Here is a 125,086-nt window from a genome sequence, read left to right on the forward strand (position 1 = left end):
CACGGTCATAGCTCACTGCAGCCTTGAACTCCTGGGCTTGAGCAGTCCTCCTACCTCACCAGGTTGGTCTCAAACTCCTGGCTACAGGTGATCCTCCTGCTTTGGCCTCCCAGAGTGCTGGGATTATAGGTGTTACCCACCATGCCTGGCCAGATATTATAACTGACATTGGGAAACCTGTGCTGTTTAAGAATATGGTGTTTATTTGCTTCCGGATCTTAAAGAGATCTTCAGTAAAAGGAAGTTGTGATGTTTTGGAAATGAAAAGTGATTTTCAGGGCAACAGAGACTGCTTCAAGGCCATTTTCTCTCCAAGTCCCATTTGCCTTTCCATTCTACTGAGAATCCACCCTAAAGCAGATTATACCAGTAACCCAAGTCAGGATTTTAGGACAGAGTAACCAGAAATCCAAGTCCTGACCCTTCAGGCCCAATTAATGACTTCTCACCCTACACTTATTCATCCTTTATTTAGAAATGTGCTTAAAGCACTTTGATCATTTCTGGGTAAATACCTCTTTAAGGACAGGACTTTTTTTTTTTTTTTGGAGACGGAGTTTCGCTCATGTCGCCCAGGCTAGAGTGCCCAGGCAGTGGCGCGATCTCAGCTCACTGCAACCTCCGCCTCCCAGCTTCAAGCGATTCTCCTGCCTTTGCCCCCTAGTAGCTGGGATTACAGGCGACTGCCACCATGCCCGGCTACTTTTTTTGTATTTTTAGTAGAGACGGGTTTTACCATGTTGGCCAGGCTGGTCTCTTAACTCCTGACCTCAGGTGATTCGCCGACCTTGGCCTCCCAAAGTGCTGGGATTACAGGCGTGAGCCACTGCTCCCGGCCTAGTTGTTCTTTTTATCAGATAAATATGTTCTGTCCTAGGCCATGTGTGGTGGCGGTCGCCGGTAATCCCAGCTACTCGGGGGCTGAGGCAGGAGAATCGCTTGAAGCTGGGAGGAGGAGGTTGTGGTGAGCCAAGATCACGCCTGGGTGACATGAGTGAAACTGTCTCAAAACAAAAAAAGGAACAACAACCAGTGGTTAATCTTTTTATTTTAGAATCTTGGGGAGCATCAGGGCCTTATTAACTTTCACTGTGAAGCCAATGCCTCTCCAGGATTGACAGTAGTGGTCACTGCCCTTCCACCTCCCACCACCCATCCTGCCCTGCTGGAGAAGAGATAATCCAAGGTCCAGTGGAAGTGCATGGACTCCAAAGCAGATGGGTGGCCAGGTGTGCTCATCAGCCCAGCCAATTCATGAGTCGGCGTAGACCCCACAGCCTCCATGACCTGCTCTTGGTTGGGGCGAACGTAGGTTCTCTAGGGATTGGGCATCCACACAGTTCTAGGTCAGCCTCTCCCAATGCATAGCGCTGTTGAGTAGCATAAACTGATGTCTGTCTTGAGTCACATGGCCATTCCTGGATGTAGGTCTTGCTGCAACTTTCCTTTTTTTATTGCACAGTTTCTCCACTGGAGAAGTGGTTTTACCTGGATCTGTGTCATTCAGTGGAGGCGTTGGGGAGAGGGCTTTAGGGGGCAGTTTAAGTTCATTTTCACATAGTACTTCAGGGTCCCACTTCACCTTAGATTAGCTCCATGGCTTGAATCTACCACTGGCTTTACCCATTTCTTTCTTTGCCAGACTCAGAGCTTGGAAGGTGGCAGTGCCTCTGTACTCAGAGCAGCATCTTTCTCAGATGAATGCGTGTGGTACTTGATGCCACAGGGTGTGCATTCGTGTTAGGGACTGGAGGCCATCTTCAGGTGTTCTCTACAGCCACCTCCCAGCAACTTAGGCAGCAAGCCTTGGAGCTGCAGTGCTGCTTGCGAGTTGTCAGGGCATCCAGCAAGCCTGTGCAGCTTAGCTGGATAGATGCATTAGAGCTGCCTCTGTGCTGCAGGATCCTCAGGCATCCTAGCAGTGGCCTGCTCAGTGCTGTGTATAGCTCAGGCCTCCAAATTCTGAGGGGGAAGTTTATCTTCTCAGAGGTTTATGGAATGTGTCCCAAACTGACACACCAGCCTTCTGCTAATAGACTCTCTGCTAGCAAGGGTCACATTTTGTCTCCCTGCACTTCCATTTGCATATCCATTTAATGGGACTTTACAAAAATGAGTTAATTTTTTTTAAGTCTGTTTGTGGCCCAGCTCATTTTGGCTGCAGGCCAAGTTATTCTGACTCTGCATGTATGCAGTCAGATCCCGTTAAGTGCTGTTTTCAAATCAGTCTTGCTTCATGGCACCCAGTGAAGCCTCAAAATTAGGTGCATGTTCAGCATTGAGCATTCAGTTACCAAGTTCCTTGCCCAAGGGGTATCCTGACTATAAGGACACAGTGCTACTGCCAACTAAGTTTCCACATGAGGTTGTGTGTCAGAAAAGGAGAAATTGTTGGATTCTTAAGTTCTTACGCACTGAGGCATCTAACTGTCAAATTACAAGATCAGAAGGAGAGAGCCCTAAGACCTTGCTACTCAGCACGTGATGCAGAGACTGGCAGCAGTCAGTCGCCTTACCTGGGAGCTTGATGTTCCGATGGTTGGTACCAACATTTGTATGAGAAGCACTGTTCTAAGGAAGATCTCTGCAGAAGGTACAAGGACTCTAATGTTAGGTCATCAGAGCAGATCTAGCTGTCTAATCACTTGGAGGCAGCAAAGCTTGGTGGTCTCCTAGTTTTGTGACCTGGAGTGAATTTAGAATCTCTGTGCCTCAGTTTTCCTATCTAGGAACTATGGATTATGGTACCATCTACCTCATGAGATTGTTTTGAGGATAAAGAGTTAATACATGTAATGTATAAGCAGTGCTTGGCACATGTGTTGCCATTATAGTTAGGATTTTTACTATCAGCTTCTGTAGCTACTAGGGCACTGCTTAAACAAATTAATGAACCCAAGTTTTACTTAAAAGACAATGGAATCTAAAGCCAGAAAGGAATGAAAGCCACATGATTGTGGGGCCTCCTGTCCTGCCAAGAGTCAGGGCTCAGAGTCTCACGACCTGCCTTCAACAGAAGTGGTCCAGTGGTCATTGTTCACCCTGGATAGCATACACAGGCCCGGGGGTGGGCTGCTGGTGTTTACGAAGCTCTTCAAATGTTTCTAATGTAGCAGCGGGATTTAGAATCATTGTACTAGGGCTTCTAACTTGCTAGGAAAAGAGCAGAACTTAGTCTGTTTGGAACCAAACTTGACAGAGGCACTATGGGGCGACTCTGAATTGCACACAATGTCTGCTACTGCATCTAAACCCATCTGGTAGTGGCAGCGGGGAGATGTTACGACAGTTGTCATCAAGATCACCCTGGACACTTGGACAAATGCGGTAAAGAGTTGTGGCAGTAGCTGTAGTTGTTTTCCTATTAGCCTCATTCTGAGGAGTTTCAGAGAAAAATGGGGTTACTCTCTGGGCATTCTGAACCACCAGGGTAAAAATCTTGGGAGACTCAGCTACATGTTCAAGCCCTTCTGCTAGTTTCTGGCTTGTCATTTCACTTCCTGGCTTGTCACTCTGCTTCCTAATCACATAGCTTTTAAAGATGACCCTCCCTTCTCCCCCCCAACAAAAGGTCAGGCATTTCCCTTCGCAACCTGGCTGCATATGGAATCATTTTTGGCATTTAAAAATATACTGATGAGGCCGGACATGGTGGCTCACGCCTGTAATCCAGCACTTTGGGAGGCGGAGGCGGGTGGATCACCTGAGGTCAGGAGTTCAAGACCAGCCTGGCCAACATGGTGAAATCCCACCTCTACTAAAAACAAAAACAAAAACAAATTAGCCAGGCGTGGTGGCATGCACCTGTAATCCCAGCTACTTGGGAGGCTAAGACATGAGACTTGTTTGAACCGGAAGGTGGAGGTTGCAGTGAACCGAGATCCTGCTACTGTACTCCAGCCCAAGCGACAGAGCAAGACTCTGTCTTTACAAAACAAAACAAAACAAAACATAGTGATGATTTCATTGGTCTGGGGTAGGGCTTGGGCACAGAGATGTTTTTAAAGCTCTCTTTAAAGTAAGATTCTGATGTGCAGCCACGGCTGAGACCCACGGCTGCAGGCGTTGTTCCTCCCTCTACCCACTGCCCCCTAAGTCTTGTTCTGGGGCAGTGCTGTCAGTAGAAATGGATGCAAGCCACATATGTAATTTAAGAATTTTCTAGTAGCCACATTAAAAAAATAAAAACAGTTGAAATTAATTTTTTTTTTTTGAGACAGAGTTTTGCTCTTGTTGCCCAGGCTGCAGTACAATGGCACGATCTTGGCTCACTGCAACCTCCACCTCCCAGGTTAAAGCAATTCTCCGGCCTCAGCTTCCCGAGTAGCTGGGATGACAGGCGTGCACTACCATGCCTGGATAATTTTTTTGACGGAGTCTCGCTCTGTCGCCCAGGCTGGAGTGCAGTGGCGCGATCTCGGCTCACTGCAAGCTCCGCCTCCCGGGCTCACGCCATTCTCCTGCCTCAGCCTCCTGAATAGCTGGGACCACAGGTGCCCGCCACCACGCCCAGCTAATTTTTTGTATTTTTTTAGTAGAGACGGGGTTTCACCGTTGTTAGCCAGGAAGGTCTCAATCTCCTGACCTTGTGATCCACCCGCCTAGGCCTCCCAAACTGCTGGGATTACAGGTGTGAGCCACTGCGCCCGGCTTACTTTTGTATTTTTAGTAGAGACACGGTTTCGCTATGTTGGTCTTGAACTCCCGACCTCAGGTGATCCACTTAATATATTTTATTTGACCCAGTATATCCATAATTTTATCATTTCAACATGTAATCAAAATTGAGCTATTTTGCTGCATTTTCATACTAAGTCTGAAGCCTTGTTTATGTTTTACACTGCACATCCCAACTCACACGAGCCAGACTTTCAAGTGCTGAATGTAGCTAGTGGCTGCTGTGGCAGTGATACAGGACATTTCAGTCAGAGCAGAGATTTCTATTGAACAGTTCTGTTCCACAGAGTCCTTATTTTACAAATTCCAGGCTAAGAGGTCCTCACAGGGAGCACCGTTTTTATTGTACAAGATGCTGATGACAGGTTCTTTCATATTCAAATTCAGACCTCCCCCACATTGTTACTTAATAATTCTCATCTACCCACACAGCCATCCGAGCTAAGCTTGCAAATGGGGCAGGAAGAACAGGAAAAAAACTCAAAACCTCCCCCTTCATAAATGTGGTATTTGTCCATGTTTACATGGAGGTTCCACTCAGCCCTTGAGGAGCAAAGCAGCAAGTGGGGCAGTCACTGTTTCCTCAGGTTGAGGCCTTGGACTCCTTATCTTCCCCACTGGCTCTTGGTTTATGAGTTCCCCTTTTAAGGATCTGTTGTGACTTACCTATCTGGGCTAGTGACCTCAGATGTCTCAGACTGAGCATCTTACCACTGTTTCTGGTTGATCCCTTCACTCATGGTCTTAACACATTTGCACTTCCTTTCATCTCAGAGAGTACAGTCACGGGGCAGAGCTTGCATAGGGATCCAGGTGTTACTAGTCTTACTCTGGAGCTGGTCCAACTCAGTTTCATGGCACAGAACTAGATTAGGTCTCCACTGCGCAGTCTGTTTTACCGCTTAGGGAAAGCCAGCTTTCCTACCCACACACGTTTAGTTTGAAGAGTATCTATTTTTGGAGGGTTCTTTGGGAGGTTGGGCAGGCTTCTTTGGATCCCAGATACATTTAGAGCTTTTTGCATTAAGTGTGAGGAAAATAACTTCTCTTTGATGATGTTGATACACCATGTGGGCACCCTGGGGCACAGCGGTTTAGCTGGGGAGATTCCATGAGAATGAACCCAAACTACTCTTCTTTGCTAGGGTCCTTTACCCACACAGAGGTGAGCCTTTCAGGTTCTTCATTTTGCTTAGTTTCTTCTCTTGTCCTTGGCATTTAAGAGGCATCCATGTGTTAGCCAGCCAAAGCCCCCTGAAGGAGCTGGCTGCTTTAAAGGATTTACTTGGGAGGATGTCAAATGGCTTTGCCTTCTGCAGACTTCATTTATTTTAATCTTTTTATGGCTCCTTTCTCTTGCTTTAAAACAGGATTATAAGCACACAGCAGGTACTGACACCTGAAGTCTTACTAAATTCCTGTCCTCAGGCCATCCTTTTTCTCCTGAAACCTGGACTCCAATTTTCAATGACGTTTTTGTTTTTCTCTTTCAAGCCTAACTATGGGACAGCTTTACGAGAAGGAAAAAGATGAAGATGGATTCTTGTATGTGGCCTACAGCGGAGAGAACACTTTTGGCTTCTGAGGGCCATTGCTGGGCTAGGTGCACCGTAACTGCTTGTGTATCTTGTAAATAGCCAGCCATTTTCAGTTATTATACCAGAACCTCTTCACATAGACCTATTAGTGCATTTGTAACTGGATTTATTTCTTAATATATTGGAAGGTTTTGTTTCCTTAGACTAGTAAATTATCATACAGAGTTTTATTTTGAGTTTTTCTTTTTGTGCATTGTCCTCATGCCTGTATTCTCCAGGAAACTTGTCCTTCTGGAAATCATATTGAATGATATTTCTATATCGAAGTGAGGTAGGTGCGGTATTAAAGTGAAAGGGAAGGTGATGCATTTATTCTGGGTTATGCTTGAAGTGTTAGATGGCTAAGTATTAAAATTATCCAAATTAAATCCTTAGCAGTCAGAACACTTGCTTCACTAGAATATGCCAACTGCCAATCATGTTGGACTGAGCTAATTTGTTCCTCTTTCTGAAACTATTAAGGTAAATAATTAACAATAAAAATTCTCTTATAAAGGCATTGTACTGTGGCCATGTCCTTTATTCACCCGCATTTGGATGGGCCAGAGAAGTGGCTCCTACATCTGCCAGACCAGGAAGAGGGCTTGTGGAGGTCATGGCCGCACATCCTGGGTCGGGAAGCCATGGCCAGGGTCATGAGGAGAGACACTGTTTTGAATAACTAATATGTTCACATGTTTGAGATATCGGGACAATACAAAAAGGTATACACTGAGAAGGCTTGCTCCCGCCAGCTTCCTAACCACCTCTGCCCTTTATGGGAAATTACTTTTACTGGCTTCTTGTTTCTTTTCAATATTTTAAAAGTAAATAGGATAATTTAAAGGACAGTATAATGGCACAGTAAAAAGAATTAAATATGAATACATATCCTTATTTTCTTTCTTCTTCTTTTTTTTTTTTTTTTGAGACCGGAGTTTTGCTCTTGTCACCCAGGCTGGAGTAGTGTGATGGTGCAATCTCAGCTCACTGCAACCTCCGCCTCCCGGGTTCAAGGAGTTCTCCCGCCTTGCCTCCTGAATAGCTGGGATTAGAGGCATGTACCACCACGCCCAGCTAATTTTGTATTTTCAGTAGAGATGAGGTCTTACCATGTTGGCCAGGCTTGTCTCAAGCTCCTGACCTCAGGTGACCCACCCACCTCAGCCTCCCAAAGTGCTGGGATTACAGGCGCCCACCACTACACCCGGCTTCTTCTTTTTCTTATACAAAGAAAACATACACTTCTACATACACTGCTTTTTTTCATTTAACATTATATTTTAGTGATCTTTCCATATCACTTCTGTGCATCCTTTTCATGTTCCTGCATTCTTTAAGGTACTGCTTTCTACTCCCTTCTTCCTAAAAATCAAGATTAGATTTATCTATGCGCATGAGTTTCATTTCTCACACATTAGTAGAGATGTGTAGGCTTGCTAGGACACAAATACATTTGAGAGGAAATGCTTAGTTACTTTCTTAAATCTTCTGCAGACATACTGTGTTGGTGGCTAGAGCACTACACAGACAAGAATAAAGAAACCAGGTATGTCCCACCAGTCTAAGAACATGTAATTAAAATGACTCACACTTTCCATTGCGGAAGAAACAAAGACCTTTAACTTTATCTTTACCAAATTATATAAGCAGCTCATCCAAGCTCTCTACTGATGTCACCTTTTCAGTTGGGATCAGAGGAAACATTCTTAATTTGTCACAAACATCTTGTTGGGTCTTTACCAAACTTGAGGTAATAAAATCTGTTTCTCTTTGCTGATAGTTTCACACTAAAAGCAGTTAGAAACTGACCTCAGAGCGAGCAAGGTAAAGGGAAAGCAAGCTCTGTGTTACTAAGGAATTTTATTTGCAATGACATGCTCCCAATTCAAACAGGCCTTAGCATTAAAAAGGCAGTTTATTATCTCACCTCTCAGAGGGATGGTTCACTGGCTTGAGGTGTAGCTAGAACCAGGGATCAAATAATAACATCAAAACTCCATCTCTTGGTTTTGTTTTTCTCTGTGTTCTCTCCATGTGATGGCAAAGATGGCCCCATCTTTGGAGTTGCTTAGCAACTCTAGTGGAAGGAAGAACATCTTTTCTGAGAGCACTAACAAAAGTCCCTGGGAGGTCTCTGGCCTTGCTTGGACTACCAAACAGCCCTGCTTGGAACCTCTGCCTAAACATATGAACAGAAATAGGATTTTACAGAAGTGGAGGAGGGGTGGCTTCCCAAAGGCATTTTGATTTATTTCTGTTTCACAACCACAAACCCACAAATGCAACCGAGAAAAAATAGCTAAAGAGAAGAAAACCAAAAGGCAAGTATCGTTGAAGCCAATTGTGTTTTTTGTTTGTCTTTTTTGAGACGGAGTCTCGCTGTTGTCAGGCTGGGCTGGAGTGCAATGGCACAATCTCAGCTCACTGCAACCTCCGCCTCCCGGGTTCCAGCAATTCTGCCTCAGCCTCCCGAATAGCTGAGATTACAGGCGTGTGCCACCACGCCCAGCTAATTTTTGTATTTTTAGTAGAGACAGGGTTTCACCGTGTTGGCCAGAGTGGTCTCGAACTCCTGACCTTAGGTGACCCACCCGCCTCAGCCTCACAAAGTGCTGGGATTACAGGCGTCAGCCACCATGCCCAGCCGTGTTTTTCTTTTAAGTAATTTATAGTTAGCACTTATTAAACACCCTCTGGATACCAGATGATTTACATACATTATCACAATCTTCAAAAAGCCCCCATAAGATAGGTAGTGAAGTTTCCACAGCCACACGACTACCAAGTGGCAGAACTGAGATAATAAGTAAAACTGAAGAAGAATGATGTGGTTGGCAATGTCAAATCATTTCATGATTTTTTTTTCTATTTATAATGTGCCTGGGAGTACTCTGGCCTTGCTTGGTGTACCAAACAGCCCCACTTGGAGCAGGGACTGGTGGGAGGGAGTGGTGAACCTCTTCTTAACCACGTAAATGTAGGATTATACAGAATCCTACAGAATAGGATTAACCATGCTGCATACTAGGGCACAAATACGAACAAAGTACTATCCTGTCTTCCAGGAGGTTTCCGTCTGGCGGTAAACCAACATGTAAAGAATAATTACAAAGCAATGTTGTAAGTGCTATAGCAGAAGTCCTGGAACAGAGGCGGGAGTAGCTATCAGCTACAAAACAAACCACTGAAGAAAGCAGCCTTATTTGGAATATCAGTCAATAAAAGTGGATTTGTCAATTTTACCTTTAAAATGTAACATCTAAGTGAAGATTTTAAAAGTTAAAAAAAAAAAGCATATACTCTTCCCCCAAACCCTACTCCTCAAAAAGACACTAGACTTGTAAAATTGTACAGATGAATTTTATCAAACTAAGGAACCCCTTTCTTAAATTGTTTCAGAGATTAGAAAAGGAATAATTACATTCATTTTGAGACTTATAAAATCTCAATGTTTAAAACTTTATAAAGATAGTATAAGAGAAAAAGTTACAGCTTTGTCTCATTTATCAACATAGAAAAATCATATATATATATTTTAAAAGAGATGAGGTCTCACTGTCACACAGGCTGGAGTGCTGGGCTGTGATCACAGCTCACTGTAGCTTCAAATTCCTGGGCTCAAGTGATCCTTCCATCTCAGCTTCATGAGTGGTGCCTGGCCCCCATGTTTAAAATATAACAGCAATGGCATGAAAAATGAACTGGATGACCCATGACTCTATAACGGTTATATATGAAAAAACAGATCCCTGTATTACACACAAAATAAATTCAAGGTGGATTAAATATCTGAATATGAGACAGCATGGCGGCTCACACCTGTATTGCCAGCACTTTGGGAGGTTGAAGTGGAAGGATCCCTTGAGGCCAGGAGTTTGAGCCCTGGGCAACAGAGTGAGACACTGTCTCTACAAAAAATTTAAGAATTAGCTGGGCCTCGTGGTGCATGCCTATAGTCCCAGCTACTGAGGAGGCTGAAGTGGGAAGCTCAGGTGATGAGCCCAAGGAGTTTAAGGTTGCAGTGAGCTATGATTGTGCCACTGCACTTCAGCCTGGGTGACCCTGTTGCGAAAAACAAAAACAGGCCACGAACAGTGGCTCATGCCCGTAATCCCAGCACTTTGGGAGGCTGAGGTATGTGGATCACTTGAGGTCAGGAGGTCAAGACCAGCCTGGTCAACATGGTGAAACCCTGTCTCTACTAAAAATACAAAAATTAGCTGGGCGTGTTAGCGGGCACCTGTAATCCCAGCTACTTGGGAGGCTGAGGCAGGAGAATTGCTTGAGCCTGGGAGACAGAGGTTGCAGTGAGCTGAGATCTTACCATTGCACTCCAGCTTGGCTGACAGAGCGAGACTCTGTCTCAAAACAGGAAAAAAAAAAAAAAAAAAAATGCACCTAAAACAAATAGAAGTCACAGACTGGGTAAGAGATATAATCAAGACATAATTAATATCCAAAATAAATAAAAGAACTCTTGGAATCAGTAACACAAACCACCTAGGCTGGGTGCTGTGGCTCACACCTGTAAGCCCAGCACTTTGGGAGGCCGAGGTGGGTGGATCACTTGAGGTCAGGAGGTCAAGACCAGCCTGGCCAACTTGATGAAACCCTGTCTCTAGGGCCAGGTGTGGTGGCTTATGCCTGTAATCCCAGCATTTTGGGAGGCCGAGGCGGGCAGATCACAAGGTCAGGAGATCGAGACCATCCTGGCTAACATCGCGAAACCCCGTCTCTACTAAAAATACAAAAAATTAGCCGGGCGTCGTGGCACGTGCCTGTAGTCCCAGCTACTTGGGAGGCTGAGGCAGGAGAACTGCTTGAACCCGGGAGGCAGAGGTTGCAGTGAGCCAAGATTGCACCACTGCACTCCAGCCTGGGTGACAGAGTTGAGACTCCATCTCAAAAAAAAAAAAAAAAAAAAAAAAGAAGAAGAAAAGAAACCCTGTCTCTACTAAAAATACAAAAATTAACTGGGCGTGGTGGTGGCACCTGTAATCCCAGCTATGCGGTAGGCTGAGGCAGGAGAATCTCTTGAACCTGGGAGGTGGAGGTTGCAGTGAGCTGAGATCGCTCCACTGTACTCCAGTCTGGGCAACAGAGCAAGACTCTCAAACAACAACAACAATAAAAACAAACCACCCAGTAGAAAAATGGGCGAAAGACTTTTAAACTATTTGAGATTAGAAAAAGGAATAACCACAAATTCATTTTGAGACTTACCAAATCTCAGTGTTAAAACTTTATAAAGACAACATGAGGCCATGCACAGTGGCTCATGCCTGTAATCCCATCCCAACACTTTGGGAGGCCAAGGTGGGAGGATCAATTGAGCCCAGGAGTTTAAGCTTGCAGTGAGTGATGATCGTGCCACTTTACTCCAGCCTGGGTGACAGAGTGAAACCCTGTGTCCAAAACAAAACAAAACCCACAGAAACAAAAAGACAGTGTAAGAGAAAAAAGAAATTACAGATCTCATTTATTAAGAGAAAAATCATAAAGTTTTTATTTTTTTAAAGAGATGGGGTCTTGCTCTGCTGCCCAGGCTGGAGTGCAGTGGCATGTTCATAGCTCACTGCAGTCTCAAATTCGTGGGTTTAAGCAATCCTCCTGCCTCAGCCCCACAAAGTGCTGGCCAGGCTTAAGCTACCATGCCCGGCCTGGCATTTAGCTCTTTAATTTACCTTGAATTTATTTTATGTATAATTAATATAGGAATATATTTTTTCATATGTATATAATCAATTATTTTGTGTAATTCCTACAAAAGAGAAAACCTAACAGGTCAATAAACAAAATTCTTAACATCACTCAAGACCACTGTTACTGTACCAACTCTAGAATGCGCCGTTCACAAAGACTAAAATGTGAACAGCACCTCCTAGAGTTGTGTGGTATCTACACTATGTTATTGGTGGCCTTGTAAAAATCTAAAGGAAACTGTAGAATATAACTGCATCAAATTGGCCGAAATTAAATTTTCAACAAATGAAATATTGGTGAGGACGTGAAGCATCTAGAATTGTCATAAATGGCTATTTTGTATGTAAACTGGTACCATCACTTTGGGAAAAAGTTTGACACTGTATCTAGTGAAGTTGAAGGTGCCTGTAATCCATGGCTTAGCAAGTTCCACTTTTAGTTATATATTCCAGAAATATCCCTACATGTGTACAAGAGACATGTAGAAGAATGATCATTGCAACCTTGTTTGAACAAAAAATTGGAAACCAACTAAATGTCCACCACAGGAGAATGGAGAGATAATGTGGTATATTTATACAAAGGAATACTATATAGCACTTGAAATAACTAGAGCCACATGTGCCAACATAAATAAATCTCCAAAACAGTACTGATAATGAAAAAAGCAAGAGGCAGTATATTCAGCATGATCCATCTCTATAATAAACTTTAAAAATTTGCAAAACAATTATATTTATTGCTTATAGATATAAACTTATGTAATAAAAGTATAAACCACGCAAGGGAATGAAACATCAAATTCAGGATGGTGGTTACCTCATGGAGGGAGGGAAATGGGATCAGGAAAGGGTAAATGTGGGGTTTCAAACACTAGTCATGTTTTGTCCAAAAAGTAAAAACCTGACGCAAAGACAGCAAAATGTTTACTGTTAATTGGGTCATGAGTGTTTCTTTTTTTTCTTTTTTCTTTTTTTTAAAGACACAGGGTCTCACTGGGTTGCCCAGGCTGGTCTTGAATTCCTGGGCTCAAACGACCCTTGCACCTTGGCTTCCTGTAACTTGGATTACAGGCACATATCACCATGCCCAGCTTCATGTTACTTTTATGTTTGAAATATTTAATCACTTTTGTTTTGTTTTTAAGTTACACCAATGAGAATAGGAATTAGGTCCTTCTCAAAGGAGAGCATCTGGCTGCCTCCATTTCTCACTTCCTCCTCCCTCCTCAGCTCAAGATAGGCAAGCTTCTACCCCTCCACTTCTATGCCCCAGAGTTTGCTAGGCTTACCAAAATAACCTTGTCCCCCGCCCGTGGATACTTGCCACCACACCCAGCTAATTTTCATTTTTTATTTTTTGTAGCAATGGGGTGTCACTATGTTGCCCAGGTTGGTCTCAAACTCCTGGCCTCAAGGGATCCTCCCCTATACTTTACGTTACTCTCTCCTGGAAGCTCCTAATTGGCTTTCTCCTGATTTTCCTCTAGTCTCTCAGTCACTCTCGTTTCTATGCTTTTCTACCTGCTCCTGAAGTCTCCATTTCCCCAGGGTTCCCTCCTCACCAGTGTCTCCTCTTCTCTATCTGCACATTCTCTGTAGATGATTTCATCTAACCCATGTCTTTAATGATGACTCCAAAATTTTTATCTCAATCCCATCTCTCTCCTGAGCACTAAACCAGTCCCTGTAAATGCCCACTATGGGCCCTTATCCTGCCAAAATCTTAACCTCTGAAACTGGGCACATCCCCTGCCTACATCTCCTGGCCCCCCCAACACCAGCTCCTCTTCCTGTGTCCCATTTCACGATCCATGGCACAGCGTTCCATTCTGTCACCAACACGACAACCTGGGAGTCATCTTCAACCACTCCCTCTTCCACTCCCTGCACTCACCTCGCCCTCTGCCTGTTTCTGAAGTCAGCCCCTCACTGTGGTTCCTCAAGCCTCTATTGCCTGGGCCTCATCATTTCTCTTGAAGTTACTACAGTAATCCCCCAACTATCGTCACCTCACCACCATCCCTGCTCCTGCAGTCTGTTCTCCTTGCTACAGCAAAGAGTTATCTTTCTAAAATGTAACTTCATCTTAGCACCCATCTCTCAAAATCACTGAAGTGCAGAGCGGTCAGGATAAAACTATTCTTCTTTGCAAGGCACTCAGAGTCCTCCCTGCTGTGACCTCCAGCCTCATCCCCAGCATCCCCCATACTCCACTAGCCCAGCCATGCTGTGCTCTCACCTCTAGCCTTTGATTATGATGGCTCTCCACTGCAAATACCCTTCCCTCTAAACTGTCACCAAATGTACCCCCAATTCTTTTTGCTTGCTATCCACTAATATTTCCCCTTTACCAGTTGTTTGCTAAGAACCCTGCACCCTTCTCCCAGGTTGGGTATTAGACCTCTGTCACAGTCATCCTCACACTGCACTCTTCCACTATGAAGTCACTTGCCATCCTCCTTTACTCAGGAGCAACATGAGGACTCTCCCTTATCCTTGTACCCCGGCTGCAGAGCAAAATGCCTGGCACATTGATGGCATCCAGGTGTATGACTGCTCTTACCTGGAACTGAGAGCCTACTTAACAAGCACTGACACATCTTACTTTTGCAGCAGCAGCTGAAACACACTGGCCCCAAAGAGGGCATGAGACAGGCTTGTGCAATCCCAAAGGCGGCCAGAGGATCTCTTTCAAGGAGAATTTGGAAGGAGGCAATATAAATGTTCTTATTCTCAAAAGACTCATTCTTCCTTAAACAGAAAAAAGGAAAGCCTTAAAATGTACAACTGATTCCCTTTTTCATCTTTATTTCTTATAGTTTGGATGTTTGTCCCTGCCCAAATCTCAAGTTGAATTATAATCCTAAATGCTGGAGGTGAGGCCTCGTGGGAGGTGTTTGGATCATGGGGCAGATCCCTCATGATTGGTACTGTCTTCGTGATAGTTTTCACAATATCTGGTCATTTCAAGGTGTGTGGCACCTGCCTCCACTCTCTCTCTTGCTGCTGCTTTCACCATGTGAGACGCCTGCTCCCGCTTCACCTTCCATCATGAGTAAAGCTTCCTGAGGCCTCCCCAGAAGCAGATGCTAGCACTGTTTCCTGTACAGCCTGCAGAACTGTGAGCCAATTAAACGTCTTTTCTTTTCTCTCTTTTTTTTTTTTTTTTGAGACGGAGTCTCACTGTCACCCAGGCTGAAGTGCAGTGGCGAGATCTCTGCTCACTGCAACCTCCACCTCCCAGGTTCAAGTGATTCTCCTGCCTCAGCCTCCTGAGTAGCTGGGATTACAGGTGCCCACCACCACGCCTGGCTAATTTTTTTTGTATTTTTAGTAGAGACGGGGTTTCACCATGTTGGTCAGGCTGGTCTTGAACTTCTGACCTCAAGTAATCCGCCGGCCTTGGGCTCTCAAAGTGCTGGGATTACAGGCGTGAGCCACCTTGCCTAGCCAAATGTCTTTTCTTATAAATCACCCAGTCTCAGCTATTTATTTATAGCAATGCAAGAATGGCCTAACACACTTAAAACCAATCCTGGTGGCTGACACTGAGGAAGCAAAGCCACAGTTTGGTCGCAGGATCCACATACACCTCTGTGATCGACAGCTTTGCTCCTTCACCTGGAGCTGTTGCTTCCAGATGTGGGATGGAGCGGTGCAAACACATGTGCAGACACCTGGTGTGCAGCATGACACTCTACAAACATCTGCCCAATAGGCTTCTCCTGAGGACAGTCATGTTTATTAGCAAAAGCTCTGGAAAATGGGACTAGCAAATTGGAAGGAGTCACTTAGAAGCTGGCAGACAGACGACCTCAGCTGGAGTTTCCTAAGTGCTAGTCACTGCATGTGTGGTAGACAGCCCTCCTATACCTATCACAACCCCATTGCCAAGTGGGCAGAGCTGCCCTCATTTCAAAGGAGAGGACACTGACACTTTGAGAATGAAGTTACCTACCCAACATCACACAACTAGGACATCCTGGTGCCAAAATTCACACTTCGGTCTAATGCCAAAACCCATCTTTATTTTGCTAGTCCAGACAGTGAGAATTAAAGGGCTGTGTCTGAATGTGGCCCACGGACATGTATATAAATACCTAATTTTCTTGCTTCTCCTGAAAAAATTCTTAAGATCTAGCAACAATCAGCTAGAACAACAACAAAAACGGTTCCAGTTCATTCCACCTGCCTTAAGTTTCCTGCTCCTGAAAAGACTGGGTTTGTGACCATCGCACCATAGTCTACACACTATCATTTATTTATTTTTGAGACAGAGTCTCGCTCCGTCACTCAGCTTGGAGTGCAATGGTGCAATCTCGGCTCACTGCAACCTCCGCCTCCCGGGTTCAAATGATTCTCCTGTCTCAGCCTCCTGAGTAGCTGGGATTACAGGATTAACTTGCCCAGCCAGTTTTAATATGTTTTGTTTTTTGGAGACAGAGTCTCTGTCATCTAGGCTGGAGTGCAGTGGCACGATCTTGGTTCACTGCAACCTCTGCCTCCCAGGTTCAAGAGATTCTTGTGCCTCAGTCTCCCGAGTAGCTAGCATTACAGGCATGCACCACCATGCCCAGCTAATTTTTGTATTTTTAGTAGAGACGGGGTTTCGCCATGTTAGCCAGGCTGGTCTGGAACTGCTGACCGCAGGTGATCCACCCACCTCAGCCTCCCAAAGTGCTGGAATTATAGGCATGAGCCACCGTGCCTGGCCTAGTTTTTATTTTATTTTCAGACAGAGTTTCGCTCTTGTTGCCCAGGCTGGAATGCGATGGCGCAATCTTGGCTCACTGCCACCTCTGCCTCCCAGGTTCAAGAGATTCTCCTGCCTCAGCCTCCCCAGTAGCTTGGATTACAGGCGCCTGCCACCATGCCCGGCTAATTTTTATATTTTTAATAGAGGTGGGGTTTCACCATGTTGGCCAGGCTGGTCTTAACTCCTGACTTTAAGTGATCTGCCCACCTTGGCCTCCCAAAGTGCTGGGATTACAGGTGTGAGCCACCATGCCCGGCCCATTTATTTTACAAAATAATTCCCTCAAAGTATATGCAAGCAAAATACTAAGCCACGTGGGCCCTTGTTTGGGCTGCTATAACAAAACACCATAGACTGAATAGTTAATAAACAATATAGCTCTATTTCTTACCATTCTGGAGGCTGGGAAGTCCAAGATGAAGGTGTGATTTGGTGTCTAGTGAGAGCCAGATTCCTGGTTTATAGACAGCCATCTTCTCATTGTGTCCTCACATGGCGGAAGAGGTAAGGAATTTCTGGAGTCTCTTTGATAAGGACACTAATCCCATTCATGAGGGCTCTGCGTTTTTTCTTTTTTTGAGACGGAGTTTTGCTCTTGTCGCCCAGGCTGGAGTGCAATGGCGCGATCTCAGGTCACTGCAACCTCCTTCTCCCGGGTTCAAATGGTTCTCCTGCCTCAACCTACCGAGTAGCTGGGATTACAGGCGCCCGCCACCACGCCCAGCTGATTTTTGTATTTTTAGTAGAGATGGCGTTTCACCACGTTGGCCAGGCTGGTCTCGAACTCCTGACCTGAGGTGATCCACCTGCCTCGGCCTCCCAAAGTGTTGGGATTACAGGCGTGAGCCACCATGCCTGGCCGGGCTCTGCTCTTAAGATCTAATCACCTCCCAAAGACCCCACCTCTGATACCATAATTCTGGGAGTTACGATTTCAACACAGGAATCTGGGGGGACACAAACATTCAGACCATAGCAGCTCTCATCTTTCATGAAGGAGGCACAGAGCCAGGCAGCACCACCTACCTGCTTTAGCACAGGTGAGTGAGCACTGTCATCAGAGCTGGTTTAACTGCACTTGCCACTCCATCACCCCGACTGCCTTCTCCCACTGTCAGCTGGCTTCACAGCCCAGCAGTTACTGACATGTTAGTAAAGAAGGACATTCACAGTGGCACTGGGTAAGCTGAAGAACAAAAGTACAGCATGAAAATGCCAGCTGAAAAGGCATTCACTGGAGGTCAAAACGGTTCACAAGAGGCAGCAATAAACAGGGAAGTTGATGAAACTTTGGGTTAGGGGGATGCACGTCCCGAAACTTACATTAAGAAAAGCTCTTTCAATTAACAAAATCGAATTCAGAGCAAACGGGTGAACTGGACTGAGTGTGCCTCTATTGTTGGGTAAAGCTTAGTAATACTGCCCACAGTATCATTTGCCAGAGATTTCTTGAGAGGTTGCACAGAGAGGTCTTGTTGTTGAACTGAAGAAAGATGCTGGGAATGGCTCTGTGATCCTGCCTGTTGTCAGGTTGGTTTCACCAGCAAGGGGCCCACCGCACCTCTCCTGTGGAGACACTGCTTAGTTTCAATGTGCTTTTCATTCTCTTGGCTGCCTGAGCAAATGGCCATCACTGTTTCCATTGTGAGCTCTTCCCCTTCGGGAGCTGAGCCCAAGTACAGGGAACATGTGCTGGAGACCAACATTTGGCAGCCTGGCTCCCACTTGGAGTGACTTTCTGCCACTCCCTTTCCTCCCACAGAGACATTTCCCTGCATTTGGTCACTGAAAAGCAGTGCCGGACAGGCTTGTTCTAAAAGCTGATTCCTAACCCTACTGGCTCATATGAATGAGGGGCAAAAAATCCATACCTAAATTCAGAGCCCAAGTTAGTCGATTGAGACAAAATTTATTTTCAGGCCGGGTGCGGTGGCTCATGCCTGTAATCCCAGCACTTTGGCAGGCAGAGGCGGGAGGATCACCTGAGGTTGAGAGTTCGAGACCAGCCTGACCTTCATGGAGAAACCCCATCTCTACTAAAAATACAAAATTAGCCGGGCATGGTGGCACATGCCTGTAATCCCAGGTACTCGGGAAGCTGAGGCAGGAGAATCGCTTGAACCCAGGAGGTGGAGGTTGTGGTATGCCCAGATCACGCCAGTGTACTCCAGCCTGGACAACAAGAGTGAAACTCTGTCTAAAAAACAAAAAAGTTATTTCCATCCCTCCCTTGTCACCAACATGACTGAGGCCATATGTAGTCACATCAACAATGGGCAGTTTCCTAGAGAAAATTTCTCTTTGTATTATCTATCCAATTAATAATTTTTATGAGAATCCTACCTAACAGTTGAAAAAAACTGAGCATCCTAAATGCGAGGATCTAATTTTGTAGGACAGATGAGAAGTTATAAGTAGAGGTTACATACTTTCCCCACATCCACATAGAAGTTAGTGGCAGAACTGGTACTAGGACACAATTGCTTGAGTATCTAGGCCCAGTTTTATTCTACTACACAAAGTAATAAGGACCATGTTTTTGTTTTTTTGCATTTTAAATTTGAGGTATAATTACGTAAAGTACACGAACATTAACGTGTAGACTTAATTTGGACAAATGTTTACACCAATATAATCAACGCTCCAATCAAAACACAGGATGTTTCCATCTCCCAGAGGGTGCTCCTGTGCCTCTTTCTACTCAACCGCCTGCTCCCCATCCCCCACCACATCAGGCAATAACCACTCATCTGACATCTATCCCTTTTGATTCATTTTGGGTCCCCAGTTTTAAGAAATAAAAATTGAATTCAAACAACTTTGCCTGAAGCCCTTAAGTCTTTACAGAATTTTTCTACCACTTTTGGACCATAGGTATAAAGATTTGTTTTGGATTCATCTGGATGGTGTTACAGCAAGTCAGTCTCAGCCCCAGTACAGACACGTTTAAGTTTAAAAGGATTCACATTTATAGGATGTGAAGGTCAATAATTCTTCAATATGGGGTATTAAAAAAACTACTCTTTCTGGAAAATAAATGTGCTTTGTCTAAAATATCTGCCTCCTTGGCTGTTTCTGTATTCAACCATTCCTTCGGGATAGCCGCCTATGGGAAGAGCTGCTTGAGCTCTTGAAAGTAAGCACTTAGATACTAAGTATTTTTCCAGTTGGAAGCTGTCTCCTGGTTTCAATAGCTTTTCTGCTGTGGTGGGACTCATTTTAACAGCTCCTCTGGCTTTCCCAGACACCATCTCAGGAGGCAGTGGCAGTTGAAAAGATAACACTGTCCTAAGCCATTTAACTAGCCAGGAAGGGAACTGGGTTTTAGGAGCTGGAAAATTTTGGCTAAGGCTTGCTCAGAACACTGTCTTAAATCCAAAAAGTCTTGCCAAGGTCCAGGTGGAGGCAGCTTTCCCCCAGCCACAGACACTACCAAATCAAACAGGGCTTGCATTTCTTCCGACCAGAGGCACTGGCAGCCAGGGTTGGTCATTATCTCCATAGCAGCCTCGTTTCCCCAGACAGTGAGCTCATGCTTGGCGCTGATCAACTCCATAAAACAAGGCATTTAACCCTATGCAGAAATGACTACATGAAACCTATACAATTATTTAAATCAAGCCAAGTTTTGAAAATTATGAAGAAAATACAAATTATGCAACACAGTCATAACATTAGAACCCACTTATGGGCACAGAATAAACAGCAATGCTGAAAGTTTAAACTTCCCTGAAAGAGCCAAATTCCAGAAGACAGTAATTCTGTGGAATTCAGCTGCCTAAAGCAGCTTGTGAGGTTCCTCTTCCCTATGCAACATTGCCTCTACGTGTTTTCTGGTGTTAATGCAGTTTAAGATAGAGAAATCTTTTCCCACTAATTTTTCATTTAAAAAATTTATTTAAAAAATAGACATAAACATGGTTCAAAATTTTAAAAGGGTAAAACCAAACACAGCATATTCTCACTCATAGGTGGGAACTGAACAATGAGAACACATGGACACAGGAAGGGGAACATCACACTCTGGGGCCTGTTGTGGGGTGGGGGGAGGGGGGAGGGATAGCATTGGGAGATATACCTAATGCTAGATGACGAGTTAGTGGGTGCAGCACACCAGCATGGCACATGTATACATATGTAACTAACCTGCACATTGTGCACATGTACCCTAAAACTTGAAGTATAATAATTAAAAAAAAAAAAAAATTTTTAAAAGGGTATTCAGTAAAAAGTCTCCCTCCCACTCCTTGGACCCCAGCCATCCTTTTTCCTGTTCGATGACTGGTTTCTTGTAAGTCGATTCAGAGATACTTTAGTATATACAAGCTAAACAGTTACATATCTTTCATGCCTTTTTTTTTTTTTGAAACGGAGTTTTGCTCTTGTTGCCCAGGCTGGAGTGCAATGGCCTGATCTTGGCTCACCGCAACCTCCGCTTCTCGGGTTCAAGCGATTCCCCTGACAGCCTCCCGAGTAGCTGGGATTATAGGCATGCGCCACTACGCCCGGCTAATTTTTTATTTTTAGTAGAGATGAGGTTTCTCCATGTTGGCCAGGCTGCTCTTGAACTCCCAACCTCAGGTGATCCGCCTGCCTCAGCCTCCCAAAGTGCTGGGATTACAGGCATGAGCCACTGCGCCCGGCCTCTTTCATGCTTTTTTAATATAAATGGCATGGTTGTAATGCTGTTCTGTGCTTTGCTTTCTTTGGATTCATTGTATTTAGAAATAGAACTTAGAAGATAGATTTAAATCAAGCAAAATTATATGTTTATTTAATCTTTGACCCAACAATCCCACTTCTAAGACTATCCAAAAGATACAGTGGCAAAAATACAAATTGTTGTATATATGATATGGATTTATGACTACTGCTAGAGTGAAGAAAAAACCAGGGAGGGGACAAGGATGAAAGACCTCTCTGAGTGTACCTTTCTTCAAAGAAAACTAGTTCTAGCCAGGTGTGGTGGCTCATGCCTGTAATCCTAGCACTCTGGGAGGCCAAGATGGGAGGATCGTTTGAGGCCAGGAATTAAAGACCAATCTGGCCAACATAGTGAGACCCTGTCTCTATTTTTTAAAAAACAAACAAGGGGGCCGGGCGCGGTGGCTCACGCCTGTAATCCCAGCACTTTGGGAGGCCAAGGCGGGCGGATCATGAGGTCAGGAGATCGAGACCATCCTGGCTAACATGGTGAAACCCCGTCTCTACTAAAAATACAAAAAATTAGCTGGGCGTGGTGGCGGGCGCCTGTAGTCCCAGCTACTCAGGAGGCTGAGGCAGGAGAATGGCGTGAACCCAGGAGACGGAGCTTGCAGTGAGCCGTGATCGCACCACTGCACTCTAGCCTGGGTGACAGAGCAAGACTCTGTCTCAAAAAAAAAAAATAAATAAAATAAAATAAAATAAAAAAATAAAAAACAAAACCAAACTAGTTTCAACTTTGGAATCATACAAACATTTTACATAATTTTTTAAAAGGCACCCCTAAAAACTGAAAGTAAAATTATGTACAGATTTGGAGCAATAACTAGAGAGGAACTATTTCAAGTGACTTTAAAAGACAATTGTTAGAAGCAGGGTTTCTTAACCTCAGCACGACTGACATTTTGAGCCAGATAATTATTTGTGGGTAGTGGGGGTGGGGACAGGGCAGTTGTCCTGTGCATCATGCGACGTTAGCAGCATCCAAGGCTCAGCGAGCTTCTATAATTGGCAACAACTGGCACATACTGCCATACATCATTGCTGGGAGGATTAAGTGCTGTCTGTGTGACACCACTGGGGGAGTGTTTTAAAATATAGGTTTTAGGCGGCCCGACGTGGTAGCTCATGCCTGTAATCCCAGCACTATGGAAGGCCAAGGTGGGAAGATTGTTTGAGCTCAAGCATTCGAGACTAGCCTGGGCAACACAGCAAGACACCCGTCTCCAAAAAAGTAAGATAAAAAAATATAAAATATAGGTTTTATTATTATTCAAGTATGGTGAGGGCAATAGATCAGGTGACTGCCATTGACAAGAAAGCTTGTTGTACTTACAGATTCCAAAAGGGGCATGGCACGCCACAGGGAGCCACACTGGAAGCCCAGGGTCAGTGAGGAGGCAGAGGGAACGAGGGGATTAAGTGGAGTAAGAGCCTGGTGATCTCCATGGGAAGGAAGGGGCAAGGCCGAGTAAGCAGACTGGCGAGTTTGAATAATTTCAGCAGGCTGTGGGGCCTAGGGGCTGTCCTTAGCTTTCTGGTACCTGGCCCTGCGGTGATTTGGGCAGGTGGATATCCCAGAGTATGGGATATTGGCTCAGAGTATGAGACGTCCTGTAAAGGAGAGATTGGGGTATGGGCTCCAGATTGGTTGATTTACATATGAAAGGAGCAGTCATAGGTGAGTCATTTACTCTCTCCAGGAATTGGCTAGCCTTGGGAGGAACAATCTCTCCACCGAGTGAGCAAGGCCCCTCCCAGGTCAAAGAATCAAACACGCACGGTTCATATTGAGGGTACAACTGGAAGCTTGTGCTTGTTTTCTGCTGGACTTCGCTCATGCACCTTCTCCGTTTGCTGATTTTAATCTGTATCCTTTCACTAAAATAAACAGGAATGATGTGTATAACAGCTTTTCAGAGTTCTGTGAATCTATCTTGTGAATCATCAAGCATGAGGGTGGTCTCAGGGACCCCTGACACGGCTGCTAGAACCACCAGGTGGAAGGTTAGTGGGGTACTTTATAATGGAAAAGACCAGACTGACACCACAGACCCCACTGCTCAGTCACAGCGTGTGGAACCACCAGATGTCACGTTCCTCTCCATATGATGCAAAACAAAGATGCAGAGTCACTCAGGAAGTACTTACATCAGATCAACCGCACCTGAATCTAATCAAGGCTCTTTGTGTAACTGCACATTTTTAGGAAATACTGGGGAGATAGGAACCTTTAAACAACACTGGGAGGAAATGAGCAGTGAAATACAAAATGTGGGAAATTCTACAGGACAAAAAACCCACCTTTCAACACAGAAAAAAGGGTAACTCTTACAGATTTAAAGAGACAAAAGACCCCATCAATCAAATGCACAGTGTGGCTCTTATTTAGATCTTAATTTGAACAAATAAACAGTCAAAATACATTTTTGAGACAACATGGGAAAACTGAGCAGACTACATATTAGATATTAAGGATATTAATTCTGTTGGGTGAAATACGATGGTTAGGATTTGCTTTAAATGGTCAAAGAAAAAAAATATTGGCGGGGACGAGGCAATAGATCAAACAAGAGCAGCAATAAAGCTGACGTTTGCTAAGTTTGAGTGGTGGTTCAGGGAGTCCACTGTGCTAGTCTATATTTGTGACTAAAAATTTCCATAACAAGTTCAAAAAAGAAAATGTATTTAAAAATTAGAAGCAGTTATCAGCCAAATATAGGTTAAGAAACATTAGTAAAATAAAAATCCTTTCACTTGCCGTTAAAAATAAAAAACAGTAAAAACACATTTTATAAATGTATGAAATCTGAGAGCCTGCCAAGATTGCAGAGATGTGATTGTAAGGCACAGATGAGATTTTAAACCTGGGTTTTAAGAGATTAAAATAAAATGTAGGATGGTTTAAGCACCTACTTTTAGCTCTTGAGAAAACAGGTACAGTCCAAAGTGAAGCTGCCTTTAGTCTCTAGCCTTCATGTTTTTTTTCTAGTCTCTATTCTGAAGTCTAAATTTGTTGGTTTTTTTGGGGGGTGAAAATTTAACATAAAATTTAGGCATAAAAAACATTATCCTTTTACGTTTTAATATAAGTCTTTATCCTTTAAAATAAGATCTCATAAGAGAGAGATGCATCATCCTTTAGATAAAAGCTCCTGACAGCCCAGGTGTCCCAGCTGCTGTCATAATGTAAGATTTGGGGCCAGGCAAAAGAAACTGATTAAAGCAGAATATTGGAGATCCTGCCCTTCAAGTAGTGATATTTTTGCTTTTTTTTTTTTGAGACGGAGTTTCACTCTTATTGCCCAGGCTGGAGTGCAATGGCACAATCTTGGTTCACCACAACCTCCGCCTCCTGGGTTCAAGCGATTTTCCTGCCTCAGTCTCCCGAGTAGCTGGGATTACAGGCATGTACAACCACGCCCAGCTAATTTTGTATTTTTAGTAGAGACGGGGTTTCTCCATGTTGGTCATTGCCTTTTTTTTTTTTTCTTTGAGACAGAGTCTCACTTTGTTGCCCAGGTTTGAGTGCAGTGGTGCGATCTCAGCTCACTGAAACCTCCGCCTCCCAGGTTCAAGCGATTCTTGTGCCTCAGTCCCCCAAGTAGCTGGGACTACAGGCATGCGCCACCACGCCCAGCTAATTTTTGTATTTTTAGTAGAGACGGGGTTTCGCCATGTTGGCCAGGCTGGTCTCGAACTCCTGGCCTCAAGCTATCCGCCCACCTTGGCCTCCCAAAGTGTTAGGATTACAGGTGCCACTATGCCTGGCCTTCTTTCTTTCCTATCTAAAAGGATTTCTTATGGAAAAAAATTCAAGGATAACTTCTTATGACATACATGTATTATTTCTGTAATTAAAAAAACATTTAAAGAATATATGCTCACAGGCTGGGAGCGGTGGCTCACGCCTGTAATCCCAGCACTTTGGGAGGCTGAGGCAGGCGGATCACAAGGTCAGGAGATCGAGACAATCCTGGTTAACACGGTGAAACCCTGTCCCTATAAAAAATACAAAAAATTAGCTGGGCGTGGTGGCGGGCACCTGTAGTCCCAGCTACTCGGGAGGCTGAGGCAGGAGAATGGCGTGAACCCAGGAGGCGGAGCTTGCAGTGAGCCAAGATTGTGCCACTGTACTCCAGCCTGGGCAACAGAGCAAGACCCCATCTAAAAAAAAAAAAAAAAAGAATATATGTTCACACAAAAACTTGTACACAAATGTTCATAGAAACCCTATGTACAAGACCCAAAAAGTGAAAACAACCCATATGTCCAACAACTTATGACTGGATAAACAAAACATTTATATCCATACAACTGATTTTTATTCCATAAATAGTAATAAAGTACTGATTCATGCTACAACATAAATCTTGAAAACATGTTAAGTGAAAGAAGCCAGTCACAAAAGACCACATATTCTATGATTCCATTTATATGAAATGTTCAGAATAGACAAATCCAAACAGACAGAAAGTAGATTACTGATTGCCCTGGGGTAGGGGGCGTTGAGGAACAGGAAGTGACTGCTAATGGGTTCCGCAATGGGTTGAGTGGTGTCCCCCAAAACTTCATGTCTACCGGAAACCTCAGAATGTGACTTTAGTTGGAAATAGAGTCTTTGCAGATATAGTTAGTTAAGATGTAATCAGACTGGATTAGGGCAGGCCCTAAATCCAATTACTGGGGTCCTTATAAGTAGGCCATGGAAAGACACAGACACAGGGAAGAAGGCCATGTGAGACACAGACACGGAAGGCCATGTGAAGACAGAGGGAGAAACTGAAGTGATGCAGCCACAAGCCAAGGACTGCCAGGAGCCATCAGAAGCTAAGGAGGAAGCATGAAAGAGTCTTCTTCAGAGCAGCAGTCCCCAAGGCACGAAAAAGTCTTCCTTAGAGCAGCAGTCTCCAACCTTTTTGGCACCAGGGACTGGTTTCATGGAAGATAATTTTTCCACAGATCCGGGGTGGGGATAAGGGGATAGTTTCGGGATGACTGAAGTGAATTACATTTACTGTGCACTGTATTTCTATTATTATTACATCATAATACATGATGAAATAATTATACAACTCACCATAAGGTAGAATCAGTAGGAGCCCTGAGCTTGTTTTCCTGCAACTAGACAGTCCCATATGGGGGTTATGGGAGACACTGACAGATCATCAGGCATTATATTCTCACAAGGAGTGTGCAACCTAGATCCCTTGCATGCACAGTTCACAATAGGATTCACGCTCCTATGAGAATCTAACGCCACTGCTGGTATGACAGGAGGAGGAGCTACGGCAGAAATGTGAGCGATGGGGGGCAGCCGTAAATACAGATGAAACTTCAAGTGCTCACCTGTTACTTATCTCCTGCTGTGTGACCTGGTTCCTAACAGGCCACAGACAAGTAACGGTCTGTGGCTCTGGGGTTGGGGACCCCTGCCCTAAAGCTTTTAGAGGAAGCAGAAGCCCCACCAACAACCTGTTTGGACTTCTAGCCTCCAGAACTGAAAGGGGATACATTCTTTTCTTTTTATTTTTTGAGATGGAGTCTTGCTCTGTCACCCAGGCTAGAGTGCAGTGGCACGATCCTGGCTCACTGCAACCTCCACCTCCTGGGTTTGAGAGATTCTTCTGCCTCAGCCTCCTGAGTAGCTGGGACTATAGGCGTGCGCCAATACGCCTGGCTAATTTTTGTATTTTTAGTAGAACAGGGTTTCACCATGTTGGCCAGGATGGTCTTGATCTCCTGACGTCGTGATCTGCCCACCTCGGCCTCCTAAAGTGTTGGGATTACAGGCGTAAGCCACTGCACCCGGCCAGGAATACATTTCTGTTGTCTTAAGCCACCTAGCTTGTGGTACTTTATTAAGAAACAGCTCTAGGAAACTATTACAGGCACAAAATTTGTGATGAAAACGTTCTAAAATTGATGGTTGCACAACTCTGTGGATATACTAAAAAAAATTTTTTTTTTTTTGAGACAGGATCTCACTCTGTCACCCAGGCTGGAGTGCAATGGCATGATCTTGACTCACTGCAACCTCCGCCTCCCAGGTTCAAGTGATTCTCCTGCCTCAGCCTCCCAAGTAGCTGGGACTACAGGCGTGCACCACCATGCCCAGCTAATTTTTGTATTTTTAGCAGAGACGGGGTTTCATCATGTTGGCCAGGCTGGTCTCGAACTCCTGACCTCAGGTGATCTGCCTGCCTCGGCCTCCCAAAGTGTTGGAATTACAGGCGTAAGCCACCGTGCCCGGCCTAAAAACTTTTAAAATGTATACTTTAGTTGGGTGAATTTTATGGTCTGTGAATTATATCTCAATACAACTGTTATTTAAAAATATTTATAGCCACAAAATGCTGAAGAACCAATAAGGACCTTGAGTAACCCCAACATGGGAGCTTCCATTTTCAGTCAATCATTCAAGGTCTGAAGTTGAGTGTTAAACATTCGATGTTAAAACAGGATTGGCTGCTGGGTCTATTGCTGATTTGCTGCAGGGCCTTTTGGCTTCTTTTTTTTTGAGATAGGGTCTTGCTCTATCACCCAGGCTGGAGTGCAGCGGTACGATCTTTGCTCACCACTACCTCCGCCTCCTGGGTTCAAGCAATTCTCCTGCCTCAGCCTCCCGAGTAGCTAGGATTACAGGTGTGCGCCACCATGCCTGGCTAGTTTTTGTATTTTTAGTAGAGACAGGGTTTCACCAGGTTGGCCAGGCTGGTCTTGAACTCCTGACCTCAAGTGATCTGCCTGCCTGGGCTTCCCAAAGTGCTGGGATTACAGGCCTGAGCCACCAAGCCTGGCCACCTTTTGGCTTTTTGGACAGAACTCTTTCAATTGTAAGTCAGAAAACCAACACAAACAGGCTTAATCAAAATAACAACACGAATCTGTCTCACATAATTGAGATATCTAAACAGTGTTACTAGATCTTTGATTCTCTTGGCTGTTTCCTTTGTTGCCTTCATTCTTTGCTGGCTTTCTCTAGGTAGTAGGAAAAGATGGCCACCGGCAGTCCCATGATTATGTGACCCTTACAGCTCCAGATCAAAACAGACAGCCTTTCCTGATACCTCTCAGAACAAGTCCAGGGCGGTCCAGGGCTGGCTCACAGGCTATTCCTAGAGCCAGGGAGTAAGGTTAGCTTCAGCCAAGTCTGAGGCACAGAGCAGGATCACTGAAGAATGGGAAAAGAATGGCTCCTTGAAGAAAGAAAGGCTGGGAATACAAAATATATGTTCGCTATGCTAGGCAAAGCTGTAAAACTTGCAGAGCGTCAAACATCATTTCAGCTCAATAAATATTTGCTGAATCAATGTAGGAACCCATAAAACAGAGCTGCTGCAGAGTACTTTCAAAGCATCATGTTCCAAACTCTGATTTCATATTTTAGAGAAGCAATAAAACACAATGGAAGTCAGATAGTGAGGTCATTAGTGAGATGCCATTTTAGCAGAGAGCTACTTCAATCAAGTATAGCCTGCTCTAAGTTCCAGATTCCATCTGTATTACACAACAGAGATGCAAAGCTCAGAAAGACTGTTCCCTGATTTAACTACCAAAAAAGCTAAGACTTGTCCTGCGTGGAGGAAGGCAGTTCAGGATGAAGGGTCCTGCTACCAGAGCAAACATTTCCTTCTCACTTGAACTGGTGATAATCCGGTGGGTTTCTGATCCAGGATCCAAACACCTGCTTCCGGAGTGTGCTCCAGGCTTCCTGGTAAGAGGACGCAGCCTCCTTGTACTCCTGGTAGGTATCCAGCTTCTGCACCCTAATGCACACAGGCCACCAAATACACAGGTTCTCATTGAATAGCCACCCTGGGGGCCACCAGACACCTGAGCAAGCAACTGGACAGACTTGTAATGAGACTTAGGTAGAGAAGGAGTTCAGTATGCTTTTGTGAAAGTTGATCATACAAACTACGTTATTCTTGTCATACTCAACTGAAACAGAGTTGAGAAGCCAGGGGTAAAAAACACTCAGGGCGCATAACATTGCTCCAAGAATGCATTCTCTGCAAGCCTGGCTGCTAAAACTGCCCGCCAGTTTTATCTAACAGCTACTGAACCAACCTGCTGCAGACTTTAAGAATAGTTTTACCCAATGCCATCACTTGGCAGCTCCTCACAACTTTACTCATGTCAATGAACCTTCTTGAACAATATGTTACATTTCTTTTTTGAAAAATAAAACCTCTAACCTTCCCTTTGTTCTTCAGACATATTGAAGACCACCCAGTCTGTATGTCTTGAATTTCTTGTATCCCAAATAAAACATTAAATTTAGAGATTTGTCTTTACATTTTTATTTTGACTTTTGACACTTTCCTAGAGCAACTCTGTCTCCTTTGTAGGGAATTCATGAGAAAGCAACATGAATTAAAACAGTGAAGAATGAACAGAATTCTAGGTTTCTATGGTCCTAGTGGAATCAGATAAAATAAAAACAACTGTCTACTTTTTTGGTTTAAAAGTTTTCTAGGCCAGGCATGGTGGCTCACACCTGTAACCCCAGCACTTTGGGAGGCCGAAGCAGGCAGATCACCTGAGGTCAGGAGTTTGAGACCAGCCTGGCCAACATGGTGAAACCCCATCTCTACTAAAAATACAAAATTAGCCGGGCATGATGGCAGGCACCTGTAGTCCCAGCTACCTGGGAGGCTGAGGCAGGAGAATCACTTGAACCCAGGAAGCGGAGGTTCCTGTAAGCTACGATTGTGCCACTGTACTACACAGACTGGGCGACAGAGCAAGACACTGTCTCAAAAAAATAAATAAATAAATAAAATAAATAGTAACTACTAGTTATCAAAACCCTACCACAAACCAGGCTCTTGGTCACATGCAACACTTCCCTTAATTGTCTCAGCTACCCTGTCTCAAAAACAAACAAACAAACATACATACATACATGCCAGGCGGTGGCTCACGCCTGTAATCCTGGCACTTTGGGAGGCTGAGGCAGGTGGATCGCCTGAGGTCAGTAGTTCAAGACCAGCCTGGTCAATATGGTGAAACCCCGTCCCTACTAAATATACCAAAAATTAGCCGGGCGTGGTGGCGGGTGCCTGTAATCCCAGCTACTCTGGAGACTGAGGCAGGAAAATCACTTGAACCCGGGAGGCGGAGGCTGCAGTGAGCTGAAATTGTGCCACTGCACTCCAGCCTGGTTAACAGGAGCAAAACTCTGCCTTAGAAGTATCTCCTCACCTAAATTCTGATTTGACATATAGAATATATGGAAACCCAAGAAAGAAGCCAACTGACCACAGATGCATCACTTCAGTATGCATGATGGCGATGCCTCTTCATATAGAAGTTTCTAGCTACTCCTTAGTTTCCCCACTGTCATATAATGAAGGATTCACTTGGTCTTTGTCACCAGTTCCTGGGAGCCTCTAAGCTTTGGAGTTTCTGCAAGTGTCTTTGTCCTGCATGGTAGATCTCGCTGATCACACGTGAGTTTCTGTTTAACCAGGTGACCCACGGTGGGCCCCCGAGATAGTTTCAGGATGATACCGGCCAAGCCGGAAAGACCAACCATGTAGAGAATTAGGGCTCTGAGACACGTGATATCAGTTTGAACTCTCGGGAGAGGAGGAGGTTGGAGATTAAGTTCAATCACATCATGTGGCCAATAATTCAATCAGTCATAATAGTTAATGAAACTCCAACAAAAACTTTGGACACTGATGTCTGAGTGAGATTCCTAGTTGGTGATACGCAGCAATGTGCTGGGAAGGTGATGTGTCCTGAGGACATGGAAGCTCTGCCTTTGCGACCCTCTCATATCTTACCCTATATCTCTCTCCTCTTGGCTAGTGCTGATCTGTAGCCTTCATAATAAAACTTTAATGGCAACTATAGTGCTTTTCTGAGTTCTGAGAGATGTTCTAGTGAATGACTGAACGTGAGGGGGAGTGGAGACACTCAAATTTGTAGCCAGTTGGTCAGAAGTATGGGTGGTTTGGGGCTTTCCTTAACTTGTGGTAGTTGTCTGAAATGAAGACAGTTTAGTGGGAACTGTGTCCTTCACCTGTGAAACTTCACCTAAATCTAGGTGGTTACTGTCAGAATGTCACTGCACCCACCTACTTGTTCCCAAGAGTGGTTTTAAAGTTCTTTGAATTTTTGTTTGAAGAGCAATTTAAGTCATGGAGCTGCAAGTTCAAAAGGAAAAGAGGAGTAACACTTGTAACAGAATATATTGCTCTTAGAGCACTCCCATTTCCACAGTGATCTCCATCTAGAGGTGGAATCAAAGGAGGGCCTGGAATGGCCAAGCCCCAGTTCTATCCTTAGTTTTTTATAACTCTATACCACCAAACTACCCATCCTCTGCATCTCAGATCATGCACGTATCTGCAAATAGGGCTATGGGGAAAGAAGAACTTGTGGTCAACAATAAGTGCCACTGGCTTGCTGAACCACCACTCCTGCCAAAGCTTCTTGCTACTCAGAAGCCAGAATCAAAACAGTTGTCTACCTAAATATGAGAAAACACAGGTCAACAGCATCACCTGAGGGAGTGTGGCCACTTGTCCCTTGCAATTCTGCTTAGCAGCTTCTGGAATGATCTGAAGAGTTCCACTTTGCTGATTTGGGATCTGTTTGGAAAAAGAAGGCAAAGATGATTTATTAAGTGTTTAGTATGTTCCAAGCCCCTATCAAAGATGCCAGGCTTCATGTGGTTTTTAGGTTTGAAGGTGCCAGAGCCCCTCATTTTCACCTGTACTTGGTGAGGAGAAAATCCAGACCTGGATGTCTGATTAGGTTGAGGTACAAAAATGAGTCTAACCTTAAGAAATGCCATCAGCCATGGGATCATTAAAGTGACAAGCCCAAACGGGTACCCTGAGGTGCAATTACGAAATTTTGCCCCAGGACATCTGTAAGACACTTCTGGCTAAATACTTTCAAGGGTGCTGGCCCCTGTGGGTTTACAAGAAATGGAAAGCTTTGTTTCAGAGATTTGAGTGCTGTTCCCTGTGTGAACTGTCATTATAAAATCCACTTGGACGAGCCACCTGAGGCAGAATCCCTGGACTCCTGCCATGGGCATCACAGGCCTTTGGAGAACAAGCGTTTGCTCCTAAACAACAAAATTCTGGGTGGAGGTCATGGTTTGGAATACTTAAGGAAGTGAGTGTTGACTCTTTATGAGCCCACCCAGACCTTCGTGGTTGCCTTCTTTTCCCTCATGTATACAATTCATGAGCTGCATCTAGAAATTGGGAAATGCTGTGTGTACCAACAATGTGCAGTCTCACTTTTACACACCACACTCTGCATCATCCTAGCAGATTGCACCCTCAGCTTGGACACAGTGACCATCACTGCTACATGTAAAATAGGGAATGATGGAGTCTGTCCAAAATCTCCCTTACCTGGCTGGAACCTAGCCTACTTCAGGAATTGCTGCTTAAAGGGGAACCCTGAGCCCTCAGACACTGCTCTCCCAGAGCCTTAGCTGGAGTGGCTGCTGGCACTCAGGAAGACGAGGCCACTTTAGCATGAAAACAAAGCAAAAATTAATGGAACTCTCGTGAACAAATTAAAGAACAATGTAATTAGGGATGGCCAGACACAGTGGCTCATACCTGTAATCCCAGGACTTTGGGAGGCTGAGGTGAGTGAGCAGATCACCTGAGGTCAGGAGTTCGAGACCAGCCTGGCTAACATGGTGAAACCCCATCTCTACTAAAAATACAAAAACTAGCTGGGAGTGGTGGCGCATGCCTGTAATCCCAGCTACTCAGGAGGCTGAAGCACGAGAATCACTTGAACACAGGAGGCAGAGGTTGCAGTGAGCCAAGACTGTGCCAGTGCCCTCCAGCCTGGGTGACAGAGTGAGATTCTGTCTCAAATAAAAAAAAAATATATATATATACATATATATATGTATATATACACACACACAGACACATATACATATATATAATTATGGGGAAAATATATGCAAAGAAAGCATTTGGTAGAATTCAACATCCTTTGATTAAAAACCTTTTGGCAAACTAGGACTCGGGAAGAGTACTTAAATTTATAAAGGGCAACTATAAAAAACCTATAGCAAATATATGTCCTTAAAATCAGGAATAGGACAAGGGGGACTTGCTATCACCGCTTTTATTCAACATTATACAGAAGGTTCTGGCCAGCAGGACAGAAGAGAAAGAGAAGTGAAAAACAAAAACCAAGTCATCATCTGCAGATGATTGTGATATTGTCAGTTCTAGTCAACACAGTAAGAGAAATAAAAGGAACAGAAGGCTGGAAAGAAACACTACAGTTAACCCTTGGACAACACAGGTTTGAACTGTGTGGGTCCACTTACACATAGATTTTCTTCTGCCTCTGCAACCCCTGAGATAGCAAGACCAAACCCTCTTCTTCTTCTCCTCCTCCTCAGCCTACTCAACATGAAGATGATGAGGATAAAGACCTTTATGATGATCCACTTCCACTTAATGAATAAATATATTTTCTATTCCTTATGATTTTCTTTTCTCTTTTTTGTTTTTGAAATGGAGTCTCATTCTGTGGCCCAGGCTGGAGTGCAGTGGCATGATCTCGGCTCACTGCAACCTCTGCCTCCTATGTTCAAGCAATTCTCCTGCCTTGGCCTCCCAAGTAGCTGGGATTACAGGTACGTACCATCACGCCCAGCTAATTTTTGTATTTTTAGTAGAGACAGGGTTTCGCCATGTTGGCCAGACTGGTCTTGAACTCCTGATTTCAGGTTATCTGCCTGCCTCGGCCTCCCAAAGTGCTGGGATTACAGATGTGAGCCACAGCACCTGGCCTATTCCTTATGATTTTCTTAATAACATTTTCTTTTTTTAGTTTGCTTTATTTTAAGAATATGTATATAATACACATAACATACATAATATGTGTTAATTGTTTATGTCAAGGCTTCTGGTCAACAATAGGCTTGATGTTTTTGCAGAGCCAAAAGTTATATGCAGATTTTTGACTGCAAGGTGGGTTGGCACCACTAACACCTACATTGTTGAAAAGTCAGCTGTATTTGTATATGATGATCTACATTTAAAAAATCCCGAAAAAGGCTGGGTGCGGTGGCTTGTATCTGTAATCCCAGCACTTTGGGAGGCTGAGGCGGGTGGATCACCTGAGGTCAGGAGTTCAAGACCAGCCTGCCCAACATGGCAAAATCCCGTCTCTACTAAAAATACAAAAAAATAGCTGGGTGAGATGGCAGGCGCCTGTAATCCCAGCTACTCGGGAGGCTGAGGCAGGAGAACTGCTTGAACCTGGGAGGCAGAGGTTGCAGTGAGCCAAGATCGTGCTACTGTACTCCAGCCTGGGCGGTAAGGGTGAAACTCTGTCTCAAAAAAAAAAAAAAAAATCCCCAAATCCCAAAAGCATTCCCAGACAAATTAGAATTATCATTCTTTTGGGTTTTTGTTGTTGTTGCTGTTGTTTGTTTTTTAGAGATGGGGGGGGGTCTCATTTTGTTGCCCAGGCTGGTCCCGAACTCCTGGCTTCAAGCAATCCTCCACCTCAGCCTCCCGAAGTGCTGGGATTATAGGAGTACAATTATTATTCTAGTGATAATGGTAAGGTTAGTGTTTTTATCTAGCAACCAACAGTAATTGCCACAAAGAGGAACAAAAGCTTAATTGCAACAGTAATAACCAGAAAACGGGATAAAAAGCTATCTAAAATAGCATCTGTGATAGCCAAACTCCAGAATGGTCCCCAGTGATTCTTGCCTCCTGGTATTCATGCCTCTTAGCAATCCCCTCCCATATTTAATAGGGCTGATCTGAATAACCATTAAGATATTACAGATAGGCTCTGGCTTCTGAGGCTAGGTCATAAAAGACACTGTGGCTTCTGCTTCGCTCTCTTGGATTGCCTGTTCTGTGGGGAGCCAGCCACTGAGTCGTGAAGCTGAATACTCTGGTAGCCTTGTGGAGAGGTCCTTGTTATAAGGAACTGAAGCCTCCTGCCAACAGCTGACACTGACCTGTCAGCCATGCAAGGGAACCATTTTGGAACTGGATCCTTGAGCCCCCATCAAGTCTTCAGATGACTGCAGCCCTGGCTGCCATAATGGACTGCAATTTCATAAATTGCTGAGCTAAGCTAATTACTTAGCTAAGCTCCTCAATTCCAGACCCACATAACTATGTGAAATAATAAATGTATATTGTTGTTTTAAGCTGTTATTTTGGGGGTAATCTGTTATATAGAAACAGATAACTAATATACATTTAAGGAATAAATCTAATACAAGATGTGAAAGATTTATATAAAGCTATAAAACTTGCTGAAATACATGTAAGAAGACCTCAATAAGTGAACACTCAAAAACTACCAGTTATAGGCAGCACATGGTGGCTCACGCCTGTAATTCCAGCACTTTGGGAGGCCGAGGTGGGCAGATCACAAGGTCAGGAATTCAAGACCAGCCTGGCCAACATAGTGAAACCCCGTCTCTACTAAAAATGCAAAAAAAAATTAGCTGGGCGTGGTGGCGGGCATCTGTAGTCCCAGCTACTTGGGAGGCTGTAGAGAGATAAATGGCTAATAAGTACATAAAAAGATGCTCAACACCGTTTGTCATTAGGGAAATGTAAATGCAAATAAAAACTGTAATGAGGCTAGGTGAGATGGCTCTCACCTGTAATCCCAGCATTTTGGGAGGCTGAGGCAGGTGGATCACTTGAGGTCAGGAGTTTGAGACCAGCCTGGACAACATGGTGAAACCCCTCTCTACTAAAAATACAAGAATTAGCCGGTGTGGTAGAACATGCCTACAGTCCCAGCTACTAGGGAGGCTGAGGCAGGAGAATCACTTGAACCCCAGGGGCGGAGGTTGCAGTGAGCCAAGATTACACCACTGAACTCCAGCCCAGGTGACAGAGCAAGACTCTATCTCAAAAAAAAAAAAAAAAAAAAAAGACTGTAATGAGATACCATTTCATACCCACTAGAATGACTACAATAAAAAAGACAATAACAAGTGTTGTAAAGGATTCAGGGTAATTGGAACTCTAATACATTGTTGGTAGAACGTAAAATGGTACAGCTGCTATGGAAAACAGTTTAGCAGTTCCTCAAAAAGTTAAACATAACAATCACCATATGACCCAGTAACACTACTCCTAGGTATACCCAAGAAAATTGAAAACATATGGCCATGCAAAAAGTGGTACATGAAATGTTCATAGTTCTGCACAGCAGCACTATTCACAATAGCCAAAGAGTGAAACAACCCATCATGAACGAATGGCAAACAAAATGTGGTATATCCACACAATGGGATATTATTCAAGTCATGAATAGTAATGAAGTACTGATACAGCTACCTCAGGATGTACCTCCAAAACACTATGCTAAGTGAAAGAAGCCAGATACAAAAGGTCATATACTGTAGGATTCCAATGATAGAAAATGTCCAGACTAGACAAATCCACGGAGACAGGAAGTAAATTAAGTAAATTAGAGGTTTCCAAGGGATGAGGAGAGGGAGGGATAGGTAGTGACTGCTAATGGGTATGGTTGTTCTTTTTGGGGTAATAAAAATGTTCTAGAATTAGACAGTGGTAGAGTGTGAGTTCACAGCCACCATCTCCTCCTGCCCCAATATGCTGTACCTTGCCTGAAGGCTTCCAATTGTTTTCTTTGTTGTTCCCTGTGGAAAGCCATTGGCAGTAACATCCAAAGGCTGCTCAGGAACTGCACTCCAGCTGATGGCTATGAAAAGATAAGATTCTAGGGTTAAAACTGTTCAATTTCTTGTGAAAGTCAGAAGTATTTTAATAAAAACATTTCTCTGACTCTACAGACCCATGAGAGCTGGATATGATGTCACAGACAATGACTGCTACTTGGATGCTTGGCCTCCAGGGTACAGTAGTCTAAATGGTTCATAATTCATTATTATTATGATAGCTAACAATCACTGAGCATTTATTATTTGCTGGGCACAGAGTAAATGCATTAAACAGAATTTCTCATTGAATCTTCCCAATAACCCTGATAAATGATATTCTTCGAATCTGAAGACAAAGAAACTGAGGCCAAGGGAGGGTAAATAACATGCCGGGGGTCACAAGAGCATAAACCTGACCCAGTATGGGTGTCTCTAAAGCCCACACTACCGGCCACTAGAGTGGTGAACTGCCTTCCTAGGCTGGGAGGATGCAGACCCTCTGGGGCCACTCTCAGTCAGGGGAGCAGTTACTCCAGGGCAGGTCTAACCTGGATCTCTTACCTGCCCCACAAGGAACAAGTCGACCTGGGCTGTCAGCCCTTTTGGCCTGCACTGCACTGCGGCTCTGTTCAAATAGTAAATCTGACTGCAGTATTTTTAGTTCTTGAACTCCGAAGCCTTTTGGTAAAGCAGACACATTCTGACACCTAAATACAAGGGAAAATGCATTCAGTTTAGGTGCATGCCTAGAGAAAACAGTATCTAGGATTGTGGCTCACATCATCACCCCTGAGCCTTAGCAGGTGTGGGGATTTGTTTATTTATTTGGGCAGACAGTGTTTCAGAATAGAATCAAGACTGTAAGCACCTCATGGCTGGAAGAAGATCCTTCTCCCTCAATCTGCAGGGATAACTAAGAATCAAGTCAACACCCCTCAGGGATGCAACACCAAACTCCATTCCTGATATAGGCTTTGAGAAACTTGAAAAGTTTAAGCAGAAACATTAATGTGTTGGCACCTGCTTCCTAGGGAATCCTTCAAACACACCAAAACCCAAAATTATCCTATAATATAAAAGCTTCATTTTTTTCTCTTGTATCTCTAAACAAACTAGATGCCAACATGATGCTGGTCTAGAATGAAGCAGATAGCAACTGCAAGTACCAGAATAGGAAAAACAGAAAACATCCCAGGCACAGTGCCTAGGGTTGGCTTTTTAAAAAAAAAACAAAAAACCAACATCTTTATAGGGATATAGTTCACATACCATAAAATTTACTCATTTAAAGTGGATAATTCAATTGTTTTTAGCATATTCATAGAACTGCACAACTATCATGGTAATGTAATTCAAGGAATTTTCATCACCCCAGAAAGAAACCTTGTACCAGCATTCACTCTCTATTCCCTGGTAACCACTTAAATTTTTTGTTTTTTTGAGATAGGGTCTCTGTTGCTCAGACTGGAGTGCAGTCGCATGATCTCGGCTCACTGCAACTTCTGCCCCCTGGTCTCAAGCGATCCTCCCACCTCCACCTCCCAAGTAGCTGAGACTACAGGCATGCACCATCATGTCCGACTAATTTTTAAATTTTTTGTAGAGATGGGGGTTTTGCCATATTGCCTAGGCTGGTCTTGAACTCCTTGGCTCAAGCGATCCTCCCACTCCAACCTCCCAAAGTGCTGGCATTACAGGCATGAGCCACAGCACCTAGCCTGTGGTAACTACTAAGCTATTATCTGTCTTTATGGATTTGCCTGTTCTAGATATTTCACATAAATAAAATTATAGAATATGTAATTTCTTTCACTTAGCATTATGTTTTCAAGTTCATCCATGCTGCAGCATGTAACAGTACTTCAGTCCTTTTTATGGCTGAATCATAGTCCATTGTATGGATATATCACATTGGATTTATCCATTCATCCACTAACGGACATTTGTCTTTTTGTCTATTATGAATAATGCTGTTGTGAACATTTATGTACGGGTTTTTGTTATATACATATATACTTTTTTTTTTTTGGAGACAGGGTTTCACTCTGTTGTCTAGGATGGAGTGCAGTGGTGAAATCACGGTTCACTGCAGCCTCAACATCCCGTGGCTCTGGTGATCCTCCCACATCAGCTCCCCATGCAGATGGGACTACAAGTGTGTGCCACCACGCCTGGCTGAGTTTTGTATTTTTTGTAGAGACAGGGTTTCCTCATGTTGACCAGGTTGGTCTTGAACTCCTGGACTCAAGCAATCTGCCTGACTTGGCCTCCCAAGATGCTAGGATTATAGGCATGAGCTACTGTACCTGGCCTACTTGTGTGAATGTATGTTTTCATTTATTTTGGGTTGTACCTAGGAGTGGAATTGCTGGACCATATCTTGAGGCTTCACATTTGATATGGGCCTATGAGGCTTCCCTGGCCATGGCTTTGCCCTGCCCTCATTTCCTATAGCATTGAGTTTGGCTGCCTCCTTTAGGGAGACCACACTTGAGTGGTCATCTTTTGACTTTTAACTTTAAAAAAATTAAAACTAATGTTTAGGGCTGGGTGAGGTGGCTCACACCTATAATCCCAACACTGTGGCAGGCCAAGGTGGGAGAATTACTTAAGGCCAGGAGTTCAAGACCAGCCTGGGTAACCCAACAACACCCCGTCTCTACAAAAAAAATTTAAAAATCAGCCAAGTGTGGTGGCTTCTGCCTGTAATCTTAGCTATTCGGGAGGTTGAGGCAGGAGGATCACTTGAGCTCAGGAACTGGAGGCTGTAGTAAACTATGATTGTACCACTGCACTCCAGCCTGGGTGAGACCCAGTGAAACCCTGTCGCTACAAAAACATTTTGAAAGCCCCAAACTAATGTTTAGGGTTAAAAGACATATATAATGGCAATGTATGTGCACTGTAGAAAAATCAGAAAATATATTAAAAACAAAGAAGAAAAAACCACCCATAATACAACTCAGAGATTATTAATAATACCTTAGCGCTCATCCTCTTATAATTTTTCTTATGTGTGGATGTACTTTAAGACCAAAATTGGCTTTTTATCTTCTAAACTGTTCTTTAAACAGTATAGACATGTTTCCATATTAAATATTCATCAATATTATTATTTTATTTGAGACAGGGTCTGTCACCCAGGCTGGAGTGCAGTGGAATGACCTTGGTTCACTGCAGCCTCAATCTTCCCAGGGTCAGGTGATCCTCCTGCCTCAGCTGCCCTATTCTAGGACTACAGGTGCATGCCACATCTGGCTAGTTTTTGTATTTTTTGTAAAGACGGGGTTTCCCCATGTTACCTAGGCTGGTCTAGAACTTCTGTGCTCAAGCAATCCGCCCCCCTCGACCTCCCAAAGTGCTGGGATTACAATCGTGAGCCACCATGCCCAGCCATTCATCAATACTATTTTTAACAACAAAGAAAACACTTAATTTCCTATTACTGGGCATTTCAGTTGTTTACTTTTTCTTCTTTAAAAAAATTATTAGCCGGGCGCGGTGGCTCACACCTGTAATCCCAGCACTTTGGGAAGCCGAGGTGGGTGGATCACCTGAGGTCAGGAGTTTGAGACCAGCCTGACCAACATGGTGAAACCCCGTCTCTACTAAAAATACAAAAATTAGCTAGGCGTGGTGGCACATGCCTGTAGTCCCAGCTACTCATGAAGCTGAGGCAGGAGAATCGCTTGAACCCAGGAGGCGGAGGCTGCAGTGAGCCCAGAGCATGCCATTGCACCCCAGCCTGGGTGACAGAGCAAGACTCCGTCTCAAAAAAAAAAAAAAAATTATATACAAAGCTAAATGTTCAAATACTTTAATTATTTCCTTAAGACAAATTCCTGGAAGTGGAACTGCTGGATCAAAAGGTATGGAGATTCTTAATGCTCTTAGGCCTTACTCTCAGACTGCCTCTTGGAATGACTGTTCCAATTGAGCCCTCCCTACCCTCTCACCTTCCAATCAGTGCTCTCTGCATGGCTTCCTGGCTGTATGGGCACTTCCCAATGACCACAGCTGACAGGTAGATGGGCTCTTCCAGGAAGTGCATCAACAGTGCCCCTTGGCATCCGAGGACGTTCCATCGGGCCATCTTGTCACTACAGGACATGGAGCGTGTTCTGTCTCCACGGCCTGGCTTCACTCGGAGCAGCCCCACCTGGTGAAACGCAGCACCCGGCTTCCCGGAGTCTCCAGCTTCTCCAGGTACACACTTGGCTCCAGTTCTATAAACGTCTATCACTCTGGCACTACCAGGGGCTATTCTGGTGACAGTAGCCAGTCCCTCTACAGTGAGATCACAGCTGTTGATGCCTGGTGAGATTGGGCCACTTTTCTGCTTGCCAAAACTCTGAGGGTGCGCTGCTCCGTTGGTGACCTCCCTGGCTGCAGTCCCAGGCTCAAGCCTCATCTTTTTGGTTACAGGACTGTCAGGGTCTTCACATTTTCTTTCATTTCCAGGAGCTTCCAGGTTACTACTGGCTTCTACTGATGAGTTGTTGGCCCAATTTCTGAAGACAGGACAGCAAGGCTGATCTTCAAACTCAAGCATCGGAATGATGGAGGCATCCCCACCTGCAGAGAATGAACCCACTTAAACAAATGGTTCTCAAGTGAGGTCCCTGGACCAGCCACAATGGGATCTCTTGGGAATTCATCAGAAATGCAAACTCTTGGGACCCACAGTAGACCTGCTGAATCAGAAACTCTGGAGGCAGAGCCCAGCAGTGTGTTTTTAACAAGCTCTCCAGGTGATTCTGATGCAAGCTCAAGTTTGAGAACTACTGACTTCATCTATTCTCCCAGCTGACCTGAGATGAGTTAAGAGCACATGCACACAATTCCCTAATAAGAATCCTCTAGGGCTCTTGTTGAAGACTCTAACCTGGACCCAGTGAGTTGGAATTTCTGGAGAAGGGCACGCAAAATGGAATATTTTAACAAAGATCTGAGCTAATTTTTATCACTAGGAAGTTTTGGAAAAACGGGTTTAGACCAGGGTTTCTCAACCACGGTACTAATGACATTTTTTTGACATGCAGTCTGGCTCTGTTGCCCAGGCTGGAGTGCAGTGGGGTGATCTCGGCTCACTGCAATCTCTACCTCCTGGGTTCAAGTCATTCTCCTGCTTCAGCCTCCCGAGTAGCTGGAATTACATGCACACATCACCATGCCTGGCTAACGTTTGTATTTTTAGTAGAGACGAGGTTTCACCATGTTGGCCAGGCTGGTCTTGACCTCAAGTGACTCCTGACCTCAAGTGATCCGCCCACCTTGGCCTCCCAAAGTGCTGGGATTACAGGTGTGAGCCAGCGTGCCCGGCCTCTAATGACACTTTGGACTGTATCACTCTTTGCTGTGGCGGCTGTCCTGTACATTACGGAATATTCAGCAGCATACCTGGTCTCTACCGACTAAATGCCAATAGCACTACCAGTCCCAGTATGAAAAAAAGAATGTCTCCAGATGTTGCCAAAAGTCTCCTGGGGAGCACAACTTTCCAAACTGAGAACCACTGGCTTAGAATGAACAAGGTTTCCCAAGTGCATTTTGTGAAATGCTATTCCCTAAGATACTTTGGAAAACAAAAGTGGGTGGTTTATTTCATAAACAAATTTGGCAGGCAAGGCGCGGTGGCTCATGCCTGTAATCCCAGCACTTTGGGAGGCCGAGGTGGGCGGATCACGAGGTGAGGAGTTCGAGACCAGCCTGGCCAATATGGTGAAACCCTGTCTCTACTAAGAATACAAAAATTAGCCGGGTGTGGTGGCGCACACCTGTAGTCCCGGCTACTCGGGAGGCTAAGGCAGAACAATCGCTTGAAACCAGGAGGTGGAGGTTGCAGTGAGCCAAGATTGCGCCACTGCACTCCAGCCTGGGTGACAGAGGGAGATTCCGTCTCAAAAAAAAAGGAAAAGAAATTTGGCAACCATTGCTCAGAATTTCCCCATCTTGGAGATTTTATGATGCATGGCCCCACAGTAAAGACTCTGAAGTAAATTACACACCTAGTCTAAACCAATGTTTCCAAAATTTCCAGTGTTTCCTCTTGCTGGTTTAGAGATTTCTGACCTCCTCTGTCCTTACAGGAAACAGAAGAAAACTAGAGGTCAGTAAGAACCACAGCTCTCCCTTGAGAAGCAAAAGATTTCTTCAAACACTAACCTGATGAGTGTTGCTTTTCTAAAGTGTATAAATAATACATCTGTAATCTTTATAACTCAAGAGTGGGAAAGGCAAGAGATACAGAAGTGGGAATACATCTGGAGAGGTTGGCTGGCTGACTTCCAGAGACCTCACAAGGTCACAGTGACTTTGGAGAACTCACCAGGGTCCATCTCCCACTCTGCAGGCTTGGAAATTGGATCTTGACAGAATGCCTGAATGCAAGAGCCTGACTCATGCTAATAAAACTCATAAGTAAGAGCCTGAAGTAGCTAACCCAGCCAACAAATGATTAATTACTCATAGGATGTAAATGCCAAGGGAGCCAGAGAGGCACATTCTCTAGGTAATGTTCTCTCTCTCTGCAGACAAACCATGGGAGGACATCACATTTTAAAAGATTACCAGCAAAATTTCCTGAAGATTTTTAAGATGAACAGAGGGTTGGCAACTTTTTATTCCATCAAGGAAGATCTTTAAAAATCTCAATTACCAGCCAGGCGCCGTGGTTCACGCCTGTAATCCCAGCACTTTGGGAGGCTGAGGTGGGCGAATCACTTGAGGTCAGGAGTTCGAGACCAGCCTGGCCAATGTGGTGAAACCCTGTTTCTACTAAAAATACAAAAAAATTAGCCGGGCGTGGTGGCGCATGCCTATATTCCCACCTACTTGGGAGGCCAAGGCAGGAGAATCGCCTGGACCCGGGAGGTGGAGATTGCAATGAGCCGAGATCGAGAAAAAAAAAAAAAAATTCAATCGCCATCACTTAAAAAAAAAACTCATTTCCTTTAAAGTGAAAGAAATTAGTTTTGCAAAATTCACTACATAGTCTTGAGCTTTCTTGGTTTTTTTCAGGGACTGTTCTCACAGATCAGTACCTGTTTGTTGACCACTGACTTAAGGAGTTTGATAAGGGCCTAATCAAACTCCATAAGTGTCCAGTATTTTGGCTTCCCTGGGCCACACTGGAAGAATAAAAATTGTCTTGGGCCACACACAAAATACACGAACACAAAGGATAGTTGATGAGCTAAAAAAAAAAAAAAAAAAAAAAAAATTGCAAGAAAAATCTCATAATGTTTTAAGAAAGTTTAAGAATTTGTCTTGGGCCACATTCAAAGCCGTCCTGGGCTGCATGTAGCCAGGCAGGCCGTGGGTTAGACAAGTTTGGATTAGGCCATCAGGCTGTGATCCTCAGATGCTTCTTTCTCCACAATAAGGCTATAGCTGTCACTGGGATCATCCCGGTCCTAGCTACTCAATGTGTGGTCTATGGACCCATACTGCTGGCATGCCTTGGGAGTTGGCTAGAAATGCAGAACCTCAGGCCCCACTCCAGACCTAATGAATCTCAATCTGCATGTTCTTCAGGAGATTCATGTGCATATTACAGCTTGAGAGGAGGTGATTAGGAAACATCCTTTGGGCCTTGGACTAGGGCCCTTACGGCTAAGAATAGAGCAAGGATGAGTGCTGCCTACCTGTCATTTTTCTGGGCTTTGACTCTTAAACTCTTTTCTCATACTCTTTGTTTCTTCTCTCTCTCTTTTTTTTTTTTTTCCATTCTTTTTGACTGAGTCTTGCCCGGTCATCCAGGCTGGAGTGCAATGGCGCAATCTCGGCTCACTGCAACTTCTGCCTCCCGGGTTCAAATGATTCTCCCGCCTCAGCCTCCCGAGTAGCTGGGATTACAGGCATGCACCACCATGCCCAGCTAATTTTGTATATTTAGTAGAGATGGGGTTTCTCCATGTTGGTCAGGCTGGTCTGGAACTCTCGACCTCAAGTGATCCGCCCGCCTCGGACTCCCAAAGTCCTGGCATTACAGGTGTGAGCCACCGTGCCTGGCCTCATTCTTTCTTAAGCTATATCTATATTTTCAATTTGAGTTATGATCAAATCTACACAGCTATTCTATTTCTTCATAGTGATTTCTTATCTCTGCTCTAATTGCATGTGTTAGCTTTAAAGCTTAAAAGTTTTAAAGTTTAATCTTATATCCTTATTTCAAAGTTTTTAGGGTGAGAAAATTTTGCTGCCATCCTGAGTTGTTACCCACAAAAGGTAGAAGTTATTTTCAATTTTTAAGAAAGAAAAACAAAAGACGGAAATGACGCCCCCCTCACCCCAGGCTAGGTCTTCCTGTCTTATGCAACCATAGCACCTGAACATACCCTTATAACCCACCAAAATTTACCCTAACTAACCCTGACTGTCTACATTTCCTAAAAGACTAGGAAGGTAAGCAATATGCTAGTCTTATTCATTTCTGTATACTCAGTATGTCATATCGTGCCTGACAAATAGTAGAAAGTATTGGTTCAATGACTAAATGAATGAAATGAGTTTTAGAATAAGTCACTATAGGACTTCCAAGCCCCATGTTGGCTTCACATCTTGTGAGGTTTCAGCCTTACGCTCCTAATCCTGATTCTGAGAATTGACTAATAGTATGAGTGAGACTCTGCACCCCTTGCCTCTGTCTTCTCTTTAGATGAAACCTTTAGAAGTGATTAGGTACACTAGCCTGTCATAAAAAGGCACTGTCACTACTCGTGGCTACTTGTGACTACCTGTGGCTACTTCAGCCATTAGTGCTTTTTAGGAAAAAACCTACCTATGGATAACACAAACATAAGGAAGTAGTTCATGTAACATTAATCCAAAGGCTTGAATATACTTACAGGGTGTATGGCTGGAGAAAAACACAAAAATGAGGTCTCGTCTAAGTTTCCACACTCCTTTTTGAGTTCCTGGGACAAAGATGCTATCTTCTTTCAGGGTGGCTGCCAACTGGAGTTGGTGGAGAAGGTACCTAAGGGTTGCAAGATGTTATTAGGATGAACAACCAATCTCTGTGGTAAGGGGAAAGCCTCTGGTTGGGTGATTACTAAGACAGCTTACTGTAGACTAATGGGACTGGTAGTGATGGGGAATTATGAGAATGCTCTAGACCAGTGATTCTCAAAGTGTGGTCCCTGTACCAGCAGCATCAGCATCACCTGGGAATTTGTTAGACCTCCAATTTCAACTGGCCTCGGTGGCTCATATCTGTAACCCCAGCTACTTGGGAGACTGAGGCAGGAAGACTGCTTAAACCCAGGAGTTTGAGGCTGTAGTGAGCTATGATTCTGCCACTGTACTTCAGCTTGGGTGACAGAGTGAGACTCTATTTTTGTTTCTTTTTTTTTTTTTTTAGAAAAATAAAAAAGAAAGAAGAAACCCAATTTCTGAGGTTCCACCCTAGATATGCTGAATCAGAATCTCTGTGGTGGGCTCAGCAATCTGGGTTTTAACAAGCCTTCTAGGTTCTTCTGATGCACAATCAAGTTTGAGTACCACTAGTCCAGGCCAGGATTGTGACTCATGCCTGTAAATCCGGCACTTTAGGAGGCTGAGGCAGGAGGATCGCTTGAGCCCCAGGAATCCAACACCAGCCTGGGTAGCGTAGTGACACCCTGTCTTTAAAAAAAAAAAACAAAAAACAGGAAAAGTTAGCTGGGTGTGGTGGCATGCGCCTGTAACCCCAGCTATTCAGGAGGCTGAGGTGGGAGGCTTGCTTGAGTCCCAGGAGGCCAAGGCTGCAATGAGCTGAGATCACATCACTGCACTCTAGCCTAGGTGACAGAGCAAGACCCTGTGTCCAAAAAAAAAAAACAAAAAAAAGAGAGAGAGAACCACTAGTCTAGACCACATTACTACTCAAAGTGTAGTTTACAGACTAATATCATCCGTATTACCTAGGAGCTTATTAGAAATGTAAATTCTGGGCGAGGCACGGTGGCTCACACCTGTAATCCCAGCACTTTGAGAGGCTGAGGCGTGTGGATAATGAGGTCAGGAGTTTAAAACCAGCCTGGCCAGCATGGTGAAACCCCATCTCTATTAAAAACACAAAAAATTAGTTGAGCATGGTGGCACGGGCCTGTAGTCTCAGCTACTTGGGAGGCTGAGGCAGGAGAATTGCTTGAACCCAGCAGGCGGAGGATGCAGTGAGCTGAGATCATGCCACTGCACTCCAGCCTGGGCAACAGAGCAAGACTCCGTCTCCAGAAAAAAAAAAAAAAAGAAAGTAAATTCCGGGACTCCCACCCCAGTCCTGCTGAACCATACTCTGGAGATGTGGCTTTACCTTTGGAAACTCCTTCTGGCTATGACCTCAGCATGGCTATCATTGAGGATATCTCCTGCGGCAAAGATAGGACACCAGGTGAAGACATATGGAAGCTGGAGAGGGTCTGGTTCCTAGAAGCAGAACACAGCAGTCCCACCAGCACCCAGGATGGCCATGTAGCTCCTGGAGAGCTTTGCCAGAAGGTACCACAATCATGAATAACAATGCATCAGGTGCAGGGTTTCTCAACCCAGCACTGTAGACATTTTGGGCCAGAAAATTTTTTGTTGTGGGGGGTCTATTCCATACATACACTGTAGACTGTTTATTAGTAGTATTCCTGGCCTCTACCCGTGAGATGACACTAGCACCCCTCCCTCAGTTGTGACAACTAAAAATGTCTCTAGACATTGCGAAATGTCCCCTGGAGTGCAAATCACCCCCAGTTGAGAAAGATTAATTTATAGAAAAACCTCATTCGGAGAACAAGGGTCTAGATCTTTTGTACAGAAGTATCCTACTTGTGCTCATGGTGGTACAATTCCATCTAATCCAATCCACAGTGATACTGGAACAGGTTCCTCATATACAGGAGGTTAAGGCAAGGAGAATGGTAGAAGCCAACTCAAAGAGGAACCTGCTAGCTAGAAGAGGTAAAGACCCCAGATCTCGGCCAGGGACGCAATGGCTCATGCCTGTAATCCCAGCACTTTGGGAGGCCAAGGCAGGAGGATAGCTTGAGGCTGGGAGTTTGAGACCAGCCTGGCTAACACAGTGAGACCAAATCTCTACAAAATAAAAATGAAAAAAATTAGCTGCACATAGGTGTGCATAGCTGTGCACACCTGTAGTCCAGCTACTCAGGAAGCTGAAGTGGGAGGATCACTTGAGCCCAGGAGTTCAAGGCTGCAGTGAGCTATGATAGTACCACCGTACTTCAGTGAGACCCTGTCTCTTAAAAAAAAAAAACCAACGAAACAGACAAATAAAAACCCCCAGATCTCTAAGGAATTTTCATATTCTTGTTGAGGCCCAAAGCTTCCTGTCATTCAAGATTGCTTACCAGGTGCGGTGGCTCACACCTTTAATCCCAGCACTTTGGGAGGCCAATGTGGGCAGATCACCTGAGGTCAGGAGTTCAAGACTAGCTTGGCCAGCATGGTGAAACCCCGTCTCTACAAAAATACAAAAATTAGCTGGGCGTGATGGTGGGTGCCTGCTGAGGCAGGAGAATCGCTTAAACCCAGGAAGGGGAGGTTGCAGAGCAGTGAATCGAGATTGCACCATTGCACTCCAGCCTGGGTGACAGAGCGAGACTCCGAGTCAAAAAAAGAAAAAAGATTGCTTTCTTGGGCTTCAGAAGCCACTCAAGCTGCATCCTCTACCTGCTATAGAGCCCCAAAGCCTTCCAGACCTAATGTGGAATAGCAAAACCCAGGGACTCTGTGGTTTGAGCATGAAAATACTGGTTAACTTTCAGTTATTCGGAAAGCATGTTCCTAGAGGCCTCCGCTTTGATGGTGGATTTCCATTCTCCAAGTGAGTACTGTCCTTCCAACTGGACTGATAGTCAGTAGGAAACAAATGCCATGCAACTCAACTGACATGGCCCTTCTTCCCTGACAAGGAGAGTAAAACATGGACACTGGTTTCAAGCTAAATCTTTGTTTAGATTCCCACCCGTGCTTACCGTTCTTCCTCATTTTGGACTGGCCTATGCATTTTGTTCCTGTTCCCATTGATACAACTTCCTTTGTCACTGTGGGAAAAAAACAAATCGTGTGAGTTCTGAGAAACGGAATGTTCCCCGGTGTTCAGGTGTGATCAGCCTGCACACTCCTCCAGGGGATTCCCAGAGGCCCACTCAACCAAGGTCTGCGGTTCCAGCATGGCGGTCTCCCGCCATCAGAGGTACTGCGTCACCTAGCAGAGGACAAGCACACATGCCTAACATCGTAGTTCACACCCTATCCACGACTGTACCCGCACAGTACAGCAATGCATAATTTTACCATCTCTCACAGTGAGGAGCATGCCAAGAAGAAAAAGTCTCACCTTGCACCGGCTTATCAGGGGTGTCGCAGGCCTTGTCAGCTGGAGATTGTATCTTCACCACGGCTGCCAATAATGTCCACTCATGGTTTGGCTCAGGCTTCCCCTTCTTGGGCAGCCTGATCCCATAGTGTTCATAGCATAGCTGAGCAATCTCATCCGCGGTCCACATGGTCTGAGATGGTATTGAGACCTTGATCAAAAACCACAACCATCAGAAGTACGGAAAGGAGAACCAGTGCACGATGCTACAGCCTCTTATATCCGTGCTTCGAGTCTTTCAAATGGAGCAGACTGAGGTTTCCCTATCTGGAACTCTATGGATCATTTTCTTCTACTATCTCCCTGCCCCCTTTTCATCTTTAATGAAAGATCAAAGAAACTCCAAATTCTACCAATCCCCAAAATTATTGTTTCAAGTTTTTTTTAATGTTATATATCTGATACATTTCTAAGGAGTCTGTATCCTCTACTCAACATTAAAGGACATGAGAAGGAAATGTCCTCACTACTCCAATTTTCATTGGAAACGGCATGTAAAGGGTTGCAGACTCACTTGCTTTGGGCAGACCTTCACTGTATAAGGTTTATCTTTCTGGACAGATGTTCTTATCTGTCTTCTTTTTCCAGGCATTTTATTTTTCTCCTTTCCCCTACAGCAGAGTGTTTCTCTACCGCCCTCTAGTAAATCCCCACTGAAATGTTTCTCAGCAGTTAGGTGTTCTCATAGAGCTCTACCTAAGGGTGTGGGCTTTGGATTCACCCTTTCTGGGTTCTAATTTTGGCTTTGCCACAAATTAACTGTGATGCTGAATAGACTACTTAACCTTGCTGGGTCTGTTTCCTCATCTGTCAAAATAGTGATAATAATAGTATCTAACCTATTTAGATTATTGTGAAGATTAAATAATACTTAGGGTTACTGTGAGGGTTAAGTAAGTAATACTTATAAAAAGCAATTGCTACTATGTTGAGCATAATTAAGGTCAACTGTGATTACTATTACAAAAAATAACATTTGATGATTTTCCTGGTTAATTTGCCTTGAGCTACCTGGTGGTGGGGGTGAAAGGGGGAGGGCTGTAATGGGCATAGAAAGCCATGAATTAAAAAACCATCAAGCAGATCCCTCGGATACTTTGCAGGGAAATCTCTCTCTCTTGGCCCTATCAATGCTCACTAGGCACATCCTGATCTCATTTGGACTCAATTATACAAAAAGCTTCCCAGTAGAAGATGAGCTTGTGATAGACATAGCTAAGCACTGTAAAACCAAACTGAAGGCCGGGCGCGGTGGCTCACCTGAGGTCAGGAGTTCGAGGCCAGCCTGGCCAACGTGGTGAAACCCTGTCTCTACTGAAAATACAAAAAAATTAGCCGGGCGTGATGGCGCATGCCTGTAGTCCCAGCTACTCGGGAGGCTGAGGCAGGAGAATCGCTTGAACCTGGGAGGCGGAGGTCGCAATGAGCCGAGATTGTGCCACTGCACTCCAGGCTGGGTGACAGAGCGAGACTCCCTCTCAAAAAAACAAAAAAGGCTTTCCTGAGCTCCAGTGCATGCAGCTTTTGAAAGATGGTATTTTTTTGTTGTTGTTGTTTGTTTGTTTTTCTTTCTTTTTTTTTTTTCTTTTTTATGATCATTCTTGGGTGTTTCTCGCAGAGGGGGATTTGGCAGGGTCACAGGACAATAGTGGAGGGAAGGTCAGCAGATAAACAAGTGAACAAAGTTCTCTGGTTTTCCTAGGCAGAGGACCCTGCGGCCTTCTGCAGTGTTTGTGTCCCTGGGTACTTGAGATTAGGGAGTGGTGATGACTCTTAACGAACATGCCGCCTTCAGGCATCTGTTTAACAAAGCACATCTTGCACCGCCCTTAATCCATTCAACCCTGAGTGGATACAGCACATGTTTCAGAGAGCACAGGGTTGGGGGTAAGGTCACAGATCAACAGGATCCCAAGGCAGAAGAATTTTTCTTAGTACAGAACAAAATGAAAAGTCTCCCATGTCTACCTCTTTCTACACAGACACGGCAACCATCCGATTTCTCAATCTTTTCCCCACCTTTCCCCCCTTTCTATTCCACAAAACCGCCATTGTCCTCATGGCCCGTTCTCAATGAGCTGTTGAGTACACCTCCCAGATGGGGTGGAGGCCGGGCAGAGGAGCTCCTCACTTCCCAGTAGGGGCGGCCGGGCAGAAGCGCCCCTCACCTCCTGGACAGGGCGGCTGGCCGGGCAGGGGGCTGATCCCCCCACCTCCCTCCCGGACGGGGCGGCTGGCCAGGCGGGGGGCTGATCCCCCCACCTCCCTCCCGGACGGGGCGGCTGGCCGGGTGGGGGGCTGACCCCCCCACCTCCCTCCCGGATGGGGCGGCTGGCCGGGCGGGGGGCTGACCCCCCCACCTCCCTCCCGGACGGGGCGGCTGGCCGGGCAGAGGGGCTCCTCACTTCCCAGTAGGGGCGGCCGGGCAGAGGCACCCCTCGCCTCCCGGACGGGGCAGCTGGCCAGGCGGGGGGCTGACCCCCCCCACCTCCCTCCCGGACGAGGCGGCTGGCCGGGCAGAGGGGCTCCTCACATCCCAGTAGGGGCGGCCAGGCAGAGGCGCCCCTCACCTCCCGGACGGGGCGGCTGGCCGGGCGGGGGGCTGACCCCCCCACCTCCCTCCCGGACGAGGAGGGAGGACGCTCCTCACTTCTCAGACGGGGTGGCTGCCGGGCGGAGGGGCTCCTCACTTCTCAGACGGGGCGGTTGCCAGGCAGAGGGTCTCCTCACTTCTCAGACAGGGCGGCCGGGCAGAGACGCTCCTCACATCCCGGACGGGGCGGCAGGGCAGAGGTGCTCCCCACATCTCAGACGATGGGCGGCCGGGCAGAGACGCTCCTCACTTCCCAGATGTGATGGCGGCCGGGAAGAGGCGCTCCTCACTTCCTAGATGGGATGGCGGCCGGGCAGAGACGCTCCTCACTTCCTAGATGGGATGGCGGCCGGGCAGAGACGCTCCTCACTTTCCAGACTGGGCAGCCAGGCAGAGGGGCTCCTCACATCCCAGACGATGGGTGGTCAGGCGGAGACGCTCCTCACTTCCCAGACGGGGTGGCTGCCAGGCAGAGGCTGCAATCTCGGCACTTAGGGAGGCCAAGGCAGGCGGCTGGGAGGTGGTTGTAGCGAGCCGAGATCACGCCACTGCACTCCAGCCTGGGCGCCATTGAGCACTGAGTTAACGAGACTCCGTCTGCAATCCCGGCACCTCGGGAGGCAGAGGCTGGCGGATCACTCGCGGTTAGGAGCTGGAGACCAGCCCAGCCGACACCGAAAGATGGTATTGTTATGAATCCCCTGCAGCGCAACGTGCAGGCTCGCTACTGTAGTGAATGCTACTGGTAAATCAGACCACAGTGATTTAAAACAAAAATCTGCAGGAAGTGAGACCCTGTGACTTGAAAGTCAGAGGGCCAGGGCAAGCCTTGTCAAGAAAAGAAAGCATGAGATCCTAGAATCCTCGTTTGGAAAGGACTCACCTCTCATTTCTAGGGAGGCATCACAAGGCAGTATAGTTTATGAAGACCACCTGGCCATCGACCTGAAATTAAACCAGAGGTGCAATTCACAAACCTCGATAGGCAAGGCAGGTAGAAGTTGCCAGAAGAAACAGTGACTCTCTTTAAGATGAAGCAGCCCAGAACGGCATCATCTCACTCAGGTAGTGCGTCTGAATGAGCATGCACAATTGTTTAAACGAATAAATGTTTTGCTACACTGGGTCCATTATAATTCGAGCCTACACCCCCTCCTAGATCTTGAAAACTTGAAGAACTTCTTAGCTGAAAATAACAGCTCAGCTAAACAGGCATTTATTTGCCCACAAGACCGCATCTCTGAACAGTTTCAACAAGCTAAAAAACCTGACGTCCTTTCCAAAGAAAAAGAAGTCGGCTGCCAGGGGAGAAAAGGCTTCAGCGATGCTTGGAGGAAGGGACTCCTGCTTTACGCTGGCTCCCTTCCTAAACACTTCCGGAAGCAGAGCCCCTTCCCGGCCGCTGGAGAAGCCTGGGTGGGACCCCGAGTCGGCCAGTTACAGGATAGGAGGTGCCAGGCAAGGCACTGAAGCCATGCAGTGACAACAGCGTGAGCGCCTGATCCATTGGGTCCTGCGGCTGCCAGGCCAGAGGCCCCGCGCCCGCCCGCGGCAGGAGCTCTTCAGGCGCCGGCTGCTGACAGTTCAAGGCGTGGAGCGCCTTCCCACGTGAAACGCGTCCCGGAAGATACGATCCTCACAACCTCTTCCCTCAAAAACAGACTCGGCAAAGTTAGCCCGGATAAACCTGCCCCGTCGCCCCAGCGCCTCGCGGACGCTCCCCTCCCACCTTCAGGACACGCGCCTAGAAGAAAGCGAGCTTAATCCGCCGGTAAGGCGGACGTGACGTCACAAAGCGCCGGTTCCTTCCGGCTCCCGCTCCCAGAGGCGTGCAGGGCATGCCGGGCCTTGTAGTTTTTCGGGGGAGTCGGTGCCAGGGCCGAGATTCCCGCGCTTCAAGTCCCGCAGCCCTGGCTGCGTCTTAGAGAGGCGTGAAACCGGATGATGGGAGCCGCTTATTGGCTTAGATATGCCTTCAACTAGAATGACGTATCTTGCAGCACTCGGCTGAATTTTTTTCTTTTTCTTTTTTTTTTTGAGACGGAGTCTTGCTCTGTTGCTCAGGCTGGAGTGTAGACGCGCGATCTCGGCTCACTGCAACCTTCGCCTCCCGGTTCAAGCGATTCTCCTGACTATGCTGTATTTCTATCTGTAACATCACTGTCCAATAGATATATAATTCGAACCATATACGTAATTTAAAAATTTCCAGTAGCCTCATTAAAAAAGTCAAAATAGAAACAATCATATATATTTTATTTAACCCATACATCCCAAATAGTATTATTTCAACATATAATCAAAAAATTTTTTGAGATGGAGTCTCGCTTTGTCGCCCAGGCTGGAAGCGGCGCAATTTCGGCGCACTGCAACCTCCGCCTCCTGGCTTCAAGCGATTCTCCTGCCTCAGCCTCCCAAGTAGCTGGGATTACAGGCGCCCGCCATCACACCCGGCTAATTTTTGTTATTTTTAGTAGAGACGGGGTTTCGCCATGTTACCAGGCTGGTCTCGAACTCCTGACCTCAAGTGATCCGCCCGCCTCAACCTCCCAGAGTGCTGGGATTACAGGCGTGAGTCACGATGCCCGGGGTCTGTCTGTCTCTCTCTCTCATATATATATATATATATATATATATATATATATATATATATATTTTTTTTTTTTTTTTTTTTTTTTTTTTTTTTTTTTTGATACGGAGTCTCGCTCTGGCACCCAGGCTGGAGTACAGTGGCGCAATCTCTGCTCACTGCAAGCTCCGCCTCCCAGGTTCGCGCCATTCTCCTGCCTCAGCCTCCCGAGTAGCTGGGACTACAGGTGCCCGCCACCACGTCAGGCTAATTTTTGTATTTTTAGTAGATACGGGGTTTCACCATGTTAGCCAGGATGGTCTCGATCTCCTGACCTCGTGATCTGCCCGCCTCGGCCTCCCAAAGTGCTGGATTACAGGCGTGAGCCACCGCACCTGGCTGCCCAGTCTCAATATTTTAAAAAATACTTATGTTCTGTTCTGTTTTTAATGTGAAGTTTAAGAAATCTGGTGTGTGTTACACTTAGAATACATCCCAATTTGGATCAGCCACATTTCAGATGCTGGATAGTCACATGTGGCTAGTGGCTACTGTAGTACAGTACTACTACAGTGTAGTGGACAGAACAGGTCTAAAAACCTTTGGATTGCCGGGAATAAGTAATATAGCTGCCTGGATACTTCAGGGGCCTTTGTCACCCAGTAACTGAATGCCTCTATTACTAAAAATGAAAGAATTCATTTTTCTTTGCTACCCCTCAAAAATTTATGCAACTTGCTCAACCCCATCCTTCTCTCTAGTTCAAAGGAAATGGGACATGGCCCTCCTCCAAGGCCAAAGACTTTGCTCCTCATTCCTCTCCAATATCTTTAATCTGCAAGTGACTGCCTCTTCTGTCTTTTAAGAAATATTCCAGTGGGGGTAAGGGGTATCAAAGACCTTTTTCTAGGGTTCTTTATCTCAGGGATTGGTATTACTAGCAATCTAGTTGCGTAACTAAAAAGTGAGTCATGTTCCTTGTTATCTCCCTTCCCTTAATCCCCTCAGTGCAATCCATTACCAAGTCCTGTTGATCTTACTTCCTATCTCTTGAATCCATCCATTTCTCTCCACTTGCATGCCAATACGCTAGTAAAAGCCACTATCGTATTCCTCTTGGATTGCTACACTCATCTCTGAACTTCCACCTTTTCTTGCTTAACTCCAATTCATTTTCCACAGAGCAGCAAGACTAATCTTTTCAAACTGCAAATCTGGTGTCAGATTTGTGACTACTACACATTTACTGCTTAAATAATACTTCAGTGAATGACTTCTCAGTACTTTTTTTTTTTTTGAGATGGAGTCTCACTCTCTTGCCCAGGCTGTAACGCAGTGGCACAATCTTGGCTCACTGCAACCTCTGCCTCCCAGGTGCAAGCAATTCTACCTCAGCCTCCCCAGTAGCTGGGATTACAGGCATATGCCACAACACCGGGCTGATTTTTGTATTTTTAGTAGAGACGGGGTTTCACCCTGTTGGTCAGTCTGGTCTCAAACTCCAGACCTCAAGTGATCCGCCTGCCTTGACCTCCCAAAGTGCTGGGATTACAGGCGTGAGCCACCATGCCCGACTGGCTTCCCAGTACTCTTAAAAATACAGACAAAAATCCCATAGTAGTGCTCACAGTCCTGCATGGCCAGCCCCTTCCTGCCTCACCTGGTGCCATATTTCTTTGGGCTTCTATACTCTCACTGGTCTCCATGTCCCTTCCTACCACAGGGCTTTTGCACTTGTTGCCATACCATGGAAAGCCTTCTTCCCTTCAGATCTAATGTCCTCAGAGAAACCTCCTCTAACTAGGACCATGTTCATTATAGTTTCTCAACACCCCATGGACCTCTCCTTCAAACCGTTTACCTGAGCTGCCATTTTATACAATTTTGGAGGATGATTTATTACATATCTATTTTCTTTACAAGTGTAGATGCTTGATGAAGTTTGAGACCATGCCTGTTTCTGCTCACCCCAGCAAAGCAGTTAGCAAATTGTGAGCCTGCAACTGTTTGAAGAGAAATGGGGACTTTATGACCCTTCTGTCCCTTCTAGCTTTCACACTCTTGGTCATTTTTCCTGCCAACCCTCACATACAAGTTGTCTACTGCTGCCTCAGTTCCTTTCTATCCCTAGCCTCCTTAAGACCAGACAGCTGGCTTCTGCCTCCATCCTTCCATTAAACCACTTTGTAAAGTCACTCATGATATCATCAATCCTTATGGCCTTTTTCAATCGTCTGCATTGACAGTATTACCTGAAACCTAGTCCCTTACCTGGCCTTGACCTTCCACCACCTCCCTTGGTGAGATGATTATCTCCCGTTTTAGTTACCACTCCCTTTCTGAGGATGTGCCATCTGAAAATGTTTCTTCTGAAATGCCACCTGGTCACGTACTGCTTAAACACCAGCAGGGGTAGGGATGTTCCGCACTGCCTGAGGTAGTTCATTTAGGCAATTCTGAATGCTTAGGTTGTTTTACCAGCTACAGAAACAGAAACCTGCTCTGTGAAAGGAGACTGGCTGCTCCCAAACTGGGATGCTTGCAAAGGTTTTGCTGAGGTGCAGAAGGTAAAGTCTTCCGTCATGTGAAAAAAGGTCTTCCCAGCTGTCTCCGTGTCAGGAAACAGAGGCTCCACTTTCATGGCAGGCTCTCAGCCACACCCTTGTCACATTCTTAGCTCTATTGAATGGAGCTGAAAATAATGAGAAAACTTCAGATTCATTACTCAACATTCTGCTATTTCCATCTGGCTAACAGGCATGTCAAATTTAACATGTCCAAAACCAAACTTCCAACCTTCCCTCTGAAACCTGAACTTCCTGTTTTTCCCATCTCAGTAGAGGGCAACTTTCTTCCAGCTGTTCAGGTCCAAAACCTTGAAATCATTTTTGGCTTCTTTTTCTCACAACCCACATTCCCATCACCAAATTCTTCTGCCCTCAGGAACACAGGCAAAGTACAACCACTTGTAACCATTTCCACTGGTCCACACACGTCGCAGCCACTGCCTCCTCAGCCCATGGTGACTGCTCAGCTGGTTTCCCTTCGTTGCTCTTGTCCTCCACACAGAAACTAGAATAATCCTTGAAAAACACTCCTCTGCTCAAAATCCTTCCATGGTATCTCATTTCCCTCAGAAAACACATACTTTTCTGAGTGGCTTCCAGGGGCCTGCGTGATCTGGCCCCTCACTGACCTTCACTCATCCCTGTCCAGTCACACCAGACCCTCTGCCATTCCTCAAAAACATGGTCCTTTAGTCTGAATGGCCTTTTCCCACAGACCTCCCCAGCTCAGTCTCCAGACCTCTACTGAAATGCCCAGCAGAGGTCTTCCTGACCACCATAAAGTAGCACTGTTCCTTCCACCTCTAAAATAGCACCTCTGTCCCCTTACCCTGCTCCATTTTTCTTCTTAGTATATACCACCACCAGAAAGAACATGTATTTACTTGTTTTTTTGTTTGTCTACTTCTTCTCCCTACCCCAAAGAAAGAATACAATTTCCACAAAAGCAGGAACTTGGCTTTTGTTCACTGCTGTGTCCCCAATCTCTTAGAATAATGCCTGGCACAGGGCAGACATTAATACAAATTTGTTAAATGAATAAGATGGTAAAATCCTAAACATTCATTAGGCCAGAAGTCTGGGAAAAAAAGGTGACATTCTAAAAGTAAAGAGAAGAGACAAATGGCTTATTTGGTAACAGGATTAAAAAGAAAATTTTAATTCCTTGTCTCTCTTCTGGTGGCTGAACAGAACTGCGGTGTCAAATGGAAAGCAGCACACAAGAATTCCCTTGCAGACCTTGATCTTTCGCAGAAATGCAAAGACGCCTGAGTTATACAACTTGCAATTATTATTTTCTAGACAGAAGTGCCAACTGTTGTGCTTTCCAGTGTATCAGTGGTTGCTACATTCTCCTTCTTGTCTTCGGGTTTCATGGCAGGAAACAGAAGTACTTCCTGTGGGAGATAAGAATGTACCTTGAAGCTGAGAAGCACTCTCAACATTTTTTCACAGCTATCTACCCATTCCTCTTGCCTCTGTTGTTACCACCAAAATCCAGAGATTAGTATATTCCAGCTGAAAAGGCTCACGTGTTCTTTTATTTCAACTCAGACCCTCTCAAGTTACAGATGACAAAGAACAAATGCATAGCACTGCCTAGGGCACTATGTCAAAAGGATGAATAGACGCATTTCTGTGAAAATTTGATTTCCTCATCTATAAAAATGGGAAACAACAGTTTCTACACCTCATAGGGCTGACTTAATTAGCTGAAATAATGCATGGAGACTTCCCTGGATCCTCAAGAAATGCAAACAATTAGTATTCCTTCTGCCCCTGGTAGGAAAAAACCCAAATCCTTTAAGGTCAGAGGCTCTGGCCCTCCTGTGAGTGGCATGGAACTCCTCTGCCTGCTCCTCTTCCCAGCCCAAAGCCCTTCCTTAATTTTATCCTCCAGGCCCACCATGCCCTGGCTCCAACACAATGCAGCTTCCTCAGGGAAGTGTGCTCTGTGGAGGGTTGCTACATACCTTGATGTTGTTGGAGTCCGTGAGAAACATGGCGACTCGATCAATGCCCATGCCCCAGCCAGCTGTGGGGGGCAGCCCATATTCCAGGGCAGTACAGAAGTTTTCATCTATGAACATGGCCTCATCATCACCTGCAGCCTTGGCCTACGAGAGGAAAGAGAACCAAAAGGTGACCTTCTTCTAAGATATCTCAGTGTGTGAGTGAACATGTTACCAGGCTCCGAGGTGGGAGTACCATCATTCCAGAGATGCTCCTGACACTCAGGACTTGCTGGGAATTCATTTCCTAGTAACTCCAAGATGCAGCCGTTTCTTTCAAAGACCTGGAGGTCAGGACTGATGAAATCGACCTCAGAACACATACAAATTTCTCTGAAAGAAAACCCTTCTGCTGCTTGGGGCTCTGGGACTCCAAATAGGTTAATTCTCAGAGACTGTGACAATTGCAAGAGTCTTTCTCCCATTTCCTGAAAACAGCCCTCAGTGTCAACACCTGCTGCAGGCAGCCTGTGGGGGTTCTGTCTTCTCCGTTCATCTCTACCTACCTCCCAGCCCTAAGCCACCTCAATACATGTACAATCTAAGAAAATAATATTCTTGCTTGGCAAGTGTATTTTCAAGGCAAGCGTCACGCTTTCCATACGGAGATTAATAATGAAGTTCCTCTTATGTACGACAGAGTCAATACCAGGTGAAGTCACCATCTTGAAATGTGACTCCTCCAGCAAAGCCTATGGCTTTATCTTTCACTTCTGAAGTCACCAAGAACGTATACGCTGACACAGATCAGGGTTAAGGCTGGTATTTCCTGGTGAGTTGGCACAGCTTCTGCTCACAGTCCCCTTTCTCACCTTGGCCTGTTCTTCAAAAAGCTGCCGCTGCCGCATGGGATCATTCAGCTCAGTGTAGGCATTGCATATCTCTTTCTTCATGACAAACAGCTCAAAGCGCTCAGTCAGACCCTCTTTAGAGCGGTGCCTAGGGACAGGAGACCAAAGAGGAGGCTGAATATAGAGGCCCCTAATGAGCTAAATTTTTTTTTTCTTTTTTTTTTGAGACGGAGTCTCGCTCTGTCACGCAGGCTGGAGTGCAGTGGTGTGATCTCGGCTCACTGCAACCTCTGTCTCCTGGGTTCAAGCACTTCTCCTGCCTCAGCCTTGAGTAGCCGGGATCACAGGCCCATGCCACTATGCCTGGCTAATTTTTGTATTTTTAGTAGAGACAGGGTTTCGCCATATTGGCCAGGTTGGTCTAACGATCAAACATCTAATACAATAATTGAATTCTAGTGGACTCAAAAGTGTTACTGATTGCAGTCGGAAGCCTGCATGCAGTCTCAGCAACAAATCATTTGGTACAACGGTGAGGAGGGTGAGAGAGACCGGGAAGGTTTAATGATCTTCCTAACAGGCCAGCGTGGCAGACTGTTAAAATGGACCATGCCTCTTGTATTCATGCCCAAGTGTAGTCTCCTTCACCAGGACTCTGCGCTCGCAACATGTCTTGGTTTGACCAATGGGTTATCACCAGAGGCTTGATACGTGTTTGCATGAGGTCTGTTCTTTTGGAAGCTTCCCCTTAGAGCCCAACCACCATGCTGAAGGGAAGCCCAGGCTATGCTGCCAGACAGGCCACATGAAGAGGCCCTGGAGGATAAGATCGTATGTGGAGTGACCACGTGGAGGAGAACCAAAGTGCCCTGGCAGAATCCCCAGTTGAAAAAAAGCCACTTGGGTTATCCTGGTCAACACCACCCAGCAGAAAGACCACCAGTCAAACCACAAAATCTTGACAATAAATTGTTAACACCACTAAGTTTTGGGGCTGTTATGCAGCAATAGGTAACTGGAATCTTACCATTTAGCCAAAGGGCTCATTATCTGTGGGTGATCACAGATGAATGTAGGATTGATGCAAGTCACTTCCAGGAACTCCCCAACAAGCTTAATGAGAAAGCAAAGCAGAGTTAGTCACTATTTCTGAATAGTATTTGATCATCCCAGCCCACACAGAAGATCTCAGCTCCCATCCAGATGGGTTTATCCTATAGCTTTTTATTTATTATTATTATTATTATTATTATTGAGATGGAGTCTCGCTCTGTCGCCCAGGCTGGAGTGCAGTGGCATGATCTCGGCTTGCTGCAACCTCCGCATCCTGGTTCCAGCGATTCTCGTGCCTCAGCCTCCTGAATAGCGGGGATTACAGGTGCCCGCCACCACACCCAGCTAATTTTTGGATTTTTTGTAGAGACAGGGTTTCACCATGTTGGCCAGGCTGGTTTCGAACTCCTGATCTCAGGTGATTCGTCCGCCTCTGCCTCCTGAAGTGCTGGGATTACAGGTGTGAGCCACCATGCCCACCCTACCCTATAGCTTTTTAAAAGCTGGACGGGATTAACTGAGATCACACACATAAATTATTTGGCACAGAGCTTAGTATGACAGTTAAAAGTCTGTTAATTCTCTTGTTCTCTCTCTAGGGTTTTCCTGTGAAGCTGCAGAAATGAACTCTCCCCAGTGGGGTTCATTTTCCCAGGGAAGAGGGAACTGTTCAGCACCAGATGAGGACATGTACAACAAAGGCGGGGCCTCTCACCTTGTCAAGGAGCCTGGCTGTGGTCCGAGGTGGAGGGCATTCAACAGCTTTTGCCACACAGATATCATCAAGAATTTTGCGAGTTTCTGGGACACAAATGCACAAGTTAGGGCAGGAGACATCACACTAGCCAAGTAAAAATGTACATAAAGAGAATAGTGTGGGAAATTCTAGCTCTGACCCAATCAAATTCACAGCTGAACAGGAAGGAGGGCCTTACAACGGAGGAGTGAGTGTTGTCACTTTACCTTCAGTTTCAAAGAGGTTTGTTTCTGGCAGCTTCATCCCCAGGGCTTTCTCAAGCTCTTCTACCATGTTGATTCGCCGGAAGGGTGGGGTGAAGTCAACATCGTAGGCTTGGCCCTCTGGGCCATCTGGGTGGTAGGTGACCTTGTAACTGCCTGTAATATGCTTCACCATCCCTGGGAGAGAAACCTGTTATTTAGCGGGAATGAAATCCAGGCAGCCCTCCTCTGAAAGCAGCATACCAACCACCCGATGAGTATGAGAGAGAGCAGGAGTCACCTGAAACCATCTTCTCCGTGATTTCCATGAGATCGTGATAGTCTGCATAGGCCATGTAGAACTCACAGGTGGTGAACTCAGGATTGTGCGTCAAATCAATCCCCTCATTCCGGAACTGGCGTCCAATTTCATAAACCCGGTCGATGCCACCAACCACAAGCATCTAACAACAACACATGGCCACGGTCATGACAGCTAATCTTTTTTTTTTTTGAGATGGAGTTTTGCTCTTGTTGCCTAGGCTGGAGTGCAATGGCATGATCTCAGCTCACCACAACCTCTGCCTCCTAGGTTCAAGCAATTCTCCTGCCCCAGCCTCCCTAGTAGCTGGGATTACAGGCATGTACCACCACACCTGGCTAATTTTTTTGTATTTTTAGTAGAGACAGGGTTTCTCTGTATTGGTCAGGCTGGTCTCAAACTCCCGACCTCAGGTGATCTGCCTGCCTCCGCCTCCCAAAGTGCTGGGATTACAGGCATGAGCCACCGCGCCCGGCCCCATGACAGCTAATCTTGTATTAACAGCTCTGGGAAGTTTCAGTCTCCAAAAGCCGTAACTTGGCTTTCACAGGTTGGGTATACTCTCAGGTTTCTGGTCAAAATGCCAAGCACCCTGCTCTCTTTATACCCTTGTAGTGTGGATAGTTACCTCTCTTTTTTGGCTGCCTAGGACTTCTGGATACTCTTCCTGTCTTGGGCATCCCCCATCATTGAGTCTGAACCTCCCCAAGGAAGCAGCCTCTCTTGGGTTAGGCTGCAGGCGTGTGACCCAAGCTCCACCAGTCAGATACACTTGTGAGACTTCAGCATGGAAACTACTAACAAAAGATGTGGGTATTGCATAGAATTCATTCTGGTGAAGGGGGCCAGTCGCATGTAGCTTTTAGATTGCAGAGGTCCTAGCGGCAGTGACTTGTGCCTAGTGCCAGGGTTATGAGCTGTAGTAACTGTGCCTGCTAGGAAAATACACTGGGTTCTCCATGAGAACAGCCCATTCTAATATGACTCAGAATCATTCCTAGTTGTATAGTTTCCAAGCCTGATTCTCTGATCCTCCTGGGGACTGTGAGCTTCCTCTACGTTGGGATTCACTCAGGATGGTGGCAGAAATATTAAAAGGAAATATTGGGGAAAGTTATAAGGAATAGTCACAAACCTTTTGGAAGGCCAAAAGGTTACATAGCTTGTAATAATTGAACAGGCTGAAGGCAGCCGGTTCTTACCTTAGAGCATTAGGTCATAGGGTAAATACTACGGAAAATAGAGGCTTCCCCAGTTAAGTCTGTTTACCCTACCTCCATTAACCTTTCAGCCAGATGGCCCTCCTGGGGGGAGGTTGACCAAAGATACTGCTCCCTAATGGTATTTACTTTAGACCATGGTACCTGGACTTTAATAATTCCTAGAACTCCTCTCTTACCATGTTAACTATCCACAAGTGTGTTTACTCAAAGCTTCTGTTGTTAATTCTATACTAAATAAATGCCTGGAGTGAGAGCTGCTCAGGGTCGGCCGCAATGACAAATACACCTCTCTTGGTGTGCAGGTGGTCGGACACTCAGCAGGACTGGCAAAACAGAGTATCTGTGTTTCGGTGTACGTTTTATTCATCCATCGTTTAGGTCAGGGTCTGCAGGCAGACCCCCGCAGCTAATGCCCTCTTGTGAGGAGCAATACCTCACCTATAGAGCTGAATAAATTTTTATTTTGCTTAAACTAGTTATAACAGTTTCTGTTGTCTGCAACTAAGAATCCTGAATAATAATCTTCACTATTTACCTGGGAATTTGACAGGACATCTTTATAGTGATTTGAAGATACTTTTTTTTTTTTTTTTTTTTTGAGACGAAGTCTCATTCTGTCACCCAGGCTGGAGTGCAGTTGCAGGATCTCGGCTCACTGCAACCTCTGCCTCCCGGGTTCAAGCAATCCTCCTGCCTCAGTCTCCCGAGTAGCTGGGATTACAGGCACACGCCACCACACCCAGCTAATTTTTGTATTTTTGTAGACACTGGGTTTCACCATGTTGGCCAGGTTGGTTTCAAACTCTTGACCTCAAGTGATCCATCCGCCTTGGCCTCCCAAAGTGCTGGGATTACAGGTGTGAGGCCCGCACCAGGCCTGAAGATGCTTATTTCCAACTTCCACAGAGAGATTAGGCTCTTTCTTCTGTGAAAGACTTAAATCAGATCTAACCCATGTAAGACTGTATCTTAAAAGTTTTAGGGGAACCAAAGTAGGTAAGGCGTGCCTGTATACATGGGAAAGACAACCCCTTTGGTCTCTGCCCTGCAATGCTCTATTAATCTTGTAGAGAAATTCTGGAAGTGTTACTCACATCCACACACCTGACCCATCAGAACACTTTCTTGGCTGCTTTACTCTCTCTGTTCCTCTTATTTCTGACTATACCCGTCTAGCCAGTGGTATTCCAGCTTTCTGCTTCTTTAAGGGAAAAGGGTGTGCTATTATTGACTACCTTATGATAGAGTTCTGGAGCAACTCTCATATATAAGTTCATGTCCAGCTCGTTGTGATAAGTGATGAAAGGCTTGGCCACGGCTCCCCCTGGGATGATGTTCATCATGGGAGTTTCAATCTAAAAAAGGCAGGGAGAAACATCAGTCCTTAGATAACCAGAGGCCATGGGGACAGACCATGCTTTGCATGTAATATAGTCTAAGCCTGTTATACCCCAAACTAAATGTTAATAAGTTCAACGGTAACATGCAAGTGCTTGACAAAAAAGGACACTATGATTTTCTACAACAGTGTCTCAATTTCTATTAATACCTAATATCATTAATATAGTACCATGAACTTTCACAAGCTGTAAATTAGAATCTAAATGGATATAGCCTTTCTTGAGTTCAATTTGCAGTATTTATTTAATTTTTTTTAAGACGGAGTCTTGCTCTGTTGCCCAGGCTGGAGTGCAGCAGCGCGATCTCGGCTCATGGCAAGCTCCGCCTCCTGGGTTCACACCATTCTCCTGACTCAGCCTCCAAAGTAGCTGGGACTACAGGTGCCTGCCACCACACCTGGCTAATTTTTTGTGTTTTTAGTAGAGACAGGGTTTCACTGTGTTAGCCAGGATGGTCTTGATCTCCTGACCTTGTGATCTGCTCACCTCGGCCTCCCAAAGTGCTGGGATTACAGGTGTGAGCCACTGCGCCCGGCCCAATTCCCAGTATTTATTAAAAATTTAGGCTGGTCTGAAGGTAGTGAGTTATCTCAACTGATTGTTTAAAAAAAATTTTAACTGCTTATATTGTTTGACTTATTCTACTTCTAGAAATCCATCCTACAGAAACATTTGAACATGTGTATAAAGATGCTTGTTGAAACAAATAATGCAGCATTAAGAAAGAGTATCTATCTCATACAAAGAGATCCAGAATATCTTAAGTGAAATAAAAGCAGGTCCATCACAATACACATAGTGTGACTTCATTCACATTTAAACCAAAAATAAAACTCCTCCAAAATGTTTACAAATGTGCACTCCATCTGCAACATGCATATGTACATACGTATATATGCCCAGTAAATGGTGCGGAAGGATACATATCAAACTCAAGTTTGGGTAGGGAAGTTAGTCAGAAGGAGTGAAAGAGCACTTTCAGTTTTGCTTCTATTTAATTTATTGTTTGAATTTGTTTTATGGTACGTGTGTTTGCCTTTCTCATATAATCAAAAAATATTTCTTAATGCTACAAAAAAGCAAAATGACGTGAATACATATTGAATGTGACATCATTAGCATGTGGATGGCCCTATACCTTGTCCATTATCTTGCAAGTCCGGTCCTGCCTTCCTAATCAGGACAAGGTAGAACAGAGACGATGGCAAGAAAGGGGACATTCTCATTAGGCATGAAGGATCCTGACACAGGATACGCTTTGGAAAAGGAAGGCAAGGGAGAGGAGGAGGCAAGCATTGCAAGGCAGCTCATCACGTCAGGCAAGGAACTCTCCTTACCTCTAGGAATCCCAGCTCATCCAAGAAACTTCTTATATATGTGATGATCTTAGAGCGGATGATAAATTTCTGCCTCACAAAGTCATTCAGGATCAAGTCCAAGTATCTCTGGCGATACCTTGTTTCCTAAACCAAAAGCAGCAGTTAGAAATCACTGGTATGTCTGATCCAAAGGTGTGATAAAACAAACAGAAAGCTAAGAGGCCACAGCTAGGAGGCCAAGAACGCTTACCTTGTCTTTGAGGCCAAAGTGAAGATGAGGTAACATATGCAAACAGGGAGACAGCAGTGTGATCTCATACGGAATGATGCTCAGCTCACCCTTCTTGGTTTTACCAGGATTCCCCTGAACTCCAATTATGTCTCCCCGACGCAGTTTGTTATTAATATGAATAAATTCTTCTTCTGATTTATAATTTCTGAGTGAAAAAGAAATGTAATTCAGTAACAACAATTCAAATGAACACTGACCACTGGTCTCCTCTGGAACCCTCACTCAACTGTTAATACCTAGTTAATGTGAGCCCAAGAAGGACCTCAGATTCAGGGGCCACTATTAAAAAAGGACTATCCTTTACTTTACTGTCATATAACTTGAGAGTAGTCATTACTTTACAGGTGACCAGGTGGCCACATTATCCTCTTCTCAGCCTTCCCCAACCATGTCCCACTCCTTCTTACTCTAACTTCAAATACCAGTAAGACCACATCAGCCTATTGCTGTGTTGCTCTAGGCCAACCAAGAAAGGTCTATAACTGGGTATTTCGAGATACCTGGAATTGGCCATGACTTGCAACTTCACCCCCTCTCCTCGAAGATCATAGAAGATGAGCTTTCCCCCAGAAGCTCTTTTGGCATGGATCCTACCTAGAAAAAGAAGAGCAAAAATACTGACTGACAGAACCAGAAGTCATTTTATGGTATCAGTGTCAAAAAAAAACTCCCTCTGCATTTTTTTTTTTTTTTGGGACAGAGTCTTGCTCTGTTGCCCAGGCTGGAGTGCAGTGGCATGATCTCAGCTCAATGCAGCCTCCGCCTCCCAGGTTCAAGTGATTCTCCTGTTTCAGCCTCCTGAGTAGCTGGGATTACAGATGCACACCACCACACTCGGCTAATTTTTTTTTTTTTTTTTTAAAGTAGAGAGGGGGTTTCATCATGTTGCCCAGGCTGGTCTTGAACTCCTGGGCTGAAGTGATCCACCCACCTCAGCCTCCCAAAGTGCTGGGATTACAGGTGTGAGCCCCCACACCCGGCCTGCATTTTTTTTTTTTTTGGTCAGGGCACAATGCAAAGCAGTACAATCTGATTTTAGCTTGAGGTTTAATCCCCATCTTTTCCCTCAAACCAACAATGTCCATTCAAACCAGTTAAAGACATACTTTCAGGATCTAGCTTTCAAGATTAAGTCACTGGATGCCTAGAAGATGGTGGTGCTGGTAGCAGCATAGTTTTTGGATTTCCCTGAATCCTCACATAAAAATAGAAAGCACAGCTAGAGAGGCAAAGCGAAAAATCCATGGACAAAATTTACATCAAAATGCTGTGGGAAGACGTTGCCAAGGACCCCCAAATATAAGCAACGAGGCAAACCACCAAGAGCCATAAGACCTCTATACGGGGAAAAAGCAGTGGGGAGAAATGGGGTATGGGAGGGATCTGAGAACTGGAAAGCCCCCAAATGGCCAAAGGTATCCTCTGGAAAATGTGAACCTTTTCCTCCAGGCTCACTGGGGGAGAGCAGCTGAAACTGGGAGGGGATGTGTCCGTTTCCATACAGGTGAGGGTTGCATTAAGAAGATCTAAAGGGGGCCAGGTGCTGTGGCTCACGCTTGTAATCCCAGGACTTTGGGAGGCCGAGGCAGGCAGATCACGTAAGGCTGGGAGTTCAAGACCAGCCTGACCAACATGGAGAAACCCTGTCTCTACTAAAAAAAAATACAGAATTAGCCAGGCGTGGTGGCGCATGCCTGTAATCCCAGCTACTTGGGAGGCTGAGGCAGGAGAATCGTTTGAACCTGGGAGGCGGAGGTCGCAGTGAGCTGAGATCACGGCATTGCACTCCAGCCTGGGCAATAAGAGCAAAACTCAGTCTCAAAAAAAAAAAAAAAAAAAAAAAATCTAAAGGGAATGAGGAGTAGAGCCCACAGAAACCCTCTCAACAGCCAGGCTCCCTTCTAGGACAAGACCGTAAAAACTGAACAGGACAAGGAAAAAAGAGACCAAAAAAAAAAAAAAAAAAAAAAAAAAGAAGACCCAAAAAAAGTGAGGAAGAAGAAGAGAACCAGGAAATCTCAAAAAACAAGCTGCAGTATTTCTGAACACGCCACAAAAACAAAAGGGAGCTCACCGGAAAAACGAAACCGAGCTTCCTTTGAACATTCAGGAAAACTGATTTCATGTAAATGTAAGCAACATAAAAGCACTGGGCTCACATACCATATAAAGTTACTTAAAAAACTAAAAATGGAGAGATAGAAGGAGAATAACACCCCTCTAGACAAAATAAAAGCACTCAAGACAGACATGCTTAGAAAAACAAAAAATTCCTTTTTTTTTTTTAATTTTACTTTAAGTTCTGGGATACATGTGCAGAACACGCAGATTTGTCATATAGGTATACATGTGCCATGGTGGTTTGCTGTACCTATCAACCTGTCATCTAGGTTTTAAGCTCCGCATGCATTAGGTATTTGTCCTAACCCTGTCCCTCCCTGGTCCCCCCGCCCCTCGACAGGCCCCAGTGTGTGATGTTCCCCTCCCTGTGTCCATGTGTTCTTATTGTTCAACTCTCACTTATGAGTGAGTACGTGCCGTGAAAAGCAAAAAATTCTAACTTACTATTCAACAATGAGCTGAAAGACATGAAGAAAAAGACGCAAAACATGAAAGAACACAAATTAGAACTAGAAAAACTAAGAAATGAGGTGATAACACATGAAAGAATTAGAAGTAAAGTAAAAAATCTTTCAGAAAATGCAGACTAAGCTATAAGGAAATAGTAACTGAATACAACAAATAATGCCTTAAGAGAAACAGAAAGTGAAAAGGAGGATAAAATTTAAAAATCAAAGTATAAAGAAAGATAAAAAGGATTTGAGATAGTGACAATTATCGAAAAGAATCAAGATGATCCAGTATGCAGATAAAAGTCCCAAAGGAAATGTAAAGCAAGAAACAGAATAAAAACAAACAATTAAAATAAAAAAGATCTGCTGGGCGCAGTGGCTCAGGCCTGTAATCCCAGCACTTTGGAAGGCCGTGGCAGGTGGATCACCTGAGGTCAGGAGTTCGAGACCAGCCTGGCCAACATGGTGAAACTCCGTCTCTACTAAAGATACAAAAATTAGCTGGGCGTGGTGGCAGGCGCCTGTAATCCCAGCTACTCAAGAGGCTGAGGCAGGAGAATCACTTGAACCCGGGAGGCGGAGGTTGCAGTGAGCCGAGATTGCGCCATTGCACTCCAGCCTGGGGGACAAGAGCAAGACTTCGCCTCAAAAAAATAAAAATAAAAAAATAAAAAAATAAAAAAAAATCTGAATACACAGATGTGAAAAGATCTCAGAGCACACTGTGTATCTGAGAATACTGAACTAGAATAACTAACATCAATAAATATTTTAGTGGCAGGGTGTGGCGGCTCACGCCTGTAATCCCAGCACTTTGGGAAGCCGAGGCAGGTGGATCACCTGAGGTCAGGAGTTCGAGACCAGCCTGGTCAATATGGCGAAGCCCCATCTCTACTAAAAATACAAAACTTAGCCAGGCGTGGTGGCAGGTGCCTGTAATCCCAGGTACTGGGGAGGCTGAGGCAGGAGAATTGCTTGAACCTGGGGGGCAGAGGTTGCAGTAAGCTGAGATGGCACCACTGCATTCCAGCCTGGGAGACAGAATGAGACTATATCTCAAAAAAAAAAAAAAAAAAAAAAAAAAAGATTTTAGTAAAATCACTGCACTTTAAAGAAGAAATCTTTTGGGCATTTAGGTCCTGCCAGAAATTCTCTCTAGGTGGTAGGATTATGCGTAATCAAAACTTTCTCTCCGTGCTTCTTTGACTATTCTAAATTTTCTACAACTGATAGTTTTACTATTTGGTGGGAGAGGGCAAGGAAAAGATGTGATTTTTTTTGTTTGTTTTTTAAATTTAGGAAAAGAAGATCTCACCCAAGATACTACAACTCCAAAAGAGCAATGTTCTAGAAATACTGTCTCAGTGCAAAGCATTCTTAGGCCAAAGATTGGAATTCTTAGAAGCCTGAGACTTCTACCGCTGATTCTTGCTGATGAAGGGAATCCTTATAGAGAAAGCCCCTCTCTTTGTAGCACTACCTCATCTGGAATATGATTCCATGTCTCGGGGCTGCTCTGCTTCTTTCTGTGTAGATATAATGGCACTGTCCTTAGTAAAGTAGCTTCAGACACAGGCTACTTGAGAACAAGACCAACCCAGACCTTCCCTTGTGCTACTGAAGCTGCAGGCCTACCTGTTGTGGGAGTTCAGTGATTTGCCAGGGAGAGTTCCTACCTGCCACCTTTAAGGTGATGTCAGTCAGGTGATCCCCAGGCTGCAGGTGACTATATTTTTGGATGAAGTCAGTGAGTGAGATGTCTACATGGAACTTGTGTGGGTATGGGTCTTCCCCATTGACCTTCAGCTGATGAATTGCTTGACTGCGGATTTTGTAGTATTGCTGTTTAAAAAAAAAAAAAAAAAAAAAAGCCCTTGAGAAGTTGAACCTGGTCAGACCAGTGGGGCCCACTTAGCAGAGGGCAGTATTCTGCCCCCGAGTGACCCCAATACATTGTTTTCTTTAACCAAGACCTCTGCATTACAGGATTGAATATGGAGTGAGATTTGCACTTAAAATATGCAGGGCGGCCAGAGGCCAGCATTTCAAAATGCAAGAGTCAACAAAAAGAAAAATCTGAGTTCTGCCTAAGATCATAAAAGTTTAATTTTTAATTGGTACAGGTGGCCTTGTTGTCACTTTTGTAGACCACATTTGCATGGTGAGTTGAGTCACTTATGTTCTTAACTACTCTCCTACCTCTGGCGACACATCAGACTTTTCCCCAAGGCATGGGGCCTGGAGAATGTAAACAAGGAATACTCTACAGCAGCCTTTCTCACAAAGCTTTTCTGATGCAACTTCTCAACTCTGCTGTTTCAGGGGGAAAGCAGCCTCAGAAATACGTAAACAAATGAGCACAGCTGTGTTCCAATACAATTTTACTAGTAAAACCAAGGAGGGGCAAGGTGTGGTGGCTCATGCCTGTAATCCTAGTACTCTGGGAGCCCGAGGCGGGTGGATCACTTGAGGCCAGGAGTTCAAGACCAGCCTGGCCAACATTAACAGGGTGTAGTGGTGTGCGCCTCTAACCCCAGTTACTTGGGAGGCTGAGGAAGGAGAATCACTTGAACCGGGGAGGCGGAGGTTGCAGTGAGATCACACCACTGCACTCCAGCCTGGGTGACAGAATGAGACTTTGCCTCAAAAAAACAAAAACAAAAACAAAAAACCAGGGAGGGAAGGATAAAGTGGGGGCATGGAGAAGTGGGTTTGGCTGGTGGACTGTAGTTTGCCAGCCCCTGGTCTAAAGAAAACCTCAGGCAATCTTTAGAGAGACACTTTCCCTGGGGCCTCAAGGTCAAGCTAATTCCAAGGAAGGTTAATTCACTTGAATGCTGGACTCTCCCAAATGCCTTTTGGGGGTTGACATAAAAAACACTCAGGGTCTGTGCCTTTAACCAGATGCAGTGGGAGACCCTCCCTTATCCCTGGCAGTGACCTCAGGCATACTGGTCCCTCCTACTGTCCAGTCCCAAAGAATCTGCCAGAAGCCTCATCAGAAGCTTTCCTGTGCCCAACCATGCTGATGGCCCAGGGAACTCACATTTGGGTCCACGCTCTCTTCCTCAGGACCCACACCATTATCAGTGGTGTGGTTGGTGGCAGCAGCGGTGGCTTGGCTTAGCTGTTTCTCACTGAGCTCTTTCTGTTTGGCCTCCTTCTCTGCTACTTTCTTCTCAGCTTTCAGGCGTCTCTTCAGCTCACTGTTGGAAAGATGAAAGCGTTCAATGTGTTAGCTGCCTGAAGAGTCCTCTATGTTCTGCCCCTAGCAACTTATCAAAAACATGAATCGCCCAGGAGAAATGCTCTTGCTCAGTTCTATACCCCTCAATTCCACACTCACAGCGCAGCTCAAGTAGCTTGTCACTAAACTCTTTATGTGAAAGACACAAAGGGAAAAATAAGCTTAGAACAAAGATGTGAAAAATCACTCTGTCTCTGCTTGCCAGTCTCAGGTCCTTGGCATTAGGTCCCAACTGAAACCAAGATGTACCAAGACAAAGAAAATCCTATGCATTAGTTTTGAATAGGAGAAAAGGTTTTCTAGAAAATTAGAATAGGCTTTTCTTGAGCTAATTAGGTTAGGCAGCTCCTTGAGGACAGTGACTGAATCTTAGTTGTTTAGTATCCCCCTAGAAGGTGAAGTTCCAACAGTGCCAGGTCTTTTTTTTTTTTTTTTTTTTTTTTTTATGAGACAGAGTTTTGCTCTGTGGCCCAGGCTGGAGTGCAGTCACAATCTCAGCTTACTGCAATCTCTGCCTCCTGGGTTTCAAGGGATTCTCGTGCCTCAGCCTCCTGAGTAGCTGGGATTACAGGTGTGTACCACCACACTCAACTAATTTATGTATTTTTAGTGAGACGAGGTTTCACCACGTTGGCCAGACTGGTCTCAAACTCCTTTCCTCAAGTGATCTGCCTGCCTTGGTCTCCCAAAGTGCTAGGATTACAGGTGTGAGCCACCTGACCCCTCCAATGCCAGATCTAATACATGATAAGGCAACATCTCCAGCCCTCTGCTACCCCCTCTCTCTATCTCTCCCCTAAGAGTGAGTTAGAATGATAGTAAGGAAGAGCTGGCTCTTTAGCACTCAAGGAGACCTCCCCTATCAACAGTCTCTCCAAGAATGGCTCTCAGCATTAGTCTCACTTTGCCCACTGGAGTCTGACTTAGACAACAAAATAGAACGGTGTGCAAAGCAGTATAGTACAGGGGGTAATATACCATCTTTGTAGTCAGGCTGCCTGGGACTAAATTCCAACACGCTTGTCAATTATGTGACTTGGACGAGTGAATTAACTTCTCACGTGTGAAACGAAAATAATAATAGACAACCCCCACCAGTTGTTATGGTGTGTAATGAGATGTTTGTATAAAGGGATTACCCTGACCCTGGCATTCAGCTAACCAAATGTGAGCTTTCTAGGTATCTTTTAGTATCTTAACCCTTTACTCTCTGTGCCTCATATAGATTTAAATACATTTCTGGTTAAATCACTTGGTATCCAAACTCTTGATACTTACCACTTGAACCTGAAAAACCAAAGTAATGCGGACAACTTTGAGCTGTTCTGTATGATATGTTCATGTCTCTTATGGTCTGAATTTGCTATCTGAAACCAGAAACTAAACAGATTGGTGTAGGGAGGGATATCTTTACTATTCAAAGACAATTTATGGATCATTCTTTCAAACCGCTGAACATAATCAAATATTCTGCAATAGTGAACCACAGCAGGAGATCCCAAGTCATGCCCGCAAACATTCTGGCTTCAGGACACATCCTTCATTTTCGATATGAATTTAGAATAACTTAAAAAAATGAATTGAGGTTTTGAATCTTTCACCTTTTTTTGTTTTGTTTTGTTTTGAGACAGAGTCTCGCTGTGTTGCCCAGGCTGGAGTGCAGTGGTGCGATCTCGGATCACTGTAAGCTCTGCCTCCCGGGTTCACACCATTTTCCTGCCTCAGACTCTGGAGTAGCTGGGACTACAGGTGCCCGCCACCACGCCCGGCTAATTTTTTTGGTATTTTTAGTAAAGATGGGGTTTCACCGTGTTAGCCAGGATGGTCTCGATCTCCTGACCTCGTGATCTGCCTGTCTTGGCCTCCCAAAGTGCTGGGATTACAGGCGTGAGCCACCACGCCTGGCCGAATCTTTTATCTTTTAAAAAAGAAAAACAGATTCTGAATGGTTTCAAAGTTGACAGCTTTTTCTACATATAATGTCTTATAAAATTTGTAAAGACAACCTTTCCAAAACACTGTGCTGGTGCTATCATGCTATAATTCAGTCAGTGGACTGCTAAGATTAGGCTGTCTCGTTCTTCTAGAATTAAGATAAATCTGTTTTCCACTCAACCAGGTGCTCCTCTTAAATCAAATCAACCTTAAGGATAATCCAAAAAGGTCCTAGGGATAGCACTAAGACTAGAAACCACATTAATCTCAAGAGCACACAAAACTCCAGAAAGACAGAAAAGGGAAATAGCTGGCATTAGAAATTATTTGTTCAAACAAAGGTTTTGTTCTCAGCACTCTTCTAGAATAAGATCCACATGTCATCTCAAGACTGTAAGGAGAGATGATTTGAATTTATTAAAGAGAAAATGAGAAAGTACTATTGGTTTTGGTATTAGGGCTCCTTGTTTCCTTAGCAACAAGTCCAAAGACTTAGCCAGAGGCTTAACAGAAAATGAACCAAGTAAGGAAATAATTTTTGCTTCCAGAGCAATAAAGAAGGTAATGGGCACCAACCTTCTTTGATCAGAAAATGACTTGTCCTTGTGAGGCGCTGTGAAAGGAGCAAGTTGACCCAGTCGCAGTTCCCTGTGACCCCACTCTGCCCAGGAGGTTTTGCGCAGAGACCCCCTAACAAGCCTTACAGCAGCTTGCGTCAACATGGCAGAGCACCCTGGAACTAATGATTACCACCACCTAGCGGGAAACACAGAGATGTGGTGTCAGATGGGACAGACAGTATACATATACCCAACCAACTCTCTTATGGGTTGGGGAGGGGGACCATGCTTCTAGTACCTTTTAGTCCCATTTAACTTAAGACTGTCTTAACTGATAGCAACCCTGTAACACTCTCTGTGCTACAACTGTAACTGACAATGTTCTTAGTCCTGACTGTGGAAAAACATGCATATCTGGGGTAAAGCCAACAGCAAGTTAATGGATAGCTCACAGGTAAAAATGCTCACAACATCCTAGAATATGGGAACAGGATGTGAGGCACTTTCTGAAGCCCTGAAGTGTGGTTTCTCACCTGGAGAGGAAATTCCTGGCCACAAGATGGCAATAGGAAGCATATAAAATAAGAGGAAACTGTCACTATCAATTGCAAACTCTAGACAAAGATAAATGCAAGCCACACAAAAATACGTGTCAAAGAGAAGACTTGTTTGGAACTCTAGGAACAAGGGGAAAGCAGAATTTCAGGAAGGTCCTTAGACTGCGTTGTGTTTATACATTATCAACACTGGAAGGCAACAGAATTACAGAGATCACCTTCTTTACCGTGTTCAAATAAATTTGAGGAGGCTATTTCACTTGGGCAGGGAGCACATCTGTTTTTAAACTTGGAGTCAATACCTGGCACAAAATGGTGCTTACTAAAAATTTCAGACCAAGGAATTCCCCAGAACAATAAACGGAAGGAAATGTTAATCAGAAAAAAGTTATTTTAGCTCATGGTAACTAGAGGAATAGAGATCAATGACAGGTAAGACAACGTGAGTAGTGCTGTGCAGTCAGGATACAGAGCATGGACTGTGGAGTCACAGGCCTGAGTTCAGATCCGTGCTCCAGTGCTCTGGATCAGTGCTACACTATATTTTAGGAATGCACACTTTAATAATGCATTTAATTACTAGGGCCTCAGTTTATTAATTTGAAAAATGGACAATAACTCCTCTTGCAAGGTTATTATTGAGATTAGACAGAAAGCTTGTAGAGATCTAGCATTGTGCCTGGCACAGAAAAGCTGGTCAAAAAAGTAGTAGCTGTATTTAATTTTAGAAAAGTCAGTGAAGCAGGGAGTGGTGGCTCACGCCTATAATCCAAGCGCTTTGTGGGGTTGAGCCGGACGGATCACCTGAGCTCAGGAGTTTGACGCCAGCCTGGGCAACAAGGTGAAATCCCGTCTCTACTAAAATACAAAAATTTAACCGGGTGTTGTGGCATGCACCTGTAGTCCCAGGTACTTGGGAGGCTGAAGCACCAGAATTGCTTGAACCCGGGAGTTGCAAGTTGCCGTGGGCTGAAATCGCACCGCTGCAATCCAGCCGGGGCAACAACGACTCTGCCTCCAAAAAAAAAAAAAAAAAAAAAAAAAAAGTCAGTAAAGAGGAATTAACCACTTTTCTCCGTTTACCTAAAAACACACTCTGAACTGGAAACCCTGCTTTCACCTGTGATATACAGTCCTAAAATTCAATTCAATGTAATTGATTATCATAGGTGGTTTGAAAGAATGAACTAAACTTTAGGATCGTATATCACAGATACACCACATTCAATTAAATTTGACTTAATAGATTAAAGTCAAGTCAATTTTCTCTAAGGTAGCAGTCCAAAGACCAGGTTCCAAACTTTTATGGAAGTCCATCGGATTGCTCTAATAAAGGACAATATATTAAGGTCCTACCCAACTATAAACTTAGACAATTTCTCTTATACTTTTTCTAAGATATTTGAAGCACAAAGCCAGGGACACAAAAGGAAACATCAGGCCGGGGGTGGTGGCTCACGCCTGTCATCCCAGCACTTTGGGAGGCCAAGGTGGGCGGATCACAAGGTAACGAGATTGAGACCACCCTGCCCAACATGGTGAAACCCCGTCTCTACTAAAAATACAAAAATTGGCCAGCCATGGTGGCACACGCCTGTAATCCCAGCTACTCGGGAGGCTGAGGCAGGAGAATCGCTTGAACCCTGGCAGCGAAGGTTGCAGTGAGCCAAGATCGCGCCACTGCACTCCAGCCTGGCGACAGAGCGAGACTCCATCTTAAAAAAAAAAAAAGGAAACATCATTTCTCTTTTCTTTTTCATTCAGGGTCTGGCTCTGTCTCAGTAACGCCTTGGGGAAAGCGATGGAGAAGGGCTCGCTCACGCAGCACTTCTTGCAGTCCCTGAAGGACCGAGACCGCTACCTCAAGTCTCCCAGGCTGGAGTGCAGTGGCACGACTTCAGCACACTGCAACCTCCGCCTCCCGGGTTAAAGCGATTCTCCCGCCTCAGTCTCCCGAGTAGCTGGGATAACAAGTGCGCGCCACGGGGATTAAGCCCTCTCGTATGCCTCTGGAATGGTACTATGTACCATCTTCCTAGCAATGATAAAACACTCAATTACCTGTGTTCTGTGGTTCAAATGGGGAACGCTAATGAGAATATAAGACAGCCAGTTAAAGGGTGGCTAATCCTGACTTATCTATGTTAACCTACATACTCCAGGGATTTGGGAGTGGTTAACAAAGATATCAGGCTGAATTAAGATGGTCTCTACTGTTAGACGTTGATCACTTAATACTCACAGGTATCTATTGAATAACCCATACGGGTAGATGCATGACAGTTTTAGAACTGATCCCTTTTAATACATAACGTTCAGAATGACCTTAGTGAGGCCCAGAAAATTTTGAAGGTCTTTCTGAAAAGCTAGGGTATTTAACATTTCTCCAACTTCCACGTTTACTGAGTGGCTCAACAAAAGAATGCATTTCTCAGAAAGGACGATGAAGCTAAGCAGGAAGTTTCGCTTTTCTTTTCTGATAACTCTTAGTTCTCGTCCCAGTTCCTCCTCCACAGTCTCTTAACTCTAGGAGTATGATAGGGAGCATCCCGCCGGTGCCAGCCGGGAACGGGGAGCCGGCGTGCCCGGGGTATCCCGGGGTACGTGGTCTGCAGGGCGCAGCCACCACGTCTCAGCATGTGCGTACCCACGAGAGCCGGCAAGAAGGCCCCGGCACAGCAGCCTTGGTGGGAACCTCGCGGCGCTTCCCAGCCCAGACTCTCCTACCGCAAAGGCTTTAAAGACTCGCAGCGACACTCACTTCTTGCTCAGTTTCGGCTCGCTGCCATCCACTTTCACCTCGGCCGCCTGCACGGCCGCCATCTTCCCGGAGGGCCCGACCCAAAAGTAAGGAGGATAGTACATTAATTTCCAGGTCAAGGTGCGAAGCCCCACCTCTTCCGGGGGAGAGGGGGCGGGCACTCTCGATGCGCCGCGGCAGCTGCTGCGCAGGCCCAGTGCTGCGCTTCGCGGCAGAGGCGTCTGCGGTGACAGCTCAGTCAGTTGAGCTCTGTGTGCCAGGCGCTCGCGAGGGGGCAGCTCTTCTAGTAGTGCTCGGCGTCAGACATGGCGGAGGCGATGGATTTGGGCAAAGACCCCAACGGGCCCACCCATTCCTCGACTCTGTTCGTGAGGGACGACGGCAGCTCCATGTCCTTCTACGTGCGGCCCAGCCCGGCCAAGCGTCGGCTGTCGACGCTCATCCTGCACGGCGGCGGCACCGTGTGCCGAGTGCAGGAGCCCGGGGCCGTGCTGCTGGCCCAGCCCGGGGAGGCGCTGGCCGAGGCCTCGGGTGATTTCATCTCCACGCAGTACATCCTGGACTGCGTGGAGCGCAACGAGAGGCTGGAGCTGGAGGCCTATCGGCTGGGCCCCGCCTCGGCGGCGGACACCGGCTCGGAAGCAAAGCCCGGAGCCCTGGCCGAGGGCGCCGCGGAGCCGGAGCCGCAGCGGCTCGCGGGGCGGATCGCCTTCACGGATGCGGACGACGTAGCCATCCTTACCTACGTGAAGGAAAATGCCCGCTCGCCCAGCTCCGTCACCGGTAACGCCTTGTGGAAAGCGATGGAGAAGAGCTCGCTCACGCAGCACTCGTGGCAGTCCCTGAAGGACCGCTACCTCAAGCACCTGCGGGGCCAGGAGCATAAGTACCTGCTGGGGGACGCGCCGGTGAGCCCCTCCTCCCAGAAGCTCAAGCGGAAGGCGGAGGAGGACCCGGAGGCCGCGGATAGCGGGGGTGAGGAGGCTGAGCGCGGGGCCTCGCGGATACCTGCGCGGGTGGGGTTGGGGTCTTTCTCCTGGCTGCCTGGCGTCCATCTTGGCATCTTCGGTAGCAGCGCTCGGCCCCGCCCCCTGTTGACATCCGGGTAAATTTGCACCATTTTCTTGCCTCCTCGCTCCCTTGTTGTTTATTATTGTTCTTTTTTTGCAATGGGTCTGTGTTACCTAAGCTGGTCTGAACTCCTGAGCTCAAGCGATCCTCCTGCCTCGGCCACCCAAAGTGTTGGGATTACAGGAGTGAGCCACCACGTCTGGCCTCTCGTCGTTTTTATTTTTTAATTTTTGAGTGGGGGCTCGCTCCGTCGCCCAGGCTGTGATGCAGCCGCGCGATCACGACCTACTGCATCCTGGACCTCCTGGGCTCAAGCGAATCTCCGGCTTCAGCCTCCCAAGTAGCTGGAACTACACTCCCGCGCCACCACGTCCCGCTAAATTAAAAAAAAAATTGTTGTAGAGATGGGGGTCTCGTTGTGTTGCCCTGACAGATCTCGAACTCTTGGGCTCAAGCGATCCTCCCGCCTCGGTGTCCCAAAGTGTTGGGATTACAGGCGTGAGCCATCACACCCAGCTTCTTGGTCTAGTTTTAATTTACTTTACCATTGACTAGAATATTGACATGGTTCTATATTCAAAAGTTACAAAAAGTATATAGAAAATTCTCGGCCGGGCGCGGCGGCTCAAGCTTGTAATCCCAGCACTTTGGGAGGCCGAGGCGGGCGGATCACCTGAGGTAAGGAAATCGAGACGAGCCTGACCAACATGGCGAAATGCCGCCCCTACTAAAAATACAAAAATTAGCCGGCCGTGGCGGAGAGTTCCTGTAGTCCCAGCTACTCAGGAGGCTGAGGCAGGAGAATTGCTTGAACCCGGGGGGCGGAGGTTGCAGTGAGCCGAGACTGCGCCATTGCTCTCCAGCGTGGGTGACAGAGCAAGACTCCATCTCAAAAAAAAAAAAAAAAAAAAAAATTATCTCGTCCTTCCTGTCCACCAGCTACCCACGGGATAACTGGCTTCTTGTGTTTCTTTTAAGAGATATTCCACAGACTCCTTTTTAAAAAAGATTGCTGTTATGTTCAGGTAGATTCAGTATAAAGGCGTACCAGACTTACTTTAATGCTCTGGCGTAACTGAATGCCTATGGACTTAAGAAGGTTCTTGGCAGTTGGAAGGTCTCTTCCTGGTCTTGCTTAGGTGAAGTGAGTTTTTAATGCAATTGAATTGAAAATTGGGGTTCAGTATGTCTAGGATACAGAGCGAGGCTGTTAAGATGTACTTGTGACGTATCTGGCATTGATAACTTAAACCGATAGACCCTTTTGTTTAAAGAGTTATGCTGCTTCTCCTCCCCCTCCGTAATCCTCCCACCTTTTCTTTGCCTGTATGACTACTCCATTTAACACTTGAAGTCTGGGGAGTAAAATCTTTTTCTCCTGTTCAGTATGCTTAGTAGGAATTTTGTTTTGGTAAAAGTGACGTTTCAGCTTCATTCATTCAGCAGATATTTGAGTGCCAGACATTGTGGTCCTGCTGGAATATAACAATAAATAAAAGTCCCTGTGGTCATGGAGCTTATAACTTGCTAGCTGGGGAGTGGTAAGGGCTATAGAGAAAAATAATTCAGAGTGTAAGGGTTGGGGAGGAGGTTTTTCCTATAGGATGATAAGAGAAGGTCATTCTCATAAGCTGATGTTTAAGCAGAGACCGAAGGAAGTGAAAGAGCAACCCAGGTGGATATCTGGGGAAGAGTGTTCAGGCAGAGGAAGAAGCCAGGGCAATCGCCCTTAGGTGGGAGTATGGCTGGTGTGTTTGGAGCCACAAAGAGAACAGAGTGGCTGTTAATGGAGTAGGAGGGAGAATTAATTATAGCAGATGAGGTTAGGGCTATGTGTATGGGTGAAGTATGTCATCATGTATGGCCTTGCTTTTATTTTAATTTTATTTTAATTTTATTATATATCTTGAGACGGGGTCTTGCAATGTCACACAGGCTGGAGTGCGGGAGTGCGGTAGTGCGATCACAGCTCACTGCAGCCTTGACTTCCCAGGCTCAGTGGATCCTCCCACCTCAGCTTTCCAAGTAGCTGGGACTACAGGCACTCGTCACCATACCTAGCTAATTTTTGTATTTTTTTGTAGAGACAGGATTTGGCCGTGTTGCCCAGGCTGGTCTCGAACTCCTGGGCTCAAGGGATCTGCCCGACTTGGCCTCCCAAAAGTGCTAGGATTCCAGGTGTGAGCCACCATGCTGTGTCTGGGCCTTGCTTTTAAATCCGTGATGTTGGGGCTGTTGGCAAGCCATTTGGAACTTGGGACAAAATTAAGCTGGATTCATCCTACCCGTCTAAGTAATCTTTTGATAATCAGATATTTAAATGTAAAAATTAAAAAATTCTAAAATGAGTAAGAGAAGATATGAATGAATATATCAGTATGGTGGGAGTTGCTCTGAACCATTTGTGGTTCAGGATGCTGCCTGATTTGCCAGAAGAAAAAAAGTAAAAATATTAGCATGGTGATAAGTTATGAAGCCAAAAAGACAAAGAAAAAGTTTTATATATTTGATTACCTGAAAATTAAGAACTTCTCATGATAAATAAAGTCAGAGGGCATGCTGGAAAAACATTCCCAATACACTGCAATAGACTTAGTTTCTTTAATGTCTAAAGAGCTCTTTGTCATTAAGTAAGAAGTCATTAAGTAAAAAGAAAACTAATAGAAAAGTGAGAAAAGGAAATGGAACAGGAAGTTCCGAGAAAAGGAAATAAATAAGTGGCCGATAAACAAATGAAGAAATAGTCTGTTATTAAATGAAAGTAAATCAGACCGAGTGCGGTGGCTCATGCCTGTAATCCTAGCACTTTGGGAGGCCAAGGTGGCAGACCACTTGAGGTCAGGAGTTCAAGACCAGCCTGGCCAACATGGTGAAACTCCGTCTCTACTAAAACTACAAAAACTATCCAGGCATGGTGGCATGCGCCTGTAATCGCAGCTACTCAGGCAGCTGAGGCATGAAAATTGCTTGAACCGGGGAGGTGTAAGTTGCAATGAGCTGAGATCAAGCCCCTGCACTCCAGCCTGGGTGACAGAACCAGACTCCATCTCGGAAAAAAAAAAAGAAGAAGAAAGAACGTAAATCAGACCCTGAGCCTAGGGTCAGTATAAGCTATACTTTGACCCATGAGACCTGTGAGATAATAAATATGTGTGTTGGAATTGTTTTGTATTTATTTGATGAATTGAGATAGCTTCCATTATACAAAATAGAACAAAAGCTCCCCAAGTTATTTATTTTTTTTAACTAAATTAGAGCAAGGAGATGTTATATTTTATCTATAAGATTGGCAAAAGTCAATACAATGGGTAATATCCAAAGTTAGTGTATGGGAAAACAAGTATACTCCTATGTTGTTAATAGAAATTGATACAATTTCTTTGGGGGGCATTTTGACAATATCTGATGACATTTATAATGTATATTCCCTTAAACATGGCAGTTTTGTTCTAGGAATTTATCCCATAGATATACTCAGAGTACAAATGGGTACATACTGAAAAGGCAGTCTCCCTATTTACATATCCTTTTCCCTGGGTCCTTTCCTAGAGGCAGCCTCTATTACCGTCTCTTGTCTGTTGCATGTCCCCTTTGCTCATAGTAATACTAGCACACTAGACATCAACTTAATCTGTGGTTTACTTTTTTTAAACTTAATTATTTATCTTGAAGTGTTTGTGTGTCTGCACAAAGCTTTTCCTCATTCTTTTCTAATTGATTGCACTGTATTTCATTATGTGAATGAACAGTAATTTACTTTTTATTATGGAGAATTCCAAGCATTTACAAATACAGAATAGTATAATGAACTATACTGCATGTACCCATCACCCACCTTCACCTGATTTTAGTTCATGGCGTTTTTAAAATCTATACTTTTCATCCCAACTTCCTGGACTGTTTTGAAGCAAATGCCAGACATCATATCATTTTATCTATTTTAGCATGTATCTCTCAAAGATAAGCCTCTTTTAGTTACTATTTAAGAATTTTATTAAATACATACAGTAAAATTAACTTTTTATGGTGTAAAATTATGTGCATTTTAAAAACTTTATTTTTTATTGTGGTAAAATGTATATACCGTAAAATTTACAATTCAGATAGTTTTTTAAGTGTTCTGTTCAGTGGCATTATTAAGTGCATTCACATTGTTGGGCAACTGTCACCACCATCTGTATCTAGAACTTACTCATTTTCTAAAACTGAAACTCCATGCCTTTTATTATTTTCTGCTTCTAGGGGTCAGAAACATGCCTATTAAACACTAATTCCCCATTTCTCCCTCCTCTTAGCCCCTGGAAACAACCATTCCGCCTTCTGTTTCTATGAATTCAATATTTCTAGATACCTCATACAAGTAGAATCATGTAATATCTGCCCTTTTGTTTCTGGCTTATTTCACTTTACATAATATTTTCAAAGTTCATCCGTATTGTAGCATGTGTCAGAATTTGATTCCTTTTTAAAGGTGAATAATATTCCATTGTATGTATATACTATATTTTGTTTTTCCATTAATGTATCAATTGACATTTGGCTTATTTCCATCTTTTGTTTATTTTGAATAATGCTGCTGTGAACATGGGTATAACTAGTATCTGTTTGAGACCCTGCTTTCCATTATTTTAGGTATATGCCTAGAAATGCAATTGCTGGATCATATGGTAATTTTATGTTTAATTTTTTCTTTTTCCTTGTGGGTTGTCATCATGAAATTATATTGAATTTTTTGAGGAACTGCTGTACTCTTTTCCAGTTAAATGTGTTTTAACATAGGTAAATTTTTGTAACCAGCACCCACATTGGGATTTAGAACAATTCCATCACGAAAAACTCCCTCTTGCTGCCCCTTTGTAGTATGTTTTAGTAAGTAGAAAAGGAGCAGAGTTAAATCTTCAGAGAACAAAATGTAAAGGGAAGGAACAGGATGTTTAAATTTAGGAGGCCCTCCTTTTTGTAGATGGTATATTGGTGGATTGTGGTACATGGCCCAGATCTGCCTTTGGCTGCTAGGAGAGCTGCCTTGCCCAGACTCCTGTCTTCTTAGGGCTGCCACCATCCGGTGACTGATATTTGCAGAGTTACAAAGTCTGCTCCTTGGCCCCAGCTTGGTCAATTCTGAAGGGCCTTCCTAGCTCCAGAGTTGCCCATGGTTTTGGCTGAGGTCTTGTTGAAACTCTTTGATAAGTCAGCTTCTCTCTCTGCCCACTCCTGCTTTCCTTCTCTTCCACAAAGGTTTTCCCAAAATCACTCCCCAATTCTTTAAATTTCCATCTCCATCTCAGAATTTGCTTCCCAAGGAACCCAATTTATGACACATTTTTGTTAATTTGCAAAGTCTGTAAATACAAAGCAAAAAATGAATTAAACTTGAGCATTTTTATATGTCAGAGTTTAAGAATGTATCATCGTTTGGATAGTACATCTTTTCAGAAGCAAGCATAGAAATGGGTGAATGAGCACGTCCTAGGCTTTTTTTACCCTTCTGAATCAAGAACAGATGTCTTCTGATAGTAAAAAAAAAAAAAAAAAAAAAAAAAAAAGTCCAGGCTCACTCCTGGCCCAGAGCTCACACAGCAAATATATTTTTGGTTTATGTAAAAGAGGCTACTGCTAATCTGTGCTATTCTTCTCTTTAACAGAACCACAGAATAAGAGAACTCCAGATTTGCCTGAAGAAGAGTATGTGAAGGAAGAAATCCAGGAGAATGAAGAAGCAGTCAAAAAGATGCTTGTGGAAGCCACCCGGGAGTTTGAGGAGGTTGTGGTATGTTAACTAGATTTACTCATTATTTTTTTCCCTACTTTCATTCTTCTTTGAAACTGGTTATCCTGTACACCTTTTTCATCTACCTGGGGCTCAGGAAAGTGAGAGAGGAGTTCTAGATGGAAAGGGAAAATGGAAAATGGGACTGATCTGGGCTTCAGACATGTTGCCCTGAAGCTTTTGCTTCACAAAGCTTTTAGTTTTTGGCAGGACAAGTTGAGGGGGAAAGGGAGAAAAATTGGGTAGAATAGGGACAGTTGTATAAACAGTATAAAGCATCCCACTTTGAGTACTTTAATGTCAATATATTTTTCAAAAAGTTTATAGTAATTGTTTTTTCTATTTTTTTGAGATGGAGTCTTGCACTGTTGCCCAGGCTGGAGTGCAGTGGTGCGATCTTGGCTCACTGCAAGCTCTGCCTCCTGGGTTCACACCATTCTCCTGCCTCAGCCTCCCGAGTAGCTGGGACTACAGGCGCCCACCACCATGCCTGGCTAATTATTTGTATTTTTAGTAGAGACGGGGTTTCACCGTGTTAGCCAGGATGGCCTCGATCTCCTGACCTCGTGATCCGCCCGCCTTGGCCTCCCAAAGTGCTGGGATTACAGGCGTGAGCCACCGCTTTTTGTGTTTTTTTGAGGTGGAGTCTCACTCTGTCACCCAGGCTGGAGTGCAGTGGTGCCATCTCAGCTCACTGTAGCCTCCACCTCCCAGGTTCCAGCGATTCTTCTGCCTCAGCCTCCCGGGTAACTGGGATTACAGGCATGTGCCATCATGCCCAGCTACTTATAGTAATTTTTTTTATCAAGCAAATTTAGCTTTTTGTGTACTTTGAGCTTTTTAAAAATGTTTTAGCTCTTCCATATTCAGTCTAGCTTCTATTACTCTGTTAGAATCTGATATTTAATAATAGCTACAGAGAAAGACAGGAGCCATACAATAATGATAAGTTTTTTAAAGGTCCAAATTATGTGTATATATTTTTCCATGATAAAGGGTCTTGTGAATTAACAAAGAAAATTCATATTAACAAAGAAAAATGGTTAGGCTTCAGTCCAAACAAGGGAAATAATTTAAAGCTTCCGTAATTGGTGAGTGAAGGGATGCACAGGAATTGGCAGGATTTAGGGATTGTTGCCTTTTGTAGTCTGTTTTATTATTTGATATTTGGTTCATTTTTCATAAACTTCAGACACTCAGCTCTCAAACATGACCTACCTAGGCCTCTTCTCATATAGCATGCTTTGTAATCTGTATAACCAGTATAGCTTGGAAGCCCTAATATATTCATACAGCAGTGCTTTTTGAGTACTTACTATGTATAGGCATTGGTGGGTATTGGAGATGTGGTGGTGAACAAAACATACAATTCCTGCCCTTAGGAGCTTACAGTCTTGAGAGTGAAGTCAAACATTTAACAAATCTAATGAACGTGTGTGCACATATATGTGTCTCTCTCTTTATATATACATATATTTTTCATATTCAATGTAGCTTCTAATATTCTATTGGAATACTATAGTCAATTATACACACATATACACATATACTCCCCCTACCCCTCACACACACGTGCACACACACACGCGTGTACATATACATACACATCTGACATGAATAAATGTAAGAAGGAACACAGCATATTAAGAGGAACTGAAGGAAGTCCAGTGTGATTGGAATGCAGAGGGCAAGGGGGTGATAGTTGGAAGAGACCAGATATTGTAAGAATTCAAGACTTGGTGATTAGGAGCTGGTTTTACTCATCATTCTGTCTAGGTGGATGAGAGCCCTCCTGATTTTGAAATACATATAACTATGTGTGATGATGATCCACCCACGCCTGAGGAAGACTCAGAAACACAACCTGATGAGGAGGAAGAAGAAGAAGAAGAAAAAGTTTCTCAACCAGAGGTGGGAGCTGCCATTAAGATCATTCGGCAGTTAATGGAGAAGTTTAACTTGGATCTATCAACAGTTACACAGGCCTTCCTAAAAAATAGTGGTGAGCTGGAGGCTACTTCCGCCTTCTTAGCGTCTGGTCAGAGAGCTGATGGATATCCCATTTGGTCCCGACAAGATGACATAGATTTGCAAAAAGATGATGAGGATACCAGAGAGGCATTGGTCAAAAAATTTGGTGCTCAGAATGTAGCTCGGAGGATTGAATTTCGAAAGAAATAATTGGCAAGATAATGAGAAAAGCAAAAAGTCATGGTAGGTGAGGTGGTTAAAAAAAATTGTGACCAATGAACTTTAGAGAGTTCTTGCATTGGAACTGGCACTTATTTTCTGACCATCGCTGCTGTTGCTCTGTGAGTCCTAGATTTTTGTAGCCAAGCAGAGTTGTAGAGGGGGATAAAAAGAAAAGAAATTGGATGTATTTACAGCTGTCCTTGAACAAGTATCAATGTGTTTATGAAAGGAAGATCTAAATCAGACAGGAGTTGGTCTACATAGTAGTAATCCGTTGTTGGAATGGAACCCTTGCTATATTAGTGACAAAGTGAAAGGAAATTTAGGAGGCATAGGCCATTTCAGGCAGCATAAGTAATCTCCTGTCCTTTGGCAGAAGCTCCTTTAGATTGGGATAGATTCCAAATAAAGAATCTAGAAATAGGAGAAGATTTAATTATGAGGCCTTGAACATGGATTATCCCCAAACCCTTGTCATTTCCCCCAGTGAGCTCTGATTTCTAGACTGCTTTGAAAATGCTGTATTCATTTTGCTAACTTGGTATTTGGGTACCCTGCTCTTTGGCTGTTCTTTTTTTGGAGCCCTTCTCAGTCAAGTCTGCCGGATGTCTTTCTTTACCTACCCCTCAGTTTTCCTTAAAACGCGCACACAACTCTAGAGAGTGTTAAGAATAATGTTACTTGGTTAATGTGTTATTTATTGAGTATTGTTTATGCTAAGCATTGTGTTAGATTTAAAAAATTAGTGGATTGACTCCACTTTGTTGTGTTGTTTTCATTGTTGAAAATAAATATAACTTTGTATTCGAGTCTCGTCAATAAGTGTTTTGATTGTATACGCCAAACTTTTTAGGTATAAAAACCACAAAGGAACTAACAGTTGTTGTTAATTACAACCAATAAAGTGGTTCCATTTTAGAATGAATAGGTCATTGGAAAGATACTAGTTCTTCTGGATGGAGCAAAGAGAAGAACTGCATCAAGGACTGTGAGAAGTGGCAAAATAAGCTGAACTGCTGAAAGCCAAAGGGGAGAGAAACCAATCAGGGACCAGCAGGTGGGTAGCAGAAGGTGTCAGGACCTCATCCATATTCCCTGGGCACACATCATTCTCTAGCATGTGCCACTATCAGGAATCCTGCAATAAGCACCTGCTTGAGGCTCTCTGCTTGAAGTGCTATGGAGTTAATGCCCCTGTATGGGAATTCGAGGGTGCCTACCCAGCTTCCCTGCAGACCAGAGAAGTTATACAACTGGATATTTGAAAGTTATCCTTCGAGTGGGATAATGGTTTCCATGCCATCTTTTAGAGGTCCCCAGTAGTAGTAAACATAGTTGCCCACAGTGGGAATCTACTTATGAATGCATCCTGCATAGGCTTCCTTCTCTTGTCTCATTCCCCACTTCTCTACAGTGCATCCTGGAATCATCATTAGTACTCAAATGCTTGTTCTCCTCTTTTTTTTTCCTTCAAGAAAATATTTATTGCATATTATTAGTGATTATGTTTTACAGCAAAAGTAAACACATACACTTTTCACAAACACAAAATGGGAATCAAGGCATCTATCAAATGTAAATGTTGAACCAAGTCCTGGTTTTCAGAATTCAGCAGCCAATCCTGGTTCTGCACCAGGGCCACTAGGCTATCTGTGCTTAGTCCTCACCTTGGGCAATCAATGTTGCCCCAGCGAGCTGCAGCTTTGGTTTAGGTCCTGGCCCAGGGTCTGCAGGAATGGGGTTCAGGATTGGTGCAGAAGGCTGAGACAGTCTTGATGGTGTGGTTGTTCACTGTCGTGTCACCTGGTCCTGCAGAACTGCGGGAAGACCCAATCCTCAGCTTTGGGGGCCACCCCAATTATGCTGGGACCATTGTAAGTGGGGTATTTGAAAAGATGGCCAGCATGATATTTACTGATTTCTTTTGCATTTAATGAGTAGTCTCTAATATATTAAATAGCATTTTATTTTTCTTTTTTAGAGACAGGTTATCTCTCTGTCACCCAGGCTGGAATGCAGTGGCACTATCATAGCTCACTGCAGCCTCAAACTCCTGGGCTCAAGTGTTGTCCCTGCCTTGGCCTCTCAAAGTGCTGGGATGACAGGCATAAGCCACTATGCCTGGCCAACATTTTCTTTAATTTTTGCTGTATATTTTGAGTGTTTAGAAGTTTTGCCATACACATCTAGGGCCATACATACACATGCCATACACATCTCTAGGGTTTGCCATACACATCTGATCAGAATTAGTTTCAGATTTATATTAGCTTAAGTCCAGTGAAATATACATAGATGTTACTCCTATATGACTATTTCTCTTTCCCCTGGTTTTGGGGTATATATATTACATCTATTAATATTACAAATCCAACAATACATTATTATAAGGATTACTTCAGCAGCTATGACCATTTTTATTAGCATCTGTGATCATGTACCACCTCCTGTTATTGTCAAAATACATATATTAAACTTCTGTGTTACAGGATCAACTTATACATTATATACATATATTTTTATGCAGTTTTCAAAAAATCAGTTGAGAAAAAAGTGCATTTATAGTGTTTTTTATAATGACATAATTACCTTTACATGCTCTTTCCCTCCATATATATGATTATTTTGTTATGTATATATATATTTTTTTCTTTTTTTTTAAGACAGAGTCTCACTCTGTTGCCTAGGCTGGAGTGCAGTGGTGTGATCTCGGCTCACTGCAGCCTCTTCCTTCTGGGTTCAGCCATTTGTGTGCCTCAGCCTCCGAGTAGCTGGGACCACAGACGCACACCACCATGCTTGGCTAATTTTTTGAATTTTTTGTGGAGACCAGGTTTTGACATGTTGACCAGGTTAGTCTCCTGATCTCATGTGATCCACCTGCCTTGGCCTCCCAAAGTGCTAGGATTACAGGTGTGAGCCACCACACCCAGCTAAGCCACCCCGCCCAGCATTTGTTGGTTTTTCAATCCATACTCTGTGGAGTCAAGCTTCTGCAGGCCACCATAAAGTATATGGTCAGGAGCTCAGGAGCTATAATGCATGTGGACACTGCTTCTCTACAAGAAGGAACCAACATCTCATGGGGCTTTCCTGAAGACTTTTTTTTTTTTTTTGAGACAGGATCTCACTCAGTCACTCAGGCCGGAATATAGTGGAACCATCAAAGCTCACTGCAGCCTCCACCTCCCGGGCTCAAGTGATACTTCCATCTCAGCCTCCCAGTTAAATGGGACTACAGGCACATGCCATTGTGCCTGGCTTAAACGTTTTTTTTTTTTTTTTTTTGAGAAATGTTTCCCAGGCTGGTCTTGAACTCCTGGGCTCAAGTGATCCTCCTGAACCAGCTTCCTGAGTAGCTGGTACCACAGGAGCTCACTATCGCACACAGCTAATTTTTTATAAAAGTTTTTTTTTTTTTAGAGATGGGGTCTCACCACGTTGCCCAGGCTCTCGTCATGAACCCTTAGGCTCAAACAACCTCACCTCAGCTGGCTTTTAAAAAAAAAATTATTTTTATTTATTTACTTATTTTTATTTTTTATGTGGAGGCTTCTGGACACGGCTTTGCTTTGGCCTGCTGTGTGGGTTACTGTGGGCTTGACCTGTGGCTATGGTTCTGTGATACTTAGCAATACTTTGCAAAGCTGCATCCTTGGGTTCCTGTGGCAGGCCCGTGTAGACCACTCAACCTAAAACTGCTGCATTTGAGTCCTGAGTTGCTTGAAGCCCCTTCCTGCATATCTTGCCCCAGAGGCAGCAGGGGTGAGTCGGCAGCTATTTGGGGAGGCACGTGCTGCAGTTGAGAGCACAACGGCTTTCCATTATTCTGAGGCAGTTGACTCTGCAGCTGTGACTGAGCCGAGGGCCACTGCTTCTCTAGATCCCAAGGACCCGAGTCCATTGGCAGCTGTTCCTGCAACATCATCCCCTCTGAGTAATTCTGAGGCTGTTGGTGCTGCTGCAGGTGATACTGCCAATCATTCTGCTGCTGTTCTCCCAGCACTGAGAGACAGAATGAGCAAAGACAATGGTCTTTCTTCACCCCGTAAGCACCTTGAGCGTAATCCAAAAGGAAGGGACTTGCATGCTGGCTTTCCCTGGTTTCAGTCCTTTCTCCATGAAAATATGGCACAGAAGATGGGGGAGGATGAAGGCATTCTGCAGAGTTGTAGCTGAGAAAACGATAGGCAGTAGAATGCTCACTTCCTGTGTCACCTCCATACTCGAAAGCATAGCCTGGATGCTTTTCAGTGCCTGCGACCAGATAGGAGCACTGGGAACCCACCTGTTGACTGGGAATCCCTTGTTTCTCCAGAGAAGAGCACATGGAGCCCACCTGTTGACTGGGAGTCTCTTGGTTCTCCAAAGAGAAGCAATTGTAGCCCATCTGTTGACAGGAAATCCTCTTTCTCCAGAAGGGAGCAACCAGGTCTTCTCATCAGAGCCCTCTTGGCACAGGAAAAACTCTGCTCTGTGGCATAGTTGGAAGCTGCAGCCTGGATTTCCTGGAGGCTTAAAAATGGACGCGCTTGGACTGGGAAATCGTGTTTTTTCCAAGTAAGAAATATTCTTTGTCTTTCTTCCGGTGGAAGTCTGGCTCTATTGTTCTGGAACCAGTTCTAAACGGAAAAGATAATATTGTATTATCAAATCTACTTCTCTGATTATATTCCTCTATGCATTCCTTCATGTAGGAGGCTTTTTCTTTTTAAGCCTTTTAAAAGCAGAGTCCCTGACTTGCCTTCAGACATTAAGGCTTATAAAAAATAAGACAATCTCCCTAGAACTGCACATATGATACCAGAGGTCATGCATCATGCATTTCTAGAACCATAACCTCCTTCACTGGAGACAGTGACACCATGGTTTACGTGTAAACCTAGGCTGTCCGGAATCTATCTCCAACCTACTTGTGACCTATATGCAATCTTCTCCTGCTTGCTCACTGAGACCCACTCTGTGCTACAGAAGAGGCTCCCAGCTGTCCCACCTAGACGTGGATTGTTCCTACAACCCAGCTACTTTACTCATGCTCTTCCACCAGGAAGAATTAATAATGTATTTTCTGATACCATTTCTGTTGCATATATGCACATAATTCTTACATACATTGGGTTCAAGGGTCACAAGTAAAGAGTGCAATTGTTTCAATTATTTATTGACCATATGTTTGTTGTATGACTCTGTGAGGAGAAGAAACAAACCATTTTTCCTCTGCTCTCATACCACAACAGTCACAGAAAGACTACTGTGAGCAAATGTGTTTCCCCACACACAAGGCAAGCAATCAGTTCTGCAGTGCACACCAGCTGGGTGTCCTCCAATTCAATTCCAGCACTGCCTACCTGGAAACACTGTCAGATCCCACAGGTCGAGGGCTCAGTCCTGCAAGACTGCCCCTCCTTCAGATGCCAGTTGCAAGTCTGGGCTTTTACAACTTTTGACTTACTGGCTTTGGGTTGGGGCTCCTGTGACCTCCTTTTTGGGTTTGATTAACTTGCCAGAGCAGCTCACAGAACTCAGGGAATCACATATGTTTGCCAGTTTGTTACAAAGGATATAGATTCATAGGGTGAGATATGGGGGAAGGGGTGCAGAGCTTTCATGCCCTGCCTGGACAAGCCACCCTCCAGGAACTTCCACATGTTCATCTATCTGGAAGCTCCCCAAACCCACTTTTTTCCCCCTTTTTCTTTCTTTCTTTTTTTTTAATGGAGGCTTCATTGCACAGGCATGATTGATTAAACCATCGACTGCTGGTGATCAACTTAACCATCAGCGCCTTCCCCTCCCCAGAAGTTGGAGGATGGGGCTGAAAGTCCCAACCCTCTAATCCTGCTTGGATCTTTACAGCTCTCATCCTGAAGCTACTAGGGTCTACTACCCATCAGTCAACTCATTAGTGTAGAAAAAGACATAGCTTTGGAGTGCTTTTTGTATCCCAAGAAGCTATGGTTTGAATAAGGGAGATAATTCTTTTTTTTTTTTTTTTGAGACGGAGTCTCGCTCTGTCGTCCAGGCTGGAGTGCAGTGGCGCAATGTCGGCTTACTTCAAGCTCCGCCTCCCAGGTTCATTCTATTCTTCTGCCTCAGCCTCCTGAGTAGCTGGGACTACAGGTGCCCGCCACCAAGCCCGGCTAATTTTTTTTGTATTTTTAGTAGAGACGGGGTTTCACCGTGTTAGCCAGGATAGTCTCGATCTCCTGACCTCATGATCCGCCCGCCTCGGCCTCCCAAAGTGCTAGGATTACAGGCGTGAGCCACTCACTGCGCCCGGTGGGAGGTAATTCTTATAGTTCAGGCTACAGGGTAAGTTACTTGCATAATCTAACAGGAACCTCTCATTTTTATATTTCCATGCCCTGTGCTACTAAATTCAGAATTGCTTTAGGCTATTAGGAGCACTGAAGCTACAAGGATCTTTGATCCACACACAGGATAATTGTTTAAAACAAAACCATGACTAGGCACAATGAACCAAGCACCTATGACACAAAATTACACATATTTTAGAGAAAACTGAGGTGCAGGAGTGCTATGGTTTAAATGTCCGCACCAAAACTCATCTTGAAATTGTAAACCAAAAATACAATTCTAAGGCCCCCTAACCATCTTAATGGACCCCTCCTCTCAGCCAAGGGCTGTCCAAAGTTAACTGAAAAACTAGTTCAGACCTTGATAGCAAAGGGGAGCCAGACCTGCCTCATTATACCCTCCTTTCTTTTGGGAATACTGATAAAACAGACTCCTCAAGTATGATAAGAAACATAGAACAAGGTTGGCGCGGTGGCTCACGCCTGTAATCCCAGCACTTTGGGAGGCCGAGGCAGGTGGATCACGAGGTCAGGAGATTGAGACCATACTGGCTAACACGGTGAAACCCTGTCTCTACTAAAAAAAATACAAGAAATTAGCCGGGCGTGGTGGCGGGCACCTGTAGTCCCAGTTATTCAGGAGGCTGAGGCAGGAGAATGGCATGAACCTGGGAGGCGGAGCTTACAGTGAGCTGAGATTGTGCCACTGCACTCCAGCCTGGGCGACAGAGCAAGACTCTGTCTCGAAAAAAAAAAAAAAAAAGAAAGAAACATAGAACATACTCTTCAAGTCTGATAAGAAACATTTACAGTCTATTCTTTCTGAAATCTGGTACCTGGTGGCTTCATCAGCATGACAATACTTTGGTCTCCACAATTCCTTATGGTAACCCAGACATTCCTTTCTAGTGATAATAACTCTTTCAACTAACCACCAATCAGAAAATCTTTGAATCTGCCTATGACTTGGAAGCCCCTGCTTCCAGTTGTCCTGCCTTTCCAGACCCAAGCAATGTACATCTTACATGTATCGACTGACGCCTTATGTCTCCCTAAAACGTATAAAACCAACTTGTGGCCTGACCACCTTGGGCACATATCATCAGGACCTCCTGAAGCTGTGTCACAGGCATGTTCTTAACCTTGATAAAACTTTCTAAATTGATTAAGATCTGTCTCAGATACTTTTGTTTTATAAAACTGTATCTTCAGCCGGGTGCAGTGGCTCACGCCTGTAATCCCAGCACTTTTGGAGGCCGAGGTGGGCAGATCACCTGAGGTCGGGAGTTTGAGACCAGCCTGACCAACATGGAGAAACCCCGTATTTACTAAAAGTACAAAATTAGCTAGGCATGGTGGCACGTGCTTGTAATCCCAGCTACTCGGGAGGCTAAGGCAGGAGAATTGCTTGAACTGGGGAGGCAGAGGTTGCAGTGAGGTGAGATTGTGCCATTGCACTCCAGCCTGGGCAACAAGAGCAAAACTCCATCTCAAAAAAAAAAAAAAGAAAAAAAGAAAAACAAACAAAAACCCAAAATCTTAATCTTCAACATGGCAGCACTGAGAGGTGAGGCCTTAAAAGGTGATTGGATCACGAGGACTTTGCCCTCATGAATGGATTAACACATTCATGGATTAACGGATTAATGGGTTATCATGGGAGTGGTACTGGTGGCTTTACAAGAGTAAGAGACCCCTGAGCTAGTACCCTCAGCCACCTTGCCATGTGATACCCTGTACCACCTTGGTCCCCACCAGCAAGAAAGCTCTCACCAGATGCAGCCCCTTGACCTTGGACTTCTCAGCCTCCATAACTATAAGAAATAAATGTTTTCTTTATAAATCACTCAATTTCAGATATTCTGTTCTAAGCAACAGAAAAAGGACTAGGAGAGTCAAGAATTTGTCAGAGATTATAGAGCCAGTGGGAGGCAGCGCTCATGAGAGTCTAACCAAAAAAAGCAAGTGCCTGCTTTCATATATCACAGGGCCTCCTATGCTCCTGCCCTAGTCATGATTGCTTCCTGCTTACAATAGGGGTACTTTCTGTAAACACAGGCAGCTCAGTGCAATGCAATGCAATTTAAATCGCAAGTTTCCATGAACTCCCTTTCATAAGCCTGTCCTTTGATGGGCATGGAAAATGATTAATAAGCAATACCAAAATTGAGAAAGTTGGAAATTCAGAAATGTAAAAAAAAAAAATGGTAATACTATAAGAATGTGTACTTACAGAAAGGACTGTGCCACTGCCAGTGCTTCAGCTGCCTGGCATTTAAAGTTTTAACTCGATTGAAGAATTGAGAGATCATGGCGGACAAGAGGCAGGACTAGATTGTGGCTCCCACATGGACAGACAGAGCAGTGTGTGGAGACTCGCATGGTGAAATTTTGCTCCAGAACTACTGCAGGAATAAAGCAGGAAAGCTGAGAGAACCCACAGACCCTCTGAAGGAAGTAGATTGCTCCTGAAGGGCCCGGGAGATGCCCCCAAATACTCTGATGCTCTCTTCAAAATGGGACCTCCTGGCAGGAAGCCAACAAGCACAAAAATAGTGCATTAAACAACCAAAACTAAGGTCCCTCACAGGGTCCATTTCACACCCCCCTGCCACCTCCACCAGAGCAGGTGCTGGTATCCACAGCTGAGAGACCTGCAGATGGTTCAACTGACAGGACTCTGTGCAGACAACCCCCAGTACCAGCCCGGAGCCTGGTAGACATGCTGGGTGGCTAGATCCAGAAGAGAGATAACAACCACTACAGCTCGGCTCTCAGGAAGCCGTATCCCTGGGAAAAGAGAAAGAGTACTACATCAAGGGAACACCCTGTGGGACAAAGGAATCTGAACAGCAACCTTGAGCCCTAGCACTTCCCTCTGACATGGCCTACCCAAATAAGAAGGAACCAGAAAAATAATTCTGGTAATATGAGAAAGCAAGGTTCTTTAACACGCCCCAAAAAATCACACTACCTCACCAGCAATGGAGCCAAACCAAAAAGAAATCCATGACTTACCTGAAAAAGAATTCAGAAGGTTAGTTATTAAGCTAGTCAAGGATGCACCAGAGAAAGGTGAAGTACAATTTAAGGAGATGAAAAAACTAATAAAAGGAATAAGGGGAGAAATCTTCAGTGAAATATATAGCATAAATAAAAAACAATAAAAACTTCAGGAAATAATAGATGCACTTAGAGAAATGTAAAATTCTCTGGAAAACCTCAGCAATAGAATCAAACAAGCAGAAGAAAGAACTTCAGTGCTTGAAGACAAGATTTTTGAATTAATCTCATCCAACAAAGACAAAAAAGAATAAGAAAAAATGAACAAAGCCTCCAAGAAGTTTGGGATTATGTTAAGTGACCAAGCCTAAGAATAATTGGCATTCCTGAGGAAGAAGAGAAATCTAAAAGTTTGAAAGGCTTATTTGGGGGAATAATCAAGGAAAACTTCCCTGGACTTGCTAGAGACCTAGACATCCATATACACGAAGCTCAAAGAACATCTGGGAAATTCATCCCAAAAAATAATTGCCTAGGCACATTGTCATCAAGTTTGTCTAAAGTTAAGATGAAGGAAAGAATCTTAAGAGCCATGAGACAAAAGCACCAGGAAACCTATAAAGGAAAACCTATCAGATTAACAGCAGATTTCTCACCAGAAACTCTACAAGCTAGAAGGGATTGGGGCCCTATCTTTATCCTCCTTAAACAAAACAATTATCAGCCAAGAATTTTGTATCCAGTGAAAGTAAGCATCATAAATGAAGAAAAGATATAGTCTTTCAGACAAACAAATGCTGAGATAATCTGCCACTACCAAGCCACACTACGAGAACTGCTAAAAGGAGCTCTGAAATCTTGAAATAAATCCTGGAAATGCATCAAAACATAGCCTTTTAAAGCATAAATCTCACAGGACCTATACAACAAAAAAACACCAAGGTATAGCCAGGTGCAGTGGCTCATGCTTGTAATCCCAGCACTTTGGGAGGCTGAGGCGGGTGGATCACTTGAGGTCAAGAGTTTGAGACTAGCCTGGCCAACATGGCGAAACCCCAATTCTACTAAAAATACAAAAATTATCTGGACATGGTGGCAGGCGTCTGTAATCCCAGCTACTTGGGAGGATGAGACAGGAGATAATCGCTTGAACTGGGGAGGAAGAGGTTGCAGTGAGCCAAGACTGCACCACTGCACTCCAGCCTGGCCAACAGAGCAAGACTCTGTCCCAACAAACCAACCAACCAACCAAGGTATACACGCAACAAATAGCACAATGAATGGAATAGTACCTCACATCTCAATACTAACATTGAATGTAAATGGCCTAAGTGCTCCACTTAAAACATACGGAATTGCAGAATGGATAAGAACTCACCAGTCACATATCTGCTGCCTTTAAGAGACTCACCTAACATGTAAGAACTCACATAAACTTAAGGTAAAGGGGTGGAAAAGGACATCCATGGCAATGGATACCAAAAGCAAGCAGGAGTAGCTATTTTTTTATCAGACAACACAAACTTTAAAGCAACAGCAGTTAGAAAAGACAAAGAGGGACATTATATAATGGTAAAAGGCCTTGTACAACAGGAAAATATCACAATCCTAAATATATATGCACCTAAAGCTGGAGTTCCCAAATTTATAAAACAATTACTACCAGAATTGTAATCCCAGTAAGAAATGGGATAGATAGCAATACAATAATAGTGGAGGATGGCTGGGTGTGGTGGCTTACACCTGTAATCCTAGCACTTTGGAGGCTGAGGCAGGCAGATCACCTGAGGTCAGGAGTTCAGGACCAGCCTGGCCAACAAGTCTCTACTGAAAACACAAAATTAGCCTGGTGTGGTGGTACATGCCTATAATTCCAGCTACGTGGGAGGCTGAGGCAGGAGAATTGCTTGAACCTGGGAGATGGAGGTTGCAGTGAGCTGAGATAGTGCCATTGCACTCCAGCCTGGGCAACAAGAGTGAAACTCCATCTCAAAAAAGAAAAAAAAATGGAGGACATCAATACTCCACTGACAGCACTAGACAGGTCATCAAGACAAAGTCAACAAAAAACAATGGATTTAAGCTATACTCTGGAACAAATGGACTTCACAGATATTTGCAGAACATTCTACCTAGCAAATGCAGAATGTACATTCTATTAATCAGCACATGGAATTTTCTCCAAGATAGACCATATGATAGGTCACAAAACAAGTCTCAATAAATTTAAGAAAACTGAAATTATATAAAGGACTCTCTCAGACCACAGTGGAATAAAACTGGGAATCAACTCCAAAAGGAACCTTCAAAACCGTGCAAATGTATGGAAATTAAATAACCTGTTCCTGAATGATCATTGGGTCAACAGTGAAATCAAGATGGAAGTTAAAAAATTCTTCAAACTGGCCAGGTGTGGTGGCTCACACCTGTAATCCCAGCACTTTGGGAGGCCGAGGCGGGCAGATCACCTGAGGTCAGGAGTTCGAGACCAGCCTGGCCAATATGGTGAAACCCTGCCTCTACTAATAATACAAAAATTAGCCAGGTGTGGTGGCGTGTGCCTGTAGCCACAGTTAGTCAGGAGACTGAGGCAGAAGAATTGCTTGAACCCGGGAGGTGGAGGTTGCAGTGAGCTGAGGTCATGCCACTGTACTCCAGCCTGGGTGACAGAGGGAGACTCCATTTCCAAAAAAAAAAAAAAAAAAATTAGAAAAAAATTAGTAATGAAATTACTTACACAATATTTTTGTATTTTTTTCATATAAAACCTGATCTGTATTCTTATTCTATTTATATTAATGGGCAGTTTCTTCCAAGTTTCAAGCAACCAATAAATCTGTGCACTATTACAGAACACAGAGAGCAAGGGAAATCTTTGCCATTCTGTTATAAAATATAACTCTAGTTCAATCAATTTTTATAGTAATTAACAGGCATTTTCTCAACTGATTCTATGATATCAGAAAAATGTCCACAAATATTGGTTCATGCAGCAGATAATTGTAAAGCCCTTACCACTCTGCTAGGGCTTGTGCCAGATCCCAGGGCATTATTCATAAACAGGCAATTTTCAAATTTGTATCTTCTAAGTGCCCTCCCCTGAATTTCAGACTTGCATATTCAAATGTTCTCTTAGTATTTCCACTTGTATGTTTATCTGACATGTGAAACATGTGTCCAAAATGTAAACTTTGATTTCTCTGACACACCTGCCCCTCCCTAGGTCCCCTCCTTAGTAAAAGGCAACTGCTATCTTCCATAGACTTAAGTCAAGCATCCAAGTAACCTTTGAGTCCACCTTACCTTTCACAGCATATCCCACACATAGTAAACTTTGTCAGCTCCATCTCAAACATCTACAGTCTCATTAGTCCCATCCACCTGGCACAGCTAGCAAGCTGGCCCAAACCACCGTCACCACCACTAACTACAGCAGCATCAACTCATCCACTGCTTCCAAATTTGCCTCACTGCAGTCTAGTTTTCACAATACATACCCACTGTATTTTCACAAACATACATACATAATAATACCGTTTTCCTATGTGATGAAATGCTATATACTGCTTAATTCTATATATATATATATATATATTTTTTTTTTTTTTTTTTTTGAGACAGAGCCTCGCTCTGTCACCCAGGCTGGAGTGCAGTGGCGGGATCTCTGCTCACTGCAGCCTCTGCCTCCTGGGTTCCAGCGATTCTCCTGCCTCAGCCTCCCAGGTAGCTGAGATTACAGGCACGCACCACCACTCCTGGCTAATTTTTGTATTTTTAGTAGAGAAGGGGTTTCACCATGTTGGTCAGGCTGGTCTCAAACTCCTGACCTCGTGATTCGCCCACTTTGGCCTCCCAAAGTGCTAGGATTATAGGCGTAAGCCACCGCAACAGGCCTATATTTTTCATATTGTGTGTGTGTGTACAATTTTCTCTCAAATTGGTTCTGGATACCAAGATCTGAGGATGTTTCTGTCCTTTACATAAAACTGTGTAGAATTTGCATATATGCTGGGCATGTCCTCTCATGTCCTTAAAACCACCTCTAGATTACTTACAAGACCTAATACCTAATATAACACAAATGCTACATAAGTAGTTCTTATTCTGTATTGTTTTAAAATTCGTATTTTTTTTTAATTGTGCAGTGGTGGGATGAAGGCTGGGATTACAGGTGTGAGCCACTGGGCCCAGCCTATTTTCTTTTTTTAAATTTTCCAAATATTTTCCATTTGTGGTTAGTTAAATCCGTGCATGTGGAACCAGTGGATATGGAGGATTAATTGTATAGCTGTATATATTTTGATTACTCTCTCCCATTTCTTTGAATTCTGTACCTTTTTATCTAATCTTCTGGCTTCTACCTCCATCTATACTTATTGCCCTTTAATTTTCTAGGAAATGGCTGGAGATGGTGGCTAACGCCTGTAATCCCAGCACTTTGGGAGGCCGAGATGGGTGCATTGCTTGACCCCAGGAGTTCGACACCAGCCCGGGCAACATGGCAAGACTCCCATCTTTACAAAAAATACAAAGCCCAGTGTGGTGGTGGGAGCTTGTAGTCCTTGCTACTAAATGGGGAGCGCTGAGGTTGGGGAGTCACCTGAGCCCAGGAAGTTGAGGCTGCAGTGAGCCGTGATCGCTCCATTGCACTCCAGACTGGGCGACTGGAGTGAGACCTTTCCTAAAAAAAAAAAAAACTAAGAAACATGCATATGAGGTTGAACTTACGTTTATCACGTTAACCGGACAATCAAATTTGTTGGCCAGTGTTTTCCTAGTGGTGAAATCAGGATAACCGTTCTCTCCAAATATTTCCTTAAGTTCCTGCAATAATTCTTCAGAAAATTTATGTCGGTGTTTTGTTTTTCTTTTTTTCTTTGTTTGTCTTTCTTCATTATGATGATCCTCTTCAGCTGGGAAAGCTGACAAAAGTATAAGTAGCGAGAAGAGCATTGGAGAATATTGGTAATAACCAGACCAAAGAAGAGTGTTAGCACCATTGATTCCCTCCCCTTCCCAAGTTGAAATCCAGGCGTGACCTCATAGCTACTCACAATAATAAAATTACAAATGAAAGCAGGAATTGGCTAACTCTAGGCCTATGGGCCAGATCCAGCCAGTTGCGTTTTTGTAAATAGAGTTTTTTTGAAACACCAGTCACCAGCCACATTCTTTTACTTATGTCTTGTCTATGGCTGTTTTCAAGCCACAATAGCGGAATCGGTAGTTGAGGCTCAGATGTGTCCAGGGTCCACACAGCCTAACATATTTACTATCTGGATTTGAGAATTTATCTTTTATTTATTTATTTATTTTGTCACCCCGGCTGGAGTGCAGTGGTGTGATCTTGGCTCACTGCAACCTCTGCCTCCTGGGTTCAAGCAATTCTCCTGCCTCAGCCTCCCAAGTAGCTGGGATTACAGGCACCCGCCACTACGCCCAGCTAATTGTTTGTATTTTTAGTAGAGACGGGATTTCACCATGTTGGCCAGGCTGGTCTTGAATTCCTGACCTCGTGATTTGCCTGCCTCGGCTTCCCAAAGTGCTGGGATTACAGGCGTGAGCCACCGCGCCGGCTGAGAATTTATCTTTAAAATTAGAACTAATTGCAGAAGAATATTTTATTATTTCATCACTGTAATATACAACAGGAAAAACTGATCTATACTGATTGGAAGGCAGGATATGGGCTACTGAGGGAATGGAATCGGAGCCTGAAAGGGAGAGAACAGAGGCCTCTGGGTGCCACTAAGTTCTCTCTATCTGAGTGCTCGCTGAGTTCCATGAGTGTAGCTGGTTTGTGAACATTTGTTAAATTAAACATGTGTAAATATTTGCTATTTTTGGCATGCACAGTATATTTCAGTTAAAAGTTTATTGATTTGTTTATTTTTGAGATGGAGTCTCACTGTCGCCGAGGCTGGAGACCAGTGATGCTATCTCTATTTACTGCAACCTCCACCTCCTGGGTTCAAGCGATTCTTGCGCCTCAGCCTCCTGAGTAGCTGGGACTACCACCCTCAGCTAATTTTTGTATTTTTAGCAGAAATGAGGTTTCCCCATGTTGGCCAAGGCTGATCTCCAACTCTTGAGCTCAAGTGATCCACCTTTCTCAGCCTCCGAAAGTGCTAGGATTACAGGCATGAGCCACCAGGCCAGGCCTAAAATTTTATTTTTTAATAGCCTTCAAGCCTTACTCAATCTGTACCCTTCTGTAAATTTATTCCTGACATCGCTTCTTCTTTTCCCCCTCACTCAGTGCCCTGCAGCTATGTCAGTCTCTTTGCTTGTCCTTTGAACACCTGGAGGAATCTCCACTCGGGCTATTCTCTCTTCCTGGGAAGGTCTCCACTTCTTCCTCTTCTGATCCCCTTGATTCACTCCCTCACCTCCCTCCATGCCTTTGTTCAAAACTCACTTTCCCAGGGAGTCCTACCCTAACCACCCTATTAAAAATGGAAGAACAGGCTGTGTGCGCCGGCTCACGCCTATAATCCCAGCATTCTGGAAGGCCGAAGCCAGCAGATAACTTGAGGTCAGGAGTTCGAGGATAGCCTGGCCAACATGAAACAAAAATTAGCCAGGCGTGGTGGTGTGCACCTACAATCCCAGCTATTCGGGAGGTTGAGGTGGGAGCATTGCTTGAGCCTGGGGAAGGCAGGGGCTGCAGTGAGGAGAGATCGCTACACTCTACTCCAGCCTGAGTGATAGAGTAAGACTCTGTCTCCAAAAAAAAAAAAAAAAAATTGAAATACCTTTCCAGATCAGAATTCTCAATTTCTTTTATCCTACTGTTTTTAGTTCCTTTCTCTGTAACACTATCGTGACTCAAAATTACCAAATAATTCACGTGTTGATGACACCATCTGTCTTCCCTTCACTTCTCTACAAACATACTAGATTGGAAGCCCCAGAGAGCGTGGCTTTTAGTCTATCTTATTTACTATTTTTTGAAAGCCTAAAGTAGTACGTTATAAAAATAGACACTTTAAAGCACAACATAGGCTGATTGAAAACAAAAAACCCCAAATAGAAACACAATAAATATTTTTTAAATGGGTGAATTAAAACATTTATGAATGAAGTAACTGGTGTTAAACACTGATGCAAAAGCCCCGAGCCCTGAGAAAGACTAGAATGTTCTAGAAATAGCAAGGAAGAGACTACGAATGGAGTACAAAGTGTGACTGAAAAAGAGAGAGGAGGTAAGGTGAGACAGTAAATGGAAGCCAAATCAGGGGGGCTTGCAGCCATGTAAGGATGGCTTTTGCATGCTAATAAAGGGCAAAGATGTGGCTAGAATGGGGCGAGCCATGCTGTCACCTGGGACATGCTAAAAAAACTCATTAATTCAACGGGTGCGGTGGCTCTCACCTGTAATCCCAGCACTTTGGGAGCCTGAGGTGGGCGGATCACTTGAGGTCAAGAGTTCGAAACCAGCTTGGCCAACATGGTGAAACCCTGTCTCTACTAAAAATAAAAAGAAAAAAAAATCAGCTGGTCATGGTGGCGGGTGCCTGTAATCCCAGCTACTCAGGTGGCTGAGGTAGGAGAATTGCTTGAAACCGGGAGGCGGAGATTTTAGTGAGCCGAGATTGCACCACTGCACTCCTGCCTGGGCTACAGAGTGAGACTCCATCTCAAAAAAAAAAAAAAAAAAAAAAAAAAATTACCTTGATTGGCATTGGTTTACAATTTCAAAATAATTTCGCACGTATTGTAGGACAGAGCAAGTGAATATAAATTGAACCAGGGCATTCACTGTAAGAGAAGGGGCCACAAATGTACAGTAGGAAAGTTAAGAAAGAATCTTGTGTATGCCGGGTGGAGTGGCTCACACCTGTAATGCCAGCATTTATAATTTTTATTTTGTTTTGTTTTTGAGATAGAGATGCACTCTGTCCACCCAAGCTGTAGTGCAATGGTGCAGTCATGGGTCACTGCAGCCTTGACCTCCTGGGCTCAAGTGATCTTATCAACTCAGCCTCCCAAGTAGGACTACAGGCTTGCAATACGCCCGGATAATTTTTGAATTTTTAGTAGAGACAGGCCTTCACTATGTTGACCAGGCTGGTTTTGAACTCCACTTGTAGGATCAAGCAATCCTCCTGCCTTGGCCACCCAAAGTGTTGGGATACAGGCGTGAGCCACCACACCCAGCTAATCCCAGCACTTTGGGAGGCTGATGTGGGCAGACTGCTTGATTGCTTGATGCCTGGAGTTCCAGACCAGCCTGGGCAACAAAATGGGACCTCAGTTTTAAAAAACAAAAACAAAAACAAAAACAAAAAACAAAAAAGCAAAAAACAAATTAGCATGTGTGGTGGCACGTGCCTGTATTCCTAGCTACTCCTGAGGCTGAGGTGTTTGCTTGAGCCCAGGAAGTTGAGGCTGCAGTGAGCCATGCAGGTGCCACTGCACTCCAGCTGGGGATGACGGAGTAAGACCTTGTCTCAAAAAAAAAAAAAGACAAAAAAAAAAAAAGACAAAAAAAAGAAAAAGGGAAACTTGTGACCTTGTGTAGTCAATTCTGATTTGGAGGTCAGGTGTGGCTCATGCCTGTAATCCCAGCACTTTGGGAGGACCAGGCGGGCAGATCACTTGAGCTCACGAGTTTGAGACCAGCCTGGGCATCATGTTGAAACCTCTTCTCTACGAAAAATATAAAAATTAGCTGGGCATGGAGGCACATGCCTGTGGTCCCAGCTACTTGGGAGGCTGAGGTGGGAAGTTTCCTTTAGCCTGGGAGGTGCAGTGAATGGTGATACTGCCACTGCACTGTAGCCTAGGAGAGAGAGTGAGACTCTGTCTCAAAAAAAAAAAAAAAAAAAAAAAAAAAAAATTAAAAAAAAGTCTGACTTGGAGATATCAGTTTAATTTCATCACTTAAAAATAATTTCCTAGGTCTGTCTACCTGAAAGGTCTAGAAGCCATTAAACCCCCTTAGCAACCAGCACACCTAGGGCCTAAACTATAGTTTGATAATACCAATTCCTATTAAAAGAAACCGGAGTTTTCTTAGTAAATGGCTGATTCTAGGTCTGGGGTAGAAAGGCACAAAGCAAGATTAGAACATCCTACCTGTGGCTCACAACTGTAATCCCAGCAATTTGGGAGGCCAAGGGGGTGCGAATGGCTTGAGCTCAGGAGTTTGAGATCAGCCTGGGCAACATGGCAAAACCCTGTCTCTACCAAAAATACAAAAAATTAGCTGGATGCAGTGGTGTGTGCCTGTGGTCCCAGGTACTTGGGAGGCTGAGGTTGGAGGATCACTTGAGCCTGGGAGGTGGGGGTTGCAGTGAGTTGAGACTGTGCCACTGCACTCCAGCCTGGGTGACAGAGAGAGATCTCGTCTTAAAAAAAAAAAAAAGATAAAAAAAAAAGATAAAAGAAAAGAAAAAATTCCATCAAAAAGACGAAAATACTTATGAATAACTTTAACAAAAGAAGTGCAAAATCTGTACTTTGGCTGGGGGTGGTGGCTCACACCTGTAATCCCAGCACTTTGGGAGGCCAAGGCAGGTGGATCAAGAGGTCAGGAGATCGAGACCATCCTAGCTAACACAGTGAAACCCCATCTCTACTAAAAATACAAAAAATTAGCCGGGCATGGTGGCGGGCACCTGTAGTCCCAGCTACTTGGGAGGCTGAGGCAGGAGAATGGTGTGAACCTGGGAGGTGGAGCTTGCAGTGAGCCGAGATCGCGCCACTGCACTCCAGCCTGAGCGACAGAGCGAGACTCCGTCTCAAAAAAAAAAAAAAAAAAGAAGTGCAAAATCTGTACTTTGAAAAAAAATTGTTGAATAAAATTAAAGTAGACCTAAATAAATGGATAATTTATGTACAAGATTCAGAAAACTTAATATTGCTAATATAATTATGTTCAAGTTGATCCACAGATTCAATACAAAGTAAAAATCCCTATCAAAATCCCAGCTAACTGCTTTGGAGAAATTGATAAGCTGATCTTAAAATTCATATGAAAATTTAAGAGGCTCCAAATAGCCAAAATAATCTTGAGAAAGAACAAAGATGGGTACATACTTCCTGATTTTAAAACTTACTATATATATATGCAATACCATTGATATTATTATTTGAGACGGAGTCTCGCTCTGTCTCCCAGGCTGGAGTGCAGTGGCACGATCTCGGCTCACTGCAACCTCTGCCTCCTGGGTTCAAGCGATTCTCCTGCCTCAGATTCCTGAATAGCTGGGGGTACTGGCGCACGCCACCATGCCTGACTAATTTTTGTATTTTTAATAGAGATGGGGTTTCACCACCGGGTGCGGTGGCTCACGCCTGTAATCTCAGCACTTTGGGAGGCTAAGGCAGGCAGATCACAAGGTTAGGAGTTCGAGACCAGCCTGGCCAATATGGTGAAACCCCCGTCTCTACTAAAAATACAAAAATTAACCAGTCATGGTGGTGGGCACCTGTAGTCACAGCTACTCAGGAGGCTTAGGCAGGAGAATCGCTTGAACCCAGCAGGCAGAGGTTGCAGTGAGCCGAGATCGTGCCACTGCACTCCAGGCTGGGTGACAGAGCGAGACTGTCTCAAAAGAAAAAAAAAAAAAAGAGATGGGGTTTCACCATATTGGTCAGGCTGGTCTTGAACTTTTGACCTCATGATCTGCCCGACTTGGCCTCCCAAAGTGCTGGGATTACAGGTGTGAGCCAGCGTGCTCAGTACATTGATATTATATATAATTATGTATATGTAATATTATAATATTATATATAATATCAATGGTATTGCATTGAGAGTTTAGAAATAAGCCCTCACATTTCCAGACAACTTATTTTCAACAAAGGTGTCAAAATAATCAATGTGGGGAAATAATCATCTTTTCAACAAATGGTGGTGGGAAACTGGGTTTTCGGAGAAAGAGGAGGGAACAAAAATTCACGGAAGAAAAAATGTTTGGAAGTCTTGTCCTAGAGCATGAAACAGTGGTGAGCCACTGAGGCTACCTTCACGCCACACTCCAAGTTCTGGGGCTACTCCCAGGTCCCTGAGATAGAGCTCATTCCTATCAAAGCTTTCTGGTGAACCTTTCATCCCAAAGTTTTTATGGTTGGGCCATTGTTACTCTGGGTGCTCTTTGCTGTAGATTTTGCCTCCAGGACACATACAGTGGTGGGGCAAGATTTGAAAAATACAAAACAGGCCAGGCATGGTGGCTCACACCTGTAATCCCAGCGCTTTGGGAGACCGAGGTGGGTGGATCACCTGAGGTCAGGAGTTTGAGACCAGCCAGAGCAATGTGGTGAAACCCCGTCTCTACTAAAAATACTAAAATTAGCTGGGTGTGGTGGTGGGCGTCTGTAATCCCAGCTACTTGGGAGGCTGAGGCAGGAGAATCGCTTGAACCTGGGAGATGGAGGTTGCAGTGAGCCGAGATCGCGCCATTGCACTCCAGCCTGGGTGACAAGAGCAAAACTCCGTCTCCAAAAAAAAAAAAAAAATACGAAACACACAATGAGCTTACGTTACACGTGACCTTCTCGCTCCATCCAGGGGTCATCAATAACAATAAACCTAAGCCTAACCCAGCATGCTTCAAGTGTTTTCAAAGAAAGAGTGACAAAGCCTCTTCCATACTTTACATATGGAAGTTCTCACAATATTTCTGAACAAAATCACAGAATAAAAAACTGCCATATTTGTGAGCTAGGAAAAAAAAATACCTGGGACATTTTTGTTTTTTAGGAGACAAGGCCTCACTCTGTCACCCAGGCTGGAGTGCAGTGGCATGATCATAGCTTATGGCAGTTTCTAACTCTTGGGCTCAAATGATCCCTCCTGCCTCAGGCTCCCAAGTAGCTGGAACCACAGGTATGCACCACACCTGGCCAATTTTTATTTTTTTCGTAGAAATAGGGTCTTGCTATGTTGCCTAGGCTTGTCTCAAACTTCTGGACTCAAGCTATCCTCCCACCTCTGCCTCCCAAAGTGTTGGGATTACAGGCATGAGCCATGGCATCCAGCCTCAATTGCTCTCTGCTTTAATAATTATTAATACACAGCCAGTCTTTGTCTGATCTAGAACCATCCATTCAAACTTCCCCCCAAGATTTTTTACCTTTTAATAAAATTTGATCTGTAGGTATTTTTGTCTGTCTAAAAACTAAAGAATTTTATAAACAAGAACCATAATTGGGTTTAATTTTTAAATGCCTAGTCCTATCTAAAAGCTGCAGTGTCCTGTTGTACCCCCAGTGAATAATACCAAACTGACTGCCCACAATCTTCACTATTATAAGGTAAAAGTTGAAACCCTACAAAACCCCAATTTTCATGGAAACAGTCTTCTCACAACAAAACACATTGAGTTCTCTACCAAAGGCACTCACCTTGGGAAGACATGTCGAAGCTCTAGTCCAGGGCCTTTCCAACTGAAAAAATAATGAATCGTAAAGCTGAATTACTTTAAATATACTCAGAGGTGCCCACCCTAATCACGCCTCCACCCTAGTCATGCTTTTTTGATTTATTTACAGAACCCACCTTTTCAAATCCTATCTTCTATTCATTGAGATTAATTTTCTTCTTTAATTCTTTAATATCACATTTTCATCCTCATTTTACAGGTAAGAACCTTTGGTGTAGAATGGTTCAGAGCCCAGGGTCAGCTCTCCGACCCTGGCAGTCTGACAGCTGATTCCATGCCTGTCACCACACACTTATTCTATATAACAGCGATTCTGTACACTCTTGTGAGAACTAAAAATAAAATTCCAAGTCCCCCAAACAACTCAATGGACTGACCCCTTTAGTCAAAGGGACCTCAGAGAAACCTTAAAAACTGAGTTCTGGCAGGGCGTGGTAGCTCACACCTGTAATCCCAGCACTTTGGGAGGCTGAGGTGGGCAGTCACCTGAGGTCAGGAGTTGGAGACCACCCTGGCCAACATGGCGAAACCCCGTCTCCACAAAAAGTTCAAAAATTAGCTGGGCGTGATGGTGGATGCCTGTAATCCCAGCTACTCGGGAGGATGAGGCAGGAGAATCGCTTGAACCTGGGAGGCGGAGGTTTCAGTGTGCTGAGATCACGCCACTGCACTCCAGCCTGGGTGACAGAGCAAGACTGTCTCAAAAAAAAAAAAAAAAAAAAAAAAAGGAAAAAAACCCCCAAAAACTGAGTTCCCAGCCGTGATGAGATGGGATGTCAGACATACCTCATTATATTTCTCACTTTTGTGGTTTAGACACAGCTGACCAGCATTAATATTTAAATGCAGATCATGAGACTGACAAAATGAACTCTTGGTGGCAATAAAACCAAATTAGTAAACAGGACCTAAGGCACTGTGAGGCATGGATTAAGTTTCACGCACTCTTTTACTTAGAGAATAAACTATGCGCTGGGCATGGTGGCTCACCCCTGTAATCCCAGCACTTTGGGAGGAAGAGGCAGGAGGATCCCTTGAGGTCAGGAGTTCAAGACCAGCCTGGTCAACATGGTGAAACACCCCGTCTCTACTAAAAATACAAAAAAATTAGCCAGGCACTGTGGCGTGTGCCTGTAATCCCAGCTACTCAGGAGGCTGAGGCAGGAGAATTGCTTGAACCCAGGAGGCGGAGGTTGCAGTGAACTGAGATTGCACCACTGTACTCCAGCCTGGGCAACAGAGCAAGACTCTTGATTCAAAAAAAAAAAAAAAAAAAAAAAGAATAAACTGTGCTCTAACTGCCACAGGGGTTTTCTTTATCTCTAGCAGCTAAACAAGCACTGGCCTCGAGATAAGCAATGTTGAAGCAGTTGCGGTTCACCAACCATTAGACACCGAGCTTCTCTGTTCCAAGAGCCATAACTACAGCTTTGATTGAACAATAGGCTGATTTATTTAATTCTCCACTGCTAAGGGACCGCTGACTGAAACTGACCCAATAGTTTCATTGACAGCTTTTTTTTTGATAAACTAGAAATGGGCTCTTCTTGTCTTAAAGCTTGAAACTTATGGTTTTATGTGAGTTTTTATTTTTTTATTTTTAGGAAAGAACTCCCAGGCCTCTCAAAAAGTATTAAAGAACTAAAACTTGGCCAGGCACAGTGGCTCACGCCTTTAATCCCAGCACCTTGGGATGCTGAGACAGGTGGATTACTCAAGGTTAGGAATTCCAGACCAACCTAATCAACATGGTGAAAAGACTAGCTGGGCGTGGTTGTATGTGCTTGTAATCCCTGCTACTGGGTGGCTGAGGCAGGAGGAGGCTTGAACCCAGGAGGCAGAGGTTGCAGTGAGCCAAGATCATGCCTCTGCACTCCAGCCTGGGTAACAGAGTGAGACGCCAGTCTCAAAAAAAAAAAAAAAAAAAAAAAAAGAATTAACAAAGAACTGAAACTCACTGGATCATCACATCTAAACAATGATACCCCAGTCCCTTCATTCATCACAATTGCTTCCTTACCCGTCCTGAGTTCCTGTTTTCACATACATGGTTACATTTCTTCCTTGCTATATAAACCCCTAATTTTAGTCAGTCAGGGAGATGGATTTGAGACTGATCTCCTACCTCCTAGGCTGCAATAATCATTATCTCAGTGATTGGCTTCCTTTGTGGCCAGAAGCCTGACCTAGACTGAACCCCTGGTGTTTTGGTAACAGATTTTGGTTCCCTGACTGGGAATGCATTGCTCATGGCTTGGCTGCCAAGGGCTGGGAGTCTCAGAAGCTCTCCTAAGCTGCTACCAACCCAATTTTGGCTGGAGGTGAGTTTCTGTCTCTCCCTGGCCACACTGCAGCCAGCCCCAGCTATGTTCCCGATTGCCTGGGAAGAATAGCCTTTGAAATTTGACATCTGTATCCTGATAGGTGAATGTCCTTTGTGGGTCCATACGGCAGGATCTGCTCCTCTCAACTTGGGAAATTTTTAAAGGAAGTTCCATTTGTAGGTTGAACAAGGCCAACTGGCTGAGAGAGGAAATGCCCTGTTTTAGAGTGGACACTCCTGAGGGATTGTTGTGTAATTGTGCGTTGTGTGTGTGCCCAGGCAAGTGAGTGTCTTTTGTGGGTACCAGACAACAGGATTGGTTCTCAACTGAGAAATTACGAAGGAATTTTTGTTTGTAGGTCGATCAAGCCCAACTGATGGAGAGAGGAAGCATGCTGATTCTTTCAGTGTGGACACTCTCCAGACTTGCTTGCTGCTGCAGCAGTTGGATTGTATTTTGGTGATTGTTGTGTGTGTTAATATAGTCATGAGAAATTATTTAATGTATTAATTAATTTATTTTTTGAGACAGAGTCTCACTCTGTCACCCAGGCTGGAGAGCAGTGGCGCGATCTCTGCTCACTGCCACATCCACCTCCCGGGCTCAAGCAATTCTCCTGCCTCAGCCTCCCAGGTAACTGGGATTACAGGTGCCCACCACCATGCCCAGCTAATTTTTGTATTTTTGGTAGAGACAGGGTTTCACCATGTTGGCAAGGCCAGTTTCGAACTCCTGACCTCAAATGATCCGCCCACCTTGGGCTCCCAAAGTGCTGGGATTACAGGCATGAGCCACCACGCCAGGCAAATCATGGGAAATTAGAATTTGATAAACTGATGTTATCTGGTAATACTGTTTGGCCCAAGTGTTTTTTGAAATCTGAAGTTTGCTGTTGAATGGGAAATTGGAATGGAATTCCATGTATCCAGGCTTTGATGCTGTTGTTCTAAGCAGGGCTGGGCCTGATTAGTATGTGACGTCTTTCTGTGGTGCTGTTTGGCCCCACTATTCTTTAGAGTCTGGGGAGGTTTGGCCTTTAAAAATCAAACTGCCATGGAAACTGCTTTACCAAAAATTTTGGTTGATAGCCTTCATTGGATTACCTACCAGGGCAAACAAAGTGCAGCCATGTAAACCAGTGAGTTAGTATTGCTGTCTTATGGCTAGACTTCTGAGGTTAAACTACTGGATCTTTGTTTATGTGTGTGTATACATGTCTAGATGTGTTTATGTACGTACATTTATTATATGTTGTGTTTGCCAAATTGGCTTATAAATAAAAGAGCGCTCATAAATTAAACCAAAAGCATTTTTTAAGTTCATGTGACTTAGGTAAACCTTTAAAAAGGCTTTAAGATTATTGGTAAAATGAAAAAATAGAAAGGCCTTCAGAATTGTCAGCATAAATTTTTGTCTGGATTTTATATTTGTCTCTGCTAGATATTTTGAGGCCTCAAGGTTTGGCATAGAAAGTTATAAAACTATGGGGCCGGGCGCAGTGGCTCATGCCTGTAATCCCAGCACTTTGGGAGGCAGAGGGGGGCGGATGACCTGAGGTCGGGAGTTGGAGACCAGCCTGACCAACATGGAGAAACCCCGTCTGTACTAAAAATACAAAATTAGCAAGGTGTGCTGGCGCATGCCTGTAATCCCAGCTACTTGGGAGGCTGAGGCAGGAGAATTGCTTGAACCCGGGAGGCAGAGGTTGCAGTGAGCCAAGATCGTGCCATCGTACTCCAGCCTGGGCAACAAGAGTGAAACTCCATCTGAAAAAAAAAAGTTATACAAGCATGAACCCAGAAAAAACAAAATAATCTTGGTTTATGTGCCTTTTTTGACAAGTGAGACTAATTTAATGTTGTTAGTGAATCTTCTGAGTTACGGGAAAAATATCTACGTATTTACCTTTAAGATTCCTACTTAGGTGAGTACCTGATGTTCACGGGCTATTAAAAAGACTGATTAACAAGGAAATAACTAAGTTTAAGTATATCTAGCTGTGTCTAATATCTCAGTTTTCAAAAAAAATCTCAATTTTCAGAAGTAATCCAAGTAAATTGTTAAAAATGAAAGAATTGAGTCCATATAAATAAGATAAATGTTGCAGGTGAACTCTTTGTGTCATTGAAAATCTTAAAAATTTTTTTGATGCTCATTGGATGTCAAGGTCATTTCCAGTGCAGACAAAGTTATGATGTGGAGCAATATATTTCTTTTTAAAATTTATTTATTTTAAATTGCAATGTTTTTTGGGGAACAGGTGGTTTTTGGTTACATGGATAAGTTTGTTAGTGGTAATTTCTGAGATTTTTGGTTCACTCGTCACCTGAACATTGTACACTATACACAACGTGTAGTCTTTTATCCCTCACTGTTTCCCACCCTTCCCCTGAGTCCCCAAAGTTTATTATATCATTCTTACGTCTTTGCATCCTCACAGCTTAGCTCTCACTTGTAAGTGAGAACATAAAATGTTTGGTTTTCCATTCCTGAGTTACTTCACTTAGAATAATGGTCTCCAACTTTATCCAGGTTGCTGCAAATGCCATTATTTCATTCCTTTGTATGACTGAATAGTATTCCATGGTATGTATGTATATATATACATTACATTTTAAAAATTAACTCATTGGTTGATGGGTGTTTATGCTGGTTTCATATTTTTTCAATTGTGAATTGTGCTGCTAGAAACGTGTGTGCAAGTGTCTTTTTCCTATGACTTCTTTTCCTTTGATGTGGGATCGCTGGATCAAATGGTAGTTCTACTTTTAGTTCTTTATGGAATCTCCATAGTGTTTTCCATAGTGGTTGCATAGTTTACATTCCCACTAGCAGTGTGCAAGGGTTCCCCTTTCAGCATATCCACGACAACATCTACTATGTTTTGATTTTTAATTTATGGCCATTTTTGCAGGAGTAAGGTGGTATCTCATTGTGGTTTTAATTTGCATTTTCCTGATAATAAGTGATTGTTAAGAGGCAGAAAAGAGACAGAGACAAGGGTTGGGGTGGCTGGACAGTAACACGCGTTTATTGGATGAGGAAATCTGCGGAGAGAGACACCACTGAGCGCAGGAGTCCTAGCCCCGCTTACAGACTAGGGCAGTTATAGGTCCGGCGGGGAGGGAGGGAAGTGTTGCAAAACGGGATGGGGGTAGTGCCGCTAGCTGCTGAAAAGGGAGAAAATTCCTGTGGTCAGGTGGTTGGGCCTGGGACCTGCCTTGTTGTTTCCACGGCCTAGGCCCCACTGGAATTTTCCATCCTGGCGAGGGTGTCCATAATGGCAGGGGTTTACAGGATGGCACAGCTTGGCTAACATTCCTGTCTTTTACTTTTGTATAAAACGAATAGAGGCGTTGTTGATTATGTGACTGCTTCCTGCTGAGTAGGGGCGCTGAAATCAGGGTTTGGGTTTTGAAGCAGTGGATGTCGGACTTCAGAGTCGCTTTCACGGAGGCCCTGATACTGGACTTGGTGGAGGAGAAGGATGGTATCAATACGTTTCTGGGTGTTTGCCTGGACAAGAGAGTTCAGCCTTTGGGAGATAAAGAGGGATATGAAGGTGAGTATGCATGGGCCAATTGTTAGTATTAGGAGGAGGAAGATTAGAAGCCCTAAGAAAGGGACATCCCAACGCATCCACTTTAGGAGGGATGACCCCTGCCACCAAGAGTCAGTGACTTGAAGTCAGATTTCTACAGCCCTGTCACAGAGCCTGCGGGCTGTGTCACAATCAATGCCAGATTCATTAACATAAAACAGCATTCTTGCTTGACCCTGGGAGGTGGAGGTTGCAGTGAGCTGAGATCACGCCACAGCACTCCAGCCTGGGCGACAAAGCGAGACTCCTTCTCAAAAAAAATACAAACAAAAAAACACCTCAGCATTCTTTTTGGAGGCATATACATGTGCCCCCTTTCTCAGCAGGTCTAGGGCCCTCCAGTTTTGGAGGACGACTCCAGCAATGGAGTCTATCTGCCTCTGGAGGTTTGTAATGGAGGTATGCATGTCCTCTAGGGTACTATAAAGGACTGTGGAGATTTTTTGATATAGGCCGTCGAGGTTGATACACCTGCTGTTCTGGTGCTGAGTGTGGCAGAGATGCTTAACCCTCTTAACAAGGGAATGAGATGCAGACCCTGCCTACTGCATGTGGAAGAGGATGAGATAGGGGTCACTAAAGGAACCTGGATGGTCTGGTTGTTTGGCAGGATGTTAATGTCTGGAGATTGAGAGACTAGGGTGCATGCTCCTGACCAATTGGTTGGTAGGCAGAGATAAGAGTTCCTGCCACAAAGGAAGAAGACACGTGGGGTGGACGGACAAATGTTGTAGGTTATGGTGGCAAACCATAAGGAAATGGGAGCTGAGTCTTCAGAGAAGCCCTCTCGGATGCTTTTCTCATTCTCTCATATTGAAAAGCCATCTGCAAGGGCGGCCCCAGTGAGAAGCTGATAAGGTATGTCATTGGGGGAAGAGGTGAAGGAAATGTGATTTTGCAGGGAAAGGAAAAAAGAGGTTCTGTCCACTAACAGCCATTGTGAGTTGGAAGAAGGGCTGGGATGGAGGAAGCATGAGAGAGAGGAGTCATGGCATTTCCTCCAAGGGAGTCCCTTAACACTTGGTGGGTGTCGTGGACAGAGAGGGGTGGGGGAGAAGATAAGGGAAGTGGGTGCTGAGATGAAAGGGGGGCCAGAAAATCGCAGTGGATTTCTGAAGGCTGAGGAAGACCCTATTCAGTGATTTATTTGGTGATTTTGATGATCCTGAGATGGGTTGAGAGTGAGGGTGAAGTTGCACAGGGATGGAAGTAGGCTCCCCCCTAGAGTCTTATGAGGGGGTTGGAGAAGAATCAGCTAAAGCAGAGGGGGCCCTGAGCTATGAGTGACGTCTGGGTGGAAATAAGGCCTTCAATGGGTGGTCTGGGGGGATTTGCCTCTGTTAGGGATAGACGAGGATTAAGGAGTTATAGTAGGGTAACAGCCCTGCGTTCAGGGTTTTGGAAAGAGTGAAATGTTTGTGGAGGGAAGGTGTTTAAATGGCTGAGGGTATAAAAAGTTTCTGTAAATGGAATGCCCTCATATGTGAGGTATAGGGTTATGACAGACAGGGTCCAGGTGTGTAAGTCTGCAGGGATGGCGGTGAACCATTGGGTCTGTGGGGATATGCATAACCAGCAGTTAGAGGAGAGAGGAGGCTAGCTTGGCTAAGGAGGTTGTGTGGCAGGTTGACGAAGGGTGCCCAACTGCCAAAGGTTGGGGGTGGGGACTTAGAACATCCCACAGACAAAGAAGACAAGAGGAGAAAAAGGAGATTTGAGTAGGAGTGAAATGTTGGAAGGTGCCCTGCAGCCATAGCTCCTGGATTATTAGTGTGAAGAATTGGAGTGAACTATCCAGGGTTGTGGGGAGGGAATACAAGGAAAGATCTGAAAGAAAGTATGGAGACCAGGATTTCAAGATCAGCCTGGCCAACATGGCTAAATGTTGTCTCTACTAAAATACAAAAATTAGCTGGGTGTGGTGGCATGCACCTGTAATCCCAGCTATTTGGGATGCTGAGGCAGGAGAATCGCTTGAACCTGGGAGGTGGAGGTTGCAGTGAACTCAGATTGCTGCCACTGCACTCCAGCCTGGGTGACAGAGTGAGACTCCATCTCAAAAAGAAGAAGAAGAAAAAAAAGAAGACGTATGTTTCATAAAGAAGGTTATAAAGAAAAGATAATAATTTTGTATGAGAAAGCACCTTGTTTGGTGAATTTTTTTCTAAAGTAAAATGAATCATTACTAAAAAAAAAAAAAGAAAAGAAAAAAGAAAACATTTAGGACAAAACAAAAACTTCAAGCATGCCATAGATGATCTGTGTAAGTCATTTGCAGTTTTTTTCTGTTTCTCTGTATCTATCTTCATGCACATAAAAAGAAAATGGAAAGATGAAAAAGTTTAGATAATAAAATATTCTTTAAAACCTGATAGAAAATTGGAGAAGGTTGGCTAATTAACATTGCTCAGAGTTAAAGGTCTTAGTGTTGACGAAAGTAAAAGAAGAAATGTTATAAAGAAACACATTGGCAGTTTGGCAATTATTATTATTATTTTTTATTTTCATTTTTTTGAGATGGAGTCTTGTTCTGTCACCCAACCTGGAGTGCAGTGGCATGATCTTGGCTCACTGCAACCTCCTCCTCCTGGGTTCAAATGATTCTCCTGCCTCAGCCTCCTGAGTAGCTGGGACTACAGGCACATGCCACCATGCCCAGCTAATTTTTGTATTTTTAGTAGAGACGGGGTTTCACCGTATTTGTCAGGCTGGTCTTGAACTCCTGACGTCGTAATCCACCTGCCTCGGCCTCCCAGAGTGGTGAGATTACAGGCATGAGCCACTGCGCCTGGCTGGCAATTATTTTTTAATATAGTTAAGCATGAAGCCAGATTTAGCTTGCAGCCAAATTTCACACATGCTTGCAGTGCTTCACGCTATATTTGCAATTCTGTATAGATAGTACTATCAGTAAAGTGCTTGCTGGTCATGTACCTAAAGTGAATTTCTTAATTGCACAAAATGTGTACTGTTAATGGTGAACTTAAAAACATCAAATTGTGTATCAGGAACAAAATATCCATATATATATATTTTTAGGTTCTGGTAACACTTTAACCTCTAAGGTAAACTGAGTAGGAGAAAAATTGGGGATTGGTTTCCTGTTTATTTATTTTTGCTTCTAATTTTCATTTATTTGCTTTTCTCTTTTGGGTTTTACTTATATATACATATAAAAACAATTGATGTATTTTAGGTTTCCCAAGAAAGGCTTTTATTTGGTCCTATGAATAGTCATCATGTTTTCTATGAGTTTCTAATAATTCATTGTTTGCTCTATTTATCTAAAGTTCTTAAGCTACCTTTGTCAAGCCTGTAAAAATTGATAAAGGGCACTGACTATTTAAAATTTGATTCGTTTTGCTTACCTCTAGTAATCTAGAGAGCTATAAAAGATTTAAGGTTTCTGGCCAAAATAATTAAAAGACTTATTTTAAAAGTTCTGAGCAGAAATAGTACATTTGTTGTTTGAAAAGGTAGATGAGAATAAAAATGTTTAAATAGTGTTTATTTCCAAGGTAATTCAATTCAATCAATAATTTGAATTGGTTTCAGATCTTTTCCTTCAGGTAATGAGAAAACACTGTGTTATGGGCACACATTTATAATGTTCAGAAACAATTGGCCTTTCCATAAGGAAATTACATGGATTGGGATTTCTTTCAAACTAATTTAGTTGTGTTGACCATTATTAAACTTAAGTGACATTCATTTGGATTAAGTAGTAATTTTAAAATGTGAGGCTTTCTAGTGATTTTTTTTATTGAGACAGAGTCTCATTCTGTTGCCCAGGATGGAGTGCAGTGTCTCAATCTTGGCTCATTGCAACCTCTGCCTCCTGGGTTTGAGCAATTCTCATGCACTGGCCTCCCAAGTAGCTGGAATCACAGGCACTTGCCACCACACCTGGCTAATTTTTGTGTTTTTAGCAGAGACGGGGATGCACCATGTTGGCCGGGCTGGTCTCAAACTTCTAACTTCAAGTGATCCGCCCACCTCAGCCTCCCAAAGTGCTGGGATTACAGATGTGAGCCAGCACCTCCAGCCATTTTCTAGTTATTTTTAATCCTAGGCCATTTATCTATCACTGATGAGCCTTCATGTATGTACTTGAAAACAAAATATATACAAATCTTGCACTGGTTTGAAGATTTTAGTAATGAAAAGTTACCTAATCGGTTGTCAGTATGTTATCTAGAAGCCAATCTTAGAAATGTGTGATGGCGTTTTTTCAAAATAGCTGAAAAGAAATTATTCTGTGCCTGCTTTTACTTTGTCTTTGTTTTGTCCTATAACATTAAGTGAAGGGAGATTATTTAGCCTCATATTGAATTTCCAAAACTGATATTTGTGTTTGCCATTTTTTAATGATGGAGAGAAAAGTTAGTTATCTTACTTTGATAAGTTTGACATAGGATCTATCACTTTTTGAAGCTTTTGGTGACAGTTGTCACTAGAACGCTAGCAATTAGATATATGCAATGAATAACTTAATTACATTAATAAAATGTCTTGAAGTGCTGCAGACAGTAACTCTTGGACACCAAATCACAGTGTTTTCATTTGTGACATGTTAAGAGAGAATGACAGTACTTTCTGTGGTATAAACATCCCATTACCTAATGCTAGTTCTGTTAAGTTTCAGGGCTTTGACTCCTGAGTCTGAAAAAGCCACCACCCTCTGCTAAATCTTAAGCATTAACACCAGTTGAAGTCTCATCTTCAGACTCAGTAGAAGATGACAATCAAAATGAACTGTTTTCATGAGACATGGGTCCAGGAATAAAAACCACTCAATCCCTCTAGGCCCAGGGACTATCAAAGTAGAGGTGGTTGCCTGAGACTGTAAGGGCTGATTTTGAGGGATAAGATTAGTTCAGTTTTTCTTTTTGTTTGTTTCTTTTGAGACAAGGTCTCCCTCTGTCACCCAGTGCAGTGGCGCCATCACGGCTTACCACAACCTCTGCCTCCCAGGCTCAAGCAATCTTCTCACCTCCACATCCTGAATAGCTGAGACCACAGATGCACACCACCATGCCTGCCTTGGCCTCCCAGGGTGCTGGGATTACAGGTGTGAGCCACCACACTGGGCCTGGAGTTTCTCTATAAATCAGACATTAATATCAAAAGCACACTGATGCATGGCCAGCATCTGATCCCTTGTGTTGGAAAAGCAGAGTTTTCTTGGAACATAGATCTACTCTTCAATAAAAAAAAAAAAGGTTATAAAACATTGATGGAAATCTTTCCTTATGGTGGAACTGATTAAAATTTTAATAGTTAAAATTAATCACAAAATTAATTCAATTTTAATTTAATTAAAATTAGTTTCCTGAAGTCCAAGAGAGACATATTAGGCTTATTAGACTTATTTGTTATGTTAGAGCTATGTAGGAAGCATTGTCAAATCTGAGGTGGTGTTTAGCTTCCTTTGGGTCGTATTTATATAGATGTGTTGTTAATGTTAGTAAAATACTCTATGAGATTTTTAAAATTCTCGTATGTCTTAATATATATTGTCAGTAGTAATTATGATTATTATAATTGTTGTATGCCACAGAAATAAGCAAATTTCCTTGTTGACTGTGTCTTTAACTATGGCTGTCTTAAGATTTTGTCACCTATTATTGTTTTCTTTTGCTTTGATTCTTCTCCAAAAAATGACTTATAACTACAGTCCAGGGCTTGCTTCTTTGACTCCTGAGTCTGAAAAAGCCACCACCCCCTGCTAAATCTTAAGCATTAACACCAGTTGAAGTCTTATCTTCAGACTCAGTAGAAGATGACAATCAAAATGAACTGTTTTCATGAGACACGGGTCTTTGGGAGAGTTCATAAAAAAAAAAAAAATCTTTTTTTTTTTTTTTTTGAGACAGATTTTCACTTTGTTACCCAGGTTGGAATGCAGTGGCACAAGCTTGGCTCACTGCAACCTCTGTCTCCTAGGTTCAGACGATTCTCTTGCCACAGCCACATGAGTGGCTGGGATTACAGGTGTGTGTCACCATGACTGACTAATTTTTGTATTTTTGTTAGAAACAGGGTTTGCCATGTTGGCTGGGCTAGTCTGGAACTCCTGACCTCAAGTGATCTGCCCACCTCGGCTTCCCAAAGTGCTGAGATTATAGGTGTGAGCCACCGTTCCCAGCCAAAAAGGACTCTTAAATGCAGATTTCTGATAACTTTGGAGATTGTGCCATTGGATGAGAGAGAAAATTTCCAGGGCATGAATGGAAAGGCTGACATGTTCATAAATATTGCTGACCTATTTTGAAGCAGAGCAGGGAGTTGATTGCATGGATTGGACTAATGGAGGACTGAAATAAATTTTTATTGCTTTTTGTTGATGTTGTTTATTACAAACATTGCTGATTCTTCAGAGTCTGGAGAGCTTTTTTTTTTGAGCTATTTATACCCTTTAACAATTGAGTAGAGTATACTCTTGTAAACAGAATTTGAGGCTTATTTCTCTCTCTGCCTAATTGCTCAAGAACTTGTAAATTAGTTGTGAATGTTCTTCATTCCTGGCAACATGTTTGCGTAAGTGCAGTAAGAATCTGTTTTCTGTCCGGGTGTGGTGGCTCATGCCGTAATCTCAGCACTTGGGAGCCTGAGGTGGGTGGATCACGAGGTCAGGAGATTGAGACCATCCTGGCTAACATGGTGAAACCCCGTCTCTACTAAAAATACAAAAAATTAGCTGGGCATGGTGGCGGGCGCCTGTAGTCCTAGCTACTCGGGAGGCTGAGGCAGGAGAATGGCGTGAACCTGGGAGGCAGAGCTTGAAGTGAGCTGAGATTGTGCCACTGCACTCTAGCCTGGGAGACAGAGCAAAACTCTGTCTCAAAAAAAAAAAAAAAAAAAAAAGAATCGTTTTCTTTTGTAATGGGACACAGTTTGAGGAACTGGTTATTTTCCCAGGGCTTTGACTGAAATGCCTTTGTGGGAGGCTCTAGCAAGGCCATTTTAGGAGAGGCTATGTGGACAGTGATTCTTGCTGCACTTTGTGAGGGTAATCAGGCCAAGTATATGGGACTGAAGCTTATTTTGCAGGTAGGTTGGTTCTGCTGTGATTTGTCTTTGGCGGAAATTGGGGACTGAAGAGAGAAAGACTGTGTTTCTGAAGAAAACTACAGTATTAGATTAACCTTTGATTCCTGGGTGGCCACGTGGTCGCCCATAGCATGGAGCTGCCGACAACGTTCTTCCTCAGCATGAAGGAGCCAGTAAGGCTGGCGATCAGATTCCTCACGATTGAGGAATCAATAAATAGAAAAAGGGGACTGGACTGAAATTGACCCAATAGTCTTATAGACAGTTTTTTTTGAATAAACATAGAAATCAACCCTTCTGGTCTTAAAGGTTGAAACTTAACATTTATTTTATCTGAGTTCCTTCCGCAGGAAAGAAGCCCCCAGGCCTCTCAAAAAGTATCAAAGAACTGAGAGTCACCAGATAGTCACATCCAAACGATTGGATGCCAGGCCCTTCATTCATCATGAATGATTCCTTACCCTTTCCAAGTTCCTGTTGTCCCATGCATAGTTACGTTTCTTCCCTGCTATGTAACTCCCTAATTTAATCAGTAAGAGTGATGGATTTGAGACTGATCTCCTGTCTCCTCAGCTGTAGTGCCCGATTAAAGCCTTCTTCTTTGGCAATAATTATTGTTTCAGTGATTGGCTTTCCATGTGGCCAGCAGCAGGACCTAGACTGAAGCCCTGGTATTTTGGTAACATGAACATAGACTGGTCCTGGCTAGTTTTGGAGGCAGATAATGCAGGTAAAAAGAGTCTTCAGCAAGGCTTCCCTTCTAACAAAAAGCAGCCCCCAAATCATTTCTTTTCTAACAAAAAGGCTTTTCTATGCCTTTTCCCATCTCTTCTCCTTCTGAAACTCCCCAAATTTCTATATTTGTTCACTTAATGATATCCCATATGTCATATAGGCTTTCTTCATTCTTTTTTATTCTTTTTTTTTTTTTTTGAGACGGAGTCTCGCTCTGTCGCCCAGGCTGGAGTGCAGTGGCGCGATCTCGGCTCACTGCAAGCTCCGCCTCCCGGGTTCACGCCATTCTCCTGCCTCAGCCTCCCGAGTAGCTGGGACTACAGGCGCCCGCTACCACGCCCGGCTAATTTTTTGTATTTTTAGTAGAGACGGGGTTTCACCGTATTAGCCAGGATGGTCTCGATCTCCTGACCTCGTGATCCGCCCGCCTCGGCCTCCCAAAGTGCTGGGATTACAGGCGTGAGCCACCGCGCCCGGCCTTATTCTTTTATTCTTTGCTTTTCATCTGACTAAGGTATTTCAAAAGACCTGTCTTCAGCCAGGTGTGGTGGCTCACACCTGTAATCCCAGCATTTTGGGAGGCTGAGGTGGGTTGATTCCTTGAGCTCAGGAGTTCGAGACCGGCCTGGGCAGCATGGCGAAAACCCGTTTCTACCAAAAATACAAAAATTAGCTCAGTGTGATGGCACATGTGCCAGTAGTCCCAGCTACTCAGGAGACTGGGGTGGGATGATCACTTGAGCCTGGGAGGTTGAGGCCGAGATGGGAGAATTGCTTGAGCCCAGGAGGTTGAGGCTGCAGTCAGCCAAGATGGTGCCACTCCACTCCAGCCTGGGTAACAGAGTGAGATCCTGTCTCAAAAACAAAACCAAAAACCAAAAAACACACTGACAAACAAAACAGAAAAAATATATATATATATATAAAACTTGTTTTTGTAACCTGGGGAACTCCTTCCACATATGTGTTGGAAGTAGGGAGGAGTGACTGTTTATACTAAGAGCTCTAATCTTTGCCTGCAAACAAGAATTATCCAGGGGAACAATTTAAAAATAAAGCTAGGCATGGTATTGATACAGGAGGTAGAGAGAAATTATTTAGGCAGATAGGGAGGGTAAAAGGATCCCCAACAAGACTTCCCTTTTAACAAAAGCAGCCCCAAATCTTTACTAACAAAAAACAGCCTGAAAAATGGAACTGTAGACATAGATAAGCAAGCTGGAAGCTCGCATGAATAAATGCCAGCAGCTGTGCTAATAGAAAAGGGCTACCTGGAAGCCAGCTAGGTTCAACATGGAGGCTTTCTTTTCTTTTTTCTTTGTCACTACGTGTACAGTAAAAAAGCAGGCAACCTGGTGGCGGCCAGGTAGAGAACACATCTGCATAATAAGATTTGGATGGGGTAGCCAGCTTCTTTGCGTGCTATGCAAATGGCACATCTGGTCTGACCAATCTTCGGTGCCCTATGTAAATCAGACACCACCCCCTCAAGCTCATCTATAAAACCTTCTGCATTTCTCTGTGGAAGTGGCAAACCATTTTCTCCAGGACCCCTCTCTGCACAGAGAGCTCTTCTCTTTCTTTGGCCTCATTCTTAACCTCATTCTTGTGTGTCTGTATCCTAGTTTTCCGTGGCCATGGGACAGTGAACCTCAGGTGTTACCCCAGATGATGACACTGCTTTGGTATTAACACTGTTAAATAATTCTATCAGAATCTTTTCAGGTAGGCTTGCTCCACTAATGTGTGTGAATGTGCATGTGTTTTGATTCCCTAGATTAATGAAGGTGCAGCTCAAATTAGGAGCAACAAATTCAGCTGAGGCCAATTTAGCAATAAATACTAATGTCAAAATATTCTGGCACTTGTGCTTCAGCATGTAAACCCTAGAGAACCCCTTCACATAATGGACACAGACACTGGTAGGGATGTTCACTGCATAACTGTTTGTAGTAGTGCAAACTGGTATCTTTGTAAAACTAGATCTGTATGTACTGACCTTGTTTCCACACCTTTATATGGAATTGAAAGTATTGTATAATGGAACAGAATTCAAAAGGATAAGATAAACAAGTAATATTTTTCAAGGCTGGGCATGGTGGCTCACACCTGTAATCCCAGCACTTTGGGAGGCTGAGGTGGGCGGATCATGAGGTCAGGAGTTTGAGACCAGCCTGACCGACATGGTGAAACCCCGTCTCTACTAAAAATACAAAAATTAGCCAGGCATGGTGGCACACGCCTATAATCCCAGCAACTCAGGAGGCTGAGGCAGGAGAATCGCTTGAATCCGGGAGGCAGAGGTTGCAGTGAGCCGAGATTGCACCATTGCACTCCAGCCTGGGCGATAGAGCGAGACTCCGTCTCAAAAGAAAAAACAAACGAATATTTTTCAAAGATATTTTTATTGTACCAAAGTAAACCCCACATA

General features: G+C 44.2%; 5 protein-coding genes across 23 annotated transcripts in view; 2 read left to right on the top strand and 3 right to left on the bottom strand.

The window, feature by feature from the left end:
- Window positions 1-6,774, top strand: part of GABARAPL2 (GABA type A receptor associated protein like 2) — an 11,576-nt gene extending 4,802 nt beyond the window's left edge. The window contains exon 4 of the mRNA XM_009431269.4: window positions 6,172-6,774. Coding sequence (XP_009429544.1) covers window positions 6,172-6,262 — 91 coding nt within the window. The 3' untranslated portion in view covers window positions 6,263-6,774. The remainder of the gene's footprint in view (window positions 1-6,171) is intronic.
- A 15,896-nt stretch (window positions 6,775-22,670) lies between these two features.
- Window positions 22,671-53,865, bottom strand: ADAT1 (adenosine deaminase tRNA specific 1). 12 transcript variants are annotated; one of them, XM_063797441.1, is made up of 11 exons: window positions 53,803-53,860; window positions 52,131-53,018; window positions 49,442-49,631; window positions 49,077-49,145; window positions 47,405-47,459; window positions 45,957-46,087; window positions 41,064-41,682; window positions 37,669-37,814; window positions 37,049-37,148; window positions 31,943-32,029; window positions 25,725-29,191 (listed from the first exon to the last, which is right to left on the bottom strand). In XM_063797441.1, exons 3-11 carry the CDS (start codon window positions 49,608-49,610, stop codon window positions 29,059-29,061), a joined length of 1,509 nt encoding a protein of 502 aa, XP_063653511.1. In that variant the 5' UTR covers window positions 49,611-49,631; window positions 52,131-53,018; window positions 53,803-53,860; the 3' UTR covers window positions 25,725-29,058. The 12 variants fall into 12 exon arrangements, with proteins under 12 accessions (XP_016785690.2, XP_054524447.1, XP_063653514.1 ...); XM_016930201.4 differs by lacking the exon at window positions 25,725-29,191 and adding an exon at window positions 22,671-23,303 and having other exon boundaries at window positions 52,171-53,811; XM_054668472.2 differs by lacking the exons at window positions 25,725-29,191; window positions 53,803-53,860 and adding an exon at window positions 22,671-23,303 and having other exon boundaries at window positions 52,051-52,564.
- A 4,471-nt stretch (window positions 53,866-58,336) lies between these two features.
- Window positions 58,337-78,337, bottom strand: KARS1 (lysyl-tRNA synthetase 1). Of its 8 annotated transcripts, none has more exons than XM_003315225.5 (15): window positions 78,194-78,337; window positions 74,892-75,071; window positions 72,180-72,339; window positions 70,810-70,975; window positions 67,061-67,154; window positions 66,519-66,705; window positions 66,287-66,412; window positions 64,785-64,904; window positions 62,306-62,468; window positions 62,029-62,202; window positions 61,781-61,866; window positions 61,040-61,125; window positions 60,034-60,160; window positions 59,183-59,326; window positions 58,337-58,606 (listed from the first exon to the last, which is right to left on the bottom strand). In XM_003315225.5, exons 2-15 carry the CDS (start codon window positions 75,035-75,037, stop codon window positions 58,508-58,510), a joined length of 1,878 nt encoding a protein of 625 aa, XP_003315273.1. In that variant the 5' UTR covers window positions 75,038-75,071; window positions 78,194-78,337; the 3' UTR covers window positions 58,337-58,507. The 8 variants fall into 8 exon arrangements, with proteins under 8 accessions (XP_003315273.1, XP_009429550.1, XP_063653520.1 ...); XM_009431275.2 differs by having other exon boundaries at window positions 78,080-78,337; XM_063797450.1 differs by lacking the exon at window positions 78,194-78,337 and adding an exon at window positions 76,330-76,447.
- An 87-nt stretch (window positions 78,338-78,424) lies between these two features.
- On the top strand, window positions 78,425-88,036 carry TERF2IP (TERF2 interacting protein). Its single transcript, NM_001280213.1, is given in 3 exon segments — window positions 78,425-79,168; window positions 84,910-85,034; window positions 86,811-88,036. Coding segments are annotated over 3 exon segments (1,200 nt in total). The 5' UTR covers window positions 78,425-78,498; the 3' UTR covers window positions 87,216-88,036.
- A 2,845-nt stretch (window positions 88,037-90,881) lies between these two features.
- On the bottom strand, window positions 90,882-108,917 carry CPHXL2 (cytoplasmic polyadenylated homeobox like 2). The gene is given in 5 exon segments (XM_024349958.3): window positions 90,882-90,951; window positions 90,954-91,633; window positions 91,635-91,849; window positions 101,276-101,469; window positions 108,905-108,917. Coding segments are annotated over 5 exon segments (1,134 nt in total). The 3' UTR covers window positions 90,882-90,919.
- Between the last annotated feature and the right edge of the window lie 16,169 nt (window positions 108,918-125,086).

The sequence above is a fragment of the Pan troglodytes genome, chromosome 18, assembly GCF_028858775.2.
Source record: "Pan troglodytes isolate AG18354 chromosome 18, NHGRI_mPanTro3-v2.0_pri, whole genome shotgun sequence".
NCBI lineage: Eukaryota > Metazoa > Chordata > Mammalia > Primates > Hominidae > Pan > Pan troglodytes.

Coding starts and splice junctions, on each gene's coding strand:
- ADAT1 (XM_016930201.4), bottom strand. CDS start 49,610: ATGTGGACCGCGGATGAGATTGCTCAGCTATGCTATGAACACTATGGG. Junction 41,683..45,956: donor TTTCTCCAGCCATACACCCT/GTAAGTATATTC, acceptor CATTCTCTGCAG/GTGGGGATGCCTCCATCATT. Junction 37,815..41,063: donor CAGAGAGCACTGATTGGAAG/GTGAGAGGGTAG, acceptor CCTTGTATTTAG/GTGTCAGAATGTGTCTGCTT.
- KARS1 (XM_003315225.5), bottom strand. CDS start 75,037: ATGTTGACGCAAGCTGCTGTAAGGCTTGTTAGGGGGTCTCTGCGCAAA. Junction 72,340..74,891: donor TCATTTTCTGATCAAAGAAG/GTTGGTGCCCAT, acceptor TCTTTCCAACAG/TGAGCTGAAGAGACGCCTGA. Junction 62,469..64,784: donor CTCCAGAACTCTATCATAAG/GTAGTCAATAAT, acceptor TGTTGTTGTTAG/ATGCTTGTGGTTGGTGGCAT.